Consider the following 141,356-nt stretch of genomic DNA (forward strand, 5'->3'; position numbering starts at 1 on the left):
TACTTCAACGTTTGGTAGGAGACGCGGACGCATCCGAAGTATATGGGAGGCGTAACATCCCCCTCTACCGGCTCCTCCAAACGGTCAAGGTCGGTATCCCTATCCGACGCCGGCTACGAAGAAGTGGCTAGCCAACTCGCCGGAGCTAACTTGGGTAGCCCCGACGCCTGCCCGAGCGGTTCCCAACGCCGACTGCAAGGAAGGAAGAAGGCGGCGGCCAACCGCCGTCGAGCCGCGACTGTAACCGCCGATGCTCCAGTTCCCGCTCCCGTTCCCGTTCCATATGCGCCACATCCACCCTCCACCAACTCGTTGTGGCAGCTTTTGGCCCAACTCAATATGGCCGATAGGTCCACAATGACTCCCTCGCAACTTCGATCGCACGAGGCCATGATATTTGGCCTCCAAAGACAATTGGGGGTAGTGCCGCCGGATGAGTAGTCGTCTACGGGGTATTTTTTGCTTTTAATTATGTAATTTTTAATTTTTAGGAGTTTAATTATGTAATTTTTTATTTTTAGGTATTTTTAGTATTTTAATTATGTAATTTTTAAATTTTAGGATTTTAATTATGTCTTTTTTATTTTATTTGTAATTTGTAATATTTATTGTGGTTTTTTTAATGAATTTTAATTTTATGGAAATGTTTTTGTTTAATTGAATTTTAAATTGAATTGTGCTCGTGCTTGCGGAAGAGCACAGCTGTGGGTGTTGTGCTCTTGCTAGAGAGCAGGCAGAAAAAGTGGGGTCGGGCCCACAACCGTGCTCGCTGGCAAGAGCACGGTTGTGGGTGCTCTAAGAGTCGAACCACCAAGGAGTCGATTTAAATGAAAAGCTCTAAACTAACTATGATAGAGGGAATTTTAATGGGTAATTTGTATTGTAAATTGACAATATCTCAAATATTCGGGTCATTGGGATTTCAAATAAGGTGCGAGATTTTATTTTGGTAAGAAAGCGCACACTATCAAAACTTCTCTTTCTTTGTGTAAAGTGATAAATAATTAGTACTATATAAGCCGTAATAAAACAAATACTAAAAGTATTGGATGGTGGCTTAAAAATGGGGTTTTGAATAAAAATTTGAAATGCAATATTCATTAATAATGGAGTAATATTTAGGATTATAAGTAGTGTTAAAATTAAAAATTGGGGGATTTATATTGTACAGTTGTGTATGATTGTGTCCCCTGCTCACATGTAGAGCCGCTCGCTTACTGCTTATTATTGACATGTATGATGTACATCAATTTTAATTCCTATATTAGTATTTTATGACAATTATTCTTTTCTTGTAATTTGACTACACGATCTTAGAATTTTATCTAGCGACAGTTGTACAGTCACTATACGTATATGCAATCATGTTTTATAAGTAGCTACTACTTATATAAACTACTACTGGTTGTTTTAATTATAGGAGTAGTATAAATATTGATGGTCTAAAATGCGATTTATTTATTAAAATTATCCACTCTTGTTTGGTAACTATTTCAAGCTGTCTTTCTCACATCAAATACGGATAAAATACTACTAGTAGTAAATTTACTCATTTGTTGATATATACGTTTTTTAACGACAAAATATACACATAAAAAGGAATACATTGTACATATGCATGTAGATACATCACACATATCAAGAATGAGAATGAAAAGATGCTCTACTACCCACCATCACGTATGAGTCAAAATAGAGGCGAAAACAAATATTTTATGAGTATAAAACAAATATGTAATGGAGTAGTAGTACCATTTTGTCGCCAATTTCCAAACTGTATGAAATTACATTTCTATGCATTAATCCGAAATCGAGTGGTGCACCACCATATTATTTGTATGGGACTCGTTATTGCAAAATTTGTCCCAACTTTTCCACCAAAGAATATTGTAGTATAATGATTGCATTGATACATCACGAAACAAAATAAATTGGTTTTCCTCAACATATTTTCAAAAATTAATGCAATAACCTTGTTTTCTATCTTGGAAGTGTAGTCAAATGACTCAATGTAGATGTATTGATTGACAATTATCACCAATGAAGAAGCTGATATTATAGATTTTGAAATTTTAGAGGTTGATATTATAGATTTTGAAATCTTATAGGATATTTAACAATTAAAAATATAAAATAAAAATAAAACAACAATTAAAAATATAAAATATGAGCACAAGGTTAAGAGCCTTGCGCTCTACCAACTGAGCTAGACGGGCTACTGTTACTGTTTTTGTGCTATATAAACTTCTATCTCATAATACACGGAAAATAAAACTGTAATATCAGTGTGCCTAAATATATAATATTCAGAAACTTAACTATTCACGTAAATTGAGTTTAATTTGTCGTTCTTTCGAAAGAAATTTTGATGAGTAAGATGTGAGATGTCTTTTGTACCCCAAATGTAAAATATATCGCCTTGCTATTAATTTATTACCGTGTGTAGATATTTTATAGACTAAAATCCATGCGTTAATTTTTGCTAATGACATTTTGTGCCTACGAAGGCACGGCACCTCTGCATTTAGAACCAACTTTTGGTGAAATTGTTGTATTTTTGTCCAGGAATTTGACGTCTAATACCACGAACTTAAATAGTTATTCGATTTTCCTATCGGCGACGAAATCCGACTACCTTAAAATGAAATATAGATAATTATATATGTTTGTAATTACATAACTATCATTTTTCAATAATAATTATATATGATGTGATGTGATGGTAAGTAAGATTGTAAGAGCATCCGCAACGGTGGCGACGGTCGCCACCGCCGTCCGCACCGCTGGCAAGGCGAAACACCGCCGCCGCTGCGCTCGCGCCAGCGAGCAGCTGACGTGGCGGCACGGGATTGGGCAACGGCATAGTCGTTGCCTTTAAAAATTTTTTTTATTTAAAATCGGTTTTTAATTAAAAAAACCAATAAAAAAAATTTTCACTTCCCAAAAAAATTATAACCGTTTTTTACACTTTTTTTATTTTTTTTTATTTTTTTCCCCCCAAAAATACACACTTTCATCTATAAATACCTCCACTTTCACACCAAAAAATTCACATCAAACTACACAATTCTCATCTTCATTCTCCAATATCCATTCTCGTCTTCATTCTCCCATATCCATTTTCATCTTCATTCTCTCATACCCTAACAATGTCCGGCCAAGGCGATGACAACCCGCCCTCTCACGGTTGGAACCCCCAATGGTTCGGGGGACAACCGTTTCATAGTCCGAAAACGGAATATTCGGCCTCTCCTCTCACCCAAGATTCGGCCGTTCCGGGTGGCTACCGGCCATACCCAATCGACGACCAAGGTGCCTCCGAAGGGCGATACGGGTGGACACCGGAGCCTAGGTCGACCGCCGCTTCCCAAACTCCGACTCCTCCTACTCGCGTCGGTGTCCGCACACCGTACACTCCGGCGGAGATGGATAAATTGTTCAAGGCGTACTTCGAAATCTCCGAAGATGCGGCGGTTGGCACGAACCAATCCGGCGATCACTTTTGGTGGCGCGTCTCTCACCGGTACAATGCAAACCGGCCGCCGGGAACGATCGAGCGCAACGAGAGTATGGTGCGCAACTACATAGGCCGAGCCAACGAAGAAATTGGCAAGTTCAATGGCTATTTCCTCCAGGAGTCGCGGAATGCCGGGAGCGGCCTGAGCGAGGTCGACATCATCACTGCCGAGCTGAGCACCTACCAATCCTTGAACGGTAAGTCGTTCAAGTACCTCAACGTTTGGCAGGAAACGCGGTTCCACCCGAGGTATATGGGAGGCGTAACATCCTCCTCTAGCGGCACCTCCAAACGGCCAAGGTCGGTATCCCTATCCGACTCCGGCTCCGAAGAAGTGTCTAGCCAACTCGCCGGAGCTAACTTAGGTAGCCCCGACGCCGGACCAAACGGTTCCCAACGCCGACCGCAAGGAAGGAAGAAGGCGGCGGCCGACCGCCGGCGCTCTGCGACTCCATCGGCCCCCGCCCCCGAACTAAACATGCCCACGGTTCACGAACCGGCGGTTCCGGTTCGGAACCGCCGGTTCCGGTTCGGTCGATGGCGGAACCGGAACCGAACCGTGAGGCTATTTCACGGTTCCGGTTCCGGTTCGAAAACCGGCGGTTCCGGTTCCGGTTCGGAACCGCCGGTTTTCCGGCGGTTTTGGCGGTTCCGGTTTTCGAACCGGCGGTTTCGCCGGTTCAATTATTTTTTTTTTTAAATTTGAAATTTGGCTTTATACAATAAATCGGAACAAGACAATGCATAATTCAAGCACAAATAAGACGAATAAGGAGAAAATGAAATAAATTTTATTGATTTTGAGTTGTAACGGACAACGATACATTACAATTTACAATACATAAGTATACAATACAACAACATACAACAATATAATATAATTTACAAGTGTCGTCGCCTCGTGGGACTCGGAAGGTAAATAAAAAAAACATGAAATGGGGGGGAAAAAGGAAAAATTGAAAAGGGCTTGGGATCAACTTAAACTTTCAAAGTTAAACTTTTCAAATTTAAGTTGAGTTACCTACGTATCCACAATTTTATTGAGGAATCAAAGCCCACGTAGTTCTCTTACCTTAGGATCAACCATTTTTTCTTGCAAAATGTTGCCCATTTTCTAAGCAAACACATATCAGCACGCCATATACACATTGCTGCATTTCTAATAGGGGCAATTTGATCTTTCAAAGCAATCAATGCATCTCGAACACACATAGTCAGAATATTATTCAAGCATGGAAAAAATTAGCACTAATAGATAGTTTGTTCTGATTTTTTCCATGATAGATGCTTGAATAATGTTCTGACTATGTGTGTTCGAGATGCATTGATTGCTTTGGAAGATCAAATTGCCCCTATTAGAAATGCAGCAATGTGTATATGGCGTGCTGATATGTGTTTGCTTAGAAAATGGGCAACATTTTACATGAAAAAATGGTTGATTCCGAGAAGAATTGTACTTGAAGATCATTAAAATATATTCCCCATTTGATAAATATCTTATTGGTAAAAAAGTGGGTATCTTTGAGGCAGATGGTACTGGAACACAAATTTATATATGGAATCTGGATGATACTTCAAGATCATATATAAATTTGTGTTCCAGTACCATTTGCCCCAAAGATATCCACTTTTTCACCAATAAGATACTTATCAAATGGGGAATATATTTTAATGATCTTCAAGTACAACTTAGCCGCAACAACGATACATTACAATTACAAATAAAAAAACATGAAATGGGGGGAAAAAATAATTGAAAAGGGCTTGAGCTCAACTTAAACTTTCGAAGTTAAACTTTTCAAATTTAAGTTGAGGTGCCTACGTATCCACAATTTTATTGAGGAATCAAAGCCCACGTAGTTCTCTTACCTTGCTTACCTTTTTGGTCGGCTGTGCTCGCCGTTCACCGCCCCCCGTCGACTCATTGCTAATGTTGAGTGCCCTCGCTTCTGACCTCGTCATCGCCATCGGAAGAAAATTCTTCACCATCACTCTCTACACGGAAGTCGAAATCCGGCTCTTGTGCTCTCATGTCCGCCTTTGCCCAATCGTCAAGTAACATAGTGGCTTCCATGTTCTTGGCGGAGAGATTGCTCCTTTTGTCGTCTAGGACACAACCGCCGACACTAAAAGCTTGTTCAACGGCGACGGTGGAAGCGGGAACGGCGAATATCTCCTTAGCCATGATGGAGAGTATCGGAAACTCTTTGTCATGTGTTCCCCACCAATTTAGGACGTCAATTTGTTGAGTAGGAGGACCTGCATCTTGAAAAATAGAGCGCGATTCCAAATATATATCTAATTCACTAGTCGCTCTAGTCCTATTGGTTGTAGTACCGTATAGATCTTGCAATTGTGATACTACGTCGGGATCAATCATGATATTGGTAAAATCCCCTCCACCAAAATCAAATGTAGACGGACTAGGAGGAGCACGTACCTGGTGAGCGGTGTTATACCGCATTTCATATTCCGCGTAGAGAGAACGAAGTGCACTATCTAACCTTAGTTTGATTTCATCAACATCCGGAATACTTAGTTCGAAGCATTCTCCTCTTGTCAAGCCTATTTCGCAGAGTTGAGAAAAATCCAAAGCGTACAAACAACCATAGTACATGTCTAAAATTTTATAAACACCATGCAACTTCCACTTTGGATCCAAGCATTTTGCAATCAAAAACACATTTGGAATACGTGAAAAATATTTTAACAATTTTTCAACCATATAAAACAAAATAGCCTTCAACTCAATGAATTGAGTATTTTTCACACAAGTTTTAAAACCAATTGCCACATACATGCAATGCTCCAAAACGCGCACAGAAGTAGGATAATAAACACCGGATAACTCAACAGTGGCATTTTTGAAAGCGCGGAATAATCGAAATAAATCCATGTTGTGGTCCCAACAAGCGGGTATCAAAATCAAATCAGAAGGAACATGAGGACAACTTCTAAAAAAATCACATAAATACTCAATGTGGTTCAAAGTCGACTACAACATATCATATGTCGAGTTCCAACGAGTTGAAACATCCAAACGAAAGTTGGTGTACCTGCATTGCTTACCATGACAATATCTCTTCCAAGCTCTACCAATAGGAGCTTTGTTATGAATCAACTTCACAGCAGTTCTAATAGGATCAACATACTTTTGCCACAAATCGATCGCATCTTGAACACACAAATTCAAAATATGGGCAATACATCGCACATGAAAATATTTACCATCAATAACAGGAGAACATGCACTGATTAGTTCATCTATGCTAGCAGTGTTAGCGCTAGCATTGTCAAAACCAATTGAAAAATTTTTATTGATCAATTGAAATTCATTCAAAACTTGAATGATCAATTGAGCAATTGCTTGTGCAGTGTGTGGTGCGGGAAATTCCCGAAATGCAATCAAACGTTTGTTTAAAGTCCAACTGTGATCAACGAAATGCACAGTGATGCCCATATACGAATTTTTACAAAAACAATCAGTCCACACATCAGAACAAATAGAAACTTTATGCCCTAAGTTAATAAAAAACGTACCTAATTGCGCCTTCTTTTCCATGCATTGTCGAACAACGGCCCGAGTCATTGAAGTTCGACTCAATTTTCTTGCAACGGCATTATAAACTTGCCGCATATTCGACTCAAAAGCATCGTTATCAAAAGCATTGAATGGAAAATGTTTCATAACGGCAAATCTAGACATCACATTAAGAGCATTTTTGTGATCATATTTCAAAAGAGTATTGCTACACGTACCTGATGTTTGGGATGAACCCGTCCCACTCCCGGTCCCGACTCCAGGTTGAAAGTTGAGTTGAGTTTGGGTTGGAGCGATACCAAACTCGACCGGATGCGCTTTCTCCATGTGACGGGTAAATGTACCGTATCCTCCACCCCTTCAGAATGTGTATACGTTTTCGCAATAGTTGCAATACACATTATAAGTGTTAGGATCGTTACTATCTTGTACCTTCTTGAAATATTTCACCATGATGTTGGAGGTTAAAGACCTTTCAGCTGGTCTAGGAGGTTGAGGAGGTTGTCCACGACCACGCCGACTCCTTGGTGGTGGTGGGGGTGGCATTTCTTGAACCTCTTCTGCCTCCTCCCCCTCCTCCTCCTCGTCGTCATCATCATCATCATCTTCATCAACATTCACAGGGGTTGGACTTTGTTGGGAATAGGCACCGCGACCGGGAGCACCACTACCGGTACCAACATAAGCATCGCCTTGGTATTGAGAGCGAGAAAGAGCAATAGCATGTGCCACATCTTGCTCTTCTCGAGCCTACAAAATACTATTTGTATTGTAAATACAAAATAAAATTATGAACAATAATGTAATGTAATTCAAAATTAATTAAATTAGTAGATAATAAATATTAACCTGCCACTCATCCATGTTCATTTGAGAAATTTCATCAATAACGGATCTCCGAGATGGCCTCTTGGCCTTTCCCTTTCCCTTATCAACACGACCTTCTCGGGATGAAGACATATTGCTATGTAGAAATGTAGAAATATGGAATAATATTTTTTTTTGTTTTAGCAATTGAGAAATGAAGACAACTTATAGAACTACAGGAACACGTATAAGTGTATAACAATGCGTAATAAGAGTAGCACTTGCGTAATTAAATGGAAGCACAATAGCACAAATGAGAAATTGGAGACAAAGAGAGAGAATTGGGAGATTGAAGAGAGAAACTCTTATTAACACAAGAGTGGGGTGAATGTAAATGAAGATAGAGGGGGGTATTTATAGATAAAAATGGGGGGGAAAATGGAAGAATTCGAATTTGAAATTTGAAAAAAAAAATTTGAAAAATCGGCAAAACCGGCGGTTTTTGGCGGAAAACCGCCGGAACCGCCGGTTTCCGGGACGAAACCGACGATTCGGTCAACGAAACCGTCTGCAAAAGCTGCGTCATGTCGCCTCGTTTCTCGCGCCGCAACCGGAACCCCCTGAACCGGCGGTTAACCGCCGGTTTTCACGGTTAACCGCCGGTTAACCGGCGGTTCACGACCGAAAAACCGCCGGAACCGACTGGTTTTTCAGCTAAAAAGCTGCCGCCGGTCTGCCCCATCACATGCCTTGAAAAACGCGCCTGAACTGGCGGTTCAGCCGGTTAACCGCCGGTTCCGAACCGTCCGGAACCGCCGGTTCGGTGACGGTTCCGGTTCGAAATATCTTGAACCGGAACCGGACCGCGACCCGAATTCCGATGGTTCCGGTTCGGGAAAAAGGTCACGGTTCCGGTTCGGAACCGGAACCGCCGGTTCCGGTTCGGCGGTTAACGGCCGGAACCGGAACCGGTGGGCATGTCTACCCCGAACCCGCACCCTATGTTCCACCTCCACCCCCGAACAACTCGTTGTGGGCCCTTTTGGCCCAACTCAATATGGCTGATAGGTCAACTATGACCCCCACGCAACTTCAAACACACGAGGACATGATATTGGGTCTCAAAAAATAATTGGGGTTGGTGCCGCCGGATGCGTAGTCTTCCTCGGGTAATATTAGCCAATAATCATGTAATTTTTTATTTTTAAGAGTTTAATTATGTAATTTTTAATTTTTAGGATTTTAATTATGTAATTTTTAATTTTTAGGATTTTAATTATGTCTTTTTTATTTTATTTGTAATTTGTAATATTTATTGTGATTTTTTAATGAATTTTAGTATTATGGAAATATTTTTGTGTAATTGAATTTTAAATTAATTGTGCTCGTTGAAGTTCCTGAGATTAGGCCTGCCTCTCGACTCTAATGTCGAATGACTAGACTCAGGAGTAAGCAGGTGTGCACATTTGAGAATTAATGCAAGGCTCGGTCCAGACACAACGCTCCTTAAATCCACTGGATCACTGGGTCCAGGAACTCAAGAGAACTACAGTGTTTTTGTCGTTGGACACACTCGACTCCCCTTCAAAAATAAATCCCTCAACCCGAATACTATGAATTAGTATAGGGAAGTGGGGTCGATCCCACAGAGATGGATTCGCAAGGTAGTGCTAAGAGACTATGGAAACAAACGGCTGTTGCCACGCAAAGGGGTTGAGATTTTAACTAACACTAGATCTAGGCAAGAAATGTAAACGCTAGACCTAGGACACAGAAAACTTACCGGAATCAGACATCAAATCCGAAAGACACAATCACTTCCTTGACCGAGTAAATAACTAACTGATTGAGACTAGGCAGAAAGAATAAAACAGCGGGGAACATGATTCCAAATATAGCAAGTACGGTAAAAAGCTGCAGATAACAGATCAGCTCCAGCTAGCTTCGCATGCAAAGTTCCTAACAGATTCAGAAACGCAAATGCAGAAAACAGAGCATACCCCCAGATTCGATCAGAATATAGAAATTGAGATGCCGGAAACTTGCTACAAATCGGAAATAAACCAGATCTACGTAAACTAGGCGGAATTAAATGAAAACACGTAAGCTAGGCATGAAATTTAAACACTCCTGCTCAGAATCACGTCGGACGCTTAATCCACTCCGGATCCAAGCAATCCAAACTCAACAATCAACTAAATCAACTCCATAACTCCGATTCTAACAGATCTGCTCCGATCACCGCCAAATTCAATCAATCAAGAACAATCTGCAAACAAATCACAAACTCCAGCAAAACCCAACCTCCGATTCATCCAAAAACAGAACCATTCTTCAGATCCAAACGAAAAATATCAGCAAATAATCAGAAACCAACTGCAAAAAAAATAAACAACTCCGACAATCCAACTCGACATCAAGCGAACTCAACCAGCAAACCAGAAATGAATACAATAGACATAAGCGAAAGTAAAAATCCGGAATAAAACAGGAAATATTGGTTAACAAAAGAAAACCGAGCTTCGAACAGCGAAGCTCGGCGGAATCAGTGTAAATAGCAACGGAAATGTAAATTGTTTCTTCGCCCTTGAACTAGGACGGTGTTACAACCCTCGAACCACTCTTGGAAAGCTAAAATGTGAACCCCAGCCAAGTGCTAACTGGAATCTCTCGCGAATTTGAAGTCAAGTGTGTGGAAAGGTGAATCAAGCAAGGGGCTGTTAGTGAGGCCTCCACCGAGAAGGTCCCTCCAGCCTGCATGCTTCTCCCTTTTATAGATGCGGACATAGCCTTCTAGAGTTTTCGTAGAAATCCCTATTCTACCCTTCAACTCCGAGGCTTCCTCCGTCTAGCAATTTTCTTCCAATTGTTCACCCTTTCGCCAGTTTCCTAGGACCATGCAAGCGTCCTCTTCTTTTCCTGGATCTGGCGAAAATCTTCACATACCTGACTTAATTCAATGCGTTAGACCCAGTAATTTCATGAAATGAACCCCTAGACCGATGCATGAAATTAGCAGGGTACAAGAAGTCATGTACCCTGACTATCACATTCTCAAGCACCCCTTCAGGACAGATGCATGACCTATCCGCCAATTGAATCACAACTTTCGTATCTACCATGCCTACCCCAACTAACTTCTTGTATATGGAAAGTGGTAACACGTTTATCGACGCACCTAAATCACACATAGCATGCTCGATTTTCACGTCACCAATAGAGATGGGTATGGTGAACATACCTGGGTCATTGCATTTTGAATGCATCTTCCTCTTCTGAATTACTGCGGAGACATTCTCGCCTATCAGAATTTTCCCACTGGGCCTAGCATTCCCAGCTATAAATTCCTTGATGAACTTGCTAAAGACTGGCATCTTCAGGGCCTGTAAAAATGGCAGATTGATTTCCAACTTCCCAAAAATGTCCATGAAGTCTACCGGTTCTTCCTTCTGTTTCTTGGCTTCCCCCCGACTTGGAAAAGGTTTCAGTCGCTTCCCTGCTCCGGTAGAACTTTCAGCTGATAACTCTCCAGTTTCTTTTCCCACTACCTCATCTTCCAACTCCGGCTCTGGGTCGAGGAAGAATGGTTCGGTCGGTCTAGGCAATTGTTTCTCCAAATCTTTTTCCTCAAGATCATCCTTGACCAAGGGACTTCCTCCCTCCAAGTGTCTGGGTTTGGGAGTTGTATCCTCTTTCTTCTTGCCTTCCTTAGGATCTGTCCCCTCCTTTGTTCTCACCACCGGTCCCTCATATCCTTTCCCGGACCTCAAGGTAATCTGACTTATATTAGCTCTATCAGGTGGCCTTACTGAGGCCGGAATTTTTCCTTCGTTTCCCCGCATGTCACTCAAAGAAGTGGCTATTTGGGACAGTTGCTTAGCCAACATATCCATGGCTGCTTTCTGTTCTTGCTGAGCGTCTTGAAGCTTGTGTACTACGTCATTGTTCGATTGCAGGTTGTTTTGCATATGTTGCTGAGAACTGACGAGGTCGTGCACCATATCATCGATACTTTTTGGTGGTTTCGGGGGCTGACTGGGCCCTGGCCCTATACTCAGAGTTGGTCCACTCACTTGATTCTGACGAGCGTTTCCTTGACCGCCTGAAGAGTTATTGTATTGATTTCCTTGGCCCTGGTAATTGTTCTGAAAATTCCTTTGGTGTGGTGGTACATAAGAGTTCCCCTGATTGCTCTGATTTCTGTTTCCCCAGTTTGGGTGGTCTCCTTGGTTACGATTGATCCAGTTGCCATGCCCTTCTTGATTCCTTCCTGACCAGTTACCTTGTCTTTCGGGCTGAGGTGCAAACTGCTGACTTTGTTGTGGTGCCAGCTGATTCTGTTCATTGTCAGTCCATCTGAAATTTGGATGGTTTCTCCAAGGCGTATCTCTCTGTCTCCCTGGATTCCAGCTCCCATCGGGATTCCAACTTCCCATTGCATTGACCTGGGCCTGATAATCTCCTTCCTGGGTCCCGTAATATTGTTGCATTTGATTATCTCCTGGACCAGGAGATTTCTCCTTCCCTTGTGAAGCCAGTGGAATCGTCTTTTCAATCGCGTTCAAAAGAGCCTTCTCGAGCCTATCAATCCTTGCTTCGACTTTGTCATCTTCTTGTTCTCTCACAGCATGCACCGATCCTCTTTTCACTGCATTCCTAGGGTTATCGTACGCCTTCTTAGCGTCAATCAACTTCCCTAGGATCTCTCTTGCCTCACTTCCCCTTTTTCTTGTGAAATTTCCCCCACTCGAGGAGTTCATTAAGTACTTTGACTCGGGAGTTGCTCCTTCGTAAAACAGAGAGTAGGTCTCTGCCTCTATCATTCGGTGATTCGGGCATGCATCCAACAACCCCTTAAATCTCGACCAATACTGACTCAACGATTCATCGTAATCTTGCTTACACTCTAGTATTTCTTTCTTAAGTGCATTCGTCTTGTTGGATGGGAAGAAATAATCTAAGAATTCTAACTTGAAGTCCCTCCACGTGCGGATAGAATCCGGAGGCAACCTCAATAGCCACGTATTAGCTTCCCCCTTCAAGGTAAACGTAATCGCTCGTAGGCGATAATCCTCCTCTGTTGCATCATTCGGCCTCTTCTGAATATCACATAACTTACTGAATTCATTTAAGAACTCATACGGGCACTCATTTCTACGCCCAGAGAACGTCGGCAAGATGCCGAGTACGTTTGTCTTGATCTCGATAGTCCTCTGGCGTGGATTCATCACTATAGCTTGAGCTGGTTCTCCATCTAAATGGGCAGTGAGAGAGCCGATTTCTGGATCTGGGTCTACCACCTGCGCCATGACTACTTCCTCTTCTTCCCCTGTTTCTGACTCTGTTTCTGATTCGGGTGGTGATTCTGGATCTTCGCGTCCTGATGACGTCCAAGATTCGTCGCTAGTAAATTCACTCGGAAACGGGCCTCCCGTGGTGAACCCTGATCTGGTGGTCACAGTAGAGACTGTATCCTTAACTTGCCAATCAAACTGACCGTGTTTCCACCCAGATGAGTTGCTCCAGTAGGTAGACCTTGAGCCTCTGCTCATAAACTGCAAACAAAAGAGAAAGAAAACAAATCAAAACTATTTACACCACAGACTTTGATTCGCAGAGATGGATTCGCAGGGTAGTGCTAAGAGACTATGGAAACAAACGGCTGCTGCCACGCAAAGGGGTTGAGATTTTAACTAACACTAGATCTAGGCAAGAAATGTAAACGCTAGACCTAGGACACAGAAAACTTACCGGAATCAGACATCAAATCCGAAAGACACAATCACTTCCTTGACCGAGTAAATAACTAACTGATTGAGACTAGGCAGAAAGAATAAAACAGCGGGGAACATGATTCCAAATATAGCAAGTACGGTAAAAAGCTGCAGATAACAGATCAGCTCCAGCTAGCTTCGCATGCAAAGTTCCTAACAGATTCAGAAACGCAAATGCAGAAAACAGAGCATACCCCCAGATTCGATCAGAATATAGAAATTGAGATGCCGGAAACTTGCTACAAATCGGAAATAAACCAGATCTACGTAAACTAGGCGGAATGAAATGAAAACACGTAAGCTAGGCATGAAATTTAAACACTCCTGCTCAGAATCACGTCGGACGCTTAATCCACTCCGGATCCAAGCAATCCAAACTCAACAATCAACTAAATCAACTCCATAACTCCGATTCTAACAGATCTGCTCCGATCACCGCCAAATTCAATCAATCAAGAACAATCTGCAAACAAATCACAAACTCCAGCAAAACCCAACCTCCGATTCATCCAAAAACAGAACCATTCTTCAGATCCAAACGAAAAATATCAGCAAATAATCAGAAACCAACTGCAAAAAAAATAAACAACTCCGACAATCCAACTCGACATCAAGCGAACTCAACCAGCAAACCAGAAATGAACACAATAGACATAAGCGAAAGTAAAAATCCAGAATAAAACAGGAAATATTGGTTAACAAAAGAAAACCGAGCTTCGAACAGCGAAGCTCGGCGGAATCAGTGTAAATAGCAACGGAAATGTAAATTGTTTCTTCGCCCTTGAACTAGGACGGTGTTACAACCCTCGAACCACTCTTGGAAAGCTAAAATGTGAACCCCAGCCAAGTGCTAACTGGAATCTCTCGCGAATTTGGAGTCAAGTGTGTGGAAAGGTGAATCGAGCAAGGGGCTGTTAGTGAGGTCTCCACCGAGAAGGTCCCTCCAGCCTGCATGCTTCTCCCTTTTATAGATGCGGACATAGCCTTCTAGAGTTTTCGTAGAAATCCCTATTCTACCCTTCAACTCCGAGGCTTCCTCCGTCTAGCAATTTTCTTCCAATTGTTCACCCTTTCGCTAGTTTCCTAGGACCATGCAAGCGTCCTCTTCTTTTCTTGGATTTGGCGAAAAACTTCACATACCTGACTTAATTCAATGCGTTAGACCCATTAATTTCATGAAATGAACCCCTAGACCGATGCATGAAATTAGCCTTATCACTCGTCCTTGCGGAAGAGCACAACTGTGGGTGTTGTGCTTTTGCCAGAGAGCAGGCAGAAAAAGTGGGGTCGGGCCCACAACCGTGCCGCTGGCAAGAGCACGGTTGTGGATGCTCTAAGATGTAGCTAGATTTTGTTATCGTATGAAAAAAATTCTATAACTATTTAAATTTATGATATTCTATAGTGTATCAAGTTTAAAGTTGTAAGAAAAAATAAATTTTTAAAAAGTTTTATATATTAGACGGCAATATCCCTTCTATGAATTTCCGAATAAAAAAAGTATCATTTTGAGTTTATTATGGAAAAAAATTTAGACACATTTTATGGTATATACATAAAGATAGTACTACTGTTTGTGCACAATGGAAAATGAAAGGTGGTATGGTCCATCATACAAAGTGGGCTAATGGCCATAATTTCATATTTGTGCGTATCTAATTTAAATGTGACCGAAAATAGAAAGTCCTACTCCATGGAGGCGATCACTGTCCACACCTTGTATATTCATCTATTTTTTGTTTCTGATGCTAATAATTTGTGAAATCAACCCTGTCCCTCCCCAATACATAATTTTATAAAAGTTGTTATATCCTTTGAAATTTAGATAGAGATTGTTAGGATTTGCAGCTAAAGATTTTGCAATTTAAACAAATTAATCACTTTATCTACTTATTTAGGTAATTATTTATAATAAGTCTATTTGTGCAAATTGACATATTGCGTACGAATTAAAGAACTTGATTTAAATCATGCTTCATGCATAATTGAAATATCAAACATGAAATCTACAGAGAGAAATTACTTTAATAATTCTTCAAATAATCGAAATGGTTTGCTACTTCTCAACCTGATAATTTTCAAAACTCGACCAAAATTCTACCAATCTTCTTAGAGTGTGCTAAATTGATCAAATATAAAGGGTCTAAGAGCATCCACAATGGCGCCTAGCGCACCGCCTAGCCGAGCGCCGGCGCTAGGCGGTCGCTAGGCGAACCATGGGAGAATCCGAAAACCGCCGAGCGGTTTTTCAGAAATCAATTTCGCCTAGCGCTAGGCGGTCGAAAACCGCTGGGCTATGCGCTGGGCGATCCGCTCGGCTCCATTGCAGCGCCCGGATCGCCCAGCGCATAGCCCAACGGATTTTTTTTTTAATTTTCGAAACACTATATATACGCGATTAGCACTTCATTTTCATTCGCACCACTTGTATTAACGTGTACTCTCTCTATCTTAATTTCTGTACAAGATCAACACCGATAAATGGATCTAAACAACGAGCCTAGTTCAGGGACGAGCGGTTCTCAAACTCTCCCAATCCCCGTTGGAGGCGGATGGAATCAGATGCCCGGGTACTACAACATGTACCCGTGGCAGCAGATGCTACCCAGGATGCCGACCGGAGGGAGTCTGCCGGGGGGGTTCCCGGCGATGCGGGGTTGGGCACCCAATATGCAGATGATGCCGGGGTGGGCACTCAATATGCAGATGATACCCGGGGGAGGTTCGGCGACGCAGGGGACGCCGGGGGGCGTACCGGCGACGCAGGTGACGAGGGGGACGTCTATCGCCCCAGTTTTGATTTTTTGACTGCTTCGTCGCACACATCGACCCCAACAGATGCGCAGTTCACGCCGAGCGGTTTTGATGATTTTGCGTTGTCGGATTTGGGGTTTGTTAGTCTCGGAGTTCCGGAAACTCCCGTTCAAACGGGGGGAGCAGTGCAGGGTAGTGGCGCCCCAAAGAAGAAGGGCAGGGGAAAGAAGGTCGGGGAGTCGTCGCAGCCGGGTGGGGATGACCCCACGGTACGGAGAAGGTGGACGGACGAGGAGAATGTTGCGCTGTCAAAGGCGTGGGTGAGTGTTTGCGACGATCCTCTTGTTTCTAATAACCAGAGGATCGTCAACGTGTGGGGCAAGGTAGCAGCAGCCTACCAGCTATTTTGTCCGGAGGGGAGGCCACACAACAGGGAGGATTGCCGGAAGGCGTGGAACCGAATCAGGGCTGCCGTCTCCCGATTTTCGGGTTTGTACGCCAACGCCCTCCGCATGCAGAGTAGTGACCAAACGGAGGACGACTGCAGGAGGATAGCGGAGAAAGCCTTCCCCCAGCCCCGGTTATATAAGGACTTCACCTACTGGAACTGCTACTTGTGTTGAACGACTCCGAGAAATTTCGAGTAGGTGTCGACGCTGGCTGGCTGAAGAAGCGACGATTGAACTGTACCGGGGATTACAGCGGCAGCAGCGGTGGTTCCCACGACCTCCCCGAGTCGGACCAGGTGCTCCCCAACCCTCGTTCGTTCGGCCGCCGACCTCGCCCCACTGGGCAAAAGCGGGCGCAACGGGAGGCGATGGGGGTCGCCGGGGGTTCCCAGGAGGTCCAGTCGGCATCCCCCTTTGACTGCCAGTCTACAGAGGATCTCAAGTACTTCGCGCGTCAACAAACGCGCCAGATGATGGTGAAGACGTTAGCCGAATGGCGAGCGGCGACGGACCCCCAGGAGAAAAGATTTCTCTTCACATTGCTCGAGAGCATGAATGACGATCTGCGTGGAGGCGGCAGCGGCGGTGACAGTGGCGACGGAGGCGGCGGTGACAGTGGCGACGGCGACGACGGAGGCTAGGGAGCCGACGTGTGATTTTTTTAAGCAATGTACTTTTTCGATTATTAATGTACTTTTTAAAAATTTTTGTACTTTTTTTAATTTATTGTACTTTTTTTTAAAAATTAAAATAGTATTATTAATGTTTCTCGTATATGTCTCGTAAATTAAATTCCATATATTGTGTTATTAGTGATATGGCTATTGATGTGGCTGGGCTATTTATGATATGACTAGGCTATGGCTGGGCTATTTTTGATATGACAGGAGGATTTTTAGTATTGATGATGTGGCAGGAGGAGTTTGTGGCTGGGCTATGGCAGAGCTATAACTTATAAGTTATAACCATCGTGGATGCTATAATATAGAGAAGAGATGGAATTACTTTTCGTAGTAGGAGAGAAATTTTGCCTACTCCAATACTAGTGGAGATGAAAATTTCAGATGCAGAAGACGGAAAAACAACTTTTCCTTGAAACTCATAGCAAAGAATGTAGGAGACGAAAATGATTAATTTGTTAATAATTTATGATTTATTTTGTTTGTTTTTGTATTTATAGTAATTAAAGTATACGAATGTAGTAGGAGAGTAGGAGTCTATAACGGGATATCCTTTCCCAAATTTTAAATCCTCCCGCCTAGAGTAAATGCCACATGTACAATTTGGAGTCGTACGTTTACAACGACACGGATAGCCAAAATTTCACTAACTTCTGGCCGTTGGATCTTCCTGCCTTGATCGACTCATTGCGTCACGCACATCGCTGCAATCCCATTGGTCGAACCACTACGACGCGGATTCCCTCTGCATTCCCTTCTAAGAATTGAATAAATACATCTCCTTCACTGAACAACTCCATCACCAGCGACTTCGAATTCCCTAAATTTAATCACATTTCTCTCTGAATCCTCAATTCGTCGATGGATACTATGACTTCTACCCCAATCAAGGGCACCGGAGGCAGGCGAGGCGGCGATAGGAAGAAATCGATACCGAAATCCGTCAAGGCAGGTCTCCAATTTCCAGTGGGGCGCATCGCCCGATTTCTGAAGAAGGGCCGCTATGCCCAGCGCATGGGCACCGGAGCTCCGATCTATATGGCTGCTGTTCTGGAATACCTTGCCGCTGAGGTAAAATCGTTTTTAATTTCGCCAAATTTGTCTCTTCCATGAATTGATTGTGTTTGGGAAGATGTTTGATGGAGTGTTTGTTTGAGTTGTAGGTGCTAGAATTGGCCGGGAACGCGGCGAGGGACAACAAGAAGAGCAGGATTGTGCCGAGACATGTGCAGTTGGCTGTGCGTAATGATGATGAATTGGGGAAACTGCTTAGTGGCGTAACTATTGCCAATGGTGGAGTGCTGCCCAATATCAATCCGGTTCTTTTGCCGAAGAAGTCTCAAGCTGAGGCGGAGGAGAAACCCCCTAAAACCAAATCACCAAAGAAGGCTTAATTTTGCTGTGCTGTTTTAAATATGTTTTTCCAGATATATGTAAGCGGAGTATTAGGCAGGTAGGAATAGTTTATGCAAGTAAATAATTTTCGATATGAAGTATTGTCACTTTTTGTTATCATTTCGCTCAATCGTGGTGTGATGGTTGTCTTGATTTTACGTGATCATAAACATTAATCTCTCTCTCATACTCCATTTATCACGATAAAGATTTACAACAACCACTCCATTTGATAACTCCCCCAGTTTCAAATAATAATCCAAATGCGCCGTTTGATATCGTCCAATATTTTTGTTTAAACTAATCATGAGATTTATTCCACTTTTTATCAACAAATTCGTGGAGTCCGAATCTTCAAATTCTAGCCCAATTTAATTTTTGATTTGAACAGGCAGGCCCATTGCGCTTAACATTGACGACAAGAATTTCACCCAATTTCTAACTTCGACCCAAGACGATGCATTTCATGGTGCATCAACTAGATTTCTGCTTTTCGTTGTCTAACCACCAAATCACAATTTAAAACCCTCGAATAATAAAAATGCCATCTTGTGGACATACAAAGATTATCGTCCAATGTACAAAAACAAGACCGGATACCAAATACATGTAAATAGATCTCTTCATGAAAGCAACATATTGATAAAAACTAGTGTGTGTGTGTGTGTGAAAGGTAACTAAAATACATAAGCTTGTCAAAATTGGTCGCTTCACTTGATCATCCCAGCTTTCTTTTCACCACATTGGATTTCTTAAAGTGAATGGTACGGCACATAGCCTAATGCCTCCGTCAGGTTATTTACCACATCTCTGCACCTACTTAGTAGATTCAGAAGCTCTTGCGAAATGTCATTTGTAGGTAATAGCTCAACGCCATCCATATTAACTGGAGGTTTCTGCAACTCATCACTAGGCATAACGATAGACTCGGGGCCAAATTTAGCCAAATTCTTACTAGTAACATCTTTAGAATGTCTTGTATATGACGATGATGGTGCACCCTCAGGATAACTAGAAGAAACTTGTTCAGTCTTGCTACCTCCCTCCCCTCCCAGAATAAACTTTACATGAGTACCTCTACCATTGCCATTACCAACATCTTCGCTGCTCGGCTTCTTCAGGCACGACTTGAGCTGCTGTTGAGATTGTGTAGGAATTCTAGCCGCTGTCCTCTGTTCAGCAACCGCGGGGGCCTCTCTTTCCCTTGGCTTTGTGATTACTTCCTTCTGAAACTTGACTGGTTCTGCTTCCACTGCTTTGTCTCTCACTTCCCTGATATAGGCCCTTACATTCCTGCTCCCAAACAGATTGTTGCTTCCAAGAGCGTGTTCCAAAGCAGCTTCTGCGTCCACCTTATGCTGATAGACCAGGCGACATGAGTATGTCTCCCAGAACACTCGCGTGGCTGAATGGTCGAGAGGACCAAAACGAGCAAACTTTGCTCTCAGATGAGCACTGGATGGAAGCGCTGCACCAGCAGGAAACTTCATGACTAGCATAGTCGGATCAGCCAATCTTACAGTCTTCTGCATCCTCCGGCCGGATTCTAGTTTGGGTGCCTTTGAAGATGCTGGAAAAGCATTTTTAACACGCATTTCCTTCACATCTCCCCCTCGCTGGGGTTCATTGGACCTCTGAAGAATCTTCTTATCTGCGGAGAACAATTTTGAGTCGTCTATTTTCTTCCTCTTCTTCGTAATGTCTGTAATGCCATCTGAATCAATAGGTTTCTGCCTCGTGTTAGTGTTAGCATCTTCTGGGCCGTCAAGCTTCCTCTTTTTCTTAATAGCATCAGGACGAATGGGTGGACCATGTTTCCTACCACCTTTGGTTGGATCATCAGGCCTGACGAGAGTTCTATTGAGCTTCATGCTTGGCTTATCACGAGTTTTCTCAGGAGGAACATGCAAAGAAGTAGAAGGTGCTTTACCGGAGTTAGCATCACCCCTCTCTATCTCATCCTGTGGCATTAAAACCAAACTCTTCTGATAGACAACTGAGCGATACTTCAAGAACAACGGGAAGGCAGTTTCTTGGCAGCTCCTCTGTACTCCATGAAAGGGATTGATGGCAAGAGCACATAGGTCTTGCAGTAGCGCTCGAAGTTCTTGCTCCCCGAGGTCAATGGCTATATTTGCTTCCGAAGGTGAGGCAAGGGCCAGTAAACCATCATTCTTCTGATTGTCCATCTGGCTATCAAGTGGCATTCCTGACTCTTTTTCCACTGCTTCTCCACTGGCAATGTTGGTAGGGGGCGATGTGGCATCCAAAGCGGCTTGATTTCTTATTTCCTTCTTCGTCTTCTTCTTATTCACAGTTACATTCTCATGACTCAATTCCCGCTCATCCATGATTTCTTTCTTTCTCTTTTTTTTCTTTGTAACCAGGGTTGCATTTTCAGCAGTCAATTCCCCCATATGCCGCTTCAGTAACTTTGGCTTTTTCGACTTACCTTCCAGAAGTTTCTTAGAACCTTCCAATGGTTTTATATCACCCACCACGGATGCCTGGTGTGTGGATTGATGCTGGCCCTCATTGACGTCAGATACCGAAGCAGAGTTAATACTTGTTTCAGATAAACCTGATCCATCCAACAAAAGTGGGTAAGCAGGGCCTACTTGGCCCGAACTTGTTTTCTTGGTCATAAGGTGGATTGCTTCATCTCTCCGCTTAAATATATATTTGTCCTTTTCCACTTGATCCTTTCTTTTGGTGGGCTCTATCGAGTATTTCTTTTTACCAGAACTCACCAGTCGGCCACTCAAAGGAGCTGAGCAACATAAAAAATTTAAAATGGTGAGAAGAAAGCAGAAACAGAGAACAGGAAAGCTCAAAATTAAACATTAAACAATATTGCCGTTGAGTACTTGACAAATAGAGGAAAACAGCATTTCAATACCAAAAAAGTGAAGAGAATGATATTAACAAACCTCTAAATCATGTCAAATAAAAAATTAGAGACTTAAGGGAAGATGTGACGGAGCACAAATTAACTGATACAGGAGACCAGCTGATAAAAACTGGCAGCAACCACAAACTCTATATCATGTCAATCGAAAATTAGAGACTTATGGGAAGCACGAATAACCGACAATGAAGATCAGCTAGCAGAAACTGGCAGCAACCACAAATTCTATATCGTGCCAAATCGAAAATTAGAGACTTGAGCGAAGCTGTGATCAAGCACGAATCAACTGACATACTAGCAGCAACCACAAACAGGCAGAATAATCCAGAAAATAAATAATAAAAAATGATCAAACAAGATCCAGAGATACATTGACTATTGGTCCCCAATCAACATAATGAGATAAGCCTCTCTGCTGGGCTTAAAGCTACTACTCTCTCAATACCATCTCTCAGAATCATCTAAGTGAAGCTACAGTAGTGGCACTTCTGCGTGACCGGATGATCCACAATCCAAAGCCCACAGCAAAGATGAACCTAAAAAAGCCACATTTCTAATGCCCAAGGTCCCATTTTATGCCCAGTCATTTAAGATAAAAGTCAAAAATTGCTGATGAAGAGTCAAGGAAACAAATTAAAATCCCAGTCTACAATCTACACCTTTTACCCTATATCAAAAGTAATCTCCTTAAGAAGTTTGGGGCCTTTAGATGAAAGAGTATGATTCTCTTTTTTGTTATAAGATTAATTCAACCACCCAAGCATTCTTTAGTCTAAAATCAAGTATAAAATGAATAGACTGAGTAGTGATCTTTCACACTGTGCCTTCAAGACAGTAGCACATGTATGTAAAATCCCATAGCTCTTAAGAACTACCATGCGAGTAAACTTATGAGCCTAAGCAAAAGTCAATAATACTAATTCTCTATAGAGCGTAAACAGTGAAATAATATAACCAGTGTAAAAATTAACCTGGAACGAAACCAGAACTAGATGAATACCTAAGGAGTTAATAGGCAGCACGACATAGATAAGAACAGGTACAAGAAACATAGTAATCATTTAACTGTATGCGTCGAGATAATCAGGCAAAAAATGGATGAAGAAGAAGAGATCAATCAAGGTACAAATTTCTGCCTGTAAAATTACAATTAGGAAGCAGCAAATAAGATGCATTTGAAAAACTGTAGAATCCACCTCCTAGAAGGCATTGGATAACACAACTCACAGAAATTTGCTTAATTTATACAGCAAATAATTATAAAGTGCATGTACCTTTACATGTGAAGGAAGACATATTATTTCAATATCATCAATCTGTATACATTAACTACATCTGACAACATTAAGCATCCTAAAAACAACTACTCAAGATCCTTCATATCCTACCTTATCCTTATAAAACATAATTTATGTTTCATGTCTTGTGGTCTTTTGGCGCTACAAAGGAAAACTTAGTACATAACTACATATCCAATCTTATACAAGAACATAAAACAGAAAATATTCCAAAGTAGCATGCAAGAATACCTCTAGAAGGATTCACGGCCATTGGTGCAGTTGGCCGGGGAGGACGCACTGGTGTTGTTCCAAAGGCTTGTGCATATGTCTCATCAAAATCCTCAAACAATGCCTTCCTGCATGCCAAGGCCGTGGCCTTGTTCTTAATAAACTCAATGGTCTGATTCTGGGCCCCCAAAGGTGACAATGCCAATTGTTTTACCATCAAAATCACCTCATTTGAACGAAAGCTGCTCCTTGCCTTATTTATCTGACTCGAAGAATAAACAACTGGCTCAAAGTCCCCCACATCAACAACAAAGTAGTCCTCCACACTGGACGGCCAGAAATTGAACTCATTTCCACACCGGCATGCCAAACCCAATGCCCGTCTTCTGGACAGCTCGTCTACAGCTTCTGCCACTGCCTTCACAAAAGACCGCGAAGAAGTCTGCTGTGACTTTTCCGGGAAGTGTTCTTCAAAGGGAATTAATTCTGCCGGATCATACCAGCCATAGCTACTATCCCCGTAGAATGCTACCAAGACATGGCCATCCCGCTTGCTTCTCTGAACAGATGGAGAGGCAAATGCTTCGTTGTAAATGTGCCCTGGCCACCACGGGTGTGATTTCACCTTTCCCCACACCATATCTCCAATTTCATACCCATATCCAACAGCTTCATTTGCTCCATCCGATGCAAATTGATCAAATTCCGATAACATCGAATCGTAATCATCCACAGAGCTTTTTGCTTTCTTCTTCTTGGGCTTCTTTAATTCTTTATTTTGCAATCTTGAAACAGAACTAGATTGATTCCTCGCATCTCCTCCTCCGCTTGCATCGCTAGTTCCAATATCCGCATCTTCTGGCTTCAAAGCCGTATGCTCGTTAAAATCATCGGAAAACCCCGGTTCAACTGGCTTATCTTCATCCGCAGGTGAAACTCCAGCTGCTTCTGCGATATTATCCGCTGTATTGGATCCCGGACGTCCGACAGAATCGCTGCCGCTGGTTGAAGGGGGAGTGGGGTCGTCTTCTCTTACGGCGTCGTTCGCCCGGCTTGACGGCGAACCGGAACCGCCGTTGCTGGTGGCGCTCATCGCGAATATCGTCCCATACACAGAGAGCCGATCTGTATCAGCCCGACGAGCTAACTATGGGAATCACAGACGACGGATAATTGTGTACTGTATTTGAATTTGGGGAAAAACTAGAACCCTAGGAGACGTGGCTACGGAGTGAGTTGAAACATCGTAGTGTTTAGCTATATCATTAAAATCGTGTGTTATCTATTAATATTTCATAGTATTAAATTGTTATTTACTCGTAAATATATGAATTTCAATTATTTTTGTTTGTCTTTTACTGGAGTAATAATTTTAAACATAAATATCTTTTTTCACTAAAATAAGATTTCTCCAGGCTGATCTAATCGTAAAATATGCTCGCCGGAACCTTAAAATGGCATTATTTTTAATAAAAGAATGTAATTAGTTTATAAATGCACAAATTTTTTACATTGATTTTTTAATCTAAATACATTGTTTCAGTTTTTTCTTTTTTAAAAAAATAAAATAAATTAACATGTTTGTTGAAAGTGTTAATGTGGGAAATTCGATCAATCATAAAAATAATATGTTAATAGAAGGTAATCATGATTAAGATATTAGGGATTATGATTGAGAGCTTTTCAGCTATGAAACTCATGCGAGTATTATAAGAAGCTGTTCATTTTCTTGTATATACCAAGAAATGAGCCAATTTTTGGGATAGTCATGTTCTCTTTATTGATTAAATATAGAGAGCCCTAATATTTAATGTGAAAATGTGTAAACAGGAATTAATGATAAATGATTATGGAAATAAAAAATTAACATATAATTATGAACATTGAAATTCAACTTCACCAAAATCATTTAATGTCATAATCTTTTATCTGCAAGTGATCGGCTCGTATTTTATGTAATTTTAAGGGTAGATTTAGTATGATTTTCTAGCTTTGAAGCCAATTTTACTTGCTTTTGGCTTCATTTCTATTTAATTGTTCAAACGGGTCTGATGGTTCTGTAGCTAAAAGTTCTTAGGCTAATAATTAAACATGGAATGAATCAGAGCAAAAAATACACTTTCGACGAGTGACTCGGCCTAGGCAGTCAAACCGAAAAGGTTTTGAGAGTATGACTCAACCGAGTCGGAAGTGGAGCATTCGCCACTCAGTCAATTTGAAAAGTCGTCAATTTATTCTGAGAGGTTGACTCAACTAAGAGGCTTCAAAAGATGCTAGAAGGTGTGACTTGACTATGTCTTTTGGAGCCACAAAACGACCAACCCATATCAAAATTCATTTGAAGAGTCTAATTTCATTATCTGTTGTCACCCTTTCATATTTTTACAACAAAATTCATTTGAAGAGTCTCAATCGGCCATCATACAAACTTCGGTCACATGCAACATGCCTACCACAAACTTGCCCCGATAATCTCTTCCATTGAGAGACTTACTAGAAACGAGGTGTTGGCCATAACTAACTCTTTTTCACCAATCTCAGATTGAATGGTTGACAACCTCATGAGAAAGTTCAGTATTCTTAGGACCTGTTCAGCTTTGTTGATATGGGAAACAGAGAAATGAATCAGGATCAGATTTAAAAGAGTGGTTCCCCCATAGATTTATTTCACAAATTTGTCATTCAGTGTGCAAGAAATAAGTCAATAATGCGGGTTTTTGGCATTTATTATTTTACTAATTGGCACAGTTTTTTTTGTGGGTTGACGGAAACACCCTCGTATCTTTGGACAAATTCCAGCATGTGCCACAAATTTGGGGTGGAATTGAATTTGGGATGAGTAGTAAAGTAATCCTAAATTCATTTCTTGACATGAAAATCAATGCAGTTTCATAAAACCACCTCTAGTGGAATAATAGAATTTTACCCATTTTAGCACACTACAGTGCGGGCCTCCATTAAATTCTCGGGCTGGTGAGAATTATGTCAAGCATACTGAACACCATTTATTGCATAGAAATAACCTCAATTATGACCATTTCTAGTAAACTGGACATGCCCTTAGAGAAACCCACCCCATAATTTATGACCATCTTTCACCGAATATCTTAACATCTCTAACCATTACATAAAATCATATTTTATGCCGGAACAACAGATATCTCAGCATCAGCATCAGCATCTCTAACCATGATAGAAAAATTGGATATCACGTCACAAAATAAATGAAAAACACCTAGTTTAGTTAGGAGTAAAATGTCAATACACTTAAGCCATCCGCAATAGGGCTGATATATCCGCCCTACGCGATCGACGGATTTATCGATTCTATTGCAGATCCTCTACCGATGAAACCGCCCGAAGGATAGGGTGTATCATTGGCGCGAGATCTACGCTATTGGGGCTTACTGCCGAGGCCAATTTCAATATTTTTTAATACGTTACTCATAATTTTTACACTATAAATACCCTCCTTTCATCTCATCTCATTTCATTCACCATTTCACATATCTCTTTCTATTTTTTGTACTCTCTACTCGAAATGAATCCTGGCGACGACAACAAGATTGCGGGTGCCATAGAGCAGGCCATGTTGGACTACGATATATGGTATTACCAGCAACACATGATGGGCAATAGTAAAAGACTCGACGTGTTTCTTCTACAAATCTTGTATCGCTGAAGTCATGTATGCATGCATCATCATGCATAACATGATAAATCGATGATGAAGATGAAGGAGTCACCAATTGGGATGAGGAGGAAGCTGGACCTAGCTTCGGTGTAGCCCACACGCCCCAAAATCGGGGTTTACCGACTACAAAGCGTGAGCAACAAGCCCATACTGAACTCTTACACGATATGATCGAAGAAATTTGGTCACATAACCATTGAAGCTTATTTGTACCTTTTTTATAGTTTGTTCCTTGTTGTAGTTATTTTGCTATTTTATTTTATTTAATAACAACAAAAATGAAAATGATGTTGAAAATGGGGATACATAGAGTGTAAGAGCAAAATTTAGGTCGTTATTATAGGTGCTGGGGCTTCAAGATAAAATGCTGACAGTTACAAGAAAAAAAAGGATTTGCAGATATAAGGTTGCTTTTGTAAGGCCATCCACAATAGGAATAACCCAGTAATTGCCCAACCATAGCCTAGCCACAAACTCCTCCTGCCACATCATCAACACTAAAAATCCTCATGCCACATCATCAAAACAAGCAAATAGCCCAGCCATAGCCTAGCCACATCACTCAAAATTATATAAAACAAATAATTAACAATCACACAAAATACGGAATTAAATTTACGACACAGATACAGGAAAATTCAATAACAATATTAAAATTTTAAAAAGTACATTAATTAAAAAAACACACTTCATTAAAATTAAAATAACATTACAACATCCTCATTAATGAGTTTGTCCCACATCGAAAGTGGAACATAAAACATTCAAGGATGTCTCTATAAAAGAGAAACAACCAAGAATGAGTTTGTCCCATATCGAAAGTGGAACATAAAACATTCAAGGATGTCTCTATAAAAGAGAAACAACCAAAAATGAGTTTGTCCCACATCGAAAGTGGAACATAAAACATTCAAGGATGTCTCTATAAAAGAGAAACAACCAAGAATGAGTTTCATAAAAAAAATATTAAATAAAAAAAATTAAAAAATCCGCGGGGCGACGCGCTCGGCGATCCGGAGCCTGCAATGGCGCCGAGCGGATCGCCAAGCGCCCACACATCGCCGAGCACTCGGCGGTTTTTAATTCCGAAATCCGCTGGGCGGTTGCAATGGACTGCCTAACGCCGGGGCTCGGCTAGGCGGTGCGCTAGGCGCCATTGCGGATGGCCTAAGTGCCCTAACATTAAGATTCACTTATTACAAAATCAAATAGACCATAACTGAATTTTGCAAAAGATATAATTACGAGAAAAAAATCGGTTACATATGAATAGATTGAAAAGTTGGCGAAATTAATACATATATTACCCCAAATAACCCCCGAGGGTTGTGCGTAATTTCCACATATTTACGACGCTTCCACCATTCGCATTTCTCACCGATCTGAGATTTCGTATTCTGATCGGAGAATTCTCAAATGACGGCGGTGGCGGCGATGTCCAGAGGAGGCTCTAGCCTTTCTTATCCGGAGCGGTTCTACGCGGCGGCCTCCTATGTCGGCTTTGGCGGATCTCCTACCTCTGCAGCTAAAGGTGTCGCCTCGAAGTTCTCCAATGATGCAGCATTGCTTCTCTACGCTCTCTATCAGCAGGTTTTAACCTTCGCCGAATTCCGTCTCTTCTTAGTCGCACTTCCGTATGCGCCACTTTTTGCTCAGTTAATTGATGCTATTTCGTCTGATCCACTCATCTTCGTTGTTGCATATGCGATTCTGTCCGGTTCCTTGGAAAATTGTCCCCAAATCTTTGCAATTTCATCCTCAACTGCTGATTTTTGAGTGTTGAGAGTTGTTTTGGCTGATCTGTTAGCAGTTCTTATGCAAATTGGATATTTGACCCATTATTTATTGGTGATATTTGGTTGATCTGTTAGGAGTTCTTTATTTTCACACCTATCCAATCAGCATGCATGGCTTGTTATTCAGTTTGCTTGATACTAGTTGTTATTTCCGATTCATGAAAAGCAAAAGCACATGCCATCTAACTCATAGATTTGGATCTATATATCTGCGTCATTGTTTCCATATCTATAAATCTTGTGCAAATTGAAATTGACTTCACATTTTCTCTAGTTCCGCATTCTTGAGAATTTTCTTTTAGCCCATCAAACTGGCTTGTCAATAGTCTTTTCTGATTCATGCTTGCTCAATGTTGCTTGCTGTTTTCCATCTAACCAGTTTGTAAAATGATGGGTTTAGTCCAAATCTTGGCTCATTTGACCCAAAATTAGGCAGGTTTCATCTCTGATCTCCGATGACTTGCTGTTTTTTTGCTGCTCCATGGCAATTACGTCATCAGTTTTGTGCTCGTTAGTTGCAGCTATGTGTTTTTCCTGACTGGTTTAAAAATTTCAAATGGGAAAAACTGTTTCAGTGTTTCTAAATGAATTAAATTGAATATATTGTTTACCTCACCTGTGCAGATCTGTACTTGGACAATTAATTGCTGCTTCATTTTTTGCATTTATTTTGTATGCATATATGTTATTTTCACTTTAGGGAGTGCTTGAGAAAAGCGACATTCAATTGTGTTTTTGTAGTTATTATTTACAAATCATTCCAAGAGATGTGTGAACTTAGTAAACTTAAATTGTGAAAAGCGTTGGCTTTAGCATTGCTATCCCGTCCAAGTTTTAACTTCTTATGTGTACCTATAGACATGTTAATAACATGGTAAAGGGCATTTTTTTGTTTAAAGTTTATAAAGCACTTGATCCTTTGCTAACTCTTGGTTGTTAAATACTGTCATTTTATGGTCTCAGGCAACTGTAGGACCTTGCATCAATCCTAAGCCTAGAGCTTGGAATCCCATTGAGCATAGCAAATGGACAAGGTTTGCTTGATTAAACACTACAATTTTTTGTCCAATATGCTTCTGAAGCAATGTTTTACTAATTTACATTCGTGGGCTCTAGTGTATTCTCCAATTATGGCATTATTGTTTATAAATGACTCCATGCTCATTGTTCTGTATATACCGAGGACTAAAACTGTACTGACAGAGTCGAGCAAAATTAGCAATGCGACTCTGACTGATGGCTGTTAAATTTGTTTGTAATTGTGTATATCCATCATATGGTGAAATAGGTTTTGTTTCACTTGTGACCAAATGAGATGATAGATAACCAGGAAAATATGCTGTTTTTAAACACTAAAAGTTTTACTTTCTTTCATAACTGAATGGAAATTTAGATCTCTAAAGATAAAATCAAGAAAACCTATCAAATCAAGCGAAACAAGTTAATCTATCTTCTTATCCTCATACTTGCTATTTTTCATTTGAAAGAAGAGAAGAAGGGGTACAGATGTGAATATTCCTATAGTAAATTTTAAATATTTAAGTTGTTAAATGTTGGAGTGGCTAAAATCACTGGATCAGTTATAGCGGAAGATATGAACCTAATTTTATTGCATATAATGATTAATAGGAGCGTACTTGTGGTTATACTGTTTCTTCCTTTTCTTTTTCCAGCACATAGTTACGTCTTAAAATATACGGGATGGAAACTTCCAGGAAAATTAATCAATTCCTTAAGCTCATGTTGAGTTCTATATCTAATGGATCTTAGTGCAAATGTGGCCATATCATTAAGTCTTTCCTTGGTCAAGTTTACTTTTCTTGGAAAAGTGGAAACTAACTATTCAATGTATCAGATGAGTTTGAGTGGCCTAGGTTTTTGTACATGGATGACTCATACTGCAAGCTCCGACCTGGTCCCTGTTCAAGGCATGGAGCATCCACAATGGCGGATGTCCCGGAGGATGTCGGACCGGTGTGCCGGACGTCCGCGCGGGACGTCCGCCATTAGGCAACATGCATACGGATACGGACGTCCGCTGCGGACACCGGAGTTCCGCGGCTTTCCGGGACGTCCGCCATTGCGTTGACACGACGGACGTCTCGATTTTTTATTGTTTTTTGTGGATGTCCGTCGGGATGTCCTCGGGGATGTCCGCCATTGTGTAGTGGGATGTCCTTATGACGTGGCAGTGCAGTGTTTTTAGGAAGTCCGTCGGGATGTCCGCCGGGACATCCGTCCCATTGTGGATGCCCTTAGTGTTTCAGGAATCGACAGTTTAGTTTAAGCTTGATTCTACACACATTCATACATCAATATTTACTCATTATTGCTGCATATGAATGTCCAAATTAGTTCTAGGTAAAATTATATTGCAATATATTATATTTTCATGTTGGATCAGTGAGATGGATATCTTCTCTTAATTATATGATGTGCTTGTTATTACTGTTAGTTTATCAAAAATATTGTGTAACTTATATTTCTTGTTTCTGTAGCTGGAATGGGCTTGGAAACATGGCTTCCACAGAAGCTATGCGCCTCTTCGTCAAAATATTGGAGGTTCATATAAACCTAACCTACTAAGTCTCATATTCATATTTTATAGGGTGTTAAACTGTCCAATCTCTGAACAGGAAGAAGATCCGGGATGGTATTCTAGAGTAGCAGACTTTGTTGCCGAGCCTGTAATAGATGTAGAAATAAATGTGAGTATCTATATTCCATGCCACCATGATAATTTGGTATTTTGTTTCCTCTTTTCCAACTAATCATTGATTTATATTTCTTGGTATGGTCACTAGAAATATTCTCAGATCATCTGGAACTTGAAACTGTTGGATGTTTGTTAATGTTGTGACGATCCTTTAAGTCTTATGAAATCGAAGTTTGCTTAATTTCTGCTTTGCTTTTGTGGATTGTGGTACATTTATTCCAATTTGAAGTATCAACTTGCAGTTAACTTTAGATTGTTTGGCTATCACATACTTAAGATGGAAAATTCAGGAAAGAACCTTGTTGCGTGGTATTCTAATTAAGTTCCTGCAGTAAACGCCAATTCTCTCCTATTTTCTGAACTGTTGTTTCCAGAAAGCATGGCTTTTGATATGTTTGTAACTTGTGCTTGCTTTGTTATTGTTACAAGTTCTGGTTTTTGATCTGCTGTTTTATTTTTGTTATGTTACAGATACTTTTATATTCTTGTTTTATTGGGGCTTTCTTTAATACTTCATAGTCACGTACTCATGTTTCATTCTTTCTGCTTTGCCCCTCCTTTCTCTTGGAAATGCCACTTTGATCCTACTCCAGCCACTCTTGTGTGTCTTTTCTTGTATGAATGAAAAGAGAGAAACAAATGAAGAAATGCGTAGTATGCGTGCACATGGAGAGTGCAGATTCTTAAGCTCTTTACATGCTGTCATAGTTTCTGTAATCTGAATTCTTACTCTCAACTTTTATTTGATCATTCTGGCGGCTCAGCATAAAACAGAGGTTGTGACAGCCTCTGATAATAGAAATGCCATCATAGAGTCAAAGACTATTACCACAGAAAATGGTAGCCTTTCAGAAGCCCAGGATAAAGATGTTGTGTCTGAAGGACTTGGATCAGTTAGTGTTTATGACCAGTGGGTATCACCTCCTATATCTGGCACACGTCCAAAAGCCCGATATGAGGTATTGGAATTCAATATGTATTACTTTTCTTTGCATTTATTCGATTTATATGTCTAGTACTGGTGCATATACATACTACTTTAGAAATTAATATGGGTTGATGGATTTGCAGCATGGTGCAGCTGTCATTGATGATAAGATGTATATATTTGGTGGAAACCACAATGGTCGCTACCTAAGTGATCTCCAGGTACTGCAATACTGATATTTGTGTATGTCATATATCTTGCCCTGATACACTGAATGGCCAAAATAAAGAAATAAAGAAAAAAGGTTATAAGTTTCTAAATTCTAAATACGTTGTATCGCTCTTTTATTGAGCTTTCTGAAGACCTGACTTTTGTAAACTCTCTTCCTCTGGGCTTTAGGTTTTGAATATGAGAACCTGGACTTGGTCGAGAGTTGAAGTTCAAGCAGGGACAGGGAGCACCACAACTCCATGTGCTGGCCATTCATTGGTTAGGAACAGAACTATGTGTTTACCTGCCATATGAATATCTATTATAGCATAAATTAGTTATCAACAGTCTGAAGATAGTTGAATATGATGTGCTTATATTCTCTGTTTAGATTCCATGGGATGGGAAGCTTCTTTCAGTAGCTGGACATACGAAGGATCCTTCTGAAAGCTTACAAGGTATTGAGCTAGCTGCATGCAACCTTTGTAATTTTATCCTATTTCATATTTTGGACAATTTGATTTTTTTAAAACTGATTTTGTTGGCACATCCTGAAGAGAGATCGATACAGTTCTATAATGTCAAAGTTGTTATTGTTCTAGTCAAGAGTTTTAAAATCAGAAACATCCATCATTAACTGTTCTAGTTTATGCTCTAGTCTTTCAACTGTTAGTCATTTATTAAAATGTTCAATTCAATGTATTTGCCTGAACGTTAACTGTTGCCATTTTCTCTATATTGAAACCTTGGTGCGATCTCTTACTAAATTTGACTTCCTGACTTCAGTTTCATATTATTATGCCACTCAATGCCTTATCAACTTTTTTATGACAGTAAAGGTTTTCGATCTGCAAAGTTGTACATGGTCCACCTTGAAGACTTATGGAAAGCCTCCGGTATATCTCCATAGTGCCTAGATAATCTTTTCATCAAGTAATGATTTAAACATATATGTTGTTCTTGAGCTCCTGGTTTTGTTTTTCTGACTTTCTTTATACTGCTTCTGGGAGTTTAATCTCCTTTGTTATGATTAATTAGTAGCTTTCTAATGCAAGGTAATTGCTTTTATAGTTTAAAGTTTATTTTCAATTGTTCAAATGTGAATTGTGCTCAGTCATTAGGTTATTATCACAGTGCTTGTAATTTTTGTTATAGTTCTGACTTTTCATTTTTGTCTCTACTTCATAGGTGTCTCGTGGTGGCCAGTCAGTGACCCTCGTAGGAATGACGTTAGTAATATTTGGTGGGCAGGATGCAAACAGATCTCTTTTGAATGATCTGCACATTCTAGACTTAGAAACTCTGACCTGGGATGAAATGGAGACCGTGTAAGATTTCTTATCTGTGATGACTTAAGACATGTATTAAGATTCCTCAGGATGGTATCATTGTTTTGCTATGTGATAGTTTCATAGTCTGTGGTTGTTTGTTTCCACAAATTTAACAGATTAGCATTGTGATATGTACTTCTCATTTGGTCAAGTAAAGTTTAGGCTGTTACAGAATATCCCTGCAAGTAAAGCATGTATTTGCTCCTAGTTGCTGCAAATATTTTGACAGTTCTTCAACTATTGATTAAGGGAAAGATAACACTCCGCTGTGAATGTTTTTCATGAATACAGTACAGCTTGTTAATTTGAAAGCCTTGTTCTCAAATGTTGCTAGATGTATGAGTTGTATGTCTACTCATCCCTTTTGGCCCTTGCTGGCCACCATTCTGCAGGGGGGTTTCACCTTCTCCAAGATCTGATCATGCTGCTGCAGTGCATGCAGATTGCTACCTTCTTATCTTTGGTGGGGGCTCACATGCAACTTGCTTTAATGATCTTCATGTTCTCAATCTTCAAACTGTGAGATATATGACTTGATTTGTATCTCTTTGGTTCTGGAGTTCCAAAGCAATTTCTAGCAGAAAGTTCCATTAATATTTTTTTGTTTACATATGACGCTATAGATGGAATGGTTGAGACCAACACAACAGGGTGAGATACCTAGCCCTCGTGCTGGCCATGCAGGTGTCACACTTGGAGAGAGTTGGTTCATTGTTGGCGGAGGGGACAATAAGAGTGGTATGAATGGGATGAATAATTTAATTATGTTATTAATAATCTGGATTATTGTTATTGCAAATTGCATTTACGGGCTTTATCATCTAGTGTGCATTCATATTTTATTAATGTGGAATTCATGGAGATTTGAGAACACACTTGTTACCAATCACATGGAGACATGTGATGGCTTTTCATTCAAAGGGACTAGTTGTTTGTTCTTAAATGTCTTCGAACTGATCTGGCCGAAATATATCAGCATTATTTTGATTTCCTTGCTTTCAGTATCATATTATAATTAAGTACCCTTGCCATAAGTTAATGGGAGACCTGTCACAGCCAAATATATTGATGTTTGGGAAGCTAGAAATCAGAAGGGATGGTTAGGAAAAGAATATTAATGTATGTGGTGATGTATCAAATTGCATCTAGCATGAAAAACATGTTGTACAGAATCACTAAGATAGGAACAAATTTTCCCATTATAATTTTTCCCAATATTTCTTTCTTCTTGAGCCCCTTCCCCCACCCATTTTTTTCTTCTTTCTCTACAGTGATTTCAATTTCCCCCATTTTGGGTACATGTTTTTGTATATGGGCCACATATTGTTCTCTGCTTATGCTTTTCTGATGCTCTCAGTGAGCCATCTTGTTAAAAAGGTTCATTATCTCAATATCATATTACATATTATTTCCCAGATATATTATGATTCATAACCTTACTGAGATATTCATTTGTTTGAATTTGTCTTTCTTTTAAACTTGTCCCAAGTGTAACGTATCTTACACTTACATGGATTTTCATCTTGTGTGAATAAATCTCATAATGCTTTGCTCCTCCTGAGTGATGAGTCTAGTTTTTGAAAATTATGTTACTCCCTCCGTCCGGCATTTGGAGTCCCGGTTGACCATTTTCATCCGTCCGGCATTAGAAGTCCCGGTTAGACATTTCTATAAAAAGTGAAATAAAAATATTATAAAATAAAACACTAAAAAGCACAAGTAAAAACACATCAAAAGAATAAAGCAAATAATGATGCAAATGGGTCCCACATTCCATTATCACACACTCCAATTATTACACACTCAAACTTTTCTTAAAACCCGCACCCAATTCAACCGGGACTCCTATTGCCGGACGGAGGGAGTACTTCATAAGCTTTCTCATTTCTTATTTATGCATGCAGGAGCCTCTGAGACCGTTTGTCTTAACATGGCCACATTGGCCTGGTCAGTTGTTACTACCGTCCAAGGGCGTGTTCCTCTTGCAAGTGAGGTATTGAACAGTGCTTTCTAGTAGAGAGTCTCTACCTTATACTTTCTCATATCCTACTCGAAACCTTACAATGCCATCATTGAGATGATGTCTTATTATTTGGAACATGAATGCTGGATCAGTAGTTATATGCTACAGCAAGGTTTTTGGTCTTATTCTGTATAAAAATAGAATTCTATGGGACAATTGCAACTCTCATATTTATGATGCCTGTGGAACAAATTGCAACTCTCTAATAATGGTGCGGGGACCGGGAGGTCACCTTCGACCATAATTTCATGTTATAAGGAGCGCATGGAGATAATTCTTGTTGTTTGGCGCTTACATGGAAAGAACACCATACTGCCATTGAATGAATGCGCTGCATTAAAAAAACTTTTTGGTTCCATAAACAAAATTTGGTCGTTTTTTTTTCTGACAATTGCAATTAAGCCGCTAAGAAACACTGTTTACAGGGTTCAAGTTTGGTTCTTAGTTCCTATGGTGGTGAAGATATCCTAGTTTCATTTGGAGGGTATAATGGGAGGTACAACAATGAGGTCTGAACAACTAACAACTATTTTCTTCTCTTTCTGAACATAAAATACTTTTATAAAACATTCCCTCAATGCATTTAAATTATATGCCTTCAGGTCCATGTACTTAAACCAAGTCATAAATCAACTCTGCAATCAAAGATGATGGAGAGACCAGTACCTGATAGCGTATCAGCTGTTCAAAACTTTACAAATGCTACCAGAGATGTAGAGTCGGATTTCGAAACTGGCCAAGATGGAAAAATAAGGGAAATTGTTATGGACAATAATGATGCCGAACCAAAGGTAAGCATTATTATTTTCACCATTGTCGGTCCTAGTAACCATGAGAGTTCTTTTTTCCCCCTACTTTGGGTGCTTTAACTTGAACATTATGTCGAGAGTATTGGTAGATGGGTTTTACTATAAAAGTTTTTCTGCTTACTGTGAGCAGGATGACTGGAAATGATATCAAAAGACTGGTTGGTCTGTGGGACAATTATTCATTTTGCAGTATTTTTGTCATGAATGCAGATAACCTGCTGAGATTGTTGACTATTATTAAATTCTATTCATATTTTTTTGGATGCACAATCACTCTTCCTGAAAATTGAAGAACTTTTATATTGTATTGCTATTTTTCACCCAGACTACCAAAATTGAAGAGACAAATGATCGTCTTTTAGCTGCCCTCAAGGCAGAGAAAGAAGAAATAGAGGCCTTGCTCAGTAAGGAGAAAATGCAGACAGTCAAACTAAAGCAAGGTTTGACTGAAGCAGAAAATCTAACCGCAGACATGTACAAGGTAATTCTTCTACTATGTATTATTCCATCAAGCAGCCTGATTGCAGTTGCTCCAATTTTATACAAACATACAGATAATTCAGTTTGATTGATATATACTTCTCTTAACGGTTCCTCTTAGCTTTAGTCAGATGAGTTCTAGAGAAGACTTGTTTCACGTATCTATGTTACAACCTATAACTTCATGCTTTATTTTTATGAGGTCTAGCAATTTCACAAAATACAGTCTACCTAAATGTAGACTTTCACAAAGAGCAAAGTCTATATTTATTGGCCAGATCAAAGCTTGTATTTAGATTTTTTTTTTCAGAAATTGTTCAACCCGTACTTGGAGTTGGAACCATATCTATTCAGTGCTTGGTTGTAAAGAATTAACTTATTAGGGCTTCAAATTGAACATTCTTATTTCATTACTGCCATGTGGATTTCAGATGTTGTAGAACATTAAAAATCAATTATGACTGTTATCTCATTCTCAAAAAAATTATGACTGTTATCTGCCTTAAGGACATGTGCAGTCAGTTGTAGCCTTCTACCTAAGTAATGTTTGGTGAAAAAGCTAAATGATTTTGCAGGAGCTCCAATCCGTTCGAGGGCAGCTTTTAGCTGAACAATCAAGATGCTTCAAACTCGAGGTCTGTAGCATATGATTAATGCCTAATTTTATGGTAAATATTTGTTAATAAGAAGTAAACTATCTATTGATTGTATTAGGTTGTTGAGGGAAGGTGAAATATCTGTAACATCATTTGGTTGATTAGATCTCGGGTTCATTCATTATTGAAATGATATATTACCTGTTAATTTGTTAGTTTAGCAATTAAGATTGAGAATTTCCTGGTTGCACTTTTCCCAATCTGCCTTGTAGCTTGTACGCTAATTGTTTTGACCAACAGGTAGATGTTGCGGAGCTAAGACAGAAGCTTCAGACAATGGAGAGCTTACAAAAGGAACTCGAAATCCTGCAGCGACAAAAGGCTGCTTCAGAACAAGCTGCACAAGATGCGAAACAGAGGCAGGGATCTGGTGGTGTATGGGGTTGGCTTGCTGGTTCGCCACCAAACGAAAATGGTGATGCATGATCTTGCTCTTAACTATAATACACATTAGAGACTCATTCTTTCAGTTTCCTTAAATTACAAGTCTCATAGTCCATTTCGATTTTGGTGCAAATAAGATCGCAAGGATTCTCAGCCACAAAAGAAAATGTATGCATGTCAAACAAACGTCTAGGTGAGTAGGCTTTAGGAGGTTGTCAATGCCATATTTTGCTTGATAGTGAGTGTAATTCTTGTATTCAACTTATGTATACCTAGAAATGGATTATATGAGTGAAAATATACATATTTATTTATAATTACTGGCAGTATCATTTATTTGGAACTTTCTCTTATGATCTGCTTGGATTTAGTTTTAGTCGTATTTGGTAATCAAAATCTGTAGTCAACAATGACCGGATTTGAACTCAGTTAGTTGTATGATAACACGAAAAAAAGATATATATTTGATCCTCAGAAACACAGGAAATAACTCGAAAAAAGCAGTCTAAGAGTAGAAAGTAAAAGAAGCAGCAATTGCATGAAGCTGTGATTGAAATTGAGGCCAAGCAGATTCCGGCGACTGCGCGTTCAATGTAAACAATTTCCCATTCCGAGCGCAACAAACGGCAACATTATGGCGCCGGAAAGTGGGGCTCTCAACTTGGAACTCAAGCTCATAATACTTGTTTTTTCTCTCTGAATCCTCTCTCAATCTGGTTCCGATCAATCTTGCCTGCACTTTGCCCGATCTTGTGATGGTTCGGATGAATGCCTCTCCAACGTCGCTTGCTCCTCCAAATGCATCAATCCTGTCAACACAAGATCAAATCAGTAGGGAACCAAACGATGCGTTTCAGTGTTTGTGATCCGAACATGCTCACGAGAAATCATTTGGAATACGCGACGCAAAAACGCTGACATTGAGCTCTCCAGTTGACCCCGGTGGCCCAAACGCCACCATTGGCTCAGTCACATTCCTCCGCGGCCCTCCCCCGCTTCCGCTCAATGGAGGAGGATCCAGCGACCTTTCCGCCTTCTCGGCTGCTCTATACAGTAACCTCTGATCCCCCAACCACCTCTCCGGGTACACAAATTCTGCCACAAAAAGAGATCCCTAATTACAAACAAATCTAGGTTTTGATTGCAACATTTATGATATAAGGATGATAGTGACCGAATCCTTCATCAGTGTCTATGTATCGGCTGTAGCCGCGGACGGGGTAGAGAGCGTCGAGCTTAAGGCTCCGAGCAGCATCGGGCGTGAACCCCAAGAGGAAGCTCGTCACTCCGCCGAAATTCGCGCCGACAGCGAGTAGCGAAGCGGCGCCGACGCCCGTGAGAAGCCGGCGTCGGAAGACGGACTGAAGTGGCGCGAACTGGTCCGCCGGCGTCGGTGTGTTGTCGTCGGAAGATTGTGTCATGCAAATCCGGCACAGGGAACTGACCGTGCGCGATTGAAAGGTATGTTGCGCGCCTATCATTTTCATAGTATTTCAGTTATGAGTTTGTGACTGTGCATTTGGGGTTGATTGATTTTGATTGTATCCATGGCCCATGGGCGTGGCAAATTGTCATCCACTTCTAATGGTTGATATTTCTCCTTCTTTCTCGGTCTAAATTCATGTTATGCAAACAATATCATTACTATTATTTGTCTCTCTACTTGAAAATCATCATTCTTGAATTCACACTACAAAAATGGCTTGATAAATACTCCATATTTGCTTAGTTAGATTAAAATTAGGAATTAAATGAAATATCTGGAATAATTTATTTGAAATAAAGTTCCTTTACTTGCAATTCAAAATTAGACAGCCGACTCGCCGCTTAAATCTCGACAGTCAACGCTCAACCATAATCCAAAGAATTATGACTACAGGCTTTTTTCTTCACTTAACCAATCTACCAAAATTTAGCATTGATTTTTTAATGGATTACTTATAAACAATTGTCAATTGCCATGGCAGTCAACACATGAATCACGGTAGGAAAATGCATGTGAACCTGCAATAGTGTATAAATTATACTCCAACTTGTCCGATTTCAAGTTTTTTTCTCTGTTTTATTGTTTATTGGCTTCCTCAACGAGATGAACACCCACATTTCCACGTTCAATGCTCTTAGCCTTAAAGCTTACGGATTTCCAGCTCTAAAAAGCCACTTAACATGCGTTCTGTTCAATCATAACACTGCCCTTTTCACATTAATCTTTCAGGTTACAGTTTCCCAAAACTACCAAAACTGGCCATCAAAATCACATTGGTAGATCCCATCCTGGCCAAGCTAAGTTTAGGATCTCCACTAAATCTTGATTTCTGATTTGGGGGAAAAGCATGGCGAAATCATGCTTTCCCAAATGTAGGCTGGGCAAAATAATGGGATGGATTCAGATTGTGTTGGGAGGGCTGGTTATAATAGTCAGCATCTCCACTCTCTCCAGATTCTACGCCGTCGGTTTCTTCCTGCAAAACGATGACATCTGCCGGCATTTCCACTCCCCCTCGGTTTCCTACGACGGCGTCGACATGGCCGCACTAACCGCTAGATTCAATGAAGTTCTCAACCAAATGGAAAACCTGCAGGAAAAGCTCGAATCCACGGTGCAAAAGATGGAAAAAGACGGCGCAGACCAACTGCAAAGCAGCAATATCTCAAAATTTGAGCACAAGAAATATTTGGAGGAGGAGGTGATCCGGCCGCTCTACCGTGCCCACATCGCGCTGCGGCAGATCCGGCTGCCTCGGGTGGAGAACTCGACGCTCAAGGAGGATCCAATGATCAACGCCTTCGTGGTCGAGGAGATGAGAAAGTACATCACACCAAAGGGGAACCGAGTGGGGAAGGTGAACATCTACGGTACAGAGAGGGTGTACAACACGATCGGGCACGCGTGCACGCTTATGAAGGAGGAGGTGGAGGAGTACATGGATTACGACGTTGGGTCCTACTGCAAGGACGACTGGCTCCAAGGCCAGAAGCTCATGCTCCGCGGCTGTGACCCACTTCCACGGAGAAGGTGCTTAAGTAGAGCCTCGAAGCTCTACTTGAGGCCCCACCCCATCAACGTGTCCCTCTGGCTCATGCCTGAGGGCCGCAATGTGAGGTGGAGCAATTACCAGTGCCGGAACTTCGAGTGCCTCTCTAGTAAGAATCCTAAGAGGGGTTACTCCAAGTGCACTGGGTGCTTCGAGATGGAAAAAGAGAAACTAAAGTGGGTGGTCAACTCGTCCCTTCCTGCGGACTTCCTGATTGCGGATGTCCTCGGGCTGAAGCCTGGGGAAATCCGGATCGGACTTGATTTTGGGGTGGGGACGGGCACGTTTGCTGCACGGATGAGGGAGCAGAACGTGACTATTGTCTCCACTGCCTTGAACCTAGGGGCCCCCTTCAACGAGATGATTGCTCTAAGGGGGCTGATCCCTTTGTATGTGACGCTGAATCAGCGGTTGCCATTTTTCGATAACACGATGGACATAATTCACTCAACCGGGTTCATGGATGGGTGGATCGATCTACAGCTGCTAGATTTCATACTGTTCGATTGGGACCGGGTTTTGAGGCCGGGCGGGTTGCTGTGGATCGACAGGTTCTTTTGTGAGAGGAAGGATTTGGAGGATTACATGTATATGTTCTTGCAATTTAGGTATAGAAAACATAGGTGGGTTATTGCTCCCAAGTCTAAGGATCAGGTGTTTCTCTCTGCACTGCTTGAGAAACCACCCAGATCCTTGTAATTACCATTATTTTATCTGCTTTCTGATCTATTCATTGTATTTTGACCAACATCTTTCATTTGTTTTATCCTGTATTTCAAACTAACACTCTAATCTCTAACAAATGTCCATGTCTCGTTTTGTTTCACATGTATGCATTCATTTCCTCAAATTTTTAGGGATATCGAGCCGAGCCAACAATACTACGTCTATAAGTTATACCCCTATTCCTACTATATACTATTATTGTAATATCCTGCCACTCAATTAAAAATATAAATTAAATAAGAGTATATTTTTAATGAACCAATATTGTAATGCTAAGGACTATAATTTGGACCTCTTAGACGAAACATTGTATATTAGCTATGAAATGAAAATAAAATACTCCTATTAAACTAAGAAAATAATTAAATACCTTAAAAAACGCCGAATAAGATTAAAATTTGAAAAGCATCCAACATAGGGCGTAAAAGCCCAAAATTCAGTTTTCCGCTAGACAAAGTTAGCAGCCTGGTCAGCTCAACTAAGTGGGCCGTCCAATTCAAACAATGTTGTTTTAATAAAATTCGCCGCTTTTGGTTAAATTGATACTTCCGCCGAACACATTAACTTCAATTTAAAGATTAATTTTAAAGAAAAATATAGAAAAATTCAAAAATAAATTTTATTGAAAATTCGTGCATTATTTACATGCAAATAAACTTTTTTTTAAAATTGTGAACTCGGCCAAAAAGCCAATTGAAATTTGACAACTACTTCATGGAGAGTTGATCTTATTCAAATACTAGGCTGGTCTTGGATTCACAAGCTAGGTGTAGGCTCTAGCTAGGTCCATGCACACTTCTAGAGAGATGTGATTCACTTCTAGAGGCTAGAGCATTCGTTTTGATGGTATGATATTTGCAAACTGGATCCTACATCAGCTACAAATTAATGAAGTTAAATTCCAATATAACGTCGATAACTATCGGTCAACACCATGCATATGTAGTAGTCATACTATTTTCATCTATTTCTTGATTAAAAGATCATTGTCAAATTTATATACGGAGTCCCATAATGCTCAAACACGACGTGTCCTTGTGCGGAGGAACCCATCGTATATCACCGTCAAGCGATGTTGGTCGATGATTCATTCTTGTAACATCACCATCAATTGGATTCACGTCATCATTAAAACCTATATCATCCAAATTGTGAAATGTTTGTGTAACTCCACTTTTGCCGAGAGAACAACTAATGCAGTCGCGTTTCACACCCTTTAAAATCCTCAATTTTATAGAACCGGGGAAAACAAGAAGTACAAAATGAGTGACCGATGTTGGAATAGTATTGGAGTCGCTCGACTGAGAGATCACGACTAGTGGGAGTGGGTCATCGTCGTCGCCCTCACCTCCATTGATAATGGGGCTGCACGGAGGAGCTAGCGGGGAGTTTTGCGTTGGTGGCTGCTGCAGGCTGCCTGCGATGTCGGAGTTGATGTGAGGTTGCACGGTGTAGGGTGCAGCTGAGTAGTGCGACGCTGAACGGAGGGGCTGGTGGACGCTGAACGCTGGGTCTGGTGGAGGACGCATTGCAGCGTGTGAATCGCTCAAGCGACGTTTGTTTGCATCCATCCGAGAAACCAATTGCTCAACAGTTGCAGTCAAGTGCTCAAGCTGTGAAACCAAGGCAACCCACTATAGGTTCGGTTCCAAATTCGGCGTCACCAGATCACGTGCCATGCCGAGAGGCTCCATATAGCCGACACTGTTGTGAGGCGGTTGGTAGGGAGGCGATGGTGGCTGGAGGGGCTGGTAAGGCGACTGCGCAGCGGGGTATAGCAGAGGCGCGTCTGGTGGGTCAGGTTCGGGTCGCGGGTAGGACACCGAAAAGGGCCTTGGCACACTAATGGGCGGCGCTGGAATCAGGCGCGCTGGGTCTGGATAGGAGTATCCAAATTGCACGTTCTGGCTGTGGAGGTACCAACACGAAGTGGGGCTCGGCATGGGCAGTGGCGAGAGGAACGGTCTATTGAACTGGCGATGGACGTAGTCAGTGTATGTGTATGACATGATGGCTTAAATACGGAGGATGAGCTCTCAATGAAAACACCAGTTGATACGAGGGTACTCGTATTGGTTCCGGCAGCGCGAAGTCGTCGGAGAAGGGTTAGGTTCGTTCGCGGGATCCTCTTGTCGAGCAACCTAGGGTTCTCTGTCAATTAGGGTTTGACAAGATGAACTTGCGGAAAAATAAAGTACGAAAAGATAAAAGAACGATAAAAGATAAATTGATTTGATATTTCTCGAATGAATAATATGAAGGTCTCCTACACCTATTTATAATATGTGGGGATACAATAATATCCTACCAAAATCTAGTAAATCAAATATAATAATATCCTAAGCAAAAGATATGAAGAATCAATAATTAACTATAGAAAAGACAATGCTAAATGAATAATAAGTATGGAGATAATTTAGGAATATGCTCGTATCATATTTTATTCTTAGAAAAAGGTGATGGACATATCTAATAAATCATGGACATTGTTCAAAATTTTCATAATTAAATGAGAAGCAAAAGTGCACCATTCTAGTCCATTCATTTTTCAACTGCGGAAACAATTTTATAATCAATAGGCATTTCAAATACTCGAAGCATATCGGAGGAAGTGTAATTATTAAGTTGATACTAATTATATATAATTAAGATGAGGGACCACATCTTAATCCACCATAGTAAGTTATTAACTCAACTTGTAGGTTTCCCATTTGTCCATAAATTATTTTCCTCTTGGTCTAAAGTTACTGCCCTTTAGAGCATCCCCATCTGTGCTCTTGCCAACGAGCACAGATATGGACTCGGACCCACTTTTATTACTTTTTTACTCTCTGCTCTTAGGCAAGAGCACAACACCCACATCCGTGCTTTTTCGCAAGGACAAGCTCAAGGATCCCACCATTCTATTATTCAATTTAAATAAAAACATTTCCACAAAATTAAAATGCAGTAAAAATACCCGGAATAATATTACAAATTACAAAAAAAAAATTAAAAATTACATAATTAAAATTCTAAAAATTAAAAATTACATAATTAAACACCTAAAAAATAAAAATTACTACATAATTAAACTCCTAAAAAATAAAAATTACATAATTAAAGGCTAAAATACCCCCGTGGAAGACTATTCATCCGGCTCTACCCCCAATGTTCTTTGGAGACCCCGTATCATTGCCACATGCGATCGAAGTAACTTGGAGGTCATATTTGACCTATCAGCCAAATTGAGTTGGGCCAAAACCCCCACAACGAATTGGTGGGGGGTTGAGGTGGCACAAAGGAAGCGGGAGCGGGGCAGATGGAGTCGCGGCGCGACGGCGGTTGGCCGTCGACTTTTTCCTTCCTTGCGGCCGGCGTTGGGAACTGCTCGGGCCGGCGCCGGGGCTACCCAAGTTAGCTCAGGCGAACTGGGTGGACACCTCATCGGAGCCGACGTCGGATAAGGATACCGACCTCGACCGTTTGCCGAATGAGCTAGAGGAGGATGCTACGCCTCCCCTATACTTCGGATGCCCACGCACCTCCTGCCAAACATTGATGTACTTGAATGGTTTGCAGTGTTGGGATTGGTAGGTCGCCAACGCGGCACTGATGATGTCGACCTCACTTCAGCCGCTCCCCGCCGACCGCTCTTCCTGGAGGTAATACCCCTGGAACTTTTAGATTTCTTCGTTTGCTCTGTATATGGCATTGCGCACCACACTCTCGTTGAGCTCGATTGTTCTAGCCGGTTGGTTTTCATTGTATCGGCGATAGATGCGCCACAAAAAATGGTCCCCGGATTGGTTCGTGCCTATCTCCGGATCTTCGGAGATAGACCAAAACGCTTTGAATAATTGCTCCATCTCCCCCGGAGTGTACGGGGTGTGGACACTACGAGTAGGAAGAGTAGGAGTTTGAGAGCCGCCGCTCCCTCCCGCTCTAGGTACGGGTGGTTCGGGTGCCCACCCGTATTGCCCATGGGGGGCATGTTGGTCGTCGACCGGGTAAGGCCGGTAGCCACTCGGAACTTGCGAACTTTGGGTTTGAGGAGGGGTCGAAAATTTCGTTCCCGGACTAGGAAATGGTTGTGAACCGAACCATTTGTGGTTCCAACCGTGGGAGCCGGACATTTTTTTGTTAAGAGTGAAAAAAAGATTGAGAATTGTAAGAATGGAAACGAGAGAATTTAGATGATAATTATGTAGTCTGGTGTGAAATTTTTTGTGTGGAAGTGAGGGTATTTATAGATGAAAATGTGTATTTTTGGAGAAAAAATTTAAAAAATAAATTAAAAATGGGGAGAAAACGGATATAATCTTTTGGGAAGTGAGGATTTTTTTTATTTTTAATCGGATTTTTTAATTAAAATTCGATTTTTAATTTTTTTTTTAAAATTCCAACGGATTTGCCGTTGGCCAATCAGGAACCGCCATGTCAGCTGCTCGCTGGCACGGACGTGCTCTTAGCTAAGAGCAGCGCCGCACCAACGGCAAGAGCGCAACGGCGAGCAGCGTTCCGCCGCGCAGCTGGCACGGACGGACGGACGCCGTCCTTCTACCGCTGCGGATGCTCTTACTATTGATAGAAAGCATTTCGAATTAGTATTGATTACTTCATTTTAGTGAAATTTAATAATAAAATAGAGTACAGAGTGAGCATCATAATTTATTTGGTATTAAAAGGTGGAGCGATTATATATATTTAGAACATGTAAGGTTAGGACTCCAAGTTAGGTTAATGTGACACATCAAAGTGTTACGTTATGGAATCAATAATTAGGTAGCTAGGTATCCTGTACTAGTATTTGGCATAAATTGCTAGTGGTATGTAAGTATAAATTAAAAAGGAATATAGGTTGAAGATTTATGTACTGTGTTAAATTTAGGGTAGTATGAGATGAGAGAGTGAAATTAATGGCAGAAGAGAACGATAGATTGCTTCCGGTAGCGAACGTGTGGAGGATGATGAAGAAGATTCTACCCCAAACGCCAAGATCTCCAAAGAAGCCAAAGAAACAATGCACATCGGAGTTCATATGCTTTGTTACCGGCGAGGCATCGGACCGGTGCCACAAGGAGAACCGGAAGACGGTGAATGGAGACGACATCCCTCAGCTCCCTCGGATTCGATAACTACTCGGATACTATGCTCACCTACTTGAACAGATTCAGGGAGATTGAGGCACAGAGGGCTAAGCAACAAAACTAATTTAGAGGACATATACCCAACCCAATGAATTAGACACTAGTTCATCATTCCATTTTCAAACGATTCTACACTCTATTTTGAGGAAAAACAGGTCATTCTTCTCATCTAATTTAGCTACGGCTAAATTGTCAACTATCCAATAAGTTTGTAATATAAACTTGTTTTTCATATTAGCCACTCGACATAATTTTAAATATACCAATTTCAAGGATATGCACAATAACATATTCCACATTTATATGAAGTGGTTTTATATATAAAAAAGTACATACACATTCTATTTTGCACTATATAAGGTTGAGCCACATAAAACTTGCATAGCAAGAAGTTTTTTTTTTAAATTATGTTTATGTATTGTTTCTAAAACATTATTTGGAGTAAATGGTGAGCTGTTGTTTCATATAAATATTGACATATTCTGATTCACAAAAAGAGAATAAGCAAGAACAGGCGTGCAGGAGACAAATGAACAAAATCAAGATTTAAAAAGTCAAAAATATTTTTGATGTATTAAATTTAAAGTAATATATAAAGTAAATAAATAAACTAAATGTTCAATGAGGATAGTACTCATATAAGATGCTCAAATAAAGTAAGCGCCATATTATATTCCTCATAGAATATTAGAGCATGCGCAGCGGTGGCGTCCGTCGCCACCGCCGTCCGCGCCGCTGGCACGGACGCCATCCGCCGCCGCTGCGCTCGCGCCGCTGTTACGGCGCTGCTCGATGTATCGAGCACGTCCGTGCCAGCGGACGCACACGTGGCGGCCTCCCATTCGTCAACGGCTCGACCGTTGTGTTTAAAATTTTTTTATTTTTTTTAAAAAAATCGGTTTTTTATTAAAAAAACCGATAAAAACAAAATTTCACTTCCCCAAAAAAATATATCCGTTTATAACCGTTTTTTACACCTTTTTAATTTTTTTTCATTTTTTTTACCCCAAAAATACACACTTTCATCTATAAATACCCCCAATTTCACCCCAAAAATTCACATCAAACTACACAACTCTCCTCATCATTCTCCAATATCCATTCTCATCTCCATTCTCTCATATCCATTTTCATCTTCATTCTCTCATACCCTACAACATCACTATGTCCGGCCAAGACGATAACCCTTCGGGCTCCCACGGTTGGAACCCCGAATGGTTCGGTTCACAACCGTTTCCTAGTCCGGAAACGGAATATTCGGCCCCTCCTCAAACCCAAGATTCGGCCGTTCCGGGTGGCTACCGTCCATACCCAATCGACGACCAAGGTGCCTCCGAAGGGCGCTACGGGTGGACACCGGAGCCTAGGCATCGCGCCCCTTCCCAAATGCCGATTCCTCCATCTCGCGCCGGTGTACGCACACCGTACTCACCGGCGGAGATGGAAAGATTGTTCAAGGCGTACTTGGAAATCTCCGAAGATGCGGTGGTTGGAACGAACCAATCCGGCAATCACTTTTGGTGGCGCGTCTCTAGCCGGTACAATGCAAACCGGCCGCCCGGAACGATCGAGCGCAACGAGAGTATGGTGCGCAACTGCATCGGCCGAGCCAACGAAGAAATTGGCAAGTTCAACGGCTATTTCATCCAGGAGTCCCGGAATGCCGGAAGCGGCCGAAGCGAGGTCGACATCATCACCGCCGCGCTGAGCACCTACCAATCCATGAACGGTAAGTCGTTCAAATATCTTAACGTTTGGCAGGAGACGCGGACGCACCCGAAGTATAAGGGAGGCATAACATCCTCCTCTAGCGGCTCCTCCAAACGATCAAGGTCGGTAGCCCTATCCGACTCCGGCTCGGAAGAAGTGGCTAGCCAACTCGCCGGAGCTAACTTGGGTAGCCCCGACGCCGGACCGAGCGGTTCCCAACGCCGCCCCCAAGGAAGGAAGAAGGCGGCGGCCAACCGTCGTCGCGGCTCGACTCCTGAAGCCACTCCCGAAGCCGCTCCCGCTCCCTATGTGCCACCTCCACCCCCGAACAACTCGCTGTGGATGCTCTTAAGCCAACTCAATATGGCCGATAGGTCATCTATGACCCCCACGCAACTTGAAACACACGAGACCATGATAAAAGGTCTCCAAAAACAATTGGGGTTGTTGCCGCCGGATGAGTAGTCTTCTTCGGGTAATATTAGCCAATAATTATGTAATTTTTAATTTTTAGTATTTTAATTATGTAATTTTTAATTTTTAGGATTTTAATTATGTCTTTTTTATTTTATTTGTATTTTGTAATATTTATTGTGATTTTTTAATGAATTTTAGTATTATGGAAATGTTTATGTTTAATTGAATATTAAATTAATTGTGCTCGTCCTTGCGGAAGAGCACAATTGTGGGTGTTGTGCTCTTGCCAGAGAGCAGGCATGAATAGTACCGCCTGGGCCCACAACCGTGCCGCTGGCAAGAGCACGGTTGTGGATGCTCTTAGGTTCATGACAAAGTAAGCCCAAGATATTGATAGATGGCCTAAAATTGATTTAATCGTTAGTATTGACATGGATGGCCCAAAATCGTTTTAATTGGCTATTGACATCTACCCAATTAGAAATAGCCCATGGAAATCCAGAATTATCGAAACCTAGGGTTTTGACCGCAGTCCCTATATATGTATGGGTGTGAATATGTGTGTGTTAATCGCACTCAACTAGCTTAGATCTCATTCGAATTTGATTTTTTATCTGTTATTTCGCGACGATTTGATCAAATTTGCGACGAGCCATAATCCATGTTCGTATAACTCTAATTCAAATTCGTCGCCAGAAAAAGCTTATTCCTTCGTTGAGATCTCCGATTTCCGAAGGTGAGCGTTGTCATATCCTATCGCCTTGGGTAGCGGGTTGCTGCTATTAACTCTTGGGATTGGCCATGAGAAAAACATTTATTCTCTATTTCATTTCTAATTTGTTTCCGCAAAAATTATTTGGGTTTGTGTCGCCGGTGAAGAAATCTATTATCAAATTACACCATCTTTCGGGACTGAGTTTCCCGTGCTGATATTCTGCAATTCTGAGGCTATTTTAGATTAGTTGTTATTGTTTTGTGAAGTGAATAGATAATTGTGCTTATTGACGGTCCAGTGCTGTATCATTAAATATACAGCACTTAACATTATCATAAGCTATAGTAATTCTGAGCCGCCTTCGTCTTTCGAGTTTTTTCTCCATATGGGATTAGGCTATCCATGTAGTGGCTCTCATTTTTTCCTTTTCTACTTTCTTACCTTTTGATTTTCTTTTTCGTTTCTATTGATTATGGATTTTAAAGAGTTATTGTTTTTGCTCTACTAAGGCTGTCCACAATGGGGGAGCCGCGGCTCGGCGCGCGGCCCCCCATTGCAAAGGCTGAGAGCCGGGGCGGAGAGGCGAGAAACGTGGCTGAGCCGCGGCCGCGGCCTTCACGCGGCTGAGCCGTGTGAGCCGCGGCCATCCCATTGCAAGCGCCGAGAATCGCGGCTGGGCCGCGGAAATTATTTTTTTTTTAATTTTTGAAATTTTGTGCATAAATATATTACATTTCCACTCCATTTTCCAACTCCATTTTACTCTCATTTTCCTCCAATCTTCCCTTTTCAACTTCAATTTAACCTTGCAATTATGGATTCCGACGATGAACAATTCCAACAAGCGGTAGATCTAGAGTTCCAAAACCTTGTTGCGGCGGTGCAACGTGAAGCGGAAGAGGCAGAAGAGGCGGCGGAGGCGGCGGCTGAGGCGGCGGTGGCAGTCGGCCGGCCATTCCATCTTCGGCGATTTTTCGATCGTGATCATGTCGGGGCAGACCGCAGGTTGATGGAGGACTACTTCAACGACAACGCCCGTTATCTGCCAGAAGTTTTCCGTCGGCGATTCAGAATGTCGAAAAATCTCTTCGTCCATATAGCGACGTGTTTGGCGCAGCGGTTCAGGTGCTTCAACTTGTGATGCCACCGGCCGACCCGGCTTGTCGACTTTCCAGAAGTGTACGATGGCAATTAGACAGCTTGCTTATGCCGGGCCCGTTGACATGTTCGATGAATACCTACAGATGGGTGCTGCAGAGTGATTTGGGTTTCCGGCTTGTTTTTAAATTATGTCACTTTCGTTGTATAATTTTCCTATTTCAATATAATATAACGAAGTTATTGTTACATTTTTTCTAGGTTGTGAATTTTCTAATTTACAATCCACATTATTTTACTTTAATTAAATTTATAAATATCATAAATTTAAAACTAATAAAATTTATTAGACTTAAATTAAAAAATAATATTAAAAAAATAAACAAATTAATTTTTTTTAAATAGGGCCACATTTGGTGGCCTTTGTTATTTTTGATAGTTTTGTTGACTTTACCATTACGGAAGCCACATGAGAGCCGCGAATGGTGGCCGGGCCACAAATGGTGGCCTTCAAAGGCCACCATTGTGGACACTCTAAACTTGACCTCGTGCGCCGTCGATTTTATTTTAATTTTATTAATTCTTAATTTTATCTTTAAAATAACATATTCCCATTTTATTTTATTCACCCTATTAATTCTCAGTCTCTCTAAGAACGACTGATGAGGATCCTATTGGTAAGCTCATTCAATTCGGCAAGCCTTGAAGGACGAGACGGGTGCCCTGATAAAACGTGAAGTGGACTATACTTGCGGGTAGAGCTCAAACGACGCTTGCAAGTAGAGCTGGAAACAGCAGTCCCTCAACCGGTCCAACATCGAGTTCGTTTACGTGTGTTTTAAGTTTTCTATGTTTTTAACTCTAATTGATTTCGTTGGTATTGTTTTAATATTTGATAAACACCCACACGCAGGTAGACCTAAGAGTCAGCCTGCCCGGAGGCCTATTCAGCTTCATATGGGCCTGCTCAATGGGAAGGCACCCGCGAGCGAATCAGAAGCCCAATTGCGTCTGGCGGGCGAAGAGGGTGTCATTGCGGATGTTGCTCATGCGATGCTATACGAAATGCTGTGTGAATACCACAAGATGTACATAGCTGAAACTGATGAGGAAATGAAGAACGTGCTAAGGGATATTATCAAAGCTCTAAAGTTTAATTACTGGGACGCCTATGTGGTGCTGATGGGTTCCGTCAAGTTTCGTGCTAGTGTTGCTGCTGGCTGGCCGAAGCAGATGAGGCTCCACATCTCCGGCGAGTATAGCAGCAGTACCGGTTCCCACGACCTCTTTGATGATGCTGAAGAGACCCCTCCACCGGTTCCCCCGCCAACCACGCAGCCGTCGCCCAGTTGGTCAAATGACGGCAACGCCGATGTCTAGGGGAGGCGCCAGCAGGTCCCAGGAGGTCCAATCGGCAGCTCCTAGTGCCGTGCTCAGGCCCGCTCTCATCAACCTTGTGCGCGTGCGACAACAGATGAGCATGTTCGAGGTCATAAGGAGGTGGAAAACAACGTATGACCCCTTATACAAGATGTTGGAGGGTATCATCCAAATTATGAGGCTCGATTTGGGGCTCCCACCCCTCACTGGGGGTGCCGCTAGGGGAGCCTCTGGGGACTCCGATGCCATCGGGACTGGCCAAGGGGACTCCAAAGAGTACGGGTGCCCGCGTGTCGTGAAGCTTTGAGATGATATTTTTTTAACTATGTATTTTTTTTAATTGAACTATGTATCTTTTCTTCATGAAATAAAATGGTTTTATTTACTTTGTATTCGTGTCAAAATTTTTATTCTGTATTTGTAAATTTGTTATTATTGTGGTAGGCATTTGGGACGTTCTAGTGCTAGGCTATTGTGATGTCCTAGCAACTGTGGATGCGAGAAAATTGGGAATGGAGTGGTGGTTCCTAAGCTGCATGTGTGTGTTTTGTTCTTTTTTTTTGAACTTATTTTTTATTGTAACATGTTTTGTTATATTTTTTTAATTAACTTGTATTATTATTTTATATTTCTCCTTCTAATAATTTTATTTCATAGTAAATATCAATAATTTAAATGAATTTATATAAATAATGCATATATGGAAATGATAAAATACTGACTTGGTAAGAAGAAAGTGGAGATGAAATGAGGATAAACTACTGTCGTTGTGAGTACTTTCGAAATTGTTTTAATTTTCGAAATGCACGAAAACTCTCGAGAGGCAACTAAATATAAATCTTCATCTAAAAGTTATTGATGAGTCTTTGATTATCAATTTAAATAGGTAAATTTGTCGTTTATTTTGTCTTGCCCAGGTTTCAAAGAATTTGGCATGACAATTTGTTTTTTAACATGGTGGTGCCTTTGTTTAAATCCCATCGATTTATCCTAACCGAAATAATTAAAAAATATTTATAAATGAAATTTTATTACTATTATGATTATATGAGTGACACAACTTATTATTAGGATACACAGCCAAAAATTACAGCAACTTATTGCTCTCTCGTTTCATTACACGCGACACATGTTTTTATTACCCGCAGGGGCATAACGCAGTTGGCAACGGAGGGACAGATCTTGCTGCAATGAGTCTGGGTTCGAATCTCACTACTGTCGTGTAGTTGCTTCCATCTCTCATGCACAAGTGTGAGGCCTTGGGAGAGGGGCTTCTGACAGCCAGTGGGTTAAGGCCTCCACTTAACGGGCTACTGCGTACCCTGATTGAACCATCTCACATGATGTTGGGCCGGAGTGTGGGGGCCGCCAAGGCGACGGAATCGTCTTTTTTGCTGCAATGAAAAGAGAATAAAGTAGGAGTGAGAAAAAGTAGAGAGAAAAAGTAGAGAGAAAAAGTAGAAGAGGGTATAAAGTAAGAGAGAGATAGACCTCATTTATGGTCGGATAGAGGGAGGGAGTACAATTTTTTCAAAATAAGTGTGAAACAGAAATGTTTCATGACTAATGGAAGGTATGGTGTATTATTTAGTCTAATAAACTGCTTGGAGTAACAATTCTTCTTCTTTTCATTAGTGTAATCTTAAAGTTACATTTTTCAATTTTCAAACTTGTTTTCTAAACTTTTGTCACCAAAATCAAAATTTACATGCTTTATTTCTTTATTGCATTAAACAAGCTTATGCCTCTCTATGGTTCACCCCAAAGTATTACTCATTCCGTCTCTATACGAAGTATGAACATTCGATTCGGCACATATTTTAAAATATAATTGGTAAAGTAAGAAATAGATAAAATGATAATATAAGTAGTGTTAGTGGATAGTGAGCTCCACATCATTAGTAGCGCAGTGTAATGGTATAAGTTGTAAATAAAATGACATGCAGATGTAATGCATTGTTTAACTATTCCAAAAATAAAAAATTAATTCTTTTTAGAGACGGACTAATAAGGAAATAGTTCAGATGGATAGAGTATAACTTTGGCTGTAATCTTGCGGTTAAACTTGAGTGCTTGTAAGTACCTAAAATACACATCAATAAGCCACAAGCTATATCCAAAAATATTTGTGATGTTACCAAATATGTAAGTTAGTCGCCTCTAAGCCTGTGGATGAACCGATCTCTCACCTGTTAGAGATAGTAGTCTAGAACCTTGGAATTAGGGGGAGAAATTTAGATGCATAATACTAGCACATACTGAAGTTGAACAATTTCTAATTACCACATATATACAGTGGCTTCTACGAAACCCCATCCGTCTTCTGCATCTGGCCCCATCCAAAACCCTGAAATCCAGACATGTACACAACAACATGCACCACCTACATCAACCCATTCTCTCGAATGCCTCCCCGTCAATGAAATCATGCCTTCGCCACAATACTTGCCTGATACACGCTTTTTCACTGTCGCAGTTAAACAAACCTTATTCAGTATGCCATTTATGCATCTGCTTTCTTTAAACTAGACAACTACAGACTCCTTAAAAAATGTCTACCTCTTATTGTCCAGCATATGTATTATTGTGATGTGTTTTTAGAAACGACTATGTTTATCATACTCAACCAGGGCGGATCAGTTATGGACGGATGGCCTAAACAGCACACCTCTTCTTCCTAGAGAAATTACTAATTGCTTCTCCTAATTTAAATTCATTTTATTTCACAGCATAAGCATTATGTATTGATGGTTTATTTTCTTAGGTTTTATTTATCACTTATCAGTCATCAGACAAACCTATACAGGAGAGGAAATAATTCAGCTAGTGTTGCACAATCAATATTCCTTAATTTTCTTTCCTAGAGTATGAAGTTTAGTACTCCCTCCGTCCCACTGAAGATGACCCGCTTTCCTTTTTGATTTGTCCCAAAGATGACCCTTTACTTAAAATGAAAACTCTTTTATCTCTACTTTATTCCATCTCTCTTACTTTACTCCCTCCACTTCACACATAAAATAAAGGGGCATAAAATCCCATGGCTCCCAAGGAAGGGGTCATCTTCCTTGGGATGGAGGGAGTAACAGGCATGTCATTAAGGTAACTAGAAATATGAAGTAGGATAGTAGGAATATCAGAAAAGGTAAATAGAGAGGAGAAAGGGAAAAAGCACAAAGAAATCTAGTAAGTAAGCTGTTGGCCACACCCAGTGTATGCGTTTTGACATTCTCTTATGGTAAAAATCCTTTAATTAAAATCAAAAGAGAACATGAAAGCCCAAAATTCTATACAGAATCATATACTGAAGACTGAAGAAGAAAAGATAGTCATCACTCAAATGCAACTGGCATGTCAGATACTTTAATCTAGGGCACCACTTATGGGAACAACCAATGATATATAGCGGAAAGGTCGTCTTAGGAGTGCATCCATATATTCAATTTCTTTATTTATTTGGTTGGTTAAGAACTGCAGAAAGTTATGTCTTTTTATTCCAATTACCCTTTTACTACATCTTTTTCTAAACAATTCCATTATAATAGGGACCCTCCACAAAGAATTGCATCTCATCCTACCTGACTGCACATCAAGCTAAGTGAAAAGTACCTGCTCGACTGGTAAGTGAATTTGAAAGTCTTCCACCAGTTAATCTCCTTGAGTAAGATGTCTGCAGTAAAAAAACGCTGTTATAACAACATATCAAATGGTATCATAAGAAACTAAAGCAAACAAATAGAATGATAAGTGCCAAACAAGAGCACCCTAGACCCTAGTAACCAGATAGCATAGAAGAAAGATTGCAAACACAGCCTGACTTATACTATTCTTAAGGGGTGTTCGGTTTGCAAAATTGTATCCCGGGATTAAATATGTAGTGTGTTTGGTTGATGAGATTCAATACAACAACTCAATCCTAGATGGATAATCATGGGATAATTAGTCATAGCTAACCCCCTATAACTAAAATAATCCCACAACTCTATCCTAGATTGTATCTTGGTACTACTTTATTTAGGAAACCGAAGACCACCTTAAAGTACTCATCGCGTGTTATCTGTTAAGGGAGTACATGAAACATTCTTAGGACAAAAGTAAGCAAGTCACATATTTTGGCATTCAAATGCACAATTATCTCAAATTCCAGATTATGGTGTGTTCGTACTCGAGCTTCAAATCAGTAATTGTATTCGGGCTTCCATCATGCATCACATGAATCGACTAAATTCTAGACAGTAGACAATGTGGCCATCTTTAACATTCCCACAAGCTGACAAACACACACAATTAAAAAGCAGAGTAGACAGAATGAGGGTTTGGTTAATAGAAGATTTTATCTTCTGGGAGAGAGGAGAAGATTCAAAGAGTCCGTCTAACAATAACCAGCTGCAGCCACTATTGTATGCATCTATAATTCCACAGCTTTAACTTGTAAAGCAAATTCAAACTAAACACTCGCTAAGACAGATACATATTTCGAGAGGTACATACAAAAAAGATGATTTTTACTAAGTATCATTTCCAAAATCAGATAGTAATATTTCGAGAGGTACATACAAAAGTATATAGCATCAGCTATTTCTAAATCCATCACAACCCGCATTATTATAAAAACCCTAATGAGCAAAGGGAACTAACTAAACTCAAAAGACATTTACAGTTCACATTTTAAGCTCAAACATCAAAACATAGGAGTTCTACAACAAAGTGATATCCAATACTTCGTCAATTAGAGAAGCGCTGCAACATAGAACAGAATTATATAGTATTATTTAAAATTAAATAGGTTTGTTTTCTCATTTCTCTTGTTCGGATATACTAATTCAAGTCTTGGATTTTGTTGAAAGAAAAACAAAGTTGTGAGTTGGAATAGGGTTGAGGTCACCTGAAATTGAGTTTGGCGGTGGTAGTGCGGCAATGAGAAGCTGGCTGAAAGTAGGAGCGCCATGGCCGGAGAAGGAGAGCGGCAGACTGCAGTGAAGTCGGATGGCCAAAAATAATGTCCTAGAACATGTTTTACCCAGTTTTTCTCTTATATACTTCCAACAAAAATTAGCGAGAAAATCGCGTATATAGGCCACTTGGCCTTTAAAATAACGTAAATGTACCCATTTTGTTATCAATTCCATTTATGGGAAAAACGCCGATGAAGTTGGCTTGTTTATAAGTAAAAACGCCAATAGTATTGGCGTGTCTTTAGGCAAAAACGCCAACTATGTTGGCGTTTTACAATGGCACCGTATCTTGCTCGTATTTTTAACCAAAATACTTAAATTTGAACACGCCAATCTGGATGGCGTCTTTAAGATATAAAACGCCAAGGGCATTGGCGTGTTTAAATAAAAAACGCCAACCTGATCGGCGTTTTTTGGTTGAACCATATTTCTCAGATCTCCCCCAAAATCGCAGACCCTCGTCACATTCCCTCCCTCCCCAAAACGCGAAAAACCTTCCCACAGCTGAAAAACGCGAAAACGATTGCCTTGGTCGGGTCAACCCGGTGGTGGATTGAAGCGTGTAGATTTCTATTTTGGCTCATTTCTTCCAAATATTAGTACTCGCAATCGGTTAGTATAGCTAATTTTTAACTCATTCTTCCAAACATTAGTCTACCAATATTTGATGGATTATTATGATAGTATATATTGTAGTGTAATTTATATAATTATTTGATGGATTGTTATAGTATTATAAATTGTATTGTAATTAATAGAAATATTTTGACCAATTGTTATGGTATTATATGTTGTAGTATATATTGTAGTGTACTGTAAAGAAATATTTTTGACCAATATTTGTGTTTGACATTAATGCAGATAGTATGACGTGGTGTGTCCATTTATATTGGGGTGGAAATATAATTCCCGGAACAGTCATTTCTTATGATCCTCCTTTTGCAAAATGATTGATTATGTTGGATGAAAGTATTTCCTACGAAAAGCTTGTGGAAACAATTTGTGAAAGAATGAGGATAAACATATTTGAAAACAAACTTCAAATAGTATGGAAACGTCATATATTCTATGGATCTTCAATCACGTATATAGGTATTTTACTAGAAGAAGTATACATGCCACTAATGTTTAGTGAGAGTATGACTACAGGAGGTCAAATTGAATTGTATGTTGAGTATTCGTCAATTACTCAACAACATAGTCATCATCTCATGAGTAATGATGTTGGTACGTCTACGAGAGGCCGAGAACCATATGTCGCTGCAACACAAGATTTTGATGTTGGCACGTCAACGAGAGGCCAAGAACCATGCTTCGATACAACACAAGATTTTGATATTGGAGGCGTGCATTTAGGGGACAGTGACAACTGTGATGTGGTTGAGGACATAATTGGTCCTGATAAAGCCGACTTTCTTGATCCACAATCACCTTATGATTCTGAAGATGTCGATCCGGATAGTACAGATTCAGATGGTGCTTCGTCGGATGAGGACCAATTTGTTGCTCCAAGAACATCCATTCCGGTTGGAGAAACAGTGGTTGGAGAAACATCAATTGGAGGAAGAGCAGTACGAGAAAGAGTAGTTCCACAGTTCCCACAGCCTGGTATGAACTATTTTCGCACCTTACCAGGTCCATATGATAGTTTTGATCCAAAAAACTTTGAGTCTGATGATCTCAATGTGCATTATTGGAGTGAAAAAGATCCGAGCAATGTCGATTTGCATACTAAATTTAAAACCAAATTGGAATTGAAGTCAGATGTGCCTTTTTGGCATTTGGAAAAAATTCCGACAATATACAGTTGTTGAAAGTAAAGGAAAGAGATGGCATGCAGTTTGTAAGTGGCCACAAGGGAATCCGAAAGATAAGTCCTTACCGCCATGTTTGTGGGAGTGCCGAGCAACATTGAGGAAGCATGATGAACACTGACAAATTAGAGTGTTTAGCACTGCTCATACTTGCATGGGGGATCGTAATTATAATGGGCACGCTAATCTTTCGTCGGGTATGATAGCGTTGAGTGTTCGACATCAGATAGAAAACGATCCTTGCTACAAGGTAAAAGCAATTGTGGCGGATATTGAAAATAGATTTCATGTGAAAGTTAGTTACAAGAAAGCATGGTATGCTCGGAGGACAGCTATTGAGCTTGTGTATGGTTCGTGGGCGTGGAATTTCAAAGTTTTACCAGGTTATTTGAATGAGTTGCAAAGACAAAATCCTGGCACAATTGTCGAATAGTTACATGATGAAAGATTAAGCAACGGTATGAACAAGGTTTTCAAGTACGTATTTTGGGCTTTTGGTCCAGCTGTGGAGGCTTTTCAACTATGCAAACCAGTTTTAACCGTTGATGGAACTCATCTACGTGGACGATATCGAGGTAAAATTCTTATTGCCGTTGGATTTGATGCTAATAAGAAATGTTTGCCTATTGCATATGCCATTGTTGATGAGAAAACCATACAAAGTTGGAATTGGTTTATGGAACGTATTAGAATTCACGTAGCCAAGCATGAAATATGTGTAATATCTGATAGGCATGTGGGAATCATAGATGCAATGAATTCTCCCATATGGAAAGAAGAACCCAATGTGGGGCATCACAGATTTTGCTTGGTACATGTTAGAAAAAATGTTTTGCAGAATCACAAAGGCATCATGGTAAAAAAACTTGTTTGGAAAATTGATATTGCTACAAAGAAACACAAGTTTAAGATCAGACGTCGTTTACTTCGAACCATCAACAACGAGGCTGTGCAGTACCTTGATGCCGTGGAGTTAGAAAAATGGAGTTTGGCGTATGACAAACACAAAAGATGGGGTGAGATGACCACTAATATGGTTGAATCTTACAACAATGTGTTGAGAGGAGCAAGACAACTCCCAATTAAAGCTTGCATTGATCTGATATTTTGGAGGACAATAGAATGGTTTAATGAGCGGTCAATTGCATCAACACAGTGTGCCACACCACTTACCCCGTGGGCCCATGAAAAGGTTGCAATATGATGTAAAAGGTCAATTACATAATGTGAGAGTCCCAAACACAATTGCAGGGCTTTACGTGGTTCGAACAAAGCTCGAATTGGTGGAAAGGGCGGTAATAAGTGGAAGGTAAAGTACTTGGAGTCGAACTGCAAATGTCAAAAGTGGCAGATGTGGAGACTTCCATGTTCACATGCAGCGGCAGTTGCGCGGTTTAGAAACGAGCCCATGCTGTCGCTTGTTGATAACGTATACCGCACAAGTGTTTGGGTACACCAATATTCTACGGTGTTCAATCCAATCAGACACCAAGATTATTGGGCTGTGCCTGAATGGACTTTGCAATGTTCACGAGCCCAGTTAATGCCTAAAAGTCGAGGTCGATATCGTACTACTAGGATTCCTAATCAGATGGATGTCCGTGAAGATGACCAGCCACGCACCCGACGCCGATGTAAACATTGCCGTCAACCAGGGCACGACAGACGCAACTGCCCGAATGCTTCTTCAAGGATGGATACTCAGTTGGTAGATGATGCCGCTGATGATTTTATGCCTCCACCTCCATCAAGATCTGCAGTTCGAGGTCGTCATTCTATCAGCCACACTGATGATGCCGATGACGATTTTATGCCTCCACCTCCACCAAGATCTGCAGTTCGAGGTCGGCATTCTGTCAGCCACACTGGTGGTACAGGCGACGACATTGGGCACAGTGATATTCCACATTCTCCACCTAGGTCTTCTGTGCGAGACGATTTTTTCGGGGTTGATTTAGAGAATGTCGTTGTGCAAGATACTCCTCCGTCTAGACTCTCCACCGCCAGAATCGGGAAGGGTATCCATAGCTTCTTTACCCGGAGAAGGCGAGACAATTGAATGTGTAACAACTATTTAGTTGAATTGAACATTGTTCTGTTTATAATCGTAGCTATTTATTGAATTGAACATTGTAACGTTTTACACGCCAAAATTTGCCCAGGCCAAATTTTTCCCAAGGTAAAAACGCCAACGGAGATGGCGTTTTCCACTAAAAACACCAACGGAGATGGCGTTTTCCATTAAAAACGCCAACGACAGTGGCGTGTTTATGCAGAATGTCCGCTACAACGTAGGAAAATTTGGCAAAATTTTTCCCAAGGTAAAAACGCCATCGCCGTTGGCGTTTTTCACGAAAAACGGCAATAATGTTGGCGTCTTTTAAAACACGCCAACAACAGTGGCGTGTTTATGCAGAATGTCCGCTACAACGTAGGAAAATTTGGCAAAATTTTCCCAAGTTAAAAACGCCAATTGGAGTGGCGTTTTATACAAAATCTTAGTGACATAAAAAAGGCCAACTGGGAATGGCGTGTTTGTTCCTATCGTCGACCAATAAGTAATATAAAGCGTTCAAAATATCAATATGAATACGTGTAAAAAGAGGATTTATCAAATTGCTAATATAACGAGTTCAAATCAATGAAAAACCACCAATATCAATAGAAAGTATCAAATTAGTTTAATCATCTCGCCGTTTCCGCATAAACAAACCCCGTATCCCCTTCCCAATTTTGGATGTAGATCTAGGGATCCTTGAGGGAGGAGTATCTTGAACAACAGCGTTCTCTAGATCCACCCCAAAAAAGTCATCTTGCACAGACGACCGTGGTGGAGAAGTGGGGACATCACTGGGGCCAATGTCGTCGCCGGTACCACCGGTGTGGCTGACAGAATGACGGCCTCGAACTGCAGATCTAGGTGGAGGTGGTTCCACAAAATCGTCATCGGAGCGGTGTACGGGCTGAGATGACGACTCTCCGCAGGCGGTTTTCTTTTTGGTTCGTCGTTTTACCTTTTGCCTTACGGGTACGTCCACGTCCATTGCAGAGCGCTGCGAAGGACGGTAGTCCATCCGCTCAGCCTCCCCGGATATCCGCAGTCCTTCTTCAATCATCCTCGAAATGGTTCCCAAAGCCGGATGTTCTATCGTATCTTGGCCACTTAGAAAGTGGCGCACGTTGTGAAGTGTCTCCACCTACAATTATCAAATTTAAATATATATCATAATATGAATTTAAATAATTAACTAGGGTTTGGTTAAGTATGAATAATTTACCGCGAATCTATGAGAAGATGCCGTTTCGTGGAAGCCCTGTTCAGCATGCACGCCGGGTTTGGTTAAATACACCACAGTTATCTGCCGAAACCAATCCATATATTCTTCGGTTGCAACAGGCTCATCACTGTACTCCAGATCAGTCCACACCAAAAAGTGTGTGTTGTCCCACTCCTGTATATAATTGGCGTGCCAATCAACCCAATTTCGACCAGCTTTTCCACGGCGATCCTGTTTCGCAAAATCAGTACCGTGGAACCGGGGGAGTTGCGGGATATACGGTTGGACAATCCCAAATTGGCGCAACACTCGGTGTGGCAGGTGTGGCTCAGCCAGATTCCAGCAAACAAGCGTTGTTATCGACATCCATACAGGACGACCGGCATCACAACTTTCCGGCAACTGCCGTTGGAGATAAGGCATCCAAATAAACTACATGTAACACAAATTTATTCAAATTAATTTCAATAAAAAACAACAAACAAAAAACAATTTATAAGTATATGAAGTACCTGGTTGGCATGCATCATGGAGAACTGATCTCGGAAATTTTCAATACAATGTCCGGGTGCTTTTACATATGACGCCGGACCATTCCATCTACAAAATGTAAATTATGAGCGAAAAACACGAAGATTGATGAACATAAAGCTTAAAAAATGAATTAGTGAACAACTTACGCGCTTGCACATGGTAGATAGTCTGTATGCACGGGATCTAGCATCCTCGGTCTAATATTTGGGATTCTCTCCCAAGCCCACAGCAGTAATAGAGTTAAGGCTCCCCCGACATCCGTCCTCTTAGCAACGGCAGCTTCACACAAATTGTGGTACAAGCAAGCAAGCGTCGCACCACCCCAGCTATAGGTAGAACACCGTTCTATATCCATGAAAAATTGCAAGTAGAAGAACGAAATTTTATTTCCGGTGGCATTCGGGATCATCAGACCACCAAGTAATAGCAGACAGTAGATACGAGCCCGCTGAGCATATATGTTGTGTTCGTGCTCATCATTCAGCTCAATCCTCAATTGACGCGATAAGCTTGTCTGCTTAAAAGCCATTTCCTTCAACTCGGATGCGTCCGGTATGAATCCTAGAAAATCCAAACACCTGTCCTGCCAATATCCCGGTTGTGTCGGGGGGATGTAACCCGTCACAGCCTCTCCATCAACTTTCAGGCCCCATAAAACCTCCACGTCTTCCAATGTTACAGTCGCTTCACCGACTGGGAAGTGAAACGTGTGAGTCTCTGGCCTCCAACGTTCAATCAAAGCGGTGATCAGATGGTGGTCAATTTCCTTTGGCTGACCACACCTCAATAAACCGCCGAACCCCATCTGGTCCACTAGTGCCAGAACACGGTGATGTATGGGAACATTCCAAATTATTCCTTCATATCGTCGGCAGCGTACGTATTCGGATGGAACTCCTGCCCATATGTTATTAGAGACATGTTGTCTTTGAAGATACAGTACAGAAGGATCCGCAGGACCACACGCAAGCCGACGAGCAGAAGTCGAAGATGATGCCATAATTTACCTACACAGCATTCATAATCCAAATTTAACATTTACCAAACATAAATCATTTCAATAATTACATACAATACACAAATTCACCTACACAACATTTCACATCCAAAATCATAACACAATTCATCTACACAAAATTGACAATTTCAATTACAAATTTGTCCAACCTAACAAATTCAATTTGTCCAATTTCAAATTGCTCAGCCTAACAATATACATCAACCAAAACCCACATAAACCAAATCAATTTGCCCAATTTTTTTGCTATAACAACCCTAGGGTTTAGGTTTATAATCAATTTTATATATAAATTCACTTAAATCCAAATAATCCAACATAATAATCAACACTAATGTCATTCAAACAATCCAAAATGCATAATATTTCAACTCAATTCACAACCCATTACAAACCCTAGCTAACTATCCAACAATTACTCTAATAATGTAAAAGATAAGCATACTAACATAAGAAAATATATGAATCTGGGGAAGAATAGCACCGATTGATGAATGGAGGGCGAAATCACGGAGAGGAGGGCGAATTCGCGTAGATTGGCGCTGCTTGGAGAAAAATCGCAAAGTGTGAGGCTGTTGTGATGTTTTCGCGATTTGGGGGTGGAGGCTGCTGGTATATCAGTCTGTTTAAACACGCCACTCAAATTGGCGTTTTTCGGTTAAACACGCCGATGTTATTAGCGTCTTTGCTTTTAAACACGCCGATGTCATTGGCGTGTTTTACATAATACACGCCAACACCAATGGCGTGTTTTAACGTAATGATCATTGGAAAGAATACGCCCAAAATACGGCACAAGTCAAAAACGCCAATATAGTTGGCGTTTTTGCGTAAAGACACTCCAATACTATTGACGTTTTTACTTATAAACACGCCAACTTCATCGGCGTTTTTCCCATAAATGGAATTGATAACAAAATGGGTACATTTACATTATTTTAAAGGCCAAGTGGCCTATATACGTGATTTTCTCAAAATTAGCGTTGGAATGTGTACTAAGTTGGAATAATTACCATTACACCTTATTAAATAGAGTAATAACCGTTTTGGACCATCCGTCACAAAACCATTCCACTGCTGGTTTTATCTTGATTCGTAGTGAATGAGGAGGAGAAGGAAACTAATTTGTACAGAAGAGTGAGGGCTTTGACGTTGGTATACGCTGACTAATTAGGTTTCCACAGCTATGGGTGCAATAAAAGAAGCTCTTTCCCTCTTACTCCAAAGGAGAAATTATGAGTCCAGTTATCAAGTTTTAGCCGATGTTCTTAAATCATGTGCGGCAATATCATGTATCAAATTGGGGAAATCTCTACACGCTCATGTCGTTAAAGAAGGCCATGGTTCTTGCCAGTTGATTTCGAAAGCTTTGCTCAACATGTACGCGAAATGCAGAGTTCTTGATGACTGCCGCCAGCTGTTCGACGAAATACCTGACCTTGATGACTGCCGCCAGCTGTTCGACGAAATACCTGACCCAGATACCGTCACTTGGAACACTCTCTTGTCTGGGTTCGCGGGTTCCCCCCGCCACGATCACACAGTTATGAGGTTTTTCAACATGCTCCGTGCTGTGCGCGAGCCTAAACCGAGTGCCGTCACTCTTGCTATTGTCATTCCTGTCTGCACCCGCTCCGGCACCCGGGGTGCTCGGAGGAGTGTTCATGCCTATGCGATAAAGTCTGGGATGGAATCACAGACATTGGTAGGCAATGCTCTAGTGTCGATGTATGCAAAATCTGGACTTATTTCGGATGCGTGCGTTGTTTTTGGAGATATTTCTGATAGAGATGTGGTTTCATACAATGCAGCAATTGCAGGTTTAGCAGAGAATATGCTCGTGGAAGATGCTTTTCAACTTTTCACTGAGATGATTAGAGGGCCGGTGATGCCTAACTATGCCACCATTGCAAACGTTCTGCCTATTTGTGCTGCTATGGGGAAGACTGGTTGCGACAGATTGGGAAAGGAGATCCATTGCTATGTGTTGAGACGCTCTGATTTGGAAGATGAAACAGCGGTGATTAATGCCATTTTGAGCTTCTATCTGAGAGTTGGTCGAATACAAGAAGCAGAGTCTTTATTTGATCGAATGAAGTTCAGAGATTCGGTTTCCTGGAATTCAATCATTGCTGGGTATGCTTCAAATGGTCAGTGGTTGAAAGCGTTGGAGACATTTCGTCGTTTTGTTTGCATGAAGATGGTTGGACTGGATGCCATCACTGTGATCAGCATTCTTCCTGTTTGTGCCCAGTTAAATGATCTGCAAGCGGGGAAGGAGATACATGGTTATGTTTTGCGGCAGCCAGCTTTAAACAAGGATACATCCATTGGAAATGCTTTTACAAAATTTTATGCGAAATGTGGCCGGATAGATGCAGCATTTGGAACATTTTCACTTATCTGTGAAAAGGATTTAATATCATGGAATACCATGCTTGATGCTCTTGCACTAAATCTACTTACAACTCAGTTTGCTGATCTCTTGTGTTTGATGTTTGTGGAAGAAGTAAAACCTGACGCCATTACTATGTTAACTGTGGTACAGCTTTATGCATCTCTTTCCAGAATTAACAATATTAAAGAAACTCATGGGTTCTCATTGAGATCCGGTGTTCTGCATGGTGATACGAAACCCACTCTCGGAAATGCACTGCTTGATGCATATGCCAAATGTGAAAATATGGAATACGCATCAAAACTGTTTGATAACTTATCTGGAAAGAGGAATGTGGCCACCTGCAACTCAATGATTTCAGGATACTTTGAACATGGTTTGCTAGACGATGCAAATACTATCTTCCATAGTATTTCTGAAAGAGATCTTACCACTTGGAATCTTATGATCCGAGGTTATGCCCAGAACGAGTGTCTTGGTGAGGCTCTCCGCTTGTTTCATGAGTTACAGCATCTTGGATTAAGGCCTGATCCCATGACAATTACGAGTGTAATACCTGTTTGTGGTCAAATGGCTTCAGTGCACTTGCTGAGACAGTGTCATGGCTACATAATTAGGGCTTGCTTCAATGATGCTCATTTAATGGCAGCTCTTCTAGATGTGTACTCAAAATGCGGGAACATAAGTGCTGCATATAAACTTTATCAATCAACTCCCCAGAAAGACCTTGTTGTGTTCACGGCTATGGTTGGAGGATTCGCTATGCATGGAATGAGCAAGGAAGCAATTAAGGTCTTTGACTTTATGCTCAAGTGTGGTATCAAACCGGATCATGTTGTGATCACTGCTGTTCTATCTGCTTGTCGTCATGCTGGGCTTATTAATGAAGGATTATCAGTTTTTAATTCAATAGATCAGGTCCATCACATGGAACCAAGCATGGAGCAGTACGCATGTGTGGTGGATCTCCTTGGTCGGGCCGGTCAAATGAAGGAAGCATTATCCTTTCTAACTTACATGCCTGTTGCACCAAATGCCAATTTATGGGGTACACTTCTTGGTGCCTGCAGAGCCCACCATGATGTGGATACAGGTCATATTGTAGCTGAACGTCTTTCAAGAACTGAAACCACTGACATAGGAAACTACGTGGTTTTATCAAATATGTACGCTGCTGATGCTAGATGGGACGGGGTGTTGGAGATGAGAAAAATGATGAAAACGAGAGATCTGAAAAAGCCAGCAGGTTGTAGTTGGATTGAAGTGGGAATGAGTAAAAACATGTTTGTAGCTGGAGACTATTCTCACCCAGAAAGAAGCCTCATTTACAGCACGTTGCATCACTTGGAGAAACAATTGAAAGAGCTGTACGAGTCTCCTTGTAATTGAGACAAGGACAGCTGATTCATGCAAAATCATAGTTTCCAAATTCATATTCACTTTTCTTTTAAACAGAATTCAAACGCTAGCCATATAGTTCTACAGGAGTTTTACAGATAATATTTGCAATCTTATTTGACAAATCCTAGCAAGCAAGACTGGGGAAATGAAATGCTACTAACAGTTACATAGAGATGCTGTTGGGAATTCCCCTGCCTGTCAGACCAATCTCACTGCTAGGGTACAGCAAAGTGTATGGCATCTTCACTGGCCCCGACCTATTCCTCCATCTCTTGTCATTGTTCAAATCGATGAACTTTTGCTCTACCTCTTTTAACCGTTCCCCAAACCTTTCGAATGCTTTGCAGGCCTCTGTGTCTGCTGTCCATTCAGGAGAGTCTCTCTGTCCAAGATAAATCTCATCAGAAGAATGCCTAGATAAAATTTCTACAAGGGAGATGCCAAGCACACTTTGCATCTGGGAAGTGATGGTTTTCAAGTAAGCCTTTTCAGGATTCAACTTCATTTCTTCATACTCAGGAGTGCCGAGATCTGGAATGAATCTCCGGCTAGTAGCCGGACGATTTGGCAGGTACCCTCCATAAGGGTACTGTCCAAAATTTAATGCTGCGTGAAGGGCAGACGCCACCCATATGATAGTGGTGCACGACTCTATAAGCTCTTCGCGGGACTGCATTTTTGGCCACCATGGTTCGTCTTTCTTGTCTCCGTGTCCCTTTTCTCGTATTTCAGTCCACCATGCCTGAAGCTCAGGATCTTCCTGAACCATTTCATCAGTCTTGTAGTAAAGGTTGCAGTAGTCCTGAACCCATGTTTTGATTGTTCCCCAGATCTCGAGTCCATCAACAGCATAAGGATAGTCCTCTATCAGTAAGCGCACACCATGCGGGCAGCTAGAGTCTTTGATTGCCACCCCTCTGCAAATATGTAGATAGAGTTAGCAAGATATGTAAGTTCACCTTTGAGAAAGATTTAGAGTTCTTTTCGTTGAGCTTTTACAAAATTCTGATGCAAGGTTATGAAAGAGCATTGATTCGGCAGTGCCTAGCATTTCTTATTCTATTATTTGCAATCTTATGACAATAGTGTCATATTGTAGAATTCAATCTACATGTACCTCTTTATAAGGTCTCCAGGAAGTGATTGTTCTGGGAAAACCCAGTCCTTATAAACCATAGATGACATCTCCAAGGAATATTTTCCTGGAAAAACTGTAATCTCAACAAACCCTCCAGCACATATCAGGGATTGACGAGCTAGTGCATTTATATTCATTGTATCTCTGAAGTGAGGCTGCAAAAGCTTATGAATTGGGTGGAGTATGCTCAGCTGTCTGTTGGTGGCGATAATAAATGGCTCAATTGATGCATGAGTGTTCAACCTGAGATGAGAAGAGGAGAAAAGATTCTACACTTTAGTCATGAAAGACTATGATGTGCCTAATTATTTGTTTTTGCAGCTTTGTTAACTACTTTACCAGTGACTTATGAGTTGATGATATCCAGAGTCATCTACTGCTACATAAGCCTTCGCCAATAACCAGATGGCACCTTCAAATCCATCTTCTGCTGGGGTGCATACGCGACTTACTGCACCATAATGATCCTCTTCTGGATGTGGCAAACTTAATTCAATTGCTACAGGCCTCAGTGTTCCATCTTCTTTCAAGAAGAGAACTGTTCTTGTTGCATAAGTCTTTGCAGCAGTAGTGTTTATCCTCCTCAGGTATGGCATCAGGCTGTCGTGGTGATCTAATATGTACAGCTTATTGTTCCGGATTGCCTATATGTATAACCACCCCAATCACTTCAGTTGATGATTGATAATATAAATCATCCATGAAATCAAGTTTGATTTAGTTTTACCTCAGTAACAGTCAAGCCTTCTAGATTGTGTATTATATGCTCTTCTGATATTTTGCTGGATTGCCTTCCATATAGCTCTGGGTTTAGTTTGCTTGTTGGCGGGAACTCCTGTGAGCAGAATCCTATTAATAATCGATCTTGTAACACTTATAACCTCATAGGTCAAACAAATATGATTAACACAAACCTGTGTTATTCTTTGTTTTCATTTTCATTTTCATTTTCATTTTCATTTAGCATTATCAGCAGAGCACATGAAAGTTTTTCAGCAAATTCTGTGTTTTGTGTTTCATTCTGTTTTGTTTACTCAAAGCTTCATATCCGATGCTGCTCCCTTTTCATATGAAAAAAGATAAAGAGCAGGAAACTTTGTTTACCTGGAGGCGTTGGATAACGACAGGATTGATTCCAGCCAGCATTTCTCTACCAAATTCTTCATCAGATCGCCATGCATCTTTATCCTCTGCTCCACGAAGAAAATAACCAATTAGTTTAAGTAAAAGGTTATGACTCTTAATTTCTTAAATTAATACATGCCCCATGTCTACATATTCAACATACCGTTTCCACTAATATTACCTTTAATGACCTGTGGCAGTGGAAAATTGTATGTTTTCTCTCCATCTGATCTTAGTAGCTCCTTTATCGTTTCTACAGGTATGTGATGTCTAATTTTCTCCAACAAAGTTACATTAGTTCCTGCGGAAGCACCATCATAGAGCTGTAGCACTTCCTCAAATGAGTCAAATTCGTCGGGAGTTTTGTCAAACAGATCCTTAAACTCAGGCGCCAGGAACTGAAATATTGACTTTAGTGCATATGCTACAAAATCTGACATCTTCAGATGACTAAACCTTTCATCCCTTGGGACATAGATGCTCAAGCTGTTATATAATGGTATCCTGCTCTCGATTCTGGGATCTACAAAGTAGTCAGTTATTAAATCCTTTTGGTTCACATGCATAGCATCTTTTAATGTCAGAATGCATCTAACCATGGTAATCTCTTCTAGGTTTCATGCTTTGCCTCTTACCTGATAAAAGCAGAGGCCGGCCTGTTCTTCCTCTGCGAGGATATGGGTATTCAGTTGAACCCCCAAGAATGGGACGCGCATGCTCTGGACCTTTATCAGGATCACCTAAATCATTGTACACAGCATAGTCATACACCCTATCCCATTCTTCAAGCTTTCCTGTTCCAGTTCCTCTCAGATTCTCCAATTCTTCTTCTCTGTAATCGCGAAGTGGTGGCGGCGTTTGGCTGGGGAGATATGTCTGCAACAAAAGGTTATTTTCTTCTTTATATAGAACACATTTCATGGGCCCAACATTACTCTTACTGAAATAAAGCAAATTGTTTAATGGTAAAGTTTGACGTGCAAACTCTGTTTGATTTTGGCACAAATTTTTAGTAAACATATGAACTTGATATCGCTCTGAAACAAATTTTTAGCATTTGATGCAGCATATATGAAGTTAGTGGAGATAGTTCGTTATATAGGAGTATGGTTATAATCTACTTATTTGACATGCTGTACGAATTTTATTTTACCTGATTGGCGAAAAATATACGGTCTTTGTTGTAGCGTTCAGCATGGTAAACCCAGGAATTGCAGATGAAATGGACGCGACCATGGCCAGGAACGTCTTCAAGAGTGAGGTTCTTGAGGTAGAATTCACTATGGTGAAAGTTTGCGATTGTGAATGCCCCCGGATAGCCCATCTCCTTGCTCCACTCGAAGGTCACATTGTATGTCGCAGCTGCTGTCATAGGGGTGATTTTCGTGACCCAGTCTTCCAGATATGCTGTCTTCCCGAGTTTTCCTTTGCAACTTTCTGCTGTCAAAACAAACAGGAGTCACCATTTTGCAATTTTTGTAGGTCAGTAAATCAAGAATGGTTGCTGTCTAACAGACAAGTCGTTCATGTCTCTCTCTCTGCACTCACCCCTTTTTGACAATCATAATAGGCTTGTTTTATTTACACACAAATCACATACAAGACCATAGATTTGCAACCTCTTGTTGTCTAAATGAACTTAACATAAAAAAAAAACAAAATCTCGATATCCATCCAATTCAAAGCCTCAATAGTAAATTGGCAGAAAGAAAAAAGAAAATATAGCATAAAAAATGATATAATTAAGCCACTCAACCCAACCCAGTCTTCTTTTTTTTAAAAAGGGATCCATCCAATCATGACTGTAGTTTCATGAGTATAACATGAAGCACCGACAGTTGAAGGTCTACATCTCAACCGTAGACTCACCAATATGTGGATATGGAGTAGTGAAATCAACGGTAGAGATGCAGCCTCATACATAGATAGAGATGGATACATTACATACCAGCAGAATCTGGATCAACGGCGGTGCTAATGAGGCGCAGCGCGACCTTCCTCCCCCGAATCTCGTCTAATCGGTCGAAGACGGAGGCAGCGACGTCGTTCACCCCGAGCAGGTTCTTCTTCATGAGAACCACCACTCCCCTGAGCTTGCATCCATTCTCCTCCTCGTACTTGGATTTCTTGGTAGGATTGCGATCGCCCATGGCTTCTTCACTTCAAACAGTTTAGTAGTAGTAAATGTGTGGATTAGGAGTGAGACTGATCAAGAAGAGAAGTCATACTTATATTAGTAGAGAAGAGTGGTCTTGACTTGTTTTCCTTCAAGGAATATTCCAGTGTGAACGATAATATTGTTAATAAATTAGGTTAATAGAGAAAAACCGGTTTATTTCCACTATCCGGTTCACTGCCAATTTCAGTTTACTTTTATACACTTAGCTATTATTTTGAGCAAATTGCCGCCTCTAACTTTTCTTCCCTCTAATTTTAATATACTTTCATCTTTTCCCTCTCATTCATTTTCTTGTTATAGAGTTCGCGCCTCTTGTAAGAATTGAGTTGCACATCAAATATAGCAATTAAATGTTGAGCAGGATACATTTTAATATTTTTAAACTTTATTGGGATAGAAATGATGTATATATTATATTCAAGAGTTCATGTAATGATTTCATATTTGTTCGAAAAATTCGTGTATGACATAATACCTAGTAATTTTAAATTCTAAGCTATTAAATGTATATATTCTGAACTATATTATGATAAAATATAAATGAATCTAAGTTTTTTTAAAATTTATATAATATTATATTAATTTAAGCAGTTAAAGCTTCTAAATTAAAATATATTACTCATTTCGTTCCAATATAGTTCAGTCGTTTCTTTTTTTCTCTCGATTTGAAAAAATACTACTACTAAATAAATAGTTAAAGTGAAGAAATGGTAAAGTAAGAAAGAAAATAACGTAGATAATATTCATCTGCGTATTATTCTCTCACCTACTTTACTGTATCTTCACTTTAACATCATTTTAAACAAATGAAAAAAAAACGACTCAATTATCTTTAGACGGATGAAGTATTAAATTATAAACTGAAATGTTATATTTTACTTTACAGTATTAAATTTGTTGAGTCAAAACTGAAAATAAGATTAGAGATAGTTAATCGAATAATATCTTAAATTCTTATTGGTATGCAAATTAAGAGGGGTTCGTTCCTAATAAGTAATAACTCAAGTCTCAAATGAATATTATATCTGTAAACAATTGAGGAACGATTTGAATAGCAAGAACAATCGATTGAAGATTGGAATGAAAAAGTAAAGGAAACTTTATTCACTGGAATGAGAAAAAAACGAGAGAGAGAATATGAGCTACATAAGAAGAAACTAACTAATGAATTAGCTATTTAACAGAAACTAACGGCTAGTATTTAATCCTACGGCTAGGATCAAATCTTGACTAACAAACAGATCCAACGGCTCCTGAAACGAGTTGTCACAACAGCCGAGCTCTTCTTCATATTTTGATCTTTCTCTCCAGATCACGGAGCTGCCGAGCTTGGTGCTTGAGCCATCACACTCTACCAACAAACTCCACCTTGATTGCTCAATCACCAACCAAACTCTTCCTTTCCAGTCCCACTAGTTTCAGACATAGTAGAAACTTTTCTTTACTCAATGGTTTAGTTAACATGTCTGCCGGGTTCTCTGAAGTATGAACTTTGAAGACTTTCACATTGCCTCTTTCAATCTCCTCTCTGATGAAGTGATACCGCACATCAATGTGCTTTGATCTCTCGTGATAAGCTTGATGCTTGGCCAGAAATAGAGCACTATTATTGTCACAGCCAACTGCTATCGCCCCTTGCTCAATCCCAAGATCAGACAACATTCCTTTCAACCAGAAACTCTCTTTTATTGCCGCAGCAAGTGAGATAAATTCTACTTCCGTTGTGGAAAGTGCCACCACACTTTGAAGACTTGACTTCCAGCTAATAGCAGACCCAAACATTGTGAATATGTAAGCCGACTGAGACTTTCTGTTGTCTAAGTTCCCAGCAAAATCCGAGTCACAATATCCCACAATAGCATCAGCTCCACCTCCATCATTCACTCCATATAAAATGCCTACATTCCCAGCACCCCTCAGATACCTCATCAACCATTTGAGAGCAATCCAATGTTCCCTTCCATGATTTGCCATAAACCGACTGACAACACTTGTGGCTTGTGCTATATCTGCTCTGGTGCTGATCATAGCATACATAATGCTCCCCACTATATTAGCATAGGGTATCTTCTTCATCTCTCTGGACTCAGCATCACACTTGGGCCTCTGATCAGCCTTGAGCCTGAAGTGCATTGCTAGTGGAGTAGCCACTGCCTTCATATTCTCCACCTTGAACCTTCTCAGCAACTTTGATATATAATCAGATTGTGTGAGCCACAATTGCCTTTTAGCTCTGTCTCTGATAATGTTCATGCCTAAGATTCTTCTTGCTGGCCCGAGGTCTTTCATTTCAAACGCAGCATTGAGTTCATCCTTCACCTTTTGCACTGCCTTCTTGCTAGCCCCAGCAACAAGCATGTCATCTACATAAAGTAGAAGATATGTAGGATGTATGCCCCCTTTTCTGACATATACACAGGAGTCATAACTTGATCTCTGAAAACCAATCTTGATCATATAATCATCAAAAGTCTTATTCCACTGCCTACTAGCCTGCTTAAACCATATATACTTCTTCTCAGCAAGCAGACTTTATTTTCATTACCTGGCTTGATGAAGCCCTCAGGCTGGGCCATGTAGATTGTTTCCTCTAGCCCTCCATGTAAGAAGGCCGTTTTCACATCAAGCTGTTCCAATTCCAGATCCAACTTAGCAACCAAAGCCAACAGCATTCGAATGGAAGAATGTTTTACAACCGGTGAGAAGACCTCATTGAAATCAACTCCATGTTATTGAGTGAATCCTCTAGCCACTAACCGGGCTTTAAATCTGATCTGATCACCCTCAGCACCTTCCAGCTTCTTCTTGAATATCCATCTACAGCTGATAACTTTCCTTCCATCAGGTTTCGCAACCAATATCCAAGTTCCATTTTTTAGCAGAGAATCAATTTCATCCACCATTGCTTTCATCCATTTTTCCCATTCTTTGCTCTGCATTGCTTCCTTATATGAGGATGGCTCTGTATACTCAACATCTTCAGCCACACATAATGCATAAAATAGCATCTCAGAATCATCAAATCTTGATGGCAGCTTGATCTTTCTTCTGACTCGATCCCTAGCCAGCTGGTAGTTTTCCAGATTATCTTGAGGTTGTGTTTGTGTCTCATTCTGAGCACTCTGAGGCTCAGTGACCTCTATACTCTCCCCATGCTTCTCATGCCTCTCATGCTCCACCTCAAAATCAGCTTTATCAACAGAATCAGCCACAGAATTAGGCTTCTCGATGATCACTTTGTTCTTATCCAGAAAAGGCATTTCAGTTTCAGAGAATACTACATCTCTACTAATCACAATCTTGTGATTCCCTGGCTCTACACACCACAAACGATATCCCTTTACCCCAGGTTGATATCCCAACATTACACACCTAATAGCCCGAGCATCCAACTTCCCTTGTTTGAGATGAGCATATGCCTTGCAGCCAAACACTCTCAATGTGGTGTAATCTCCATGGCTGCCATACCATCTAAAATCAGGTGTGTCTCCCTCTATACTTGATGAGGGACATTTGTTGATTAGTCTCACAGCCGTGGATGCAGCCTCGGCCCAAAACTTCTTCTCAAGACCAGATGAGAGGAGCATACACCTCACCCTCTCCAATATGGTTCTATTTGCCCTTTCTGCTGGGGATTCAGAGGTACAGTCCGGTGCCTTTTAATTCCCCTCTCTTTACAGAAGTTATCAAACTCTTTGGAGAGATACTCCAAGCCGTTATCAGTCCTCAAACATTTAAGAACCACTGACTTCTCCTTCTCCACTTCCAGGCACCATTGCTTAAACTTACTAAAAGCCTCTGATTTCTCTCTCAAAATGTATATCCACATTTTCCTAGAGTAGTCATCTATGATACTCATATAATACTTCCCTCCACCTACTGACACCACAGATGCAGGGCCCCACATGTCACTATGGGCATAATCAAGAATGGATGTGGAAGTGTGCTTACCTTTGGGATAAGGCTGTTTCTTGGACTTACCCAAAATGCATTCCTACCCGTGAATTTCTCGGCCTCAAATCTAGAAGCCATAACACCTTCCAATCTCACCACCGAAAAACAAATCAGAAATCAATCGCGCCTCCTCTTCCCACAGACGGCGCCAATTTGTAAACAATTGAGGAACGATTTGAATAGCAAGAACAATCGATTGAAGATTGGAATGAAAAAGTAAAGGAAACTTTATTCACTGGAATGAGAAAAAAATGAGAGAGAGAATATGAGCTACATAAGAAGAAACTAACTAATGAATTAGCTATTTAACAGAAACTAACGGCTAGTATTTAATCCTACGGCTAGGATCAAATCTTGACTAACAAACAGATCCAACGGCTCCTGAAACGAGTTGTCACAACAGCCGAGCTCTTCTTCATATTTTGATCTTTCTCTCCAGATCACGGAGCTGCCGAGCTTGGTGCTTAAGCCATCACACTCTACCAACAATATCCATTTGAATGTATATGAGTTAAATCATAACCATTATATCTCAATATTTTAAGTGGATTTCAGATTAATTGAACTAAGAATAATCTAAACTAATTGAATTGTTAAATTGAATCTAAATTCAACTTAATTGTTCAATTAAATTTTAGTTATATTGAATTTAATTACACTCGTTGTTTAATTGAGTCCAATATTCAATAAATAGTTCAATTCAAATTAAATATCAGAATCCTTTGGTTGGATCTATGATAATTTGAATATAAAATGAATATAGATATAACTGAATTATTTAATAGATATAAAATTCAACTTAATTGTCAAACCGAATCTAGTAACTAATCAACTTATTTATTTAATTAAATTTAAAATTAAATTTAATTATTACTGTTGAAACCAATATTCATTTGAGTAGTTAAACTGAATCAACTATCAAAATATTCCCAATCATTCGATTGGATCTAAAATCAATTGAATTTAAAATGAATACAAGTTTGACTGGATTGTTAAATCAAATTAAATTGTTCAAATGAATATAAGATTAACTGAAAGCATAAATACTCGTTTGGATCTAATTAAAATTCAATAAAACTGTTCAATTATGATTCAGTTTAATATAAGAACAATTGAAATCTCGGATGATTCAATTGAATATAAGTATCAATCAAACTGTTAAATTTAATCATTTTTTTAAATTCTTGATAATAATTAAGATCCTAAATTTAGTACCTAAATTAAATTGTAAGACTCAATTTCCTTTATGCGAATCAAGATAAAGGCGTTGTCTATTTTGATTCAATTTTCAATGTTTTGCAATTAAATTGGGTAGTAATTAATGTTGGTTTGAGTTCAAAAGTTAAATACGCGTTCTCTCTCTCTGACAAACTAAAATGGAGGGAGTTCTAAAATAGAAAATAAAGAAAAGGCTATATAAGTAATTTCAACTTATCCACTAACTATAATTAATATTTTATCTATTAATTGACATAAAAATTTACTAATTTATCCCTGTGTGGTTGCCCACATTATGGCTGTTTAGCATCACCCTTTATTTTAAGGGAGTCTCATTTTTACCTAAACGAACGTAAATGTAGAACTAAATTCCATGTAAGTGGATTTGTATTAATGCTCTTGTCTGGGAATATAAGGTAACTTTAGTTGCCTTTGCAATAAGTGGACTTGTCACCTTATATTTTATTTATATATTTGTTTTGTAACAACTTTTGAATTATAAAATAATGATTTTTTTTATCGTCTTCCTCCCACTGGGGCTAGAACAGTTTACTTGCTATTTATAGAATTAAAATACTACAATTTTTCCTTTCAAAAATCATATACTATTGCAGGTTGACTAGTCGTCGGTCAACGGTATGGACTCCGCTATATCTACATTTTAATCTAATCAAGTTTTTTTTGTAAATCAAGTGATATCAAACCCTTGATTATGTTTAATAAAGTCGAAATATGAAAAAAGTGTAATTTTATAATTATATTTACCATGTATGTAGTATCACTATCCAAATCAAAATAGAGGGAAATTGAACAATATGTTTAAATCTTAATTTTCTGGATCGAAAAAATAAAGATGATGACAATAAAGTGATATGGTAGGAGTATGTTTGAGTTACAGTGATGCAGACATAGAGAGTTAAATTCACCTCACCTACCTATATTAAACCACTGTTGAAATAAATATGATGCCTGTGAGAATAAAAATGAAGTACTACTACTACTACTACTAGGTTTTCTCGTCCTTGAATAATTTTAATATCTCCACAATTTTCCACTTAAAATTCAATTAAATACTAGTGTATTCGCAAGGTGATGATTTGTTGGATTCGTTTTCTTCCCTGCTTGTTTTTCAATGTGAAATTACTTTGCAATTTACAAGGCCGTCAAAACTGAAACTCATAAGACTAGTTTAAAGTTATCTGATTGGAGTTTAGCGAATTATAGTGACAGATTAAATAAAGTTATTTCTCACAACACAATTCCTAGTTCCTACAATGGTCGGTGTAGAAAAAGTTGAATTTGTTCAACGATGACCATAGTTGTCGAGGAGACAGCTAGATAATAGTACATAAACAATTTTATATTTATTGAAGTTTGTCGTATAAACATAAGATTGATACAAAGGTTGTTAGAATTAATCAAGGAACATGAATATGGAGTAAGGTCTTTTTTAATTAGAAACTTTTTCAGGTCATTCTATTATGCTTTATATGACATGCTTTAATAGGTGATGGCTACAAGAATAAGAATAATATCTATTTCTATTTGGGCCCTTCATACTGTTTGTAAAGCAGATAAAGTTGAGGATGCTGTTAACATACATGGTAAGAATATAGAAATGAAGCAGTTAAAATGAATTGATATCTATATCTATATCTATATCTATATCTATATCTATATCTATATCTATATCTATATCTATATCTATTTCTATTTCTATTTCTATTTCTATTTCTATTTCTATTTCTATTTCTGAATGAAAAGAACAAAAAGCGCTGGAAAAATAAAATGATTGGCATTAGTTGTAGTACTATTATTCTCTTGGGCCTAATCCAAACACATCCCGTTAAGGGAAAAGAAAACTACTAGCCAACCACTGCTAAAGAATAAAGATGTAACCTCATAAACCTTCTCACCATCGTCACTCTCCACTACTTTGAAAATGACTATGTATCTGATTTTATCTTTAATACGCTATATTTATTGGTCTATTGTCACTAATAGTACTACTATTTATAGCCAATTCTCACAAACTTAAACTTTGATAGTAAATACTAGTAGTACTATTTATAGCCAATTTCTCTCGCAAAATTTAATGGTAAATAGCCAATTTCTCTCGCAAAATAGGATGCGTATGTATGATGATTTACCTTAAAAGAGAGCAACACATTTTTTTAAATAGTGATTTTTTTCTCATACCACGAATTTGAACTTTAAAGTCAAGTTATCACGGGGGAATAAATAACAGTTAAAAACATAGAAATGAGGTCTGGTAAATAATAATCAATTCAGAAACTGCAGTTTCTATGGTACTGAACGAGCTTATCACTATTTACAAATCGATGTATAAGTACAAATTGCATGAACACCAAGATTCACAACTTACATATGCGGACAAGATCTATGAGAACATGAAATAGCAGATACATATAAGCACAACTTGAATAATTTCCCCAAGCTTCTTAGTTAGCTCGGATAAAGAAAATTATTCCTCAATCCAGGTAAATGGGATTCTATATATACTGAAACACCAATGAATCCCAGTAATACAACACAGTCACACGGCTTTATATTACAGATTATGCGAGACTAACCTGCCTCTCCCAGCGCACATCATCAGAGAATTGTGTAAGAGCAGCCCTAGGATCACCATTTGATATGGATAAGTAGTATAGAGCAGTGCCATCATCGACATGCATGCTCCTCTTCAATGAGTCTATTACCCTTTTTTTGCCTCGTTCAGTGGACAGCCTATGCAGAATTGAATTCAGATTACTGTCAGGCCCACCCTCTAGATACAGTACCGCAACCTCTCTCTTAGCATGAGTGTCCACTTCTATGTAGCATGTGGAATCTACGAGTATTTCTGGGTTGCTAACAGGGATCAGCAGACGCTCCCTGGAGTATATCCCGTGGTCACTCATCATGTTGTTTAAGCGCTTGATGCCCATAACCTGTCAAGGTTGGATAATCATCAATGATCAACGCAGTGTAAAGTATTACAAGCAAAAGAAGAGATGTAACCTTGTAAATCAATTTAAGAATTATACAGATGAATGCATCTGCGTAGCAAAGAAAAAAATGAGTGCAAACCTTGATGTAATTTGATATGGGCATGAAAAAAATCAACAAACCCACCATTGCAATCAACCATTTATAAAAATATAAACTTTGGATTCTATAATCCACTGTATCTCCGCCCTCAGGAGAAAAAGAAAATTTAACAAGACCAACAAACAGAGCTGGATCAGCAGAACTATCATTACTGATTCGTATAAGTTAAATTAAGCCAAATTCTGATGACAAAGCATAGTCCGAACTTGGAGTAATATATATTTGATCAGTGTGGTATTCTATATATTGCTTCAAACCTTTGAGCATTGACATCTTCATCAATGTTTTTCATTTCATAAACACAAGAAAATTTAGAAGTTCAAAAGCATTTCACAGCTGTGATTACTATCATTTTAAAGCTACTTTGAGTAATTTCTGATAAGGCTGTTTACAATCTTGGGGATAAAAACCTAAAGACAAGTGTAATACATTTGTTCCCGATGAGCAGGTAAATTGGTTAGGAGTTTAAGCTTGTCTGAATCCACAAATTCTCAGGAATCTCAATACGCATCATAAGTGACTGGCCTTTAACCTCATATATCAGCTATCAAATGGAATTTCAGGAGTCAATAGTTCACATCCACGTGCGGAAACGGAAACATCAAAATTCTTGTATTCACCAGCTAATATCTAAAAATGTAAAGGTAATCGTATTCCTCTAAACTAATCTATTATAGGTTATGATAAGCCGAACGCATATTGACTGGGTTTGTGAAAATAAAGTCGATGAGCAGCCATAGAATACCTGAACGGTGTACTTAACAGCTAGGCTAGCAATGGAATCGCTGCGGGAGAGGCGGTGAGAGATGGCGAATTTGGAAAGGGAATTATCTCGCCAGAAGCCGCTAGAGGTAGGTTTTCCGACGATGTCTCGAAGCTTCCACGGGGAAATGAAGGCTTGAATCTGCATCTGGCTGTCGGAGGCCACCGAGTGCCAGAGGCGACATACGCAAGCGGAGCGGGCAAGATCGGAGAGCGATAGCTTCTGGAGTATGGCGCGGAGAGTATCCTTGCATAGGAGAGCGGAGAAATTGGAATTGAGGGGCGAGATGGTGGTGTCGGCGGAGGATGAGGAATAGAGCGGCTGGAGGAGGTCGTGAGGCGGAGAGAGCAATGGCGGCGACGGTTGTGGTGGTGCGTCGTCGTCGTCGCCGCCGCAGCAGCCCATTTAAAAGTTTAGGTGCGGATGAGAATTTTGTTCGTGTGCGTTTCTACGCATTCTGTTTGGGCGTTGCTTTCTAGTGGGGTTTATACGTCATGATGAATGGTATTTGTAGATAGATAGCCCTTTTGTTCAATTACATCTTAGTCATTACTACATTTCACTATAAATAGGCTATTTAATTACTTTACTTTTTTCCTACTTACATAATATCTAAACGGACAACAATATCCATACACGTGCCATTATTTCAACTGATAAAAACCTATTTAATGGTGTATACTACTATAAAAAAAACCCCATTTTTTAACTTTAAAGAATATCAATGAAGCATATATAAACTATCCGTGTACAAATACCATTGTGCATAATTGCTGTGGATTTCCCAAGTCCTTTTTTTTCTATTAATTTATTTTTATTTTGTTGATATTTCTCGATTTTTTTGTTTTTGTTGATTAATTATAAATTGATTTCACATGAATATATTCACAAATCAAGTGCAGCACAAAAAAAAACCGACTTAATGTATATAGATTAAAGCTCCCCAGATGAACCAAACAAAAAAGCATAATCTGAATCTGAGATTGTAGAGATTGGATTAAGAGTTTCAAATTACTGTAGTTTTGGGTATAAGATGTAGAGATTTTCACATCATCTTTTGTGGAGCCCCGGCTGGATCAGATGTCGAAAGCTCCGTATACATGCCTGCTATTGCTTGCGCAAAATATGCTTTTGCTTGAGGCCGTTTTACCTGATACACCACCAAAATTACAACAAAATCAATCAAACTTAAGCTCATAAACTTCAACCAAACCATTTTACTAATGCAAATCCAGAAATTTACACAACCACAATTTACCTTAAAGGTTGGAGTCAACAAGCCATTCTCCACAGTGAACGGCTCCAGCACTAAGGTTACGGCTTTCACAAATTCGAAACCCCTCAACTGTGTCAAAACAAGAGCATCAATTAATAAAAACCAAAGGTGAAGTCTAATTTTTTTTAAGCCTTGCTGGCCGAATAACACCTACAAGGACAACAGTACCTGAGCTTCTCTTCCGACAGCATCCATGTCAGCAAGCACAGCAGCCTTTGCTCTTGGATCAGCACAAAGTTGTCCTAAATCATCATACTGCACAGATTCAACAAAGTGATTTAGCATGGAAGTTACTGAGGGAGAATGATAACAATACTGGTGACAGTATTTCCAACTACCGATCATTTTATTCAGAGATTATTTGCTATTTTTCTCCTACAAAGGGGCAGAACCCACTGAAGAAAGCTGATCAAAATAAGCTTATAGTTTCAGAACAACGAAAGTTTTAGTGATAGTTACCAGTAGCATTGGCTTCATTACCTTAATGTTTTCTGATGCCGCCCAATCCTTTAGCACATCAGGATCCACACAGATCACAGCAACTAAATAGGAGTTCAAGCTATCACCTACAAAATTAGGCTCCTCAGCTGAATGAATAAGTGAGAACTTGACTTAATAAACAAGTACAGCATTATTTTCTTACCGTACACAAAGCACTGTGCAACAAATTTACACTTTGCATACACATTCTCAATTTTCTCAGGTGCTATGTATTCGCCCTGTGCCAGCTTGAAAATGTTCTTTTTCCTGTCAACAGTGAACAAGAACTATGTGACCCCAGGTGGTATTGAATAAGATCTCGAGAGCATTCCCTTCTCTTTCTTTTTGGAGGGTTAACAGATGATAACTTACCGATCAATAATCTTGAGGCGCCCACCTGGTAGCCATAGTCCGATATCTCCTGTATGCAGCCAACCTTCATCATCGACCACTTCTCTCCTGTAAAGTCAATCAAGATGAAGTAACATTTTTAACATCCAAAATTGATCCGAAAAATTCAAATTCCAAGTGTTAGGTGAATACGTCTGAACTTCATCTTTATAGTAGCCTTGGAAAACGATATGTCCTCTGACACAGATCTCTCCGCGAGGATGAGGTTGATCCTCTGAGGTATAACTCATTTCAGGAACATCAACAAGCTTTATTTCTGGAGGCATGGAAAATAGTTTGATGCATAAGCGTCAAATTCTAGAACAAGTTTGAAATCAAAAATATAAAAGTAAGTGTTAGCATACTCTTTCGTGTTTCCCTTTTACAAAATATTTCCTACCAAGGATGAATAAAATCCTTGCCATTATATGGGATGAATATGCGTTATAATGTGATATATATCCAAATCTCTATCAATGACTTACCACATGCAGGGTTGGGAGAACCAACATGACCAGTTAAGTTGTCACCCTCATCCATAGTGCTGATGACACATGAAGTCTCTGTCATGCCATAACCTTCAATCACTTGGCAGCCAAAACACCTATACATAGAAGCCATGTTTTCAGAAGTGTGAATACTGAAACTTATCTTGAGTGACACTGACTACTGGATTATCTATAAATTTAACTTACACCCTCAAGAACTCCATCACATCAGGAGACAGCGGGGAAGCACCTGAAGTCAAGTACCGAACACGGCCTCCAAGTTTGTCCTTTATCTTATTGAATACCAGCCTATCCCACATAGGTGATGGTTTTCGACCTGACAAACAGAAAAATGACAACCAGATATAATTGAATGAGCATTTAGAAACAGATTGTGAACAAGAACGAAGGAATCAAATGGCATACCATTCATTACAGCTTGTCTCTTAGAATTGTAGGCTGCATTAAATAACCTCTCTTTCAGCACACCAGAAGACTTAACAGCATTAATTATTCTGTAAGAAACAAAACATAAGATACGAAACAGAAAACCAGAACACCTTGACACTTGAGCAGAAGAGTACAAAGCAATCATTTCTTAATACTAAAGAGATATACCCAGCATATATTCTGTTGTACAGACGAGGAACACTAGAAAATATAGTGGGCCTTAGAGCAGCTAAGTCATCCATCAATTTCAAGTTATCCTGTAAATTAGGAAACAACTTCACATGTAAAGCTACTGAATAATAAAAGAAATTATACAAGTACAACGAGCTCAGTTCACCATACGAAAAATTATTTAAGTCCAACAAGCTCATTCACCGTATGAAAAATCAGATGCCGTGTCCTGGTCCTATTTGCAAACCCCAACTTTACTCGTGCACAGTAACCATGGCCAATTAGTGTATACAAGACCCACTAATTGGAAAGTTGTAAAAATATAAAATATTTACTTGAACCAGTTCACTCAACAGAAGGCTGGGAGGTTGCAAATCAAAGTTATTATCACAACAAACAGGAGTAGAAGTATATTTTCATGTCAGGAGGATAGCACTCCCAGAGACTCTGTTGCTTTCCTACTTGCCTACTCATATCACCCATCCCTTTCAGATAAATCGAACCCCTTCAAAGGCATACAAGGAATATCCAACTGGGCAGTAGGAAAGCAACAGAGTCTCTGGGAGTGCAAGAGAAATTTTATCTTTCTAATGCAAATCTTTAGCTTTAATATGTAAGGTGAAATGGGAAGTGAAAACAGTAAAGTAACAATGGTTTTGTAGGCAGAACAGGATTGAAGCAATATACTAGGAGTATTACATCTAGGAAAATAGGAATCACATACCCCCTGATAGAAGCCAACAGCAACTCCGTAATATGCTGACATGATTTGATTAGCTCGTTCATATATGTGTGCCAAGGGAAGATATGATATATAACTGATTAAAATGTATAGTCAGACGTAATATGGGTAGAGATCACAAGAATGAAAATTACTCATCATATTCCAAGAGAACTCACATATCTGACGAATAAAATTTGACAGAAAGAGTCATGCCAGCAACACTTGATAACAAGTTTCCATGTGATAGAACAACTCCCTATTGGAAGAAAAGAAGTAAAAAGGAAGAGCTATAATGCATTTTAAAAAATGTTTTAATAGGTCGCAACTGTTGTATATAAAGGCCACAAGCGAGAGAGCTACCTTCGGCGTCCCAGTGGTACCACTCGTATAGCATATAGTGGCTACATCTTCGGGTCTGGGGGGGCAAAATGGATGCATGTTACTGCGACCCTGAATATATCAATTTTAGGTTATTATAATCAACCTTTTACAACTGGCCATAATTTGTAAGCAAATAAAAAATTTCATCAGGTAAAAAGTCAACTGCCATGATAGTGTGTGAATCTGTATTAGGACCAGTGACAGTTAGGTGTAGGTAAAGAAGCCATCAGCAAGAAAGTAGATCCTGAGATTAAAAGTACTTTCTATTCATGGGTAAAATGCTGTGTGATAGCTACCAGGTCCATTAACAGACTTTATTGTTCCAAAAAGAAGTGAGCATAAAGTAGCTACCTAATGAGAAATCTTCAGCGATCCCAAGTAACTTGACAAATTAACTACCTATTCTGGGGGAGAACAATACAGTTCAAACAAATACAACTGTTTTATTCTATAATGGTACTCCTCTTTCATGATCATTGTAATTTAACATTGCATAAAAACGAAGATAAATAAGACATCACGTTTAAATGTAATCACTACTTATGTATAAATAATTTCCATTGAAAAACACTTCCAGCACCATCATCTAGACACAGTCACAAAGATTGAACCACCACCACATCCCGACCCCTCCTCCTTATTCCAGCTCCCCAAGGACCCCTAGAACCAACTCCACAGGCCCACCTAGCATGAAAATAATCTGTCTACCCACTTTTTTCCGCATAATAATATATTACACACAACTCTATACATGTAAGTGTCTTTGTTCTTCTTAGAACCACATGAACTGAAGCACTGCACTGCATATGGTAGATAAGAATTTCACAGAGCAAGTAAACTGGTGTTTGGGAATGCTATTGTAACTAAAGGCTACCATTAACTTAGAAAACTGAATATTTATGAAACGAGCACACATAATAGTGTATTCCAATACATGAAAATGTGGTCACTGTGTTGAAGGTGCACACTCCAAAAATTTACATCGTATTAAAATAGAAGTGCTAAAATAGCATCAGAAAAAGAAAATCGTAAGATATTATAGATACCTGGCTAAGTAACCTTGTATATGACACAAGCTTGACTCCTGAAGCAGAGGGTAGAGATGGTAGATGTTCATCCACCCCTCCAACTACCTGTGGCATTCATGAATCGAGTACTACACGTCAAAAGGACATGAAGAAAGAATAATGCTTTACAAGAATTTAAGTCATTAAAGTATGTGTATTGGCATACCACTATTACGCGTACGGAAGGAATCTCTGACAGGAAGCTCAGTAGCTGAAATTTTTAGACAGAGACATTTAAAATCAGGAGACTTGTGTAAATAACAACATTGAATTTACATGTTGCATACTATTTGTTCTTTTGCGGCATGATAAGAAAAATGCAAACTTGCATATTGCAACATAAAATTGACATGGATGATTCAATTTGTAACATAATTTGATGGATATAGATACAAAATGGGGCATCTTCATGACCTATTCTTTCAATCTCAAAAAGATAAGCAGAATATGCAATGAGAAACAAGTGTTTAGCGATATGCATAGCGGTTTGCCATAGAATTCCTGTAACCAATCAACCTAAAAGTTCAATTACTGAAAAGAGATGTTAAGAAAAGACTCACTGTGTTTAAGGTACTTGGCACACAGAAAATGGCCTGTATCTCAGCATGATTCACAATATACTTAACAGCATCAGGCCCTGTAAATGCATCAGAAGAATACAAAATCAATGGACTTGACTACACTAGAGAAGGCTTAACTGATTTACACCTACACACCAAGGGTGTCATATAAAGGAACTGATATGTACGAAAATGCTGAACAGGCGTGATCCACAATCATCCATTCTGGCCTATTAATAAAATAAAGTCCAACACAAGCTCCCTGCTCCAGGAAAAATACGTCAGTGTTTTAAAGATAGAAAAATTCAGGTATATAAGAAAATAATATTCAGGTTAACTTTTTTATAGAAGAAAAATGAGTGGAACTAACAAAATAAAATACACCAATAAAAGAGTCATAAGGACTTTGTAAGAACCTCACAAAAACTAAGTCTAGTCCCCAAAAATCTCTGTTTCTATTTATTTTGAAGTATTTTGATATGCAAAATGTCCGAGTGGATGAATGTGAATACAGATACTAACTAGTAGTACCACACAAGAGAAATGATAGAATGGGAAAAGAAAGTAACGAAGTTGACTTACTGATTGTAATCCATGATGACGAAGTCCTGAACCTATAGCTGATCGTGCAGTACCCGCCTCTCCATATGTCATCCATTTATAACTGCATATAAAAAAAGGATATATACATCATTTTTGTAATAAAGTCAATAACACATTTTATTCCTTATGACTTTAGAAAGCAAAAGTTTTCCAATAAACTTACTCTCCAACAGTCCCATCTATCCGTATGCGTGTACCCAAATATTTGTAGTCTTGGAAACTTTCAACTGAGTGCCTGAGTGCACCAACAAATTAAATGAAAGGGTCAAATTTTAGAGGATGAGTATCACAATCTGGATAAGCTGGAGACATGAAACTGAGTATGTGTATTCAGTCATCCAAAACAAAAATAAACATATAGGGGTACACATCTATAGAAAAGTAGTGCATGGGAGAAGGGGAAACATTCTCACACAAAAATATCATGCAATGTGCGAAGCTCTGGGTGAGCAGGGAATCTATCAACAAGCTTCAATGGAGAACGGGCAGATCTGAATGAAAGAAACAATGTATATATGTCAGGTACAGATTGGCAGGGAGAGGAGCTCCTAAGTCTACCCAAAAATAACATATATGAACCATGCACACGGAAAGAGTAAATCTTCCACCTGTACACATTCCATTTCCCTGTTTGCAGTCTCTCGGGAAGAACTACACTATACTTCTGGTCTGTACAACATTAAAATCTGTCAGTCTTGAGCCAAACCGAGAATAGAAGAGTGCAAACAATAATAAACTCCTTAGAAGGTAAAACGTAGTTAGCAATACAATATATGAACTTTCAAGTGAAACCCATAAGTTTCAAACTCCAAGGGAAAGCTCTCTCAATCAGGTAACCATATTTTCCTCAGGCCAGAAATAATGAAATATCATGGACGAAAGCCTGCCTTTGCAAGTTGGAGGTATTCCAACTCTGGATTTCCATACCAATGTGCAAATGAACATACATAAAATCCTTAAAGAAGAGAATGTAAGCATGAAGAATCGAATAGTGTAGCAAATCTAGCATAAACATCATTCACTCTCAGTTAATCTCTTTCATAAATAACAAAACTCCAAATAAAAGTTGATGTAGCACATTTGCTTGTTTTTGTAAGAGGAGCTTAAGCCCCCATCAAGGCAAGTTTGTACTAGTATTTATTTTTGCTCTTATATGATCTTCAACTATCCAAATTCTGTGCAAATGACTATGCAGTAGCCCCTATCAATGAACTAAATAAATTGTAAACTATAGTAACATCCTCTGCCCGGCCCCACGGCACACACACAGAGAAGGGAGAAATATGTTAAAGTTTATATATTAACAAAGACCATTTATTTCAACTAAGTCGTCTTCAACAAAGTAGAGGTAACCATAAAGACGATCAAATCAAAAGTTTTTAGTGTAAAAAACAATATAAATTGATTCCGAATACTAAATTGCATAAAGCTAAATCCCAGAATCTGACCAATAGCTTTCCAAGAAAAGGAAAAGTCTTGCTACAGTAATAGATTAGCCAATTAATGAGAGGAAAAATCACAACTTGAAAGAAAAAAAAGGAAAACCAATAAAGTATACTACCATGAAAGAATTCAGCGGCGGTGGGGTTGGCGGAAATCGGAAACGACGAATCATCGGCGTCGGGAATCAGATGTGTCTGAATCAATCTGAGCCGGCGTTGAGCGCTGGACTCCATTGAGATGATCCAAACTATGGTTGAACAAGTAGAGTGGAGAGGAATGAAATCGTATGTTGTTTTGAAGTGGCAAGTATCGAGGATTGCGAATGTGGAAGTTACGCAATAATGCAACAAGCACAGACAAGAAGAAGAAGAAGAAGAAGAGATCGTAGAGCAGAATATATAGGAGTATTTGGTTTGGGCACGCTACTCAAAGATAGATAGAAAGCGGGTACGGTGTGGGATAAGGGTCGTTATTTCTTCACTTCCAAAATTGAAGGATGATCTGTTTTTTCCAATTCGTAAAAAAATGCTTTTACTCTCTTCTTATCCGAGAAACGATATTTATGCATTCTTCCCGTCGACCGATGGCGTGCGCCGCCTTCCTCTCTCTCTCTCTCTCTCACACACCAAAATATTGACTTTTTGAGATTAGATTACACAGTAATGTAAATTCTTAGCATTGTCTTCTTCCAGCTCTATACATGCCACAGAAATCAAGGTGAAACTCCTAAACAGAATTCAAATTGTGAAAAAATTATCAAATGAATATTGCCTTATTTTCTTCTAATCCAGACGTCAATATTTTAATTATATCATGGATCTTTACTTTGGAAAACGATAATTAAGCTTCTCGAGATTTTTATTAAAATACATACGTGTCGTGTCGTGCCGTGCCGTGTCCTCATATGCTAAACAAAATATCACGAACAAAATATCACGTGGGCATATTAATTAAAATATCGTATTTGTAAAGAATACTTTTACTGAAAGTAGAATATTATAGTATAAAATAACTTTTTAATAGGTTGTTTGCTTAAAATTAATATAAAAATTCTTTTTTTTTACATAACTTGCAAAGTAAGCAGGCCTATTGTAAACTTCAATAGGCTACTATCGTTATATCGTACATTTAGTAAAATCTCAAATTTGAGGAATACTACAAGGGCTCGTTTGATGTTATATCGTACATTTAGTAAAATCTCAAATTTGAGGAATACTACAAGGGCTCGTTTGATTAGATGAGTAGAGTAGGAAAAGGATGGAAAATGCTGACGTTGACCTTTTTAACCATCGTTTGTTTGCATTGTTTGTTTGCATTTGTTGTTTTTTATCAAGCCCGTTTGAAAAAAGACGGCCCGCTTGAAATTAATGTTACCTACCCTAATTCAATTGGTAACTCTAACCCCCAAAAAAGTAGGTTTATTGAGACGGAGTTTCATTGTTTGAAAAAGAAACCCCCTCTTCTTCCACTTTTACCCTCTCTCTCCATCCTCATTGTTGCTCGAAGGCCACTGCAAAAACGCAGCAAATCCGCCATCGCCGCAAAGAAAACTCCATACAGGTCGGTAAATCCAACCATTTTGTTGTTGCGTAGACTTTCGAGCTCGACGCTCTCCGTCGTGGGTAGATGGTTGTTGTCAGCAACATCTATGAATGACCCCCAATTTGATTAGACATGCAAATGAGATTAGATTTGAATTATATGATGTTTTATTTGGTGCAGGTTCTACAGTTCAATTATAATTAGGATTGTTACTAAATTTGATTATGTTATTCACATCTTTGATGTCTATTTGTGATTTGTACATAAAATGAATAATTTCTCCGTTTTCATTAGCAATTTTTTTCGATCTGGTTTGTATATTGATTGAATGGGAAAAATTGACTAGTAGGAAGATGTTTTGAAGGTCGATTTACCTGTATGCTTGCGTAATGTATGTTCATTTAAGCGGTTTGATTAGTTGCAGTGTATAATCTGCGGTAAATTTCATTTTTTAGTTCTTCGAATTTTGATGAGAATCTCCCAGTAGATAAAAAGGCATAAGCTAACAGTTACAAATGAATGCAAGTAGTTATGCTTAAGTGTTGTTGGTTGCTCTGTGTTGTAGTTGTGTACAAGCATGGACCGGGAAAATAAAAAACGAAAGGAGATTGAAAGTGTATTGGTTGTAGTTGAAGATTTGGTTCGTCAGCAGCGCCAACAATCTTTTCTTCTGCTCAGTTTGGCTGAGTATTTTAGTCGGCGGAGGAGTAGTGATGATGAAGACGATACAACCATGGTTACTGACTTGTTATGGAAGATACCGGAGCAAATTCGACGTATGGATAGGATGGTACGTTTAACTGACACAGACTGCGTGAACAATCTCCGGATGGACCGTAACTGCTTTGGACTGTTGAGTCTGTTACTACGTGAGCGCATGAGTTTGAAAGATCGGAAATTTGTAAGGTTGAGGAGCAAGTGTCTATGCTCTTAAGCATCCTCGCTCATCACAAAAAGAATCGGATAATAGGGTTTGAGTATTTGCGATCCGGACAGACTGTTTCTCGATATATTCATGAGGTGTTGAGAGGAGTGATTGGTCTTCATGAGGTATTCATGGCTAAACCCACGCTTGTGGACGACGATTGCGACAACCCCCGGTGGAAATGGTTCATGGTATTTTCATCAAAACGTCACTGAATTTATTTTCCAGAAATGCATTTCATAACTAAATTTAGATCGACTTGGTTGTTCGTATTTTATTAGGGCTGTCTAGGGGCATTGGATGGAACATATATCGATGTCCGTGTTAGTGTTGGTGATGCACCACGGTATAGAACACGAAAGGGCCACATCGCTACTAATACTTTGGCCGTCTGTGATCGTTTTATGCGAATTATCTACGTCCTAATTGGTTGGGAGGGATCAGCCGGTGACTCTCGTGTTCTATGCGATGTTGTCACAACGGAAGTTGACAAACTACGCGTCCCTAAAGGTACGACATCTATGCTGCACTCTGCGATCTTTATGCGGTAATGGACAATTGTTAGTAATTGATATATCTCATTTTTTCACCCGCATGCTGCTATTACTTTTGTGATAATGGATATGCAAACAACGAAGGATTCCTCACACCATTCAAAGGGGTGCGGTATCACTTGAAGGAGTGGGGACCTTCTGCGCATAAGCATCAAAACCCTACAGAAATGTTTAACATGAGGCACACTATGGCACAGAATATCATCAAACGTGCTTTTGCGGTATTGAAGATGAGGTGGGGGATATTACACAGTGCCAGCTTCTACCCAATCACAACACAAACGCGTCTCATAATGGCATGCTTCATTCTGCACAATTTCATTCGGAGCCAAATGCAAGTTGATCCAGTGGAGTTGGAACTTAGTGATGCAAATGTGAACCTTGAAGACCTTGAAGATACAAATGGGGACATTTCAACAGGGACGGAAGGAGATGACGTGGAGTATGTAGATGCAGTTGAATCTACTCCAGCGTGGAACCAGACCAGGACAGAGATGGCCGAGTTTATGTGGAATAATGCGTAGCTTAGCTAGTAGTTTAGTACTTTGCAAGGTTGTGCAATTTGTTTTAACTTCAAACCATTAGTACTTGGGTTGATTACGAGCTTTCATTTCATTATTTTATAATTGACTTTGATGAATCATGTCCATCATTTTCTTGCCTATGTTATTTTTATTTTGATCACTAAAATACAAATATATATAGTTGGAAGTGTTATGCAAATAAGATATACTACCAAAACACATCTACTTATAGTGCAATAATGGAAAATTATAGTTAAAATTATAGTTGATGATGTGTATAAGATGAGAGGCAAAAATTAAATTCAAGAAGCTTGATGTTTCATAGATTTAGTTATTTTGTTAGATGAATGTTAATACAAACTTTGAAATTTTTTTTAGGGGATGGAAGGAAGAATCATTATATATTTTCTGGACGTATTGATGAGTGGATCGTTGGTGAAAATGGAATGGAATAAGGAAGTGCAAAAACTCAAGATAAGATCTTCATTTTATTCGCCAAAAAAAATTCACGCATTCCTAACTTTGTATAAAAAATATCATATTTTTAGAAAAATCCTAACCAATTATCCTCATGGAGATCAACTTGAATCAAATCCAATGAAGCTATGCAAATCGTACATGTAAGCATAAATTGTAAAGTTGTTGAATAGATTTACTACTTTAAAATATTCTTAAACTAATTAAATAGATTCATAGCCGTAATCTAAATAATAAATAGTAATAAATATAATGCAAAATAAGAGCATCCACAACCGTGCTCTTGCCAGCGGCACAGTTGTGGGCCCGGGCGGTACTATTCATGCCTGCTCTCTGGCAAGAGCACAACACCCACAACTGTGCTCTTCCGCAAGGACGAGCACAATTAATTTAATATTCAATTAAACATAAACATTTCCATAATACTAAAATTCATTAAAAAATCACAATAAATATTACAAAATACAAATAAAATAAAAAAGACATAATTAAAATCCTAAAAATTAAAATTACATAATTAAAATACTAAAAATTAAAAATTACATAATTATTGGCTAATATTACCCGAGGAAGACTACTCATCCGGCGGCAACAACCCCAATTGTTTTTGGAGACCTTTTATCATGGTCTCGTGTGTTTCAAGTTGCGTGGGGGTCATAGATGACCTATCGGCCATATTGAGTTGGCTTAAGAGCATCCACAGCGAGTTGTTCGGGGGTGGAGGTGGCACATAGGGAGCGGGAGCGGCTTCGGGAGTGGCTTCGGGAGTCGAGCCGCGACGACGGTTGGCCCCCGCCTTCTTCCTTCCTTGGGGGCGGCGTTGTGAACTGCTCGGTCCGGCGTTGGGGCTACCCAAGTTAGCTCCGGCGAGTTGGTTAGCCACTTCTTCCGAGCCGGAGTCGGATAGGGCTACCGACCTTGATCGTTTGGAGGAGCCGCTAGAGGAGGATGTTATGCCTCCCTTATACTTCGGGTGCGTCCGCGTCTCCTGCCAAACGTTAAGATATTTGAACGACTTACCGTTCATGGATTGGTAGGTGCTCAGCGCGGCGGTGATGATGTCGACCTCGCTTCGGCCGCTCCCGGCATTCCGGGACTCCTGGATGAAATAGCCGTTGAACTTGCCAATTTCTTCGTTGGCTCGGCCGATGCAGTTGCGCACCATACTCTCGTTGCGCTCGATCGTTCCGGGCGGCCGGTTTGCATTGTATCGGCTAGAGACGCGCCACCAAAAGTGATCGCCGGATTGGTTCGTTCCAACCACCGCATCTTCGGAGATTTCCAAGTACGCCTTGAACAATCTTTCCATCTCCGCCGGTGAGTACGGTGTGCGGACACTGGCGCGAGATGGAGGAATCGGCATTTGGGAAGGGGCGCGATGCCTAGGCTCCGGTGTCCACCCGTAGCGCCCTTCGGAGGCACTTTGGTCGTCGATTGGGTATGGACGGTAGCCACCCGGAACGGCCGAATCTTGGGTTTGAGGAGGGGCCGAATATTCCGTTTCCGGACTAGGAAACGGTTGTGAACCGAACCATTCGGGGTTCCAATCGTGGGAGCCCGAAGGGTTATCGTCTTGGCCGGACATAGTGATGTTGTAGGGTATGAGAGAATGAAGATGAAAATGGATATGAGAGAATGGAGATGAGAATGGATATTGGAGAAGGATGATAAGAGTTGTGTAGTTTGATGTGAATTTTTGGGGTGAAATTGGGGGTATTTATAGATGAAAGTGTGTATTTTTGGGGTAAAAAAAATGAAAAAAAAAATTAAAAAGGTGTAAAAAACGGTTATAAACGGATATATTTTTTTGGGGAAGTGAATTTTTTTTTTATTTTTTATCGGTTTTTTTAATAAAAAACCGATTTTTTAAAAAAAAAAATAAAATTTTTTTAAACATAACGGTCGAGCCGTTGACGAATGGGAGGCCGCCATGTGTGCATCCGCTGGCACGGACGTGCTCGATACATCGAGCAGCGTTGTGCCAGCGGCGCGAGCGCAGCGGCGGCGGATGGCGTCCGTGCCAGCGGCGCGGACGGCGGTGGCGACGGACGCCACCGCTGCGCATGCTCTAAGTAATACCCTATCTAAACTCACGGATAATCAAATCAAATAATAAAATAAACTAAAACTACAGCTAACACAAAATATTATAATTATTGTACGAAACCTAATATTTGTACCCCTATTTCTTTTTCAAGTTTGAGACAAGTCAAAACCAAATGTCAGTTTGAGGGTACTAAAACATTGTTATGTCAAATGAGAGTATGATGAGGTACAGAGGTTGCTAAAACATTGTTATGTGCAATATGAGTATGATGAGGTAAAGGAAGAAGTGCTTCAGAGATATAATATTGAGACAAACACCCTCTTGAAGAAGTCATTCCCATTGAAACAGACAAACATTGTTCAAGATCACAAAATAGTTGGTTGAGTGTAAACCAGATAGGCAAAGTTGCAACCATAATACTACACTTCTACATTTAGGACGGATGGTGGAGGACCAAACCCACGGTTATACAAAAAATACAGACACCCCATTGCCTATAGTTCTATTAGTCCGAGATCCATGCCTGAACAAAAGAGTAATATGAGTATCCAATAACAAAAGCTAGAGATCGAGGCTATTGCCGAGAGGTTCAGTTATAAGGCTTTTACATACAACCACTTAAATCAATGGATACTTGGAGCTACTAGGCTTTGGAAGTCCACCAAAACCATGTCGTCCCTTTGGTGTGCGATCACTTACCATTTTTTTCCTCAAGGATATGCATAAGGTAGTCGGCCTTCTCATCATCGTCGTAGCCCATAAAAAGGTCAAGCCTCTCGGGCTCCTTCACAAGTATGTCGCTAGCAATGAATTTTTGCTCTCTATCCAAACCTGGGACGGTGCGCAACAGTGTTGAAACTTCAGTGCGCTTAGCACTTAGGTCGAACTCGTACCCGATACAGGTTGTTAAAGTGTCTAGAAGTTGGTTCGTGTCTTCGTTCATCTTTGACATCACCTCCAAGATTGATTCCAATTCAGTCTCTGCCTTCCTTTTACGGTTCGGTTTGTTCGATGTAGTGTGGTTTTTGTAAGAGCTTTCACACCCGGTATCCGGATTGAGGCTTTCTTGGATCTCCTCTTGGGTGTACAAATACTCCAGATTGACATTGTACACATCAGGATGAGGCTCCGGCATGGGAGAAGGGACACCACCAGACGGAAAAGGGGCAGCTCCCATTTTGGCAAAAGCTTGAGTCATGCCCTCGCACCGCAAACCGACTGCACGATCCTTCCTGTAGATGTACTTCCAGTCATTGTAAAATGGCCAAGACTTATACCTCATGTAGCGTGCATTAGAGTCAACCTACAAGGCAAAACAACAACTTCAAATTAAAAGAGAAAGTGATGGTCAACAATATGTAGAAGAGTTGGGGGATGGTCAACACGAGTGAGGAATCCTGCTCGGAACCCGTTATCGGCCTTCCAATGGTTAGTCACAAGGTCCTTCAATGCTAGTATGAGGACTTCCTCCTCACGAGGAGACCAAGAGCGCCTAGGCCTTTCGGGCTTCAGTCCACCAGATCTACCACGAATAACACCACCTTCACAATAATAAAGGGTTCATCAATTACTAATCCTCAAAGTTCATGTTAATTGCAGTGCATAAACTAACCATTTGGGTTGTGGCTTTTCGATTCTGGCAGTATGTGAGAGTCGGACATCATTCACACAAGAAGATTTGATCTAAGACTACAATATCTCCAACAAAAACACAAAAATAATGTGACAAAATTGAAGTAATAGCAGAGGGAGCACAAGGTAATCAGTAGTCGACAACGAATCATAGACGACTCTGGAAGGCGTGACGATTTAAGAACAGACGCCGGATCCGACGATGGCCGATTAAGCAATACAAAAATGCAACGAGAATTAGTAAGCAAATTTACCTTGGTCCTGTGCCCATTCAAAGACATCGGCTTGTGCTCGACGGTAATTATTTGCCGGCAAAGAGGTGTTGGTCGTCTCCTTTTGGCGAGGCTGCTACGCAGATTTTAGAGGAGAAGGCGGGAGTGAAAATTTTAGGGTAGATCCAAATTATAAATGCTACTTTTGATAAAAAGGCAAATTGGAAATTAATGTAATGTGTTAGGGACAAATATGTCATGCAAACCAATAAAACGGGCTTCCAACTAGGCATGCACAAGGGTCGAAAACCGCCGGTTCAGGGTCATGAACCGGCGGTTCAAGGGTCGGGGAATGTATGAACCTGAACCGGCCCGCCTAGCTCCCGGCGGTTCCGGTTCCGGTTCAAAAAACTGGCGGGTTACGGGGCGGTTCAAAACCGCCGGTTTTCGGCTTGAACCGCCGGTTCCGGGCCGGTTCGACGGTTCGACGATTTTTTTTTTTTTTTTGCATTTTTCACTTTTCAATTTTAATCAACTTACATTAAACTTTTCAAGTTTGTTTTTTTATGAAATGTGAGTAAATAAAATTGAAAAAAATACGAATAAAGTTGCAATTTTATTGAAATTGCATGTTTACAAATTACACGTTACAAGTTACAACAATTACATATTGAAAACATATGGCGGTCTTGAAGTCTTAAACAAAATTTAAATACAAATGAGACTACTAGTGAAGAACTAATTACAAATGACAAGAAACGATGTTGAAGTTCTTAAACGTATAAGTGTATTATATATATACTCTTAACCGGCGAAGAAGATCTTTCTACATAACTAAATTAAGGACACCTTTAGCAATTCAACTTTAAATGTTGAGTTTCGTCTAACAATCAACAAATATAGTAGAATTGTCAAAAGTTTCCCTCATTTAGCCGTATAGAGAAATATACTTCATCGACTAGAGTATATACAAATACAATTATGTAATTGTTTTTGCATATACAAAAACATATGGCGGTTCAACCCTAAACCGGCGGGTTGTCCACGGTTTCCGTCAGAAAACCGCCGGTTTCTGACCGAAAACCGGCGGTTTCTGACCGGTTTTGCAGGCCTACACATTGACCCTACTGCCTAGCCTCTGAAAAGTTGCCGGAACCGTCAGAAACCGGCTCCCGAACGGGCAGTTTACCCCGACAAACCGGCGGTTTACCCCTCAAACCGGCGGTTTACCCCGCGAACCCCCGGTTCCAACGGCTATACTAAACCCCTACGCGAACCCTACGAACCCCTAACCTACGAAACACTATTTAACCCTTTGAACCGGCGGTTCGAACCGCCGAACCGCCGGTTCAGGTTCAATATATTGTCGAACCTGAACCGGCCCTTCCGACCCTTCAACCCTTCTGCCGGTTCAACCCGCCGGTTCCGGGCCCGGTTCCGGTTCATGAACCGGCGGGCCCGAACCGACGGTTAACCGCCGGGCCGGGTCGGTTTGTGCATGCCTACTTCCAACTAATCCAACCAAACACTGATGTTGCCCACATGTTCCAACACAACTCAACGAACCAAACACCATTATGCAGAATATACACTACCACAAACATTAAGGTAGCAACATAACCCTTCAAAAATTTGTATTTGTTCTCATCTAATCAAACGAACCCCAAATGTTTAGTAGTAGGAGTACTATGCTAAACCTTAGTACTATAAAATAGGTTAAAATAACAATAGGCAAAGAGTTTTCTTTTTATTCTTTTTTATTTGCTACTCCCTCCGTCCCACAAGAATATGCACTCTATCCTTTTTAGTCCGTCCCACAGGAATATGCACTTTCCAATTTTGGAAAGTCTTTTCACTCTAATGAAGTGGGACCCATGCTCCACTAACAATACTTTAATTATTTTTTCTCTCTACCTCTATCTTTTTTACCAATTGTGCATTAAAACCCGTGTTAACCCAAAAGTGCATATTCTTTGGGGACAGAGGGAAGTATGTACTTACTTCTTAGCTTGCATTTTAAGAGAAAATATTATACTATGTTACTTGATTCTCAATTAGACATCATGTTTTCAGGTGTCTATGAGTTTGAGATGTTTCTATTCGATAGAAGGTAATTCGTTTTATCTTTGAAAACAATACATCAAATAATGAGTACTAGTCAAAACGTATCTCGTCTTGCAAAAAGATAGCTATCTTGATTTAACTTGAAAAAGAGTTTACTTTCTTGTAACCTTTATTTAGTTGTAATAGTAAGAGTTTGTTTGTGTGCGACTATTATATACTAACAATGACAAGACGGGATATTCATTCTTGCATGAGTGAGGTGTGTCGACATCTGTCGATACTGGAGTTAGAACCAATGGAAGCAGCAACAAAAATGTCAAAGGATCTTCATTATCTGCCCTCAATGCTTCTATGACTGTTGTCAAGGGGTCATGCATTAAGCTGAGAAACCCGAGAAGTTCATGGGTTCATATATGGATGTCAATCGAGTCAGCCCAACGAATTTGGGGTCAATCAGGAGCGGGCAAAAAGTAAGAGAGAAGTAGTGTTAGTGGAATGTGGGGTCCATATTATTAGTAAGAGCGAACGGAAAAAAGTAAGAGAGAAGTTGTTAAAACTTTATTTTTTAAATATGCTCTATTTTTTGTGGACAACAAAAAATGGCAAATGTACTCTGTTTTTCGTGGACGGGGGGAGTAAAAGGTAATACACCATCCGTCCAAGAAAAATAGACAAGATTGTGAATGATACGAGTTTTAACGTGTAGGGTTAGTATTGGTTGAAAATTTTCCATATGAACTTAATCTATTTTTGTTAGGCGTACTAAAATGGCAAAACTTGTCTATTTTTCGTGGACGGGGTGAGTAGTTAATGTCGAAGTTTAAATCAATTAGTATATTATATTTTCATTAACAGACACCTAAAGATTTGTAAGATAAGAGTTTTAAAAGAAATCTATTTTGCAGAATTGAATTTGCTCCAACAGTTCAAATAAAGAAAAGAATTTTAAGAGAAAGAAGATGGATATCACACAAAAGCGGCGCCATTTGTATCACAACATGTTGTGTTGTGCTTATTCAAAGCCAGAGGATCTGGGTCCGTAATTGGTGGGTTAGGTATGGACATCCAAACCGAAACCAAGTGGGTTGAACGCTTCACCACACGCCACCTAAGCTATGCTAGCTACCCTTTCTACAGCTAATCCGATTCTATTGTAACTAAAAATTAAAAACCTACTTTCTCTTTCAACTTTTACCAAATCCTTGTGGAGGTTTTTTTAGTTTATTTCAATTAAATTGATTCCTGATTAGATTGCACCGGCTCATTCGAACTGACTGAAAAAATTGATTCCTTTTTTTATGGTATAAATGTTAGCTTCACATATATATTGTGTACGATATGAAATTATGTCTTTTGTGAAACTGAAATCTTAAAAGGTGGCAAGAGTTTTGGTTCCAGACACGTAATAGTACTGGTAGTCGCATGGTGTGTAATTTGTGGGTTTGGTATGGACACCCAAACCTTAACCAAAACCAAGTGGGTTTGAATGCTTCATCATACACCACCTATGCTATGCCAGCTAACATTTCTTTTACGGCTAACCCGATTCTATGGTAACTTAAAAACTCACTTTCTATTTCAACTTTTACCAAATACTCCACTCCTACTTACTATTTGTATTGCTTCATTTTAATTCTACCCAATTTTCTAACTACAAGTATTAAATACTGCGTATTGGAGGTTTTGTATTTTCTTTCAATTATAATGATGTTGGAAAAATGATTCTTTTATTTGTTTGGTATAATTGTTAGCTACAATTGTAATGAATGATTAATTTATAATTTCACACAAATATTGTGTATAAAATGTGCTTTATTTCTGCTAGATAAATAGCAAGCCCAATCTCATTACTAGATTCCATAGGAAAATGCTGCAAGTGCATGCTATATAAGTTGGGATTTGGATCTCCTATTGTGTTCAAAGTCACAACATGATGTGTTGTTCCACACAGCATAATATTTAATTTATAAACAATAATATTAATTTCTTTTATATTTAAATAATGTGTTGTATGAAACAACATGCTCTGATGTGATTTAGAGTACAAAAGGGAGTCAAACCCATATAAGTTGTCTTGTATATACATATCAGTTGACCAATGAAGAGAACAAGGTGCATTTACTACATTCTATGAAACTCAAACAACTCACTCATCGACTCTTTCACTTCTTTCACTATTTCAGTTCCTTTAACATTTCCACACAACAACTCGAAGCATGTCTCAACATGATTAATCTCCTGCATTCGACGAAGCATGCAATAAATTATACTAACAATCTTATTCATCTCCAAATTTTATTAAGTTCCTCCAGTTAACTTCGAATTCAATGCTCATCTCCAACCAACAGATAAGGTCAAAGATATCACACATCTCTGTAAAGAATAAATGTAATGTTGGCTTTTTTATGGCGGATACACTGAGACTTAGTGAGTGGAACTTCACCAGATAATCGATCATCTTATTCACATTTATCCAATCTTCTTCCTCGCACGGTGAATAACTTATTAAGCAGATTATATTACTTCTACATTCCTTGTTACTTGATGTTTTCTTTTGAACACAAGATTTTAAAAAGTTATGCTTAACATATTAAATTTAGATAAAATAATGCAAGTGATTAACTAGAGAGTAAGTAAGACAAAGAATGAAGTTAGTGAAATTAAATGATTTGTTTTTTGCATTGAAAAGTAATTACTCAAGTAACTTAGGACAACCAATTACAATGGGCCTCTACTGCCGTCAATCACTTCTTGTAAAAATCCTTATCTATCCAACAAAGCAGACAACGTTGTTCCTATCCCTCCCACCTCTCTCAGTATCTCTTGTTATCACTCTCTGTCATCAACTTATTTTAACACAAGAAATTCCCGCAAGTGTACGGGGCTAATGTAGCACAAAGCAAGCAAGAGTATCGTATCCCACAGAGACAAAATGTGTAAACTCAAGTACCACAGACCGATTTCAACTACTATCTAGACAAAACAAAGGTTTGATTTTGGTAAATAACTAATGAACATAAGCAAAGTAAAATAAGAGACGAAAGATAAAGTTTCAAATAAGAGAACGAGGTAGAGCTTTGGATCCGACTACAATACCCACAATGTAAACAACTCAACAACTTTGATTACCCGTTGAAGTCTCTAGGATTAGAAGGACAATCGCTATTCTAGGCTAAGCCCCCTCTCGAGTGCACTCTACCCGTTGATTAACTATTAATACTGAAGTCTCCTTCTAATACTTCACAATTAACTCCTATACTCAAAAGATTCAAGTCCTCACCCTAGAATTCCTTCTCTCGAATGCAATTATCTAGGTGTTGTTCATTCTTTTATCAATCCTAAATAGGTATCTCTCGATTACTCCAAACTAGGTCAATATATCCAATTGGTAGCTAGGCAATTGAATTGAAAGGCACAAGAATGAAACAAAATAATCACAAGAGCATAGGTAATCAAAAGCTATTGAATCAATCACAAGTATTCATTGTAGTCTTCACCAAAACTCTACAAAGGATTTAGCTACTCATATCCAACTCAAAAACATAAAAATAATCCATAGTCATTGAATTAAACATGAAAACCAATGAAAATACTCCCAAGAATGGATTGAATGGCAATTCGTCTTCGTCTTCAATCTTGTTGAAGATTGGGACTCCTTGTCTCACAAATCCGCTCTCCAAACCTTCAAGAACTGCAGTTGGGCGTGTATGATCCTCTGAGGTCGAAAACCTAGGTCTCCCTTTTATACCCGGGGCGGAAATAATAGCAATTCAATCTCGCAGAACACATCGCCCGGCCGGGCGATTTTAAGTCGCCAAAACGCCCGGTCGGGCGAACTTTCTGGAGTTCGCGACATTTTCCCTTTAAAAATCACCCGGTCGGGCGTTTTCTCTGGAATCCTCTAAAGGCATTGTCTTCGTCTTCGAAAGGACTTCGCGTGAGTATCTTGCACGCCCCCATCGGAGTCCGGATGAGAGAGTTATGGCTATTATACGAAAGTCGCGCATTGAAGCGCGCCCGGTCAGGCGATTCTTCCTTCAAGCTCGTTTTCAAGTCATTTTCACCTGTTTTAGCTCCAAACACTCGACAAACTCGTCAAAACACTTATGTAGTGGATAATTGATGTAAACTCAAGTAGTATGCTACAAAAACACTGAAATGTTCACGTTAAACATCCAAAATACTTACTAAACCATGAGTTTATCAGCAGACAACGTTGTTCCTATCCTTCCCACCTCTCTCAGTATCTCTTGTTATCACTCTCTGTCATCACCTTTTCATTGTGTGTGGGCTGACTGCACTGCACATGCAACACCAACGGATCGGCTACCACTACCACTTACCTCAACCATAAAACCTCTAGCCGACGCCTTTCTTTTTATCATGCTTTGAATCGGAGGTGATAAATTATATACTAGTAAGTAGTGATTAGATTTGTTTAAGATAATAGATCTCGATAATATGTGAATTTTAAGTTTTTTCCATTTTTTCTGATAAATAATATTCCTTCCCGATAAAATAAGGACATTTGAGACGGTACGAGAATTGATGCATAATTGATAATGTAAAATAGATAAAAAGAAGGATAATTAAAATAATGTTATTGGATAGTAGGACTCATATTATTAACAGTGTTTAATAATGAGCATAGTGGTATAAGTTGTAATGAATTGATGTATATGAGTAATGAGTTTTTGAGAACTTTCCATAAATAAAACTGAAATACTTTTATAGGACCGGTGGAAAAGGAAAGTGTCCTTATTTGTATGGGACGGATGGAGTAGTAATGATGAAGGTAAAGTTGACATAACAAATACTTGACATATTATCATCAATGTGGCAAAAATTTAGGGGTGGGTCGATAGGTATACCGTACTGAAAATGACATATCGTATACTGTATCGAAAATATCGATATGCGATAATACCATACCGTAGTCGTTCCGAAAATTTCGGTACACCGAATTACAGTATGGAGCATTTCCAATACCATTATCATACTAAATTTCGGTATACCAAACTTTACGATATATCGAATTGTGGTACACCATACCAAAAAACTATTATACCGTACCATTTCATTCTTTAATAGTACAAAAAAATATTTCAAAATAATAATAGGTTTTAATCTAAAAAACTAAGATTTTATTATTGTTTTAATCGATAAACATGGTATATACCGTTAATATGATATGTATTGATTTTGATATATTTGATATACCGCAATATAAGAAAATTCATACTGTTACCATATCGAAAATTTATGATACGGTATCGTATCATACCGAAAATGATGGTATACCGAAAATTTGATAATTTTCAATATTTTTGATATTTTTTCGGGTTACTGTCGATAAAATTAACATGCGATCAATCCAATAAATCATGCTGAAAATTAATTATATTTATAAAATGTAAAATATTTAATTATGATAAATTTGAGATATATGCTTAAACTCAAACATAAACATGATCAACTACTAATATTTGAGATTTATGTAAAATGGAACATAAACATATTTTGAGAAATTTTAAAGCATATTTTAAAATTTAAATATTTTTGTAGTGTATTTGAAGTTTCTAATTATTTAACTATTAGTATTATGTTAATAAAAGTTTAATATATAATTTTTATATTTAATATAAAATTGAAAGTTAATTTTTTAATTATTTATATTATAAAAATAATCAATGAAGTGTCGAATTATTAGTCAAACAAATAGAAAAATAGATATTTTATCTGGTATTTGGGCCAGCCCATTGAATTTTCGGGTTAATCAGATTGTAATTTTATCAGGCTAGAAATTTCCAACCCTAACCCTATAAATTTAGTGGGCTATTCGGGCCAGCCCCATAGGTTGCGGGCTGCGTTGACATCCCTAGGTTCAAACTTCAAACATTGACAACAAAAGATGTTGTTCTACATAAACAAGTTAGATATTGCTAACTTCCTTGACGATGATATATCTGTTGTGTCGGAGGAAAAGACAAACTTTAACATTCGTGTTGTCTTTGACATGTGACTCAAGGTCACTTCTTTTCTTTTCTTTTTTTAAATAAACTCCTATAGAAGGGAGGAATTTACAACTGATGTCAAAAGGGTTTAAACTCGACACCTTATACAATAATGTATAAGCTTCTTGCTGATAGGACAAAGACTCTGGGCGACTCAAGGTCACTTCTTATGCAAGGACTATGTGCTGAACAACTTAGAGAATAGTCGTAAAAAAAAACTTAGAGAATAGTCTTCTCGCACATTGTGTTTGTTTATTGGTACAAAAGGGTTGTCAAATCGGTTGGACAACTTTGGACCAAGCCCCCGCCTAAAGCAGGTTGTGCTAGGCTAAGTTTCTTTTTATATACTCAAACACTTTACTGGTTAAACTCCACAGTTCAACTTAAATAATGCGTTTAATTGAAGACTTTTTCATTTGGGATTATTATCTTTATTTTAATTGATTAAATAAGATATGAAATCTTGCAGATAATGTATACGCAATTAGAATTTAATTAATGCAATATCTTACCATTTCATGATTCAAAAGCGAAAGAATTAATTCTAAGATTTAAATGAGTTAGTGGTCAGTCACTGACGCTCCAACCCGGCCCGGCCCGGCCCAATCTAGCGCTTTCTAATTATACAATTATAGCCGTTATGATTAATACCTACGACTGACTGATCGGCGCAATCCCAACAATTTCAAAAATTTGTTTTCAAAAATTATAGAGCACACATCATCCCACCGTTTCAACCTTTCTTTCACCACTCTTCTTTGAGCCTCTCTCTCTCTCTCTCACATTATTGTGTTCTACCTCTCCGATCTCTACTCAATTTCAGCAGACGGTTTACTCTTACTCCAATCATGGACGGTAATCTGTCTTTCTCTCCCATATACATTTGATATCTCTGCCCCTTTTCATTGTATAATTCTTTGTCTTTGGGTTCACTTTTACAGATCAAGCCCTGGAAATCCTTTGTTCGACTTTTGATCAGGCCATTACTCTATCCCCTAGTAATGCTGGTCAGTTTTAAATTCTTTGTTGAATAGTATAATGTTTTCAATATATCTGCAATTAAGCATTGAATTTGAAATTGGCTCTGATCGGGTTTTATTGAAAATGATGTTGCAGATCAATCTGTTGAGATACCCCAACAAAATTCAGGTATTGTGTTCTCTCTTTTTTTCTTTGGGTTTCGGAAATCGTTAGGTTATGGAATTTTGTAAATTCTTGACCGAAATTTCTGTTAATTCTCCTTCTTTTTGGAGATGAATGCAGTTCCAGATTTATTCGGCTTATTTGTTTTTGGGAAAATATCAATTTTTCGGTGTTCAGACTGACAGGAATTGTGAATAAATCCTGGAATTTTCTTTATAGACGTAATTAGAGTCCATTTTGGAGTAGTATTTTGTTTCGAAACTTATCCATCTTGACCTTTGGATATTGCTCAGGATGTGAAGGAAACTGTAATTCGGTGGATACTCATACTAGTGTTACTTCTGATGATAGTCAAGAAGCATGTTCACAAACTCTTCCAATTTTTCGGAAAATTGAAAGTCTTAGCAACAAACTACAGGTATATAATTTACGGCACATTCATTTTTAGTTTGAAGTTTTTTTTCCAGTGTTAGGTCTAATTGTCATCACTATGCTTGCAGAGTATCAGAGAAGAACATGCACGCCTAAGCAATGAAGTAAAGGGCATCTCAATTGATTCATTACTTGGTTCGGAAGCTTTCACTGCTCTTGAGAATCTGAGTAAGTCACTTTTGTTAATCGCCTTTGGGAATTATTTAGCCTATGATTGACATTTTGTATGCTGTGTGTTTTATCTGATTTAGGTGTGGAACATGAACTTCTGAAGAATAAGTACCATGAAGAGTGTGAGTTACTTAAGAAGAAGTATCTCCAAGAATCCTCAGAAAGAAAGAAGCTTTACAATGAAGTGATTGAACTAAGAGGCAATATAAGGGTTTTCTGTAGGTGTAGGCCACTGAACCAAGATGACATTGAGAAAGGCTCCACATCAGTTGTTGATTTTGACTCATCCCAGGAAAATGAGCTGCAGGTCATTTGCTCTGATTCTTCCAAAAAGCAATTCAAATTTGACCGTGTGTTCGGACCTGAGGACAACCAAGGTAAAGTAGTACATGTGCTATTCTTCGTCATCTCAAAACAATTGCTTTACTAACTCCATCCATTCCATTATGCAGAGGCTGTCTTTGACCAAACTATGCCTATAGTAACCTCTGTCTTGGATGGTTACAATGTATGCATATTTGCCTATGGACAAACAGGCACTGGAAAGACATACACAATGGAAGGAACATCAGAAAATAGAGGAGTGAACTATCGAACCCTGAAGGAGCTCTTCAGGATATCTGAGGAAAGGAGCACTATAATGAGATATGAATTGTTTGTTAGCATGCTGGAGGTCTACAATGAGAAGATAAGGGATCTTCTGGTTGATAACTCGAACCAACCTGCTAAGAAGTAAGCTCCTAACTTGCTTTTATCTGACAATAACTACATAGGAAATGGATGATGAGTATCTAACTATTTTGTATGCAGGTTGGACATAAAACAATCAGCTGAGGGTACTCAAGAAGTCCCTGGACTGGTTGAAGCTCGTGTGTATGATACAGAAGGAGTTTGGAGTTTGCTTAAGTCAGGAAGTCAAGTAAGATCTGTTGGATCAACCAATGCTAATGAGTTCAGTAGCCGGTCTCACTGGTAATTATGAGCTTATTCTATTTTTTGGTTATTTAGCTGTTTAAGCTAATAACATAACTTAAATGGACTTGCTTGTGGGAAAATGAGGAGGAAGTCACTTACCTTCAGAATAATACCATTTTTTTACTGTAGTGGGATTGAGTGTGTTTCGTATTACTTACTGCAGTTTGTTGAGGGTAACTGTAGCTGGAGAAAATATAATCAATGGGCAAAGAACAAAAAGCCATTTATGGCTGGTTGACCTGGCAGGAAGTGAGCGTGTTAGTAGGATCGAAGTTGAAGGTGAAAGACTGAAGGAGTCTCAATTCATAAATAAATCCTTATCGGCACTTGGTGATGTTATCTCAGCCCTAGCCTCCAAGAACTCTCATGTTCCATACAGGCATGGCACCATATCCTGCTTCCCTAACTAAATGTGTAGCTTAAATACTATTCCAAAGTTGTTTCCTGATCAATTTATTTCTTGGAAAAACAGGAATTCGAAGCTTACTCATATGCTGCAAAGTTCCCTAGGTCTGTATAACTTGACTGTTAAGATTTAGTTGTTGTGTGGTCTCTCAAAAAACCTGATTCTTTCCTTCCTAGCATGGTGGTGTATTAATGCTAAGTTGAATTCCAATGCAGGTGGAGATTGTAAAACTTTGATGTTTGTTCAAATTAGCCCAAATTCGGCTGACCATGGAGAAACGCTTTGCTCCTTGAATTTTGCTAGCCGTGTCAGAGGAGTTGAACATGGGCCTGCCCGGAGACAGACAGATCATGCAGAGCTTTTGAAATACAAGCAGATTGTATGATGCAATAATCTTATTAGCCTACTATCTTTGCATATAGAAGCATTGAGAAGCCTTCCAACTGATCTTTCGCTCTTTTGTGCTCTGTAATGATAAACAGGCAGAAAAGGCTAAACAAGCTGAGAAGGAAACCAAGAAGTTGCAGGATAACGTGCAGGCTTTACAGTTATGGCTTGCTGCTAGAGAACATATTTGCAAAAATCTTCAAGAGAAGGTACAAATATCTTTGTATCACTAAACATATAGATGCTGTCTATGGTTTCTTATGTGCTTCGGTAACTTCTTACAGGTTCGAGATCTCGAAACTCAATTAGCCGAGGAAATGAAAACAAGGCTAAAACAGGAAAACAGAGCATTGGCCTCCGTTGCTACTCAGTCAACTTTAACATCAAACCAAGCACAGAAGGCCTCAATAGCAGATAATAAGAAACCACCACTGGCCCCATCAAAACTAAGGATGCCACTTAGAAGAATCACAAACTTCATGCCACCGGCTCCATTGCCAGCTCCTCCAAACAAGAAGAGTATGTCTATGTCTTATCTACCAGCTGTACGAGAAGACAAAGAGAATGCCCTGAGAGAAAACAAGGGGAAGCAAGTTATGAAAGCAAGACGGGGTTCCATTGCTGTAAGACCATCTCCAGCAGGTCAAGTTTTCCAGCCAAAAAGAAGGGCTTCAATTGCAACTTTCCGGCCCGAATCCAACTCAAGCATGGCAACTCCACTTAAAAATTCATCTTCTAGAGTGATGAGGACAGACCGAATGATGGGCCGGCAATCATTCGTTTGGGATCCGCAAAGAGTTTGGCGAACTTCAAGAGCGTCTTCACCATTGCCACAATCACGAGAGGTGCCAACTTTAGAAATGGAAGCAACACCCATTGGTCCCAGAAGTAGTAAATTTAGAGGAAGTCATCCTTCGCAGGTCCCTGGCTCGTGGAAGCCTAAGCATCCAACAGTCGTAGCACTACAAAAGAAAGTAGTCTGGAGTCCGCTCAAGCTGAGAGGCATGAAAAATAAGAGAAATTCTTGCGTGCCTTGAATAGAAAAACGACCTACAGTATTCATTTCTCTACCAGTGGGTGTAATGCTCCTTGCTTGCTAATACTGGAGTCTCCATTGTATTATTTCTTGTTATACAGTGACACAAGCAATGATGATAGTCTATATTTTATTATTGAAACATTGTATCTATAATCTCTTCATCTTTTTGCATCTCAAATGCCTGTTTGATTCTTAAGATCTACCAAAAGAAAAAAAGTAACCTGACCTTTCCTGTAATCACAACTCACACACCTTCTTTGCACTCATGCTTTTCGTAAGTCAATACATAATAACCTGGATTTTAATGTCATAATTCTGTAAACTAACTCATGTTTAATAAGTTAGAAGGTGAATCATATTTTAGATCGTGATATGATCTTGGTGCCTAAAAATTCAGACTTCCTTTATTATCTCAATCCAAGAGAATATGTTTGACGAATTTGACATTATAATTGAGATGTTATACCTTTGTAGTGTAATTCAATTGATAATCTAAGTGCTTAGATATACTACGGGCTCTAGATGGACACTAGTGCAAAATCCCTCCCCAAAGACTAATGCAATGAAATTAAAACAAAATTATATACTCAGAAAATAAAATAGATATGAAAAAAGGTAGGTATTCCACAATTTAGGAAGAATATATTATGAGAAAAGTTAAATAACTGCACACTGCTGACATTGAGGGTATATCTATGACACAGATAACATAGAAACTCATGTACTTTCAAATTCTCCGAGGTGAGGAGAATCGCATTGAAAAAGACGCCGGACGCTGTTTCAATCCACTCATTGTCTTCATCATCACCTCACTATTCTTTGGCATGGATTTTCTGCTTTTCAGTGGTGACACCAGCTTGCTGGCCAGCCTCGAAGGCGAGAATGATCTCCGCAGCCTTGCTGCAGCTGATGACACCCTCGGTGATTTCTTAGCAGCACCACCACCTCGTGCTGGGGATATACAGAGAGGAGGGCTTCTTATTTTCACTTGGAACTTCGAGGTGGCAGGAGGAGGAGGAGGAGGAGGAGACTTGATCAAGAACTTATGTGGAGTTTGTCGATTCCTTGCAATCATGGGCGACTTCGTCTTGCCAAATTTCTGATGTTGTGACGTGGGAGATGACGAAAATAAAGGGTTTGGAAACAGGACAGTCTTCCTCGCCCATGGCCTATTCCTTGGTGAAACTCTATTGGCTATGTACCGACAGTTCTCCTTGTCACACTCTCGGTTTTGCAAGGGCGAAACCTTGAAGTTGATCTTGGACTTGGCTCGTCTTAGAGGAGGCACGTTGTTTTCTGACCTCACGTTCTGCAGCACGACCTGCTTCTCCTTCCTTCTACGGGCATGCAGCCCGGAGTTCTCCAGCGCTGGAGTCTGCTTTTTCCTCTGTGTCACTGGTGTTTTAGGATCATCGTTTGCTGGTTTTAGAGGCTTGGAGGACACTGCATCAACTACGTTTCTTGCAAACTGAGTTGCTTGTAGGATTTCTCCTACTGTTTCTCCCAATAGCATTGCTGGCAACGACATTTTGCGCCATTCCTCTGCATACATACAATTTAAAAAAGATGTGAAATCTACAGAAGGCCAAAATACGTTTTTGATGGATCTAATGAGAGAGAGGTTAAAACAAACAACCTTTACTTGATGGCAGCTTTCCAGGAGGAGATCTTCGAGAATTAGCATTTTTTAACCTTCAAGATTTGAAGTAACGCGTTCAGTAATGGAATCAAATATGTCATTTTGAAATTTCATGTTTCATAGCCTTCAAATTTCCATATAGAATCATCCAAAATCTACCAGAAAACAACACAGTTTCACTCAGTTTCTCCACCTTGCATCTAACAATATGATCTCAAACACTTTGATTGAAACGTATCCCCTTTCCGTAGCACTACTAGTTGTATCCACAAACTTTGTTAGTACATGAAAAGAGTTATGGAAATGAGATGCATATGAAAAATAGAAAAACAAAATAGTAACCTTAATGACTCCTGTTTACAGCGGAGGCTTGCCCGTAGATAATTTCTACCACTGCGAGGACTCAAGCTCAAACCGGATACTAGTTTAGTCCCACCTGTTACTGTGTGTTGAAGCTCTTGCAGTCGAGCCATACACCGATCCACCTTCAAATCAAACACATAAAACCACATCAAAACATTGACATATACATATGTTTTGTTGAACTGCCTTATGAAACCAATGCATTGGAGCAGATAAAAAAGCACAGGAAACCACAATTTGCTATCCCCAGTTATCAAAGCTATGAACCAAAATTGGGATTGATGTATGTGATGGATCCGCGAATTTTTGATGTTTGTAAATGCTGGTAGAGAATGAAGATTATGACACAAAGAATTTACGTGGTTCGATTTACTGAAGTAAATCTACGTCCACGGGAAAAAGGGAGGGCAAGATTGTATTGCTTGATCTGTTTTCTACAGCTTACAAATACAAACTTGCTATTTGCTATATGGTGTTTTATCTCTAGAGAGCTTAACCTCCTCATATCAGATCTAAGTTCCATTTATATCTTGGACTAAGATCGTGGCTTGCATCACCACCCTAAGTCGTGGATGTCGTGTAGGTCATGGCCTAAGATCGTGGATGTAGCGTAGGTCATGGCCTACGATCGTGGCCTGAGTTGACACCACGTGGTAGTGGGTGTGTTGGACATCCTGTATGGGTCCACTAACTCCTTGTTCGGTCGAATACTGAGACCGAACTGCTTTGGTTGCCGATCTGAGAGTAGAGCTTGCTTGATTGGTTGGCTTTTACCGAGCTGTAGGCTGAGGCCGAACTCTTTGGTAATGCCGAACTCATACTCCTGCTTTGGTTGCCGATCTGAGAGTAGAGCTTGATGGGTTGGCTTTTACCGAGCTGTAGGCTGAGGCCGAACTCTTTGGTAATGCCGAACTCATACTCTTCCTTGGGCTTTGGGCTGATGGGCCGTCATTGCTGTTGGGCTTGTTTAGTACGCACCCCATCACTACCCCCCCCGAAAAGCGAAGTGAATCACTTCGGCGAAGCGAGTCACTTCGGCATTCTGGAATACGGGGGGAGGCTGAAGTCGGGGGACGTGCCCTGCGCGTGACTGCATTAAATGCGGCATTAAATGCGACAGTAAAATCTGGCCGTCGAATCCTGAAAAGGTGGGATATGAAACGGTGCGATGATTTGAAATCTTTTCCAAATCTGATAAATACCGCCTTTCTTCATCATTTGAACACCTTTGCTATTGGCTTCTTCTGCACTCTCTATCTTTTGCGTGAAAAATTTCCTTCCGCTTTCAAAAATTTCCTCAGGATTTCTTCAAACTTTCAAAGAGTAAGAACCATGTCTGCTTCTTCTTCGTCTGAGTCTGGTAGCGGTAGAAAAGGGGGTAAGGGGTCTTCTAGCCGGAAAGAATCCGGGGAGAAGACCGTAGAGTATTTTCACAGTATCTTGAGTAAGGATACTGTGATATCCCTTTACGAAAAATACTCTTTTCCTGGGGGGAAGGCGGTGGTTCCCGACGATGATCATAGGGCTAACGATCCGCCGGAGGGTTATGCCACCGTTTACGAAGCCTGCTTAGAATGCGGGCTTCGTTTCCCTCTTCCCCCACCTTTTGTAGAGTTTCTTGATTTTTTTCAACTCCCTTTAGGTCAGGTGACTCCGAATTCTTGGAGGCACTTGTCGGCTTTTGCTGCCGAACTCCGTAGGTTAGATAAGGATCTGTCTCTGCGGGCAATCCTTAATTTTTTCCAATTTAAAAGGAAGGGATCTTGGTTTTACTTGATCCCCTTACAGCCTTTTAGGGCATTCTGCAAAACCAAGTGGCCGAAATGGCAAAACCGCTTCTTTTTTTATAATAGGACAGCGGCTCCGGGCTTCCCCTGGAGAGGGCCGAAGTCCGTGATTCCTCACCCTCGGTTAGAACCATTGGCCGAGCTCGATGACGAGCTCAACAAGATTCCCATAGTTAGGAAACAATACACGGAGTCTGAGCTCGTCAAGGGCGACGTCGTGTTCGACATCTCGTCTTCGGACGAAGAGGCCGAGGGTGAGGATTTCTCTTTACCTTTATGTTCTACTGCTTTAACGAAGAAAACTAACCTTGCTTTCTTGCTTTTTGGCAGTGTACATGCTGAACCAGGCTACCCGAAAATCTTCGGAGTCCAAGGAGCCGGAGAGGCCGAAAACCGCCAGCTCGGCGTCTGATGCCGAGAGGACTCCGAAAAGGCAAAAAACCTCTTCGGATCCGAAGAAGCCGGAATCAACTTCGGCAAAGGGGAGGGGGAAGGCCCAGAAGCCCCCGAGAGCGCCAGAGAAAGACGCGGTCTTGGCGCCTCCTTCGGAACATATCTGTGAGCCGTTTTTATGGCCCACGGACTTCGCCGAGGTGAATTCTCTTCTTGATTTTCTGGCCTTGCTTTTTTTTTTTTCTGTATTTTTTGTGGTCCCTTTGTTGACTTTTTTCTTTAATTTTCAGAGGAACGATATGCTCTCCAAGCTCGTCGCCGTCGAACTCTCCAAAGCGTCCAATGACTATGCCGAGATGCAGAGGAAGTTGGCAGCTGCTTGTCATCGGGCCGAACAGGCTGAGGCTAACTTTGAGAAGGCCAGAGCTGCTAGGATTTCGGCCCAGGATGAAGCTCAGTTTGCCAAAAACCAGCTCGTCATCCAGCGAGAGCAGGCGAAGCGGAGCGATGCTGCTGCCGTGGTTGCCCAAGGGGAGGCTCTCCGTGTTTACACGGAGAAACTCTTTTTGAGCAGCCAGTTCTCGGCCTTTGTCGGTAGCCTGGTAAGGCTAATTGCCGATAAGGGCGAGCAGGGGGCCGACGTCGTGCTGCCTCTGTACAGCCGAGAGATAGCAGCTCGGCTTCAGAATCTGCCGCTCCTTGAGGAGCTCGCTTCATCTTCGGTCCTGCTTTCTGCAGACCGAGTCCGGAGTTGTCGAGCTGATCGGGACGAGAACCTGGAGGCTATCTTTGCCTCCGTGGGACCCGTTTCACCCGCTTCGACTTACAACGGAGAGGGTGAGGCCGAGCCGCTGGAGCGGGAGGCCGAAGTCGATCAGGCCGGGCATCCGGAGAAGGAGGCCGATCAGGAGGCGGAGGCGAGGCCGGCAGGAGGCGAGGCCGAGGCTGGGGTAGCCCAGGAGAAGGAAGCTGTACCAGACCGAGGAGCCGGAGACGAAGCAGGCGGAGTATGATTTCGTCTCCCTTCTCTTAGTCTAGTTTCTTCCTTGTAAAATGGCCTTGAAGCCCTAGTGTAAAAAATTTTCCTTGTGAATGAAAAATTCTCTACATTTGTCTTCGTATAGCTTTTCGTACTCGCCTTTATTCCTGTTGTATTTTACTATCTGCTCGGTATAGCTGCCGAACTAATATAGCTGCTTTGTACCCAAGGAGATGGAGATACTTCACTGGAAACGGCTGTACTCTTCGGCTTTGGACGAAGCTGAGAGAAGAGCTATAGCCGATCAGACGAAGAATGACGAGCTTCTGGCTCGTTTAGTGAAGCTGGAGGCCGATATCAAGGACTTAGAGTCCGATAAGAAAGATCTGGAGGCCGAGCTGAATACGGCCATTGCTGAGAGGACTGCGTATGAGGATTACATCCGTGTGCGCGGGGGAATGACCATATCAGAAGTTCAGGAACGAGTTGACGAACTGTGGGAGGAGTATAATGTACTCCGGAGGAACAATGCGCTGGAGAGCTCGGCTTGCCAACAAGTCGTGAAATCATTGCGGCGCTGGGCTTCTCGGTACGACATTGTTCTTGCCCGGCGTCCCTCAATTGAGAGATTCCTCCGGCATATCGCGCCAACAGATGCTCGCACTCCAGATCAAACCTCTGGTTCCCTTGTTCAAAATCCTACTCCCAGCCAACAACGAACTCCGGAACAGCCGGAAACGTCAAGACGAGAACGGGCTCAGGAGCAACCGGAATCGTCAAGACGGGGACGGACTGAAATTCGCCGAGGAGTTGTGACTATGAGCGAGCAAGATCAGCAGATGCTTATTGCAGAGACTCTTCATCGCCGAGGTGTTAGGACTTCTCGGGCTCGGGGAAGAGGCGTTGGGTCGAGGATAGCATCTCGTCGACCTGCTTATTCTTCATCTGCTCGGAACAACCGAACTCGGCTTCCAGAGGATTTTGCAGATAGGTGGCTTAACTTCAGCAACCCTGGACAGTAGAATAGTCCTTTGTAATAGCGTAACGCCATTTTGTAGGGTAGCGGAGTTGTATGCTGAACAAGATTTGATAAATGAAATTTTGTTTTCGCTTCTAACACTGTATTTACAGCTTAGCGAAAAAATTTCATCGTACTTGTCCTCGGTCTTATGAAGTAAATTTCTTTGACCGGACTTGGTCCTTGGTCTGATGAAATAAACATCTTTGACCGGACTCGTCTTTGGTCTGATGAAATAAACATCTTCGACCGGACTCGTCTTTGGTCTGATGAAATAAACATCTTTGACCGGACTTGGTTTATGGTCTGATGAAATAAACATCTTTGACCGGACTTGGTTTGTGTTCTAATTTGGCGATTTTTGTCGCCGGGATCGAACTTTCCCTTGTCCTAATTCGGCGAGTTTTATCGCGTGGATCGGACTTTCCCAGTTAACCGAAGTGGTCTTATGCAGTAAACCTCTTTGACTAGACATGGTCGTCTCCGGTCTTATGAGGTAAACTTCTTTGACCGAACTTGGTCGTCCTAATTCGGCGAGGTTTATCGCGTGGATCGGACTTTCCCTAATTGCAGTTCGTTTCAGACGAAGTGCTTATTAAGCTGAATTGCGGTCTTGTATCCTCCTTGGAAGCTTGGACTCACAATCGTTGGCTTATTGCAGTTCGTTTCAGACGGACTGCTTGTTAAGCTGAATTGTGGTCTTATATCCTCCTTAGAAGCTTGGACTCACAATAGTCTTTAATAATCGATCTAAAAAGGGGATCAGTCTTTAAAGAACGATATACCTTGGTACCATTTGTAAGAGACGACAAGCACATAGAGACAAAACACATAGGGAAAAAATGAAAAAGACGAAGGAAAAAAACTTTAAACCTTTTTTTTTTTTTTTAAAACGACAAGTAAAAGGTACAAGTAAAAAACAAACAAATAAAAACACATACCCCTATGACCGAACTAGACACGAGACGGACTGACCGGACTTTGTCTCTTACAAGTGGAACTTCTTGAGGTTGGAGACGTGCCATGTTCGGGGTACTTGTTCTCCTGACATGTGAGTCAATTTATAAGACCCTTTGCCGAGGACTTCGGACACCCGATATGGACCCTCCCATGTGGGTTCGAGTTTGCCCAGCTTTTCTGCTCGGCTTACTTCGTTGTTTCTCAAGACGAGATCTCCCACTTGAAATTGAAGCTTTTTCACCCTTTGGTTATAATACCGAGCTACTTGCTCCTTATACTTGGCTGCTTTTATGCACGCCAATTCTCTTCTTTCTTCGGCGAGATCTAGTTCTGCTCTCAGTCCGTCGTCATTCATTTCTGAGGAGAAATTTAGGGTTCGGGGACTGGGTACGCCGATCTCCACCGGAATTACGGCTTCAGTGCCGTACACCAGGCTATACGGAGTTTCACCGTTGGAGGTTTTGGGTGTAGTTCGGTAGGACCATAGGACTTGAGGGAGATTTTCTACCCATTGTCCTTTGGCTTGTTCTAACCGAGCTTTTAACCCTTTCACCAGAATCCGGTTCGTTACTTCCGTTTGTCCGTTTGCTTGGGGATGGGAGACCGAAGTGAACCGCTGTTGAATGTTCAGCTCTTGGCACCAATTCTTGAACGTCTTGTCGGTGAACTGAGTCCCATTATCCGAGATGAGGATGTGGGGTATGCCAAATCGGCACACTATGTTCTTCCAGACGAAGTCCAATGCCTTTGAGCTCGTTATCGTAGCTAATGGTTCAGCCTCCACCCACTTCGTGAAGTAGTCCACGGCAACGATAAGGAATTTCATTTGCCGAGGAGCTTGAGGAAGTGGTCCCACTATGTCTATGCCCCATTGCATGAAAGGCCAAGGGCTTTGCATAGTGTATAGATCGGTCTGCGGCATCCTTGGGACATTTGCATGAATTTGGCACTTCGTACACTTCTTGACGAGCTGCACTGCCTCTTGTACCATGGTTGGCCAATAATATCCCCATCTCAGAACTTTTTTAGCTAAAGCTCTGGCTCCGATGTGGCTACCGCACGATCCTTCATGAACTTCTCTGAGGATGTAGTCCGTCTCTTCTGGTCCTACGCACCGCAATAACGGCTGGAGGTAAGACTTTCTAAAGAGGACTCCTTCATGAAGTTCGTACCGAAGAGCTCGGCACGTGATCTTCCGAGCTTCTCTCTTATCCTCGGGCAATTGTCCTTGATCCAGATACTGCAAGATCGGCGTCATCCAGTTCGGCGAGCTGGATACAGAATGTACCTCGGCTTCATCAATGCTTCGATGCATTAATTCTTCCGCCTTTGAGCTCGGATCTGAGGCCAACTTACTTAAGGTATCTGCTCGGCTATTTTCCGCTCTGGGAATGCGGATTATCCGAAAATAGGAGAAACTTCGGCTGATGCTTTGCGCTTTGTCCAAATACTTCTTCATTCTCTCGTCACGGGCTTCACTTGTACCCAACATGTGATTTACTATGACTTGTGAATCACAATGGACTTTGAGAGATTTGACGAGTAGACTTTGCGCTAACTGGAGTCCGGCCAGGAGGGCTTCGTACTCGGCTTCATTATTAGTAGTGGGGAATAGGAAACGAAGTGAGTAGGTTACCTCGTGTCCGTCGGGAGCGACAAGTAAAATACCAGCTCCACTTCCCATCTTGTTTGAAGCTCCATCTACGAATCCGCTCCAGCAGTCCGGCGGCTCTACTTCGGATTCCAAGGGCTGTGCTAGTTCGGCATTGGCAGAATTCTTCTGTTCGGCAATAATAGGAATTGCTTGATCGAACTTCGCTTCTGCAAGAAAATCTGCCAAGGCTTGTCCCTTGATGGCTTTCCGAGGTAGATATTCAATTGTGTGCTCTCCCAACTCTATAGCCCACTTGGCGACTCTGCCCGATGCTTCTGGCTTGGTCAAAACTTGCCGAAGAGGTAGATCGGTTAAGACGCATACCTTGTGAGCATAGAAGTATGGCCGCAGTCTCCTTGCTGCATTTACTAACGCCAGAGCAATTTTTTCCAGAGGTTGATACCTTGTTTCTGGACCTCTTAATGCTCGGCTTGTAAAGTAGATGGGAAACTGCTTTAGGCCTTCTTCTCGTACAAGCACCGCGCTGATGGTTTGATCCGATGCCGCTAAGTATAAGAATAGTACTTCGGCTTTGGCTGGAGCAGAGAGAATAGGAAGCTCGGCTAGATAACTTTTGAGCTCGTCAAAGGCCTTTTTCTGCTCGGCTCCCCACTCGAACTTTGGTGCCTTTTTCAACACCTTGAAGAACGGCAGTTGCTTTTCGGCTGCTTGGGAAAGGAATCGACTCAGTGCGGCTAGACATCCGGTTAGCCTTTGCACGTCATGTATGGACTTCGGCATTGCCATGTTCTGAACGACTTGAACTTTTGAGGGGTTTGCCTTGAGTCCGTCTTTTGAAACCCAACAACCCAGAAACTTTCCCGAATCTACCAAAAAGGTACACTTTTGGGGATTAAGTTTGAGGTTGGCTTTCTTGAGCACGTTGAGAGTGGACTTGAGGTTGTGCTCGTACTCCGAGGTGCTTTTGCTCTTGACGACTATATCGTCAACATATACTTCGACTTCCTTTCCAATCAGGTGCCGAAAAAGCTTGTCTACCATCCTTTGATAAGTGGCTCCGGCATTCTTTAAACCGAATGGCATCTTTTTATAAGCGAAAATGCCGAAATCAGTAATGAAGGCCGTTTTTGAAGCGTCAATCTCATCCATTAAAACCTGATGGTATCCTTTGTATAGATCAAGAAAACAAAAAATTTCAAAGCCTATCAGAGCTTCTACTTTTTTATCTATGTTCGGAAGGGGATAGCAATCTTTGGGACAGTGCTTATTTAGATCGGTGAAATCTATGCACATCCGCCATCCTCCTTCCTTTTTCTTGATCATGACAGGATTGGCCACCCACGAAGGATACTTCACTTCGAATAACACATCCGCCTTCAATAATTGACGGACTTCGTCATGGATGACTTGACTTCGTTCTGCCGCAAAGAGTCTTTGCTTCTGTTTTATCGGCCGGACCGAAGGATCAATATTTAAACGATGAGTGATTACCTCGGGGGGCACTCCGGTCATGTCCAACGGAGACCATGCAAAGACGTCTTTGTACTCCTTGAGGAGCTGGATGGTTTTTTCCCGAAGTAGAGGCGTTCCCGCGAAGCCGATCTTAACCGTTCTGGATGGATCGTCTTCGTACAGCTGAACTGTCATCGAGTTCGGCTCCGGTATGACTTCGGTCATCGCCTCTGACTCCGGCTGCTGTGATTGCTATGCTTGGTGGTGCCGATCTGACTGCTCGGCACTTCTAAGCGCAATTTGCAGGCATTCCTTTGCTCTTTTTTGGTCACCTCGGATGACCGCTATCCCTCCTTTAGTAGGGATCTTGATGGTGAGGTGATAGGTGGAGCAAACGGCCCGAACTGTGTTGAGCCAGTCTCTTCCCAGGATGACGTTGTACGGGGACCGAGCTTTTACCACGAAAAACTCAATCATCGTACTGGAGCTAGTAGGCGCTTTCCCCACCGTGATCGGAAGGCTGATAATACCTTCAGGGCGGGTGTCCTCCTGGGCGAAGCTCTTCAGGGGAAGCGGAGCCGGGCTGAGCCGAGCTGGGTCCACTTCTAGTTTGTCGAAGCACTCTTTAAAAAGAATGCTGACTGACGCTCCTGTATCCACAAACACCCTGTGGATCAGTTTGTTTGCCACTCCGGCTTGGATGACAATGGCGTCTTGGTGAGGAGAGATGGCCGGGACGGGATCAGCATCCGAGAACGTAATCACTTCGTCCTGCTTCAGCCTTTTATGCGTTGGCTCCTCTCGATTGGAGCCCCTGCGCTCTGACTTCAGGGACGACTTGGTCTTCCCGGCAGGGAGAGCGTCAATAGTCAGGATTACTCCATCATATTGCGGCTCGTCATCGTCTTCGGGATCCGGCTGCCTTTTCGGATCCTGAGGAGCGCAGTTCGCACCTCTCTGCTTCTTATTCTTCTTTGACTGCTTGCTTTGGTATTTTTTCAATGTCCCTGCCCTCACAAGAACATCGATACCTGCAGCCAAGTTTCTGCACTCCTCGGTATCGTGACCGTGGTCTTGATGGTAGGAGCAGTAGTTATCCTGGGGTCGGCGCGCGGCAGATTTCGTCATCCGCTTTGGCTTTTCGAACAGGTCGGAGTGTAGTTCGAAAATTTCCGCTCTCGGCTTGTTCAGCGGTACGAACTGAGCGGGCGGCTTCTCGGGATTGAGACGGGGTCCCAATCTGTCTTGCACCGGAGTCCTTTGAATCCTTTCAAAAGGAGTTCGGCGAGGATGTCCCTGATCGCCAAAAGGAGTTCGGCGAGGATGTCCCTGATCGCTATGATCGGGCTTCCTCCTGTCTCCTCGGGACGATGAGCTGTCTAACGACCGTTTGCGACGGTCTGCCTCATCGGCCCGGGAGTACTGGTCCGCAATGTCCCACATTTCCTGAGCTGTCTGCGGACCGCACTCAACGAGCTTCCTGTAGAGAGCTCCGGGCAGGATTCCATTTTGGAATGCCGAGATGACAAGCAGATCGTTGAGATCGTCTACTTGCAGGCATTCCTTGTGGAATCTTGTCATAAAGTCGCTGATTTTTTCGTCGCGACCTTGACGAATGGAAAGCAGCTGAGCCGAAGTGATTCGGGCTTCCGCTTTCTGAAAGAACCTCCTGTGGAAGGCATCCATTAGATCTCGGTAAGATCTGATGCTGCCCTGGGGGAGGCTATCGAACCACCTTCTCGCGTTCCCGATGAGCAGCTCGGGAAACAGCTTGCACATGTGGACCTCGTTGAGACCCTGGTTCGCCATGTTATACTGATAGCGCCCCAAGAAATCGTGAGGGTCCACGAGCCCGTCGTAAGTCATCGACGGAGTTCGGTAGTTCTGCGGTAGGGGAGTTCGGGTGATGTCGTCCGAGAACGGAGTCTTCAGTGCTCCGTACACGGCGAATCCGATATCTCGTCGGTATGGAGGAGATTGAGTTCTCCTGTGATTCCGGTACCGAGGAAGAGCAGGAATATGTCGGGGTTGAGGATTCTTCTTCCTGGAAGACACGGCACTACTGCGGTAGTGACTTTCATGTCTGGATGAGGAAGGAGAATCCTCCGCTTTCGTCTTCGGCTCTTGGCTCTTTTGCAGGAAGGCTAAGAACTCATCCTGCTTCTCAGCCAAGAACAGCTTGACAGCCTCATTCAAATCAGGCTGCTGGGAAGACTCAGTGGGACGATTTTTGGAGCGGCCTGTTCCTTCGCCATGAGAACTGGTGGTGGATTTATCCCTAGGCTGTTTTCCAGACCTATGGGATGGATTGGCTTCCTCCTGGTTCTCACGGGCAGGAATACGGGTACTCTGCGATCTGGTATGCATTTTTTGGGTGGAAAAAAATGGATCAAAAATTCGCTTTATCACAAATTTTGTTCTCTGTTTCCCACAGACGGCGCCAGTGATGGATCCGCGAATTTTTGATGTTTGTAAATGCTGGTAGAGAATGAAGATTATGACACAAAGAATTTACGTGGTTCGATTTACTGAAGTAAATCTACGTCCACGGGAAAAAGGGAGGGCAAGATTGTATTGCTTGATCTGTTTTCTACAGCTTACAAATACAAACTTGCTATTTGCTATATGGTGTTTTATCTCTAGAGAGCTTAACCTCCTCATATCAGATCTAAGTTCCATTTATATCTTGGACTAAGATCGTGGCTTGCATCACCACCCTAAGTCGTGGATGTCGTGTAGGTCATGGCCTAAGATCGTGGATGTAGCGTAGGTCATGGCCTACGATCGTGGCCTGAGTTGACACCACGTGGTAGTGGGTGTGTTGGACATCCTGTATGGGTCCACTAACTCCTTGTTCGGTCGAATACTGAGACCGAACTGCTTTGGTTGCCGATCTGAGAGTAGAGCTTGCTTGATTGGTTGGCTTTTACCGAGCTGTAGGCTGAGGCCGAACTCTTTGGTAATGCCGAACTCATACTCCTGCTTTGGTTGCCGATCTGAGAGTAGAGCTTGATGGGTTGGCTTTTACCGAGCTGTAGGCTGAGGCCGAACTCTTTGGTAATGCCGAACTCATACTCTTCCTTGGGCTTTGGGCTGATGGGCCGTCATTGCTGTTGGGCTTGTTTAGTACGCACCCCATCAGTATGCAAAAACCCTTATATGTGCAAATTATTTGAGAAAATACATGGCGTTCAAGATGTTGCCCAGTTCAAAATTTTGATTTTCCATTGTATATAATCCAGCAAACATGTGAATTACATGGAATTCAAGATTTTACCCACTGCAGATTTTGGATTTTCCACCATTTATAATCCAACAAGCAAGTGAATTACTAGTAAACTAATTCAAGATTAAATGTTAAGTACATTGAATTGAAGAATTTCTCCAGTTCAAATTTGGATATTGTCAGATCACATCAGCTAAAAAGCATCACTCTATCAGTACTACCGAAAATTAGAAAAAAGGGAAAAAAAAAACATGATTCCTAAACCGTGTTAGATTGAAGTAAAATAAGGAAGAGGAACGGAGAGAAAGATGAAAAAAATGAGACCTTGTTAACGGTTTCTCGTAGCAGGGTGGGACTGATGGGCGGTGCCAGTTTCTGGTGCTGCTTTGGTGAGGATCGTGCAACCATTTCCCCCAAATGTTTTGCTTTGCCGATTTTTCTACAGTCTTCTCTCTCCCCCCGTCTCTGTTACAGTGGAGAAGTTTGCTTCGTTAAATTTAGTAAAATTAGAAGTAACGGATAAGTAGTCCCAACGGTCGGATTCATTGGCGGAAACACAGCAACCTTTTATTATAAAACGCCGAAACTCAATTACTCTCTAATTAAAAATTAATTTAATCAATGACCGTTTCCACCTAATTTTCTGCTCTCTTCAACTTCAGTTTACATATTTTAGTTTCTCAAAATAATAGTATAAATATAACTATTATAGCCCTTCAAAAAATATTCATTTTTATTTTATGTTTGGACTTATTTTTTGTAATATCAAGGTATTTTCTTCTATATTTGAATGGTTGAAATAGCCACTTCATATTTATTATATTCCACATTATAATCCAACAAATTGACTCAACCAAATTTCCCATATAATTTCCAAAATTTATATATTTAAGACTTTATCTTGCAAATTCAGTTTCGGTAATAAGAAAAATGGCATGATCATTTTCTTTTCACGTGAAGGCATTTCCTGAAACAAACAATCTTGTTATATCAATTTTTAAATCGTTGAAAAAACTTGAGGTTTCTGGTTTAGATTTAAATTTTAAAAAATGAAATAATCTTATCTAAATTACTACAAATTAACTAAAAACAATGCATACTTGAAATTACTATGCGAAAATTTATGCAAAGCTATGTACTATGATAGGGGTGGCAAAACGGGTTACCCGCGGGCCCGTACCCGATTTCAGCCAAATTTATTGTCCCAATATTCGCCCCGCAACATATCGGGATTACCCGATACCCATGTCGGGTATCCCGTACCTGACATTGCGGGTACCCGTACCCGATCCGAAACCCGGATGCTGAATATGACCCTTCAATCGTGCAGAAAATGCTTCAAACCAAAGGTTGAGTTCATGAAACCAAAATGAATTTTGAGATTGTTGTTGCGTAATGATTTCAAATTTTTGTTTTTTAATTTGCTCTTCAATCTCGATGCAAAAATTCCAACTATCAACTATGCACAAATGTGGTGATTTCTAGTCTCACTTTGAAAATAATCAAAATTTGATTAGAGTATGTATGTGCATCATATTTGTATATTTAAATATATAATTTGCACATTTCCAAATTTCAAATTCAAAATTACAATGCAAATTAAAAATTTATTGTATTAGTTTTAATTGTAAGCTTTGAATAGATTGAGAATAAAAGTAAGTGGACACTCTATAGCTAGTTCGGGTGATTTTTCAAATGTATGTTCATTGAAATATGAAAATATTTTAAAAAAACTCTTAAAACTTTTTTAGATTCTATAAAGTAATTAAAGAATGTATATTGCTAATACTACTAATATCGGGTATTATCGGAACTAACGGGTATACCCGCGCGGGTAGCGGGTCTTAACGATGGTAATCTAGAGTTAGGCGACTCATAGGGCAATTCAGAGTGAAAAAGGTGTTTGGAGAAGATGATTGTTATTGTATTTTGATGTATGTAACACACGGTTCTTTCCCCTACTAAAAGGGAAAATTACAATGTAATTTAGGTAATAGATCAATCTATTCTAGGGCTATGTATGGCACATTAATTCCATATCAATTACATATCATTCTCCACTAATTACTTCTCTTCCTTTGGTAAGTCTTGACTTTGGTATATTTGACACTCCCCCTCAAGTTGAGCAATGGTATCTCCAATGCTTAACTTGGTCAATACTTCTTTAAAGACTTTCGGGTGAACCGACTTGGTTAGTATGTCTACAAGTTGCTCTTCCGAATGGACAAATGGGAACTCAATAATTCCTCCTTCCAATTTTTCTTTAGTGAAGTGCCGATCAACTTCCACGTGCTTTGTTCTGTCATGTTGCACTGGATTTTCTGAGATGCTAATTGCAGCCTTGTTATCACAGAACAATTGGCTCTTTCGAGTAGGTGGGAAGCCAATTTCTGTAAGTAGCCTTCTTAGCCATAGGATTTTCATGAGTCCACTTTTCATTCCTCGAAACTCGGCCTCGGCGCTGGATAGAGCCACCACTTTTTGTTTCTTACTCCTCCACGTAACCAAGTTTCCCCCTATGAAAGTGAAGTAGCCCCCTGTAGATTTTCTATCCACCGGATTACTTACCCAGTCAGCATCAGTGTATCCATCAATCTCCAAGTCTTCTCGTTTTGCTAGGAACACTCCATATCCTATAGTGCCTTTCAAGTAACGTACTATCCTTAAAGCGGCTTCCATGTGATTAGCTTGAGGTTTGTGCATGAACTGGCTCACGATGCCTACGGCATATGCAATGTCGGGTCTAGTATGTGAGAGATAGATGAGTTTTCCGACCAGCCGTTGGTGCCTTTCTCGGTCTGCAAGTTCCACTCCGTCTTCTAGCTTCAAACCATGGTTGGGAATCATTGGAGTGTCAGCTGGCTTGCATTCGAGGAAACCAGTTTCAGCTAACATGTCTAGGACATACTTTTTCTGCCTTAGGAATATTCTGTGTTTGGATCTCAACACTTCTATCCCCAAGAAGTACTTCAGTTCTCCTAAATCTTTCATCTCAAATTCCTTGAACAAATTTTCCTTCAACTTCTGGATTTCTTCTACATCATCTCCAGTGATAATCATGTCATCAACACAAATAATCAAACATGTTACCTTGTTGTCTCTCCTTTTTGTGAAGAGTGTGTGGTCCGACTGGCTTTGTTGGAATTCGTGCTTGAACATGGCGTGGCAGAACCGGCCGAACCAGACCCGGGGAGACTGTTTCAACCCATACAAGGTTTTCCACAGTCGACAGACTTCTCCTTCTCCAAATTCTCCGGCGAAGCCTGGTGGGACCTCCATACTTCTTTATTTTGTTCTAGCTCTCCATGTAGGAAGGCGTTCGTCACATCAAACTGGTACAGATAGTAGTGCTCGAACAGTCTCCATCTTAGCCACAGGGGAGAAAGTATCTTCGTAATCCACTCGATATACTTGGGTGTATCCTTTTTCCATGAGTCTCCCCTTGTATCTCTCGATTGAACCATCTGCTCTCCTTTTTATGGTGAATATCCACCGATATCCAACTGGCTTCTTTCCTTTTGGCAACGTACACTTCTCCCACGTGCCATTCTTGACTAGAGCATCTATTTCCTTTTTCATAGCTTCTCTCCAGTGTTTGTGTTTGCTTGCCTCCTCAAAAGACTGTGGAATGTCTTCTTCCTCATATAAAGCAATCTCGAAGGCCCGAGCCATTTCTGATAGGTGACTTTGCGCAATATTAGATATTGTGTATTTTTCCTTCCTCCCCCTCCAGTCCGGTGAGTACCGTCGAGGAGGCACTCCTCTTGTTCTCCTTGGGGGCAACTCGTATGGATCCCTTTCACTTCTTCCACTGGTTTCGCTTTCCTCATTATTTCCCCTATCAAGGTTAGTACTGTCCACAGGTATGTTATCAGAATCTGAACTGGTTACCTCAGGAATCGAAGGCGAGGTTGACGGTTGATTCATGTCACCTTGCTCGTCGTTCTGTATTACCGGATGTGACGGCCCGGTGGTGTTGCTAGCTTCCTCAGGTGGACCAACGTCTGTGACAGGACTTGGCTGTGACTCTCCCCCTGTCTGTGGTTCCCCTGATGGCTCTCCCCCTAATTGGTGGTTTTGAGTATCCGGTAGCCAATCTAGGAGGTCATTCTTTGGACTATGGTCTGAAGGTTGTGTCTCCCCCTGACTACTAGATTGGGTGTAGAAGTATTCCCCTTCCACAAAATCACAGTTCATGGTGGCATGTATTCTACGGGTTTTTGGGTCATAGCATCGGTATCCCTTTTGATTTTTCCCATAGCCAAGGAAGACACATTTTAGAGCACATGGATCAAATTTGGAACGTTCATGTTTGGGAATGTGGACAAAGACCGAGCATCCGAAAACTCTGGGTTCAAGGGACAATGAGGATGGGATGTCGAAGTGCTGGGAAAAATATCTAAGGGAGTTTTGAAGCTAAGTATGCCAGTGGGTAGTCGATTTATAAGGTAGACAGCGGTTGCTATAGCTTCTGGCCAAAAGGATCTGGGTACTTTGGAGTCTATTAAGAGCGCCATGGTGATTTCAAAGATGTAACGGTTTTTTCTTTCTGCTACCCCATTTTGCTCTGGATTGTAGGCACACGTGGTTTGGTGAACTAGGCCTCTTGTTCAAAAAAACTCTTGCATTTTATTGTTGACAAATCCCCTCCATTGTCCGATCTAAGGGTCTGGATGGTGTATTTATACTGGGTTTGAATAAGGTTATAGAAATCGACAAACTTATCAAACACTTCATTTTTGTTTTTCAAAAAACTAAATCCAGGTCATGCGGGAATAATCATCAATAAAGAGTACAAAATATCGAAAACCTTGGCCCCCAGTGATAGGAGCGGGACCCCAAACATCCGAGTGTACTAAAGCAAAAGGAGATTTTACTCTCGTATTGTTCAACTTGAAAGAATGCCTATGGTTTTTGGCCAGCACACAAGTATCACAATTAAAAGAGTTCAAGGATCTAGCTAATTTAGGAAAAAGAATACGGAAATATCCCAAGGATGGGTGCCCTAACCGACGATGCCAAAGCCAAGCCTGCCTGTCTGTCGGTCCAAGAGTCAGCATCATTGCACCACTCTGTTGGGCTATCTCGTTCACATAATACAGTCCGTTTCGCTCAGTGTCACGCCCAACTATCATCCCCGTCTTGATATCCTGTAACATGCAAAACCGAGGCTGCATTAGTAATTTGCAGTTTAGTTCTCTAGTCACATGACTAATGGACAATAGCTTATGAGATAAAGAAGGAACAAAAAGGCAATTAGAGAGGCGCAGGGTTGGCGAAATATTTATTGTACATGCACCCATAACTTGGGCTAGGTCCCCACTGGCTGTTTGGACATAGGATTTTGGTGAATTGGCTATAGATACAAAGTCTGAGGCTTCAAACGAAATGGTATCGGTTGCCCTATAGTAAAAAATCCAATGTGTGTCTTTAGGGCCTGAATTAGACGTAGAGGAACAGGCTAAGGCTTCGAATGAGTTTCGGCAGGGTATGGTTGGCTGGAAGTCGGTATTTTGTGAAATCTGGGGTGCAATCTGCAAAGTTTTTACGACTGAGGGGTTACATCGAAAATTTTTGGAAGTGTGGGGTGTGTTTTTGGGTTTATTCTGTCTGATGGGGCTGGAGTGTAATGTATAAAAAGTTTTAGGTTTAATGGGTAGGGCTTTTTCTGATCGGGGGTCAGTTTGGAATTTCTGGGACTCTGGGGTTGGAAAGTGGAGATATTTTGTGGGAAGGGGCTGGGCCGTGGTTTTCATTTGTATGTGGGTGGTTTTTTAACTTGTGGAAAGTGGAGCGTATAAAGGGTTTGGGCGAGGAACCCTAGCCGTCTTCCCTCCTTCACCATTGGGAACCCTAGCCGTTCCTTTGTCCCCTTTTTCGCCGATGCCACCGGCGAGATCGCCGGTGAGGGCTTCAATCGATCCTAAATTACCTTCGGACCATGTCCTAACTATGGAGACGGATGCGGTTGGGGTCTTCTTCTCGGTTCTGATTTCGCCATTGCCGCCGAGGATGCTACCGCCGCCGCTGTCACCCGTTGGAGAATTTCCGGCGTAGGAGGCGCGGTCTTGAGCGATGGCTGCTGAGGCTCTTCCGCCTCCCCTGTCTCCACTGGTTCTGCCGGCATTTCGGGCTTGTCTTGCCCTCTTCATCTCTTCCCACCACTCCGGGAACCCATGGATGTGGAAGCACGTCTCTTTAGTATGCTTCTTTCCTCCACAATGGCAGCATACTAACTTGCTTTTGTCTTCATCCTTCTGGAAATTAGGGTTCCTCGGTGAAAAATGGTGATGCTGCGGTACTCGATTTTGATCGTGTACTGCGAGCCCTACTCCAATTCCGGCTTCTTTAGTCTCTGGGTTGAGTAATTTCTCATTGACCGACTCCCTTCTGACTAATCCATATGCTTTCTTTGCTGTTGGTATTGGATCCATGTTGAGTATTTCTCTTTTGATCTTGCTGTTGTCGTCTAGTGCCTACATGAATTGATACAATCGGTGCCTTTGTGTGTTCTGATTGTACTTCTCGATGCTTGATGGAGTGTCCATTGGGTTTGGATCCCGGGTATCAATTGATATCCAGAGATCTTGTAATTTCTGCCATAGATTCTCCAGTGTTGATTCACCTTGCCTGATGCTATACGCATGTCTGTGCAGGTCTGAAATCTGGAACAGATCCGCGCCACTCCCATACGTGGTGGCTAGATTATCCCATAAGTCATAAGCCGTCTCGTACTGGGACACCTCGTTTACGAGGTTGGCGTCGATGTTGCTTATAATCCAATTGAAGCAGCAATCGTCCCGCTGCTGCCAACGATTGTAGTTTGGGTCCGTCGGAATTGGGGGGGGGGTTCAGTAACTTTATTGATGTGAGATGCCAGACCCTTCCCCCTGATTGCTCGACTCATCAGTTTAGCCCATAGTGGGTAGTTATCCCCGTTGAGCTTTTCTGCTAGGCGTACCTCGCCTAGTGATTCGATGGAAGAAGGCTGTGGGTTTTGGTTTTTCTGAGACATACTTAGTCTCATCAGTTCAGCAAACTGTTCTGCTGATAGGGTTACGGTTGAGTTGGTTTTTGAAGGATCTTCTGATTCTGACATGTTTGGTTGCGTTTTTTCACGGGTTTCAAAGGGTCGAGAAAGGTACTCGAGACTGTGATGAAATTTTTCTGAGTCTCAAGCCCGGATAAACCTGCTCTGATACCATCTTAACTATGGTAATCGAGAGTTAGGCGACTCATAGGGCAATTCAGAGTGAAAAAGGTGTTTGGAGAAGATGATTGTTATTGTATTTTGATGTATGTAACACAAGGTTCTTTCCCCTACTTAAAGGGAAAATTACAATGTAATTTAGGTAATAGATCAATCTATTCTAGGGCTATGTATGGCACATTAATTCCATATCAATTACATATCATTCTCCACTAATTACTTTTCTTCCTTTGGTAAGTCTTGACTTTGGTATATTTGACAGCGGGTATACCCGTACCCGCAAAACTCTAAAACATACTACCTGATCCCGCCCCATTTCCCGTTATCGTTGGGTAGCGGGTCAAAATGGGAATAACCCATTACCCGCTACCCATTTTGCCACCCCTACTGTGACAGTAAAACTCTATCCAGGCTCAAAATTTGGCAAAATTTGGCAATATTATACTCCTATGAATATTGTTCAGTAATGCGCGGCCCTTTGTGGTGTGAATATGGTGTTTATATTTAAATCTTTTTTCCAGAGACAAGTAGTAACTCTTAAAGCCTGGCCATATTGCTCCCGTATATTGAGTGAAGGAAATTACATGATAGTACGCATATTGATGGTTGATTTAGTAAATTAGTAGTGATGTTTTTCCACAACAATATGATATGATATGATATCCATGGATCGACCTTATAGCACAAGTCAAGAGAACAACATGACAATCTTACAGCAGAAGTTAAGAGAACATGACAATACAACGATAACAACACCGAACATTACAAAAAATTCTTACAGACATTTACTATGAACATTGATCAGCATGAGAATAAATTTTCATAGACACATGTATCTATCTACTTTCTCTCTTTAGGTCTAATCTCAATCCCTTGAACAATGATCCCACTCTTCCAGTTTCCTCCCTTGACCTCCATCACGCTTGCCTCCAGCTCTCCATCTTGTCCTTCCTCTACAAAACACTCTCCCAACTCTACCTCCATCCACCCGTCGTCTCTCTGCTTCGGATACTCCGTTTCCGGAATCATTTCCGGGTTTCGCATTTGAGTTAACCAGCGGTAAACACTCCCTACTCGTCTCGGTACAATCTGATACCTATGCCTCTGCACTCCATCTGGATCCAAACAAACGTTACGTTTCTCACTTTCGCGCCCGCTCACTCCCACATAACCATCCGCATATTGATGATCAAATCCATATAGTCTTGATTTGCAAGTGAACACAAGGTATGCTGCATAATTAGTGCCACCAGATAGCATGCTCATCTTTATCTTCCCCCTTATTTCAAACCAACAAACATCGAGGAGCTCTGCCACCTCTGGAAACCTAATATGAATATGAGTAAGCATTAGCCCACTAGAAAAATAAACAACAGCACAATTTGAGTTAATTTAACTACCTGGATTCAGGGAGACTGATGAATCGCCAATATTGAGGAGTATCTCCCCACACAATGTAGAGGTCCCTTGCAGATAACATATAACATTTCTTACCACTCAGCTTCTCCAATTGGAAACTCTTGTTCAATGATACAGAAAGCATATCAGATTGACCGCACATCAGAACAACTTGAATTAACAAACGTGAGAAACTCAATGATCACAAAAGGATGCAAGTGTTAAAGCCATTCATGCTTCAAGTATTACATTACAAGCTTGCAAGGTCAATCACACTATGAAGATATATCAGTCGATTGAATCAAATACTAGTTGAGAATAGCAAGGGAACTCGAAAGGATTCACTCAAAACAAAAAATTGCAGTTAGATGCAAATCTGAAACAAGAAATCAGAGCTGAATTTAAACAGAATATAAGAACCACAAAATTGTGTGAGTTGTATAGTAGAAAAATGACTATCATTTTGTACGTTTCTCTAATGTTTCTGCTTCATATAAGTGAAAGAAAGTATACAGAGCATCCAACACTGCACCAACTGGAGACTTACTTAATTAAGTACAATTTCGCTTCGCCTAATAATTTAAATTCTGATGAGGCTAAATTCAATTAAATCATATCATCGAATAATCACAGTAATCGTCGCACCGACTCAGTCACGTAAACTTAAAATCAGCGATTGCGTCCAAAATAAGATCAATTAAAACGAGAGAAATCTCAGCATCGGTGCGATAAAAAATCGAAGAGCAAAGCGGCATACCTTGCGACCATCGTCAATTACAATCGGGTGATCGCAGAGGTGTAGATAGAGGTCTTTCTTGGAACGAAATTTAGTAAGAAGTGAATCGCCACCATCGAGAGCACGGGAAATTAGGTCTCGATAGTCGGAGGGAAGGAAGCGGGCCCAAACGGCGTCGGATTCGGAGGCGGATCGGAATGTGGAGGCGACCGCCGAGAGACGGCAAGCGTCCTTAGGGCTGGTGAGGGAAATCGCGGTGGCTATGCAATCTTCAGGCAGAACGTAGACGTCATCCGAACTCTCCACCGCCAGATCTCTCTCTTTCTCTTCTCTCTGAATTTGGTAGAAACCGTTTCAAAATTCTTCGTGTAGTTACATCAGCGAGGCCACGCTGCTTATTTATATCATGTACTACTTCTTTAATTTTCATTTAACATTTTATTAGAGCAATCCCGACGTCATATATTTTCATTTTTATATACATGTAGTTTCATTTAAGTATATCATCATAATTTTGCAATTTTTACAATTATCTTACAAAAAAGTTACCGACTCGACCAAAAATCAACAAAAAATATAAATTAATAATTGTCTCTGTGTTTTAGATTACTACTACTTTTAAAAAATATATATTTTTTACATAGTTTATGGTTGAATTTTATAATTGACATCGACAATTTATTGCCTTAAATTAGGCTATATTTTTGGAATTTATTGTTATTTGTATCAGTCAAAATTAATTATTAAAATAAGATGTAGTACAACCTTTTTTAGAATTTTATTTGTTTCAATAAATATTAATTATGATGTATTCTATTATAGTAATCAATTATATTTTTATAAAAAATATCATCTGAACAATTCATTTACAAAAAGATAAAATGTTGGATGAACGGAAAATTAGTGTAATTTAGGTGCGAATAAAAGATGATAGTAGAAACAAATATAAGTAAATCTAGGTTCTAATTTAAAAATTATAAGTAAATTTTCGACTTAAAATGTATTGAACACCGACTGAACAGTAATTTTCTATTTTTGTCTCTTCTATAAGAGTGTGCTTATTCTTTTTTTAAAATTAATATCTAGATATTTGTATGGATTAATTGTCGTTAAAATGACGAACTTTTGAGAGTCAATTACGATTTTTCATTAAATTGAAAATTCGAAAGATAATCAACAAATTTTCTATTTTTCCATGGAAAGGACGAAAATAAGATACTTTATATATTTCAATTAATAATAATTTTTATTTGGAAAAGTATGCACTTATAACTTAACGATGAAGGCTGCAACTTTAATACATTCAGGCAATAAAACCACTTCATGCTAAAACAGAACCAGAATAGAAAGAGACTCCAATTTAAAAAACCATAACGGAAAGAGATACTAAAAAGAAAGAAGCTAAGAGAGAATCAACGAAAAGCTCCTACTTTTTTTGGTTTAGATTCTAATTTTGCTTTCCAAAAATTTCTCCGTTGCAACAATATATTCCACATCGTGTTATTAACTTCACAATTCTGAGAAAAATATTGGAGAATTTTACAAATTTTAGTATTTGATAAAAATACACGAGAGGAATATAACAAAGTAAATATTATCAAGGCTCTGATATTGTTAATTTGATTTAGGGTAAGGAGGAGTGTGCAGATTTTTCTTTAGCAAATGAGGATTTTAGGCTATACTTTTAACAAATGGACTTTGCTTGATGTGCTCTTTGTAATAATTTATAGAAATCTTAGTCAGAATGCAGTGTAAAAGTCGTAAAAAGAAGAGACAAGATAAACAATCGTGCACTTGTGTGTGATTAGTTTAATAAGGTTTCCAACTTCAGAAATTTAAATTTGAATCCTACAAACTTATTGACCACGAATGGAAACGTCAATAATAAACTAATTACAAAAGGGTCCCCAATTCCTTTGTCTTCTTTCCTCAATTTTGTAATGGTATGTTTTTTAGTTTAAGCTCATATTGATCACAAAAATTATTAATCACGTGCTTTTTAAGTCGTCGTTATGACACCGATAATTAGTTAATGCATAAAAAATGTATCTAACATTGTGGGAACATAAGTGAGTTATCAGATTGTGAATCGAACAAACCGCCGCAGAAAAACATTAGTAAATTCATTTTATATAATGTTGATCTCTAAATTGGAAGTTGAATTATAGCAGTAGTAGTAGTAATAGTACTACTCCCTCTTTCCGCCATTCACGAGTTTTAAGAAATATTAAGAAAAATTGGTGGAAAAAAGTTAGTGGAATAGAGGTCTCACTTGTATATATAAGTTTTAAATAAAATGTAAGTGCAATAAGTTAGTGGAAGATGAGACCCTTTTACCATTGGTAAAAGTGAACCGAGACTCTTATTCGTGGATGGACTAAAATAGAAAAATAGGACTCCTATTCGCGGATGGAGGGAGTATAATTTTATGTTATTATGTACTCACAGATAGAGATCTTAGAGTGGTATATTCTTGGGAACTAAGTTATATAGATGAAAGCTTAGGGCATCCGCAACGCGTCTCGTTGCGGTCCCTAGCGAGACAGCATTGCTGGCTCCGTCTCGTCCCCAGCCCGTCCCGTAACTCGTCTCGGAGAGACACTCGGCGAGCTGTCTCGCCTCGCGCGTTGGCGACGTGGCGAGCTGCGGTTCGTCCGTGACGCCCACTCGCCGGCCCGCGAGTGGGCGTAGTTTATTTCCGTTGAAAATATATTTTTTATTTTTTTTAAAAAAATATCAAAAAAAATTTGAAAAATAAAAAAAATCCCAAAATTATACTAGGGTTTATAGCCGTTTTTTACAAATTTTTATATATTTTTTTAAATTTTTTTTAAGCCCTCAATCACTTCTATAAATATCAAATCAGGGGTGCGTTATATTGATAACCTCTAAATATCGTAATAACCCTATAACTAAATCTGGACCGCACATTTTTAAAATCACGCGGTTGAGATTCAAACTTAGATTTACTTCATAAAAAAAAGGCGGAGGGGTAAAACTGTCATTTCGCTCATTTAATTTCTGAATTTCGCCAAATATCACGTAAAATGATACAATGATAAAATGATAGGTTTATTGCATAGAATGATAGTTTTGCCGGATAGAATGATACTCTGAGTTGATAAAATGATACTATGAGTTGATAAAATGATACTCTGAATTTCGCCAAATATCACGTAAAATGATAAAATGATAGGTTTATTGGATAGAATGATAGTTTTGCCGGATAGAATGATACTATGAGTTGATAAAATGATACTCTTGACTGATAAAATGATAAAATGATACTCACAGCAGATAGAATGATACTTTAGTTGATAAAATGATACCTTTGGCAGATAGAATGATAGTTTTGCCGGATATAATGATAGTTTTTGCCGGATAGAATGATAGTTTAATTTCGCAGCCGATAAAATGATACTTCGACCTAAAAAATGACGAAACTATCATTATAAGCCAAAAGTATAGAATGATATCACCTAAAAGTATAGAATGATAACTTCAGTCATCCAAAAGTATAGAATGATACTCTGAATTTCGCCAAATATCACGTAAAATGATAAAATGATAGGTTTATTGGATAGAATGATAGTTTTGCCGGATAGAATGATACTATGAGTTGATAAAATGATACTCTTGACTGATAAAATGATAAAATGATACTCACAGCAGATAGAATGATACTTTAGTTGATAAAATGATACCTTTGGCGGATAGAATGATAGTTTTGCCGGATAGAATGATAGTTTTTGCCGGATAGAATGATAGTTTAATTTCGCAGCCGATAAAATGATACTTCGACCTAAAAAATGACGAAACTATCATTATAAGCCAAAAGTATAGAATGATATCACGTAAAAGTATAGAATGATAACTTCAGTCATCCAAAAGTATAGAATGATACTCTGAATTTCGCCAAATATCACGTAAAATGATAAAATGATAGGTTTATTGCATAGAATGATAGTTTTGCCGAATAGAATGATACTCTGAGTTGATAAAATGATACTTTTGACTGACTGATAAAATGATAAAATGATATATGTTAGGTTTATTGCATAGAATGATAGTTTTTCCGGATAGAATGATACTCTGAGTTGATAAAATGATACTTTTAGCTTATAAATGTTAGGTTTACTGCATAAAATGATAGTTTTGCCGGATAGAATGATACTTTCAGCCGATAGAATGATAGTTTTGCCGGATAGAATGATACTTTCAGCCGATAGAATGATAGTTTTGCCGAGTAGAATGATACTTTCAGCCGATAGAATGATAGGTATTTTTGGTTGCAGACAAAACTATGATTTTATAAACTCAGAGTATCATTCTATCCGGCAAAACTATCATTCTATGCAATAAACCTAACATAATCGGCACAATACATAATATACAAACCTACAAAGCAGTAAACGTATCATTTTATCAACTCAGAGTATCATTTTTATAAGGTTTCTGTCATTTTATCCTCTTAGATTATCATTTTATCAGGTAAAAGTATCATTTTATTAAACAAAAATGTCATTTTATACACCAAAAATACCTATCATTCTATCGGCTGAAAGTATCATTCTACCCGCCAAAACTATCATTCTATCGGCTGAAAGTATCATTCTATCCGACAAAACTATCATTCTATCCGGCAAAACTATCATTTTATGCAGTAAACATAACATTTATAAACTAAAAATATCATTTTATCAACTCAGAGTATCATTCTATCCGGAAAAACTATCATTCTATGCAATAAACCTAACATATATCATTTTATCATTTTATCAGTCAGTCAAAAGTATCATTTTATCAACTCAGAGTATCATTCTATCCGGCAAAACTATCATTCTATGCAATAAACCTGTCATTTTATCATTTTACGTGATATTTGGCGAATTCAGAAATTAAATGAGCGAAATGACATATTTACCCCTCCACCTTTTTTATGAAGTTGAGTATCATTCTATCCGGCAAGACTATCATTCTATGCAATAAACCTAACATATATCATTTTATCATTTTACGTGATATTTGGCGAAATTCAGAAATTAAATGAGGGAAATGACATATTTACCCCTCCGCCTTTTTTTTTATGAAGTAAATCTAACTTTGAATCTCAGCCACAAGATTAGAAATATGTGCGGTCCAGATTTGGTTATAGGGTTATTACGAGATTTAGGGGTTATCATATGATCACAACTCTAAATCATTCTCATAAATTAATCCACAAAAAAAACTCTATATTCTCACTCAAACACTCTACATTCTTCACCTCAAAATATTATTCTTCTTCCAAATTTAATCTATTCATGGATCCATTTAAGCTAATGCGTCGAATAATGGAAGAATCGCTAACAGAAGATCGACGTCGGGAGGAGGAGGAAGCCGCGGCGCCTCAAAGGTGATCCCGGACTTACATCAATCGTAACCGGGAGGAAGCCGCCGCAAGGTTGGTACGCGACTACTTTTGTGGTTGGGAAGGAAAGCGTCAGTTTAAGCAAAAAAGGCAGTGGAAAAGCTGAAACTGTTGTGGTTGGGAAGAAAAGGTTAATACACAAACCTTTCGATTTGCAAACATCGAAATCTTGCTATAAATCCCATATGATTGGTTGATATATGAAATGTCACCATAATCACCATAATCACACGATAAATAAGAAACCATTATTAAACACCAATAATATAGATTGCTCTGGAGATCAATGGCGGATCCAGACTTTTTAAATTAGGGGCACGAATTTTATGATAAATAAACATATTAAATATAATACTACTACTTTAAAATATAAACAAGATAAAATATAATATTATATTATAAACCACCACAAAATAGAGTATAAAAGAAAGAACATACAAAGGAATTCCTAAAATCATCAAATATAATAACTATCGGAATAAGTATACAAAATAGAAACAAAATAATAATCTACAAAATAGAAAATTAAAGAAAATAAGTTAAAAAAGAATTCCTAAAATCATCAAATATAATAACTATCGGAATAAGTATACAAAATAGAAAACAGAATAATAATCTACGAAATAGAAAATTAAAGAAAATAAGCATACAAAAAATTGGGAACATAGGTGATATAGGGTTCCTAAAATCATCAAATATAATAACTATCGGAATAAGTATACAAAATAGAAACAAAATAATAATCTACAAAATAGAAAATTAAAGAAAATAAGTTAAAAAAGAATTCCTAAAATCATCAAATATAATAACTATCGGAATAAGTATACAAAATAGAAAACAGAATAATAATCTACGAAATAGAAAATTAAAGAAAATAAGCATACAAAAAATTGGGAACATAGGTGATAAACAACATAATTGAAAACAATTGAGACCAGGAGGAGTCGAACTCAGGTCTCTACTTAGAAAACCGCCTCAGCAACCACTGCACCACTTATGCTTTTTGCAATATTTATCACAATATTATAATAGGTAGACAATTATTTGGGGTACAATGGTACCCCTTGTTCTATGCTTGCTTAGCCAGTGCTGCAGACAACACATAAGAATTCAAACAGATAAAATTACAAAGTTTTCTTTACTTAAATTTTTTTCGAGTGGTACAGTACAGATGCAAAATATAGATTGCAACAACAATGTGATATAGTTCATACAAGAAAAAGTTATTAGCATGGAAAAACTACACGCACGGACACAGAAACAAGCGGCCAGAATGATTAGATCTGCAAATCATTATTTGAAGAATAAGGGATAGATCTTACATTTGGGGGGTTGCTTCTGGTCTATGTTAAGCGGAGAAACCACTAAAGCTAATCTCCATGCCTCTTCCACCGATTCCAGCTATCAAACATTGGAACCCACATTCTTCTAGCTCTGCAATTACTTTTTCAACGACTGTTCCTGCTAATACTAGGTCATCTAGTCATGGAAATCATCTTTTTCATATGTCAAACAAAATTGGACAAAGGTCTTGATGGTATTGAACAGAATGATTGTGAGCAAAAAAAGTTATCAGAAAACGAAAAAATAGCACAGACAAAAAGGATACATGCAGGTAGTAGTGTGACGACACAGCCTCCTCCACCAGCTCCTGTTAGTTTAGTGGCTAGCTTGTATTTTAACGTAGTTTTGATCACAGTCTCAATGGTAGCATGGCTGACCCCCATGCACTGGAGTAATCCCTGATTCATCTCCATCAGTTCCCCTAGTTTTTCCTCTTTCTCAGTTATAGCAAGATCATCAGAAACTGGTGACTGGATGATGGCAGCCACCTCATTGCTTATCGAATCAACAGCTTTAAATACAGAACTCATTGCACTACCATGTCTCACTGCCCTTTCTGACACACCAGAAACCAATGCTCTTGTATTTCTTCCAACTTTCATGTTAGTAACGAGCATCTTCAAAGGCATATTCGTCTTGATACGTGTGAGTTCGCCAGACCTAAATTTTATCATGTTCCCTGTAATATATTGTTAGCTACTTAGCTGAAATAGTCTAATATTTTATTTTATTTTGCTGAAATAGTATAATAAAAGTTTTAGTTCATAAAATTCACCTTGTTTAGATGTTTACCTAGTAAGGAAGCATATCTCACATACAATCATATTGTCTTTGCTCGCCATGAAAACATGTAGCATACGAAATTCCTCCATTTATTTGACTTCTATGCATGACAATTTTCAATCCTAGTATTTAAAATACTACTATCACGTTACCCCATCCCTATATACTTCATGTAGTGGTTTGGCTATTTATTATCACAATAACCATTTCACACAATCTGACTGAATACTTAGTCACTCAGCATGCTATGTACCTAAGACAACAGTCAATCAATTGCATCTTAGATACCAATGATAGATCGTATGGTAGTTCCTCTACTTTATTTTTCATCTTAATGCTGAAAAAGTTATAAAGATCGAGGATATCAAAGGAGAATGTTTACATACCAAAGGTGCTAACTGTATTGTCTATCCCAGAAGGCCTCCCATGGATAATCTTTTCACCTTCAAATGCCCATTTGTTTACCAGATCTAGTTCACTGTCCCCAAATGTTTGCCAACCTTGATGGCTAAAATCAAGTTTCAAAGAATCAGACAGTGAAAGGAGGGCAGCAGACAGCGCAACACAAAGAGCAGCAGACGAACCCAAGCCAGAGCCTAATGGTAGCTCAGAATTCACAACAACTTTAGCTGGCTTATCACTGATAAAGTAAACAAAATGCAACTATATTAGATGCAGAAAATTCATGCTTATAATAAGTATTAGAAACATGAGTATAGCTTATTTGCACACCCAAGGATTGATGTATATAGCCAAAGGAAAGCTGAAATTCCTGAAGCTAGTCCAAGCTTAGATTCTGCTAAATTTAGTTCTTCCACTAATGAAGCAATTGCTTTTGTGGTCTCTAATGAACATGATGAAGGTGTGGAAGCAGACTTGCTGCCCAGTTCAGGCAGAACTTCCTTAAGTTTTCCAACTGGCCAAGAAAATTCCAAGTCCACATCCTTGAACTGGACTTGTAGTGCATCGTTGTTATCTAGAAGAAGAATTTGAACAGTGAGAGAGGGAAA

The 141,356-nt window shown here is 40.1% G+C and overlaps 17 protein-coding genes and 1 non-coding gene across 22 annotated transcripts in view; 8 read left to right on the top strand and 10 right to left on the bottom strand.

Annotated features, from left to right (window-relative positions):
- Positions 1-18,306: 18,306 nt before the first annotated feature.
- LOC121764976 (histone H2A.1-like) lies at positions 18,307-19,037 on the top strand. The gene is made up of 2 exons (XM_042161009.1): positions 18,307-18,593; positions 18,686-19,037. The coding sequence occupies exons 1-2, from the start codon at positions 18,384-18,386 to the stop codon at positions 18,914-18,916; spliced, it is 441 nt and encodes a 146-aa protein (XP_042016943.1). The 5' UTR covers positions 18,307-18,383; the 3' UTR covers positions 18,917-19,037.
- Positions 19,038-19,450: 413 nt separating this feature from the next.
- Positions 19,451-24,584, bottom strand: LOC121792329. Its single transcript, XM_042190232.1, has 2 exons — positions 23,355-24,584; positions 19,451-21,687 (listed from the first exon to the last, which is right to left on the bottom strand). Exons 1-2 carry the CDS (start codon positions 24,424-24,426, stop codon positions 19,670-19,672), a joined length of 3,090 nt encoding a protein of 1,029 aa, XP_042046166.1. The 5' UTR covers positions 24,427-24,584; the 3' UTR covers positions 19,451-19,669.
- Positions 24,585-28,340: 3,756 nt separating this feature from the next.
- LOC121792330 (acyl-CoA-binding domain-containing protein 4-like) lies at positions 28,341-38,680 on the top strand. The gene is made up of 18 exons (XM_042190233.1): positions 28,341-28,617; positions 29,787-29,857; positions 31,322-31,385; positions 31,460-31,531; positions 32,304-32,498; positions 32,611-32,688; positions 32,867-32,956; positions 33,069-33,135; positions 33,512-33,573; positions 33,866-34,005; positions 34,401-34,527; positions 34,632-34,746; positions 35,913-36,001; positions 36,457-36,540; positions 36,634-36,822; positions 37,166-37,321; positions 37,896-37,955; positions 38,217-38,680. Exons 1-18 carry the CDS (start codon positions 28,444-28,446, stop codon positions 38,400-38,402), a joined length of 2,019 nt encoding a protein of 672 aa, XP_042046167.1. The 5' UTR covers positions 28,341-28,443; the 3' UTR covers positions 38,403-38,680.
- Positions 38,681-38,793: 113 nt separating this feature from the next.
- LOC121792331 (psbP domain-containing protein 7, chloroplastic) lies at positions 38,794-39,916 on the bottom strand. The gene is made up of 3 exons (XM_042190234.1): positions 39,535-39,916; positions 39,242-39,455; positions 38,794-39,169 (listed from the first exon to the last, which is right to left on the bottom strand). The coding sequence occupies exons 1-3, from the start codon at positions 39,845-39,847 to the stop codon at positions 38,866-38,868; spliced, it is 831 nt and encodes a 276-aa protein (XP_042046168.1). The 5' UTR covers positions 39,848-39,916; the 3' UTR covers positions 38,794-38,865.
- A 555-nt stretch (positions 39,917-40,471) lies between these two features.
- Positions 40,472-42,166, top strand: LOC121771241 (probable methyltransferase At1g29790). The gene has a single exon (XM_042168022.1). The coding sequence runs from the start codon at positions 40,694-40,696 to the stop codon at positions 42,092-42,094; it is 1,401 nt and encodes a 466-aa protein (XP_042023956.1). The 5' UTR covers positions 40,472-40,693; the 3' UTR covers positions 42,095-42,166.
- A 7,723-nt stretch (positions 42,167-49,889) lies between these two features.
- Positions 49,890-52,948, top strand: LOC121764987. 4 transcript variants are annotated; one of them, XR_006042682.1, is made up of 3 exons: positions 49,890-50,113; positions 51,835-52,021; positions 52,104-52,948. XR_006042682.1 is itself a non-coding variant. In XM_042161019.1 (2 exons), the coding sequence occupies exon 2, from the start codon at positions 52,148-52,150 to the stop codon at positions 52,568-52,570; it is 423 nt and encodes a 140-aa protein (XP_042016953.1). In that variant the 5' UTR covers positions 49,890-50,113; positions 52,104-52,147; the 3' UTR covers positions 52,571-52,948. The 4 variants fall into 4 exon arrangements, 1 of the variants encoding a protein (XP_042016953.1); XR_006042686.1 differs by having other exon boundaries at positions 51,835-52,011; XR_006042679.1 differs by lacking the exons at positions 51,835-52,021; positions 52,104-52,948 and adding an exon at positions 50,602-51,439.
- LOC121793185 lies at positions 50,245-50,328 on the top strand. The gene has a single exon (XR_006049024.1). It is a non-coding gene; the product is annotated as a small nucleolar RNA SNORD96 family (small nucleolar RNA).
- Positions 52,949-53,906: 958 nt separating the features above from the next.
- On the bottom strand, positions 53,907-57,566 carry LOC121778803. Its single transcript, XM_042176209.1, has 4 exons — positions 57,453-57,566; positions 56,177-56,237; positions 54,854-55,037; positions 53,907-53,964 (listed from the first exon to the last, which is right to left on the bottom strand). Exons 1-4 carry the CDS (start codon positions 57,513-57,515, stop codon positions 53,907-53,909), a joined length of 366 nt encoding a protein of 121 aa, XP_042032143.1. The 5' UTR covers positions 57,516-57,566.
- A 4,408-nt stretch (positions 57,567-61,974) lies between these two features.
- On the bottom strand, positions 61,975-62,980 carry LOC121778812. The gene is made up of 2 exons (XM_042176218.1): positions 62,615-62,980; positions 61,975-62,533 (listed from the first exon to the last, which is right to left on the bottom strand). Exons 1-2 carry the CDS (start codon positions 62,978-62,980, stop codon positions 62,018-62,020), a joined length of 882 nt encoding a protein of 293 aa, XP_042032152.1. The 3' UTR covers positions 61,975-62,017.
- A 2,233-nt stretch (positions 62,981-65,213) lies between these two features.
- Positions 65,214-67,970, top strand: LOC121792332 (putative pentatricopeptide repeat-containing protein At5g08490). The gene has a single exon (XM_042190235.1). It carries the CDS (start codon positions 65,353-65,355, stop codon positions 67,951-67,953), a length of 2,601 nt encoding a protein of 866 aa, XP_042046169.1. The 5' UTR covers positions 65,214-65,352; the 3' UTR covers positions 67,954-67,970.
- A 15-nt stretch (positions 67,971-67,985) lies between these two features.
- On the bottom strand, positions 67,986-72,444 carry LOC121792334 (probable linoleate 9S-lipoxygenase 5). Of its 2 annotated transcripts, none has more exons than XM_042190237.1 (9): positions 72,177-72,444; positions 71,382-71,665; positions 70,864-71,104; positions 70,410-70,751; positions 70,208-70,293; positions 69,831-69,938; positions 69,443-69,747; positions 69,083-69,346; positions 67,986-68,882 (listed from the first exon to the last, which is right to left on the bottom strand). In XM_042190237.1, the coding sequence occupies exons 1-9, from the start codon at positions 72,376-72,378 to the stop codon at positions 68,129-68,131; spliced, it is 2,586 nt and encodes an 861-aa protein (XP_042046171.1). In that variant the 5' UTR covers positions 72,379-72,444; the 3' UTR covers positions 67,986-68,128. The 2 variants fall into 2 exon arrangements, with proteins under 2 accessions (XP_042046171.1, XP_042046170.1); XM_042190236.1 differs by having other exon boundaries at positions 71,382-71,668.
- A 7,398-nt stretch (positions 72,445-79,842) lies between these two features.
- Positions 79,843-82,062, bottom strand: LOC121792336 (F-box protein At1g55000-like). Its single transcript, XM_042190239.1, has 2 exons — positions 81,439-82,062; positions 79,843-80,533 (listed from the first exon to the last, which is right to left on the bottom strand). The coding sequence occupies exons 1-2, from the start codon at positions 81,859-81,861 to the stop codon at positions 80,159-80,161; spliced, it is 798 nt and encodes a 265-aa protein (XP_042046173.1). The 5' UTR covers positions 81,862-82,062; the 3' UTR covers positions 79,843-80,158.
- Positions 82,063-82,362: 300 nt separating this feature from the next.
- On the bottom strand, positions 82,363-90,165 carry LOC121792335 (long chain acyl-CoA synthetase 6, peroxisomal-like). The gene is made up of 23 exons (XM_042190238.1): positions 89,608-90,165; positions 88,655-88,715; positions 88,460-88,537; positions 88,210-88,281; positions 88,026-88,107; positions 87,600-87,705; positions 87,444-87,520; positions 87,050-87,094; positions 86,863-86,949; positions 85,796-85,885; positions 85,612-85,691; positions 85,436-85,529; positions 84,709-84,797; positions 84,517-84,605; positions 84,298-84,427; positions 84,088-84,206; positions 83,756-83,879; positions 83,585-83,671; positions 83,376-83,479; positions 83,213-83,298; positions 82,901-82,987; positions 82,715-82,801; positions 82,363-82,606 (listed from the first exon to the last, which is right to left on the bottom strand). The coding sequence occupies exons 1-23, from the start codon at positions 89,720-89,722 to the stop codon at positions 82,502-82,504; spliced, it is 2,094 nt and encodes a 697-aa protein (XP_042046172.1). The 5' UTR covers positions 89,723-90,165; the 3' UTR covers positions 82,363-82,501.
- A 1,443-nt stretch (positions 90,166-91,608) lies between these two features.
- Positions 91,609-93,034, top strand: LOC121778831. Its single transcript, XM_042176236.1, has 4 exons — positions 91,609-91,821; positions 91,938-92,147; positions 92,238-92,466; positions 92,595-93,034. The coding sequence occupies exons 1-4, from the start codon at positions 91,609-91,611 to the stop codon at positions 93,032-93,034; spliced, it is 1,092 nt and encodes a 363-aa protein (XP_042032170.1).
- Positions 93,035-106,156: 13,122 nt separating this feature from the next.
- On the top strand, positions 106,157-110,172 carry LOC121765020 (kinesin-like protein KIN-14S). Its single transcript, XM_042161060.1, has 13 exons — positions 106,157-106,335; positions 106,422-106,487; positions 106,597-106,629; positions 106,917-107,041; positions 107,124-107,223; positions 107,307-107,603; positions 107,679-107,958; positions 108,037-108,198; positions 108,365-108,580; positions 108,674-108,711; positions 108,823-108,986; positions 109,090-109,203; positions 109,279-110,172. Exons 1-13 carry the CDS (start codon positions 106,329-106,331, stop codon positions 110,029-110,031), a joined length of 2,355 nt encoding a protein of 784 aa, XP_042016994.1. The 5' UTR covers positions 106,157-106,328; the 3' UTR covers positions 110,032-110,172.
- Positions 110,173-110,655: 483 nt separating this feature from the next.
- Positions 110,656-123,980, bottom strand: LOC121768255 (microtubule-binding protein TANGLED-like). Its single transcript, XM_042164691.1, has 4 exons — positions 123,790-123,980; positions 112,015-112,157; positions 111,670-111,725; positions 110,656-111,575 (listed from the first exon to the last, which is right to left on the bottom strand). The coding sequence occupies exons 1-4, from the start codon at positions 123,871-123,873 to the stop codon at positions 110,761-110,763; spliced, it is 1,098 nt and encodes a 365-aa protein (XP_042020625.1). The 5' UTR covers positions 123,874-123,980; the 3' UTR covers positions 110,656-110,760.
- Positions 123,981-131,327: 7,347 nt separating this feature from the next.
- LOC121778839 (F-box protein PP2-B10-like) lies at positions 131,328-133,163 on the bottom strand (the record flags this gene model as incomplete). Its single annotated transcript, XM_042176244.1, has 3 exons — positions 131,328-132,002; positions 132,076-132,194; positions 132,831-133,163. Coding segments are annotated over 3 exons (939 nt in total), but the record flags the coding sequence as incomplete, so codon positions are not given.
- A 6,173-nt stretch (positions 133,164-139,336) lies between these two features.
- LOC121765029 (mevalonate kinase-like) overlaps positions 139,337-141,356 on the bottom strand; it is a 2,814-nt gene continuing 794 nt past the window's right edge. Inside the window, exons 2-5 of the mRNA XM_042161072.1 lie at positions 141,079-141,322; positions 140,733-140,986; positions 139,829-140,242; positions 139,337-139,689 (exon numbers count right to left, since the gene is read on the bottom strand). Of these exons, the coding sequence (XP_042017006.1) occupies positions 139,568-139,689; positions 139,829-140,242; positions 140,733-140,986; positions 141,079-141,322 (1,034 nt within the window). The 3' untranslated portion in view covers positions 139,337-139,567. The remainder of the gene's footprint in view (positions 139,690-139,828; positions 140,243-140,732; positions 140,987-141,078; positions 141,323-141,356) is intronic.

The sequence above is a fragment of the Salvia splendens genome, chromosome 2, assembly GCF_004379255.2.
Source record: "Salvia splendens isolate huo1 chromosome 2, SspV2, whole genome shotgun sequence".
Lineage (NCBI taxonomy): Eukaryota > Viridiplantae > Streptophyta > Magnoliopsida > Lamiales > Lamiaceae > Salvia > Salvia splendens.

Coding starts and splice junctions, on each gene's coding strand:
- LOC121778812 (XM_042176218.1), bottom strand. CDS start 62,980: ATGTCGATAACAACGCTTGTTTGCTGGAATCTGGCTGAGCCACACCTG. Junction 62,534..62,614: donor CATCTTCTCATAGATTCGCG/GTAAATTATTCA, acceptor TGATAATTGTAG/GTGGAGACACTTCACAACGT.
- LOC121792330 (XM_042190233.1), top strand. CDS start 28,444: ATGACGGCGGTGGCGGCGATGTCCAGAGGAGGCTCTAGCCTTTCTTAT. Junction 33,574..33,865: donor AGACTTATGGAAAGCCTCCG/GTATATCTCCAT, acceptor TCTACTTCATAG/GTGTCTCGTGGTGGCCAGTC. Junction 34,528..34,631: donor ATGTTCTCAATCTTCAAACT/GTGAGATATATG, acceptor ATGACGCTATAG/ATGGAATGGTTGAGACCAAC.
- LOC121778831 (XM_042176236.1), top strand. CDS start 91,609: ATGGACCGGGAAAATAAAAAACGAAAGGAGATTGAAAGTGTATTGGTT. Junction 92,148..92,237: donor CCCGGTGGAAATGGTTCATG/GTATTTTCATCA, acceptor GTATTTTATTAG/GGCTGTCTAGGGGCATTGGA. Junction 92,467..92,594: donor CAAACTACGCGTCCCTAAAG/GTACGACATCTA, acceptor CAAACAACGAAG/GATTCCTCACACCATTCAAA.
- LOC121778803 (XM_042176209.1), bottom strand. CDS start 57,515: ATGGCGCTCCTACTTTCAGCCAGCTTCTCATTGCCGCACTACCACCGC. Junction 56,238..57,452: donor ACCGCCAAACTCAATTTCAG/GTGACCTCAACC, acceptor TTTTTACTGCAG/ACATCTTACTCAAGGAGATT. Junction 55,038..56,176: donor TTCACTTACCAGTCGAGCAG/GTACTTTTCACT, acceptor TAACTGCGACAG/TGAAAAAGCGTGTATCAGGC.
- LOC121792334 (XM_042190236.1), bottom strand. CDS start 72,378: ATGGGCGATCGCAATCCTACCAAGAAATCCAAGTACGAGGAGGAGAAT. Junction 70,752..70,863: donor CCGGCCTCTGCTTTTATCAG/GTAAGAGGCAAA, acceptor ACTACTTTGTAG/ATCCCAGAATCGAGAGCAGG. Junction 70,294..70,409: donor ACTGCCACAGGTCATTAAAG/GTAATATTAGTG, acceptor TTCGTGGAGCAG/AGGATAAAGATGCATGGCGA.
- LOC121792336 (XM_042190239.1), bottom strand. CDS start 81,861: ATGGGCTGCTGCGGCGGCGACGACGACGACGCACCACCACAACCGTCG. Junction 80,534..81,438: donor CTGTTAAGTACACCGTTCAG/GTATTCTATGGC, acceptor CAACCTTGACAG/GTTATGGGCATCAAGCGCTT.
- LOC121764987 (XM_042161019.1), top strand. CDS start 52,148: ATGGGCCTGCTCAATGGGAAGGCACCCGCGAGCGAATCAGAAGCCCAA.
- LOC121768255 (XM_042164691.1), bottom strand. CDS start 123,873: ATGGTTGCACGATCCTCACCAAAGCAGCACCAGAAACTGGCACCGCCC. Junction 112,158..123,789: donor TACGAGAAACCGTTAACAAG/GTCTCATTTTTT, acceptor TTTGATTTGAAG/GTGGATCGGTGTATGGCTCG. Junction 111,726..112,014: donor TGTAAACAGGAGTCATTAAG/GTTACTATTTTG, acceptor CAAATCTTGAAG/GTTAAAAAATGCTAATTCTC.
- LOC121771241 (XM_042168022.1), top strand. CDS start 40,694: ATGGCGAAATCATGCTTTCCCAAATGTAGGCTGGGCAAAATAATGGGA.
- LOC121764976 (XM_042161009.1), top strand. CDS start 18,384: ATGGATACTATGACTTCTACCCCAATCAAGGGCACCGGAGGCAGGCGA. Junction 18,594..18,685: donor TGGAATACCTTGCCGCTGAG/GTAAAATCGTTT, acceptor TTTGAGTTGTAG/GTGCTAGAATTGGCCGGGAA.
- LOC121765020 (XM_042161060.1), top strand. Junction 107,959..108,036: donor TCGAACCAACCTGCTAAGAA/GTAAGCTCCTAA, acceptor TTTTGTATGCAG/GTTGGACATAAAACAATCAG. Junction 108,987..109,089: donor TTTTGAAATACAAGCAGATT/GTATGATGCAAT, acceptor AATGATAAACAG/GCAGAAAAGGCTAAACAAGC.
- LOC121792329 (XM_042190232.1), bottom strand. CDS start 24,426: ATGAGCGCCACCAGCAACGGCGGTTCCGGTTCGCCGTCAAGCCGGGCG. Junction 21,688..23,354: donor GGCCGTGAATCCTTCTAGAG/GTATTCTTGCAT, acceptor TATGTTGCTCAG/CTCCTTTGAGTGGCCGACTG.
- LOC121792331 (XM_042190234.1), bottom strand. CDS start 39,847: ATGAAAATGATAGGCGCGCAACATACCTTTCAATCGCGCACGGTCAGT. Junction 39,456..39,534: donor AGACACTGATGAAGGATTCG/GTCACTATCATC, acceptor TTTTTGTGGCAG/AATTTGTGTACCCGGAGAGG. Junction 39,170..39,241: donor CGTATTCCAAATGATTTCTC/GTGAGCATGTTC, acceptor TTGTGTTGACAG/GATTGATGCATTTGGAGGAG.
- LOC121792332 (XM_042190235.1), top strand. CDS start 65,353: ATGGGTGCAATAAAAGAAGCTCTTTCCCTCTTACTCCAAAGGAGAAAT.
- LOC121792335 (XM_042190238.1), bottom strand. CDS start 89,722: ATGGAGTCCAGCGCTCAACGCCGGCTCAGATTGATTCAGACACATCTG. Junction 83,299..83,375: donor TGCACAGTGCTTTGTGTACG/GTAAGAAAATAA, acceptor CTAATTTTGTAG/GTGATAGCTTGAACTCCTAT. Junction 82,988..83,212: donor CGGCATCAGAAAACATTAAG/GTAATGAAGCCA, acceptor GAATCTGTGCAG/TATGATGATTTAGGACAACT.